Source organism: Amblyomma mixtum, chromosome 2 (assembly GCF_055824585.1).
Source record: "Amblyomma mixtum isolate Tamu chromosome 2, ASM5582458v1, whole genome shotgun sequence".
Classification (NCBI taxonomy): Eukaryota; Metazoa; Arthropoda; class Arachnida; order Ixodida; family Ixodidae; genus Amblyomma; species Amblyomma mixtum.
The window spans coordinates 87,624,352-87,768,530 of NC_143013.1; the positions used below are offsets into that span (position 1 = coordinate 87,624,352).

General features: G+C 48.8%; 1 protein-coding gene and 1 pseudogene across 2 annotated transcripts; one reads left to right on the plus strand and one right to left on the minus strand.

Annotated features, from left to right (window-relative positions):
* Positions 1-23,788: 23,788 nt before the first annotated feature.
* LOC149360050 (uncharacterized) lies at positions 23,789-25,741 on the minus strand (annotated as a pseudogene). Its single transcript, XR_016288199.1, has 2 exons — positions 25,225-25,741; positions 23,789-24,468 (listed from the first exon to the last, which is right to left on the minus strand). The product of XR_016288199.1 is annotated as an uncharacterized LOC149360050 (transcript).
* Positions 25,742-45,134: 19,393 nt separating this feature from the next.
* On the plus strand, positions 45,135-103,327 carry LOC149360051 (sodium-coupled monocarboxylate transporter 2-like). Its single transcript, XM_089572153.1, has 15 exons — positions 45,135-45,718; positions 46,931-46,996; positions 47,721-47,772; positions 57,878-57,945; positions 59,336-59,493; positions 67,384-67,521; positions 71,546-71,675; positions 72,463-72,551; positions 78,689-78,798; positions 94,115-94,182; positions 94,701-94,787; positions 95,144-95,316; positions 97,393-97,496; positions 102,465-102,565; positions 103,184-103,327. The coding sequence occupies exons 1-15, from the start codon at positions 45,386-45,388 to the stop codon at positions 103,289-103,291; spliced, it is 1,785 nt and encodes a 594-aa protein (XP_089428279.1). The 5' UTR covers positions 45,135-45,385; the 3' UTR covers positions 103,292-103,327.
* Positions 103,328-144,179: the final 40,852 nt, after the last annotated feature.

Sequence of the window (144,179 nt, forward strand, 5' to 3'; positions counted from 1 at the left end):
GGAGCGCGCTGTCACGTGATATTTTTTAAACTCCGTTGGCTTTCGTTTTTCCGGAATAAAAACGGCCACACTAACTCTATCTCATTGGAAGTGCCTGGGTTGGGCAATATTTGTGGAGGTCCACATTTTTCCTATTGACGCCTGAACGTTTCAAGCTATACTAAAAAAGTTATTTTTTTTTATCCCGACTAATTATTCAAACAGGAGGACCGAAAAAACTGTAATGTAACTTTAGATAAACAAGAAGAACATCCACGCGGTTTCAGTTCTGAAGAACGCTTAGTTTTTTTAATAAATCTTGGTCCAAGTTAGCTGGGACACCCTGTGTACGCACCGTTACCTCACTGCTCAATATGTTTGTTTTCTATGATCTTTATAACTGTTGCCGCCTGGCGTTTATAGTTTCTGTTTCCAGCGCGAGGTGTCTCCAGAAAACTTCGCAGCGACTGTGATCGTGGGTAACAAGTTCTGGAATGTACCAGAGTGCCGTTGTCCTCCTGGCGGCTTTATCCCAATGGTTTTCTTCCATCTTTAAATTGAGCGTGTCGAAGAGCACCGGGTGCTTTGGTTTTTTTTAGTACCGCCGAGCAAGTTAGCTGAAATGGCCGCACCAGAACTGTTCAATTGATCTTGGGCGCATGTTCGACCTATAAGCAGTTCGAGTTTCTTAAGTCTATTCGGTGCCGTCCACTTCTGCGTACGTGTTGTCACCAAGCCACGTGAAGCGGACAGGTTTCAATAAGTACAGCACGAAGACGCTGAAGGCTGTTGCGGCTCTTTTACAGAGTGGCCGTATTCCACTCCAGAGACAACGCTAAAATCTAAAAAAGTCTTCTCACTCAAAAGAACAGCATGCACGTGGTCGACAAAAACGAAATTGCCCGGAAAAAGTGGAAAACATTCAAGAGGCAGCTAGTGAAAACGTGAATGAGCATTATTCGCAAAGAAACAGGGTAGCGTTTGCTCTATTTACGCGTGCAGCACCCTTACAAGACCGTTGGCGGCTACGCCGACTAAATGTTGCACCTTTATTCCTCGTGCTGGTCCGGAAATGATCCAAGATGAGACAACTTCCTAGAGGAATCAAAGGACCGGTATTTGCCAGGATAATATGTAACCCCACGCGAAGACAGTGGCTGGATTGGAGACCAAAGCATCCACCATCGAGACCTTGGAAGCACAAGCTCCGCAGCATCACCCACAGTTGGAAACCTGCTAAGAAACAAAACAGACATTGACAACCAGGAGGAGCAACTTACAAGAAATTATCCGTGACATTGTTGACTAAGAGTTGTGCGATTTTCTGCGGTGTCCAAAACAGCGTCGCGTAACAACGCTTGCATACGTCGCACACGAGATAGCGGAGAAAGCCTTCTGCGTCCCGCATACAGCGACGTCTACACAAGAACCTCCGGCAATGACGTGTCCCACAATGATGCGATGTCTCCGGCCCTGACGAGACGCACAAAGTGTCAGTCGATGTGAATGTCAATTATTAGAACCATGTCTCTCCGTTCGCGTCCTTAAACCATGCAGAGCCCAGGACACGCGGCGCTGGGAGGAAGGCCGACAACCGGCCGGTGTGCTTTCATTACAGTGAGGCCAGCCACATCCGTCATCTATGCCGGTACAGACGTATCGGCCTGCGACTCACAACGAACGCTACCTGCACAAGGACCAACAATACATCGGAATATGTGCGAAACTTCCGGTCTCACTCTTTATCGCCTTCAGCCTAACGGTTCGTTTGCCGAAGTTGCACGTACCTACGTAGAGGCAGAAAAGTGGAATGTTCCCGAGCTCGCTTAAGGGAAACTAAAAGAATCAAACCTTGAAAGTTCGGTTGCTTCTCGGCGAAACGACTAATAGCTTCAACGACGTCACCGTCTTGCCTTAAGATGAAAGCCACAACAATGACAGCCAGTAATAGTACGATGACGTGAGTCAACCACAGCTCAAATATGCAATTAACACGTGCTCGACGCTAACATAAAACTGCGATGTAAAAAGAAGAGCGTCAGACCTAGAAGCAGCAGTCAAGGGCAGTAAATGCCTCCCCTTGGATATCTTTGCTACCCTAGACATTATCTTTGCTGCCGATTTGTTCGATCATTAATGAGCGCATCACTTAGACGATCAAGAAAGTAGCGATGGCTTGGGTCCTCCCTCCTGATCCAAATCACCCCAAGCCACCTGAATACGCCGTTTGGACGATGCACAGCAAAAGTGATGCTCAGCATAGCCACGTGCCCTGCGAACTTCGTAGTCTTACACGTCTCCTCCCGCCGCGTGATACTGGGAGTACAGTTTGTCACTCAGCAGCGAGCCGTTATTCACAATCGCTCAAAGTCGATGACACCCTCGACAAACGAAACCGTATCGCATAGCACTGCCCTGACGCATCACGCTGCACTCAGAGTGCTTCACGAAGGGAGCGCCCCACACCATACAATGATCGTCTCCGTAGGCGTCGAGACGCCTACGGAGATAACTTCCGGAAGCACCCAGGGCATCGTCGAGGCAAATACGTGGTTACTGAGGGCCCGCGGATTTGGAGACTCTAGGGGTGTAGCCCATCTCTGAATGACCAACGCATGGCGCTTGTGACGAACTTCAGCGCAAGACAAATATCTAAAAAAAATTGCCGACGAATACTTTACTTCCTAATGCGAAATTTGAGAGCAGCACATCAGCTGTTTCGGCTTTTCGATACATTGAGGTAAAGAATTCGAGGATCACATGTGTGTACAGTTAGAGACAACTTGTTATTTTTCACACATATTCTTTCTTCGAGAAACACTCCACTATTGATTGTCATGAAGGAAGCTTTGTGGTCGGAGAAATAGGTGGATATATGCTCGACTTGCTGCACAATGTCTGGTCCTCAAAGAGGAGGTCTATGATAAACTATTTATATAGACAGGCGGTTGGCAGTGGCGAACGGCGGTGGGTATGCGTTTCGGCTCGGGCTAATTGCGGGAGGGGGAGAATGGTGATAGCGGTAGCTAGCGCCGAGACATATCTCCGAGCCGGCGCTTCGATCACGACGGACAGTCCCGAAATTGCAGAAGAAGCCGCCATCGCTCTTGCAATAGTGGGCACGGATGCGTCAATGATAGTCAGTGACTCAAAGGTAGCAGTGATGAACTTTGCCAAGGGGAGGGTCTCCCCTCTGACGAACGGAATCCTGCGGACTGCAAGGGACGACCTCAAAATTCGCATAGTCTGGACACCTGCACACGCATCCCTGGCTGGAAATGAAGCAGCTCACGAACTGGCTCGAGGTCTTGCTTTCCGAGCCAGTGGCCATACCGAGGGCTTCGCAGACAGGGATCGTCTTGTAGGTTACAGAGAAATCACACAACATTATAGGCTCAATCGAACAAAGTACCCCGCTGCTGATAAATCATTGACAAAGAGTCAGGCCACCTCTTGGCGCCGTCTCCAAACTTATACGTTTCCGAACCCGGTTATGTGTAGTCGTTATTATCCGGGACAATATTCAAACGAGTGTAAGCAATGTAAGGCCAAAGCGGATCTCAACCATATTCTCTGGAAATGCCCTTTTGCCCCCCTGGAGGGACAAAAAATAAAGTCACTTGAACAATGGGAGGCTCTCCTACTCAGCTCCGATCCGGAGACTCAAACAAAAGTCGTCCAACTGGCCGAAGACGCCGCCAGGAGCCAAGACCTTCTGGCCGTCGTTTAGGCGGGGGGCCTATATGCCCTTCAGACTGTTGGCAATAAACGTTTTACAATCCAAAATCCAATCGGCTCGGGCGGTGCACATATCGAGATCCGCCGCCACCGGTCCGGTGCTTTTATTGCCGCCGCACAGGGGTGGCATTGGAGGAGGAGCGAAGAGAGCAATTAGTTTATCGGGAGGTCGCGGGAGGCAGCGCGTGGGCGCACGGAACGTTGCGCGGCGAAGGGATAGCAACAGCTGACTGATGCCGCTGACGCTGCTAGCGAGTCAAGTGAACGTAGCTCTGCGTTTCGTCTTGGGATGCACGCATCGTGATCTGCTGGTGCCGAGCCGGCGCTTCGGCAACCGGAGAACACCGCGCGCTATCTCGCGGTCCCCGCCACGGAGGAAGAGGGCGGGAACACGCAGTGACGAATGGCGGCGGCTATGCATTTCGGCTTGGGCGTGCGGAAGATGGCGCCAGGAGCGCGCGCAGCTAGAGCAGCGCGCTGCCCCGGCTGCGGAGCTGGTTACGAGGGACCAGGACGCAGTGAGGCGGAAATTCCTGCTTATCTGTTATTATGGTCTTTGAGAGTGACATTGCTGTACTGGTAGCCTGTGATTTCGAGGGGCTGTGTGGGACCCATTCTAGTTTCCTTAAGACGGAGTAGAGGGGAATGCGCTTGAAAGTGGTTGTGGTGTTTGGTTTACTGGCATGGTTTATTGGGGTTTAACGTCCCGAAGCGACTCACGCTGGAAGGGTCGCCGTAGTGAAGGGCTCCGGAAATTTCGACCGGCTTGGGTTCTTTAACGTGCACTGACATCGCACAGTACACGGGCTTCTAGAATTTCGCCTCGAAATTCGACCACCGCGACCGGTATCGAACCCGCGTCTTTCGGGTCAGCAGCCGAGCGCCATAATCACTGAGCCACCGCGGCGGGGCTGTGTGTGGTGCATGTCCTTGGCGTATACAGCAATGGAGCGAACGTTAAGTATGAAGATAGTCAACTTCAGCTCTTCAGTCGTGGCATAACTTGGCGTTGATGGTTTTCAAGCTTGTGTGACTGCATCGGAAGAAACTGGCCGGCTGGTAAATTGGTAAATTGGTTTTTGAAGGACGGAAATGGCGCAGTATCTGTCGCACATGCCTAGGTGGACACCTGAACCGCGCCGCATACAATTTTCAACCTTATCATAATTTTCCTTGAGACCGATAACTTCTGCAGAAACCTACAGCATTTGTTTCTTTCTGCATTCAGCACCACCACAAATATAGCTGAATTATCTTATGAGACCCTTCGTTCTCTTCATATAGATCTCCGGAATACTTTCGACCACCTGGGGATCTTTAACGTGCACTGACATCGCACAGCACACGGGCGCCTTTTGCGTCCCGCCTCCATCGAAACGCGGCCGCCGCGGTCGGGTTCGAGCCCGGGTACTCCGGCCCGGTAGACGAGCGCCTTAACCACTAAGCCACTTCGCAGGGTGTCGGCTGCCGCCTGGTCTGGTATTCGTTTTTCGTTGTAGAAAGTGAAATCGTTGTCAATATTTATGAGGTATAGCGCTTGTATCGGCTGTCGCTTTCTCTGGTATTTGTTTTCAGTGGTAGAAAGTGAAATCGTTGTAGACATTTATGAGGTAGAGCGCGAGCGCTTATATCAGTAGTGCGACTCAGTGCCATATGCGCCAAAATTTATGGATGAGTCTTTGCGTAGGAGCGCACGATGTTTCCGTACGTAGCTCCCTGCGATTTATGAACAGAGATGGCACTTGCCTGTGCAAGGGGCAGTTGGCATCTCCTCACCGATATCTTTATCTTCTTGTCTATAACGCACGTTACTGTGCACCTTTCGGTGGGCATCCAGTTTTGCTGAATGCCTCTGTGGCGCGCCCGTAAGTGCCTTAATTTCATGTCTGCCATGGTTCCAGTCGCAACCTTGTAGCTAAGGTCATCAAAACGCAACAAGACGCTTTATGGCTTCTGACGAATCTCGTATATATATATATATATATATATATATATATATATATATATATATATATATATATATATATATATATAGTAGTTGCAGGAGGTCTTGTCGTTCAATGGGCCAGGAAGACTTGTAGAAGAAGGGGTCACAACCTTGCAATTATCTTAATTTAATACCGACAGTTTCGGACGGAGGACCGTCCTTCCCTGAGGAAGGACGGTCCTCCGTCCGAAACTGTCGGTATTAAATTAAGATAATTGCAAGGTTGTGACCCCTTCTTCTATATATATATATATATATATATATATATATATATATATATATTGTCACGGGCGCCGGTAGAACGTTCTGTCCCTGGCGAGCACACTGGGCGGAGCGCAGCCGGCCGACCCTAGCACCGAGCAGAAGAGGACGAAGTCCGGCGCGCGACAAAGGTCGAAGACAGACCGCACGGGGGCGCTGGTAGAGTGTGGCATTGCCCCTCCCCTTTGGAAAGGCATCGACTCGATGGCTGAGATTGAGGGGGAGCCACGTGTGGGCGTGAACCGAGTCCCGGGCATGGAACGTGGTGAGCACTTCATACGTAACGTCGCTGAGTTTGCGGAGTACCTCGTAGGGACCGAAGTAACGGCGCAAAAGCTTCTCGGAGCGACCGCGCTGACGGATGGGGCTCCAAACCCGCACTTGATCTCCAGGCTGGAAAATGACTTCGCGATGACGAAGGTTATAGCGGTGAGCATCGACTTCCTGCCGCACGCGGGTTCGTTGCCGAGCCAGCCGGCGGGCAGCCTCTGCATGGCGAACGAATGCATCAGCGTCGGCAACGGATGGGTGCGCAATATCGGGCAACAACATCGTGTCCAACATAGTCACGACTTCACGACCGTGTACCAAACGAAATGGCGTGAACCCCGTCGTCTCTTGAAGGGCAGTGTTGTAGGCAAACGTGACGTACGGAAGTATTGCGTCCCAGTTCGTGTGGTCATCGTCGACGTACATAGAAATCATATCAGCGATAGTCTTATTGAGGCGCTCGGTTAGGCCGTTGGTTTGAGGATGGTAAGCTGTGGTCTTACGATGACTTGTGCCACTGAGCCGCATAACTTCCTGAGTAAGCGTGGACGTGAACGCTGTGCCTCGGTCAGTTAAAACAACAGAAGGGGCGCCATGGCGGAGGACTATGCTGATGATGAAAAAGTCAGCAATTTCAGCAGCAGTACCGCGGGGAAGGGCTTTCGTCTCACAATACCGGGTGAGGTAGTCGGTGGCAACGACAATATATCGGTTACCCAATGATGACGTGGGAAATGGGTCCAGTAAGTCCATGCCGACTTGGTGGAAAGGAATTTTCGGCGGAGCAATGGGTTGGAGCAAGCCAGCCGGCTTGAAAGGTGGTTTCTTCCGACGTTGACACTCGCGGCAAGTGCGCACATAACGCTTGACAGCCGCAGAAAGCCTGGGCCAGTAATAACGTTGACGAACTCGTGCCATCGTTCGAGAAAATCCGAGGTGGCCGGAAGGAAGCTCGTCCAGGCACGCCTGAAAAACGTCAGTGCGGAGCGCCGTTGGAACCACGAGCAGGTAACCAGAGTCCGTCGGGCCGTAATTTCGTTTGTAGAGGACGCCATCTCGCAAGCAAAACGACGACAAGCCACGCGCGAATAGACGAGGTGGTAACGAGGCGGTTCCCTCGAGATAATCGATGAGTGGGCGCAATTCCGTGTCGTCTCTCTGTTGTTGAGCGAGGGCGGACGTGGTCAGAGCACCAATAAATAGAGGGTCATCTTCGAGGTCATCAGAGCTGGACGGAATAGGAGCACGGGACAAGCAGTCTGCATCGCTGTGTTTGTTGCCCGACTTGTAGACAACTGTAACGTCAAATTCTTGCAAGCGAAGGCTCCAACGAGCTAGCCGGCCCGAGGGGTCTTTAAGATTCGCGAGCCAACACAGTGAGTGGTGGTCACTCACGACCCGAAACGGGCGACCATACAAGTAGGGCCGGAACTTCGTTATCGCCCACACAACACAGCTAGGCACTCCTTTTCAGTGGTTGAGTAATTTGCCTCGGACCGTGACAGCGTGCGGCTGCCGTACGCAATCACGCGTTCAACACCATCTTGCCACTGGACGAGGACTGCACCGAGGCCAATGTTGCTGGCATCGGTGTGAAGTTCCGTGTCCGCCTCCTCGTCAAAATGGGCAAGAATGGGCGTTGTTTGTAGGCGTTCGCGGAGCTTTTCGAAGGCGTCCTGCTGTTCCTGTGCCCAGACGAAAGGCTGATCGTCTTTTGTCAGCCGTGTGAGAGGCTCAGCCAGCCTGGAGAAGTCTTGCACGAAGCGTCTGTAATATGCGCAGAGGCCAAGAAACCGGCGCACAGCTCGCTTATCAGTGGGAGTCGGGAACGCAGCTACAGCGGCCGTTTTGTCAGGGTCGGGGCTGACGCCCTCAGGTGTCACAACATGGCCCAAAAACTTCAGCCGTTGGTACGCGAAGTGGCATTTTTCGGGTTTTAGAGACAGACCGGCTGATCGGATTGCCGTCAATACTGCACTCAAGCGTTTGAGATGTTCTTCGTAGGTCGCAGCGAAAATAACCACATCATCAAGATAGACGAGACACGACTGCCATTTGAGGCCAACCAGGACAGTGTCCATCATTCTTTGAAAGGTGGCAGGAGCGGTACACAGGCCAAAGGGGAGCACCTTGAACTCGTACAAACCGTCGGGGGTTATGAACGCGGTCTTTTCACGGTCACGTTCATCGACTTCGATCTGCCAGTACCCACTGCGTAGATCAAGAGAGGAAAAGTAGCGGGCATGACGCAGGCGATCGAATGAGTCATCAATTCGGGGCAAAGGATGAACGTCCTTTTTAGTAATCTTGTTGAGGCGACGATAGTCGACACAGAATCGGAGAGTGCCATCCTTCTTGGCGACCAGCACAACGGGCGAAGCCCACGGGCTTGTTGACGGCTGGATAACCTCGTCGCGGAGCATTTCCTCAACCTGCCTCCGAATCACCTCCCTTTCTTTCGCAGACACTCGATAGGGGTGGTGTTGTATAGGCCTCTCGCCTTCATCAACTACAATGCGGTGTTTAGCGACCAATGTTTGCCGAACTTTAGAAGTGGTCGCAAAGGAGTCACGAAAAGAGTCGAGGATCATGTGGAGGCGGTGTTTCTGATCGGCGGTTAGGTCGGGGTTCACGTCTGTCAGAACGGGGGCGTCAGACGTCGATTCATGGGTATCGTTGAGGGTCAAGGCGCAGTGGGAGACTGAGTCACTAATTTCATCGAAATAGGCTAATGCTGTTGCTTGCGGCAAGTGGCGGTATTCGGCGCTAAAGTTGGTAACAAAAAGCTGCGTTCGCATTCCGCGGAGGGAAGCAACACCACGCGCAACGCAGACTTGTTGACTCAACAGTAACGACAGGTTACCTTCCGCAATCCCGTGAGGCGTGCGTGGGTTGGAGCATTCCACAGTAATAAACAAACTCGAGCGTGGTGGTAGCGTGACATTGTCATCACACACGCGAAAAACAGGCCTGTCGGGCTCGCTTCTGCCGGCTGTGGCACACTGAGGTGAGAACGTCACGACAAGTTCGCGGAGGTTGATTATCGCACCGTGTTCTCGAAGAAAATCAAACCCGAGGATGAGGTCCTTCGAGCAATGAGCCAACACAACGAAGCAGGCAATGAAGGTTACACCGCGAATCTCCATTCTAGCGGTGCAGACACCTAGCGGTGTCACCAGATGGCCTCCAGCTGTCCGGATGTGCGTTCCAGGCCAAGGTGTCAGGACTTTCCTCAGGACAGTCGCCAGACCACGACTCATGACGGAGAAGTCGGCGCCGGTATCTACGAGAGCAGTCACGCGGCGGCCATCAACGATGATCGGGATTTCAGCCGAAGCTTGGTCACCTTCGGAAAAACGCTGTGTGGGGGTGGTCGGACTTGGGGATCGTTCTCGCGGTCGAGTTGGTGCGTCAAGCGGAGACGTCTCTATTCGTCGAAAAGTCGTCGGACGTAGGGGTCGTTCACATTGTCCAACTGAAGCGTCAAGCGAAGGCGTCTCTGGGCGTCGAAAGGTCGTAGCGGCGTGAGGTCGGAGGTCGGGTCGCATGCTAACGTCGGTGAGCGGAGGATGTTCGTCATTATGTCCAGTGACGGCGGCCCTACCTCCGGGGGTCGCCGTACTCAGTTTTCCCGGAGCGGGCTGGAGGACTGCCGGACGTAGGACTGGCGGGCTGGTGAAGACAACCGTCGAGGTGACGGTGATCTGGACTGACGTTGGGCAGTGGGTGCAGGTGGGACGTTGGCCGCTAGGTACTGATCGATCTCGCGGGGTCGTTCACCATAGCGTGGCAGGGGTGCGTCTGGCGAAAAGCCGCGCAGGCCGATCCGGCGGTACGGGCAGTGACGACGGATGTGGCCAGCTTCGCCGCAGTGGAAGCACAAGGGCCTGTTGTTCGGCGTGCGCCACATGTTTGCCTTCGTGACGGGTGGGCGGTCGTCTGGCAGCGCTGCCGTATACGGGAATCGGCGGGACGGCGCGGTAGGGGCAGGAGAGTAGAACGCCGGCGGTGGTGGCGCAGTACTTCGCAATGCCTCGCTGTATGTCATCACATAGGGCGCTGGCGGTTGGGGAGGCGGAATGGACTGCACCGTGCGGCGTATCTGGTCACGAACAGCATCCGAGATGGCGGTCACACTAGGAGGCTGCTCCACAGAGCGAAGCTTCTCAGCTCTTCGCGCACGATGCTCCTGATGAGCTCTCGGAGGGAGGTGTTCTCATCCCCGGGCTTCGGAATGTGGCACTCCACAGCAGTGATGTTTGATGGACGGCCGTAGTGCGCAAACCGCTGTTGCAGGGCGCGCTCCATGCCTGCCGCTTCCTTCGCAAAATCGGCGACTGTAGCCGGAGGATCGCGCACGAGCCCAACGAACAATTGCTCCTTCACTCCCCGCATCAAATGGCGCACCTTCTTGGCTTCAGACATCGAAGGATCAGCGCGGTTGAAGAGCCGGGTCATGTCCTCCACGAACATCGCCACGCTCTCGTTTGGCTGCTGCGCCATCGATTGCAAGGCCAATTCAGCACGCTCCCTCCGTTCGTTGCTGCTGAAGGTATGCAGCAACTGCCGCCGGAAGTCTTGCCAGGTGTGGATGGCGGACTCGTGGTTTTCGAACCACGTCTTGGCGGCGTCCTGGAGGGCAAAGTAAACGTTCCGAAGCTTGCGGTCTTCGTCCCACAGATTAAATTCAGCAACCCTGTCATACCCGTCCAACCAGCCCTCCACATCCTCAAACTTGTCACCATGAAACGACGCAGGCGTGCGAGGCGTATGAAGAAGTAGCCGTGGCGAACTCACAGATGGCTGGAAGGTCTGGCTGGCCACCGTAGAGGTCATCGTGCGGGATGGCGCGGTGAGGGGTTTGTACTCGGGAGCTAAGCCTCTCAAGCGGCGGCTTGACTTGTGGACAGGTGTCGTGTCCAGGGGGTGTGGCGGAGCGCTGGAGGTTCCTGGGACCTCTTCGTACATGGATCGTACCCCGCAGCTGCACCAAAATGTCACGGGCGCCGGTAGAACGTTCTGTCCCTGGCGAGCACACTGGGCGGAGCGCAGCCGGCCGACCCTAGCACCGAGCAGAAGAGGACGAAGTCCGGCGCGCGACAAAGGTCGAAGACAGACCGCACGGGGGCGCTGGTAGAGTGTGGCAATATATATATATATATATATATATATATATATATATATATATATATCCAACCGACCCAGCAACCAGGCCATGAGAAACATGCACATTGAGGGTGAGCATGCACGGTGTAAGTTTGCTAATCGAAAAAGAGGTATGGACTCGATAAGACACCGAAATCATTTCTAGCATGTTATGCTCTTTAACACTAGCAGATACCTCCACGCTATTTTTTACAAATGCTTCTCGACCGACACTGTTCTTCCGCTATGGAAGGTATCAAAAATGGTTCCCTGCACAAATCCGTTAACATGCGCATTGGTCCTACTATACAGAGATTTCACTGCCAGTCCACCATTTTGAACTGCTGCAGCATATCATTTTCAAGCTTATCATAATTTTCCTTGAGACCGAGAGGTTCTGCAGAAACCTAGAGCATTCAGCACCACCGCAAATTTAGCTTAATTATGACACCTCTCGTTCACTTCATATATGTGAACAAGTGTGACATATCGAAGACGCTTGACTCATTGCTGCAAACGATTTTTAAAGCTAACTTTGTTTCAAAACTCTCACGTTGTTAACATAACTAGCTTTCGTTTCCAACACCCACGGAATATGTAGATCTGAAGTCGAATAGATACTAAGGCATAGATATTGCATCGGGGGACCGAAAATACTGAGTTCTGGGTTCAGTTCTTGGGATGTAATACATCAGTGAACACAAACGTAAGCCCATACGCTTGTGTTACTCTAATTTACTCTCTGACCTGTGTAACTGGTGCGCTAAACGGCAAATAAGCATCAATTGCTTCAAACCTGCTTTCATGTCATTCTCCAGGCGAATATTTGATTACATGTTGGAATATTCTAGCAAAAACAATTACTCAAAAACAGTTCTGGGTTACGCATACCTCGGCCTCACCATCAAGAAAGATATGCCAAGGCAAATGACACCGATGTGACTTTTAACAAAGCTCTTTAACGACTTACGCCGCTCCATGCGTGCCGCTCTCATGGATACAAAGTTACGGGAAACCCCCAATGCGCCCTATTGTGGAATACAACAGCGCGGTTTCATTTCTCCATGACCCCGTGGACGTAAACAAATTGATGTCGGTTCGAAAAAAAAAGCCACCTTTTGTATATCACGGAAAAGACACATTTTCCGCCTTCTGCTCATGTCTCTTAAATGGGACTCGGTCCACTTTCTTCACGTTGTCGTACTGAATTCGATTCACATGACAGCTATTTAAAAGTATGTTGAGAACCTGCCACGAGCTAAACGTTTAACTTTTCAGTTGTGGCACTAACTAGCTATGATGCTGCTTTTTCACGCGCACGGTAAAAATTTGCAACACCCCCGACTGCCTTAGTAGAGCTATGCATTTGAAAGAGTATTTAGATTCGCCGATTTGTGCCTGAAATAACTTTACAGTCCGTTCTCTTGTGCTTTCATACTGTCTATGCCGCTTGTTGCTACAATTTTCTTTTGTACTTTTACCTCATCTAGCATTGCCTCACGCAAGGCTGCACAATCTATAAATAAGTGAATAAAGAAACAAACATCGCGTCACTGCTTTAGAAATACGGGCAGGTGCTGCTAAGCCAGTCACATTTAAAATGCGATCGCATTTAGGCTGTCTTCAAGCAGTACCATGATTCTCTGTACCGAAATTCCCTGAATGGTGAATTCGATGATTATGTTATCATTGCCACGTGTCTTGAACAGACCAATCAGAGAGCACCACAAACTTTGCGATTCCCAACGAAATTTTGTGATTGGCTAAGAGAGGTCACTTGACCTTGTGAGGTCATCTCACCTTGCCCACCATGGAAGGCAGTAGCCTGCCCACCGGAGTTGGAGCAAACTGCCCACCGCTGCCAGTTTCAATACATTTGCTACCTGCCCGCACTGGCGTTGCGCGTGAGCTCTAGAGGTGCTCGGAAAGAGCGACCTCGGTCTCACGCACCCTACCGGTGACTGTCTTTGAAACAGCCAAATGCCAGGGCAGTGGCGCATCCTTTAAGCGCTGCAGCACTGCACCAGCAGCGGTCTGAGGACTTGCGACTACCTATGAATGGAATTGAGAGGGACATGTCGGCTTCAGCACCACGTGACGACAAGTGGACCAATGATAAGACACCACCAAATTTGAAAATGTGAAGGGGCCCAAAGTTTGGAGGTCCTCATATTTTTCTTCCTTATGCCCCATCTTGTGTGTGCCGTTATGTGATCACTTACTAGCTTGCTCTAATCTACGTTATTCAGCAGCACATATGCGCTATAAACATACACTAAAAAATGCAGATGGTCATAATGACCCTTTTACATGCACCGCTGCTCAATGAGATGTGAGCTATGGAGCAAATGTGTGGAGGGCCAGCGCGCACGATCCTCCCTATCCTTATAGATATAATCGATACAGCTGAACGGAAACAGGCAGCCACTTTCTGCCGTGCGAACACCCATCGCGCACCAACACTCCTTTTGCGCTGCCATTCCAAAGCCCAGTGGTAGATTGTGGGTGCAGCCGCAATATCCTTGAGGGCTTCCACCTACCCCTCTGCCATTCTGTGCTTTATGCTTGAAATCTATTCTCACATACCGGCTTCAACATAGGTTGACGACCCTGTTTAGCTGATCAAGCTATCATTGTGCAAAGAGGAAAGTTTCGCTGAGGCGACACGTGCAGTTGCAGTCGCCCTGACCTGAATTGCGGCGACTCTGTCGCGTTCTTTTGAAATGTGAGCGACAGAGTTCCTGATAACGTACTGGGGTAAATTGCAAACAGGCCTGGACTTCGTAGTATTTTGTTACATTGACCCTCAGCGACAGTTCTCGTCCCTACGCGCGTGTATGTGCAACCCGTGCAGGCGACGCACGTTTCAGCCTCGTTTTGGCAAAGACGAATGAACCTGCATTTGCTCTGCGTGACCGCTACGTTTCAGAGAGAGTGACTGGCAGTTGTCACAAAACATTTCATTTTCGCTTGGCGCAACAACAAATGACGATCACAGCACCCGAGTATGTGTGAGGGTGTTACCTGAGAAAGGGTAACCACCTTTAGATGGTGACTTGCCAACCCCATGTTGGGTGAGTAGCATTTGTTCGTCTACTGAGGTGCTTTTTTCGACTATATAGTGCGTAAATGTAGGCAAATAGTTGTCTTAAGTGAGCAGGCTAACAGTTTTATCGCTTGGCGCAATAAATTTCACTGTTATATTTGAAAACTCTACTGCACTTGGCAAGGAAAGGGGCCGCAGGAAGGTCTTATTCGCCATACGCGGGCAGGACATCGATGGGACGCGTCCTAAATAACACTGAGACACTGAACTCTTGAATAAAATAGCCTGAAATCTTATTCACTGCCTTGTAGATTTCATAAATGCACTTATGCCGCAACACACGTCGTCTTCACTGGCGTAGACCTCTTGAAACAACGCGCCATTGATACTGGAAGCGCTTCAGGGCTAGTATCGACATCAGCACCAATGTTTGTTTATGGTCCTGCCGGTCAGGGAAGGGTATCTGTTGAGCCAGCGTCGTCGCTTCGGCGAACGCGATCGTTGCGACGCGAACCTGTTCTTTCACTCTTTCATATCTTTCAACTCTCACGTAGCAGTGGTTGTGGCTCTCCTCGAGCCAGTTGACAGGCCCGTGCAATTTCGTTTTCATCCTTCTTTCGGGATGCGCAACAACAACAACATGTTTGTTTCTAAACGAGAAAACTACATATACTGAAAGAACAAAGATATCTCTACATTATACACGGTGTCTTGCGGACCCCGTAAGCGAGCTCACGCGGCTCATAGGGAGCGTTTCAATACGATGTCAGCGTAATTCGGACCCCTCAGCTCAAGCGCTTATTCCTGAAGCCACTTGAAAGGGATCTCCGCCACTGGTACAGTTGTAGAGCACGGTAAAGACTCGACAAAAACGGTCCCTATGTAGCGTGTGAAAACCCAGATATATAACGTGCCACAGATGGGGCCTTCTACATGCGCCCACTCCCTGCCGTACTGCACAGGGAAATGCATGCGTGGTGTTCGACAGAGGTGACTGCGTATTTTTTAGCGGCAGCTCTGTTCAGCGCAGAAGTCGCTCACTACTCCGTGCCTGATTTGACCTTGGTTTAACGTTGAGAAGTGCAGCATAGCAACAGATTGACTTCGACAAATTGACCTTGAGCGATTTGGACCAAAAGTGATGTTCAACCATAATAGAGTGTGTTCGACATGATGACGACCTCCAAATTTGGCCCAGGTCATTTCCAAAATTTAGCCGGAGCAACACCCGAAAATTGACCTTGCCCGATTTCGACCAAAAGCGATGTTCAACCATAATAGAGCGTGCTCACACGACGGCTACCTCCATATATGGCCCGGGCCATTGCCAAAATGCTTCCGCGCGACCTTTCGGTATATCTGTTGTTAAACCTTGCTCATTTGGTCTCGACTTAGATTACAAGGTGACGCTGATGCCGCAGACCCATGAAAGCATTGCAGCCATAGATCAAGGCGTGTATAAAAATTTTAGCAATAGAGGTTATTGACTGAATAAGTTATATACGTCTGTATAGAGCCCGTATTTATAAACGAAGATGCGCCTCTGAACGCTGATTTCACGGGCGTTCAATCTAAAAACGTCCGGGTGAAACGCATGTCCACTGTTCAAATAGCTGTCACGAGCTGGCGTCAAGCCTACGAGGCGTATGCTATATACAACGAGGAATGATACGACACCACCCGCAACAGAGCACAACGAAGATTTACTTTAGAACTTTGAAACAAAAATTGGTTTTTGAGGACAAGAAATGGCGCAGTAACTGTCTCTCATCTCTGTGGACAACTCAACCACGCGTTAAGGAGAGGTGAAGAGTTTCGGAAAGCATACAATCATACAATTGAAGGTGCATATGTCGTCGGTTCGAATCCCTGTGCGCTAGCCTCCAACTTTACTAGCACAAGTATGCTATATGCAACGATAAATCGCATGACACCACCGGAACGCTGTACGGCAAATGGTTGCTCGCAATTTTGTTAGGTATGTAGTTGGGAAAGCACGCCTCATTAACGTCAGCCGCCTGGGGGATGGTCGTGCTCGGCTTGCTGAGGGCGTCTTACAGCGCCTGATGACGTCACCCTATTTTAAGGCGGAAGCCTTTAATGCCTCATCGTTGTAAGCAGGAGTTGCCAACAGAAATGTCAAGCTTTTCAATTGGTTGAAATGGTCGTGACGTCACAGTGCGCGGATTTCCAACGGGGCCAATTGTACTTTGGCTAGTAACCATGCAACCAATTGAATATATGATGTAGTGATGCTCCAAGTAAGTGGGACAGAGTTTAGTTAATTAGTTAATTAACCAATTAGACTAATTATGCTTTCTAGTCAGAACAGAAAAATAAATAATACCGAGTAGGCAATTGGTCGAGATAGGGAATCGAACCAACGTCTCCGGAGTGCGAGACGAGCACGCTAACCACTTCGCCATGCCAGCTCGGCGGTTTGGAACGAACAGAGGCGCGTCTATTGAATACTGTCTTCATTCATTCCCATCTTCCTCCCTTCCCGTTACGGCGAGGAGGTGTGCACCGAGATATGCGAGACAGATACATTTCCTTTCCTCAAAAACGAATTTACCGACGAGCAAGGCGTAGAGCCGAACTGGCGATGGTGTTCTGTGGACTCCCTGGCAGCGTTGCAAGACGCTGTCACGTTCCACTCTTAGAGGCAAAGCTTAACATCGTAACCACACATCAATTACGCAAGCACAACACCACGCTTAATGCTTTCGCCTCACCGCACTTTTGGTCAACAAAGTGCCCCCCTGAATTTTTAAGCATGAAATGCTTTCAGCTCCCATTGTCGGCAGTGTGGTGACGTCACGCCGAGACCGAGAGCCAACATCCGGGCACTGAATTCCACTCATCCGGGCACAGAAACCAGAGCATCCGGGCACCATACGAGATTTAACGAGACTCTCTAAGCCTCCATACAAGCGCCGGTAGCTTCGCGCCGAACGGATGGTGCCGTTCCTCCCTTCTTTACGGTGCGGTTCGGGTGTCCATCGAGATGACAGAGTGAGTGAGAGAAAACTTTATTAGCTCTAGATTCGGTTGTATTCGGCGGTTTTGAGATGGCTTCGTCCATCTTGCTCAAAGGTCGGTTGCCCTTAGTCCAGGGCTCCGCTGGATGCTGCTGCCAGTTTTGCTCGCCGAATCAGACCTTCTTGGTCGACCCGGCGATCGCTGGAGAGCACTCCCTTCCATTGTTCCGCACTCGGGTTTGTTATCACTGGTAACATGCTTATTCTCTGGCATGCCCACGTTATGTGGTACAGCGTGGGGGTTCTTGGCACCAAGGGCATTTGTCAATGTATTGTGTTGGATACATTTTGTTGAGTACGTGTAGGTTCGAGTAGGAGCCCGTCTGTAGCTGCCTGCACTCTCTCCCCGGGCTATCTCCCTGTCCTTGGGAGCCTACTCCCAATCAGACAATCTGGCCCTTACATTCAAACACATCACCGATTACTACAAGGAGGAGCACCGGCGCTACCCGGCCCCTCGTAAGGGACTGGATCGCGCTGACGAGCGCCTCCTCATCAAAATTCTTACTAACACTGTACTGTGCCCGGTGGTACTTAAACATTTCAACGCATCCTTTGATGGCACGTGCCAGTTCTGTGGGGAATTGGCTGACACCTTCCACATGGTTTGGGCGTGTCAATCAAACCCATCTATCACCCCCAACCGCAACCCCACCAGAGAGGACTGGGAGGCGGCCCTGCTCGGCTGTCAGGACCTAAAGACCCAAAAGGCCTTGGTTCACCGGACGCGGGCGGCGTTGCTTGCCAATGGGGCCCCGGAATAGGGGCTCCACCTAGTATTGTTAGGGGAAAGGGCCAATTGGGCCTACCCCAATCACCTCTCTGTAAATATTTATTGCATTATAAATGTTTTTCACCACCACCTCCACGCGACAGAGTCCTCTCTGCTAAGGGAGTTGTCCGGTGGTGGATACCGCTTTCTGCAGCCCTTGTAATAATTTAGAATCGCCGAATAATCTTGGGGTACAGGTTCGTTCCCCTCGAGGCCGCCTACGTTGGATGCTCGGTAATAAGTGTACCCTCGAGCTATCCTGTCGGCCTCTTGGTTCCCTGTCACTCTGTAAGGAGATAGCGTCACCCAGCGGCGTTCGTGAGGAGAAGAAGACAAAGCACGAGGAGCGCGTGCGGAGGGGTACGCCGGGACAGGTAGAAGAGGATTACGTGGCAGAGAAGAGAAGAGCGCGGTGGGCGACGGACTTGGACGAGTTCTGCTGGCTCCCCGAGTTCCGGGCTTGGGCCTCAGCCGCAGACGTCCGGGCCACCAGACCTGGACATACATCGTCGAGACCTCAACCACCAGGCCCAGGCGCCACTCTTCTCCGTCCATCCGTCAGCTGCTCCACACAGGCCGCCTCTGGTGCCTACGTGGCTTTTCCGGGATACCAGACCTGGGAACTGTGCTGGGAGCCACGGACGCTGACGCTGCGGTAGCGTTGCATCGACATTGGAACACCCAGAGACTCCCTGACTGCCCGACACCGCCAGTCCTCCCCGCTCGTTGCTCGAATAAGAGACAAGTAGTGTGGCTTTCCTCTTTGATTTTCTTTTTCCTGTATTTTCCGTAAGCATTTTGTTCTGTTCCCCCGTGTGTTTTTCCCGTGTGTCGTTGCGTTGCTCTCTTGTTCCTTTCCTTTTTTCTCGCTCATATTGAAATTGGTTTCCTTTCCGATAAAAGCCGCCTCATTTATTGTTTGTACTTTTGTGTTTGTTTAAAATAAGACCTGCAATCACACAGATCCTCACACACTCCCGCGTGTCCCGGCGTCCATGCTATCGTATGCCTGATTGGTTCTTCGTTTGTTTGTCGTTGTGTTATGTGGCCCCCAGAGCAGAGTATGCGGTGGTGGTGGTGGTGGTGAAAAACATTTATAATACAATAAATATTTACAGAGAGGTGATTGGGGTAGGCCCTATTGGCCCTTTCCCCTAACAATACTAGGTGGAGCCCCTATTCCGGGGCCCCATTGGCAAGCAACGCCGCCCGCGTCCGGTGAACCAAGGCCTTTTGGGTCTTTAGGTCCTGACAGCCGAGCAGGGCCGCCTCCCAGTCCTCTCTGGTGGGGTTGGGGTTGGGGGGGATAGATGGGTTTGACTGACACGCCCAAACCATGTGGAAGGTGTCAGCCACCTCCCCACAGAACTGGCACGCGCCATCAAATGATGTATTGAAATGTTTAAGCACCGCCGGGCACAGTACAGTGTTAGTAAGAATTTTGATGAGGAGGCGCTCGTCAGCGCGATCCAGACCCTTACAAGGGGCCGGGTAGCGCCGGTGCTCCTCCTTGTAGTAATCGGTGATTTGTTTGAATGTAATGGCCAGATTGTCTGATTGGGAGTACCCTTCCAAGGACAGGGAGATAGCCCGGGGAGAGAGTGCGCGGGCGGCCTGATCGGCCTGTTCGTTTCCCTGGAGTCCCTGGTGACCGGGGGCCCAAATCAGGTTGCGTGGAGTTGGATCTTCAGATCGACAGCTATATTCCAGTATGCGCCAGGCAAGCGGGGGAGCCCAGCCCAACTCGTAGTTCCGACAGGCCCCTCGCGAGTCGGTGATGATGTGTTTCGACTTGGGAGTAGTGAGAGCAAGAGCAATGGCAATCTCCTCCGCGTGTGTTGCGCTGTAGGCTTTGAAAGTGAGCCCGTTGACTGTGTTTGTGTTGTGTACGACTGCGGCCGTGTACCACACCCCGTGGTGTGGGCCGGCAACGTCCACGTAATACACATGTTGTTGGTTACCATAGTATCGCGCCAACGCTTCCGCGCGCGCCTGGCGACGACCGCTATGGTCTTCTCTGGACATGTTGCGGGGAAGGGGTCGGACCCGGAGGGCGCGTCTCCAGGGTGCTGGCACTCTCTCCCTTTCCTCAATATGGTAGTCATGTTTGATGTGTAGCCGGTCCAAGAGGCGGCGACCGGACGTGGTCTGTGCAAGACGCGTGTATTGGTTGACTAAGTGGGCCTCTCGAAGCTCCCGAAATGTGTTCACCACGCCCAAGGCCAGAAGTCGCTGGTTGGACGTGGTGACCGGGAGGTCGAGAGCCCGCTTGATGACTTTCCGGTGGATGACCTCCAGTTGGTCATCATCATGTTTGCGCAGGTGCAAGTAGGGGGTTGAGTAGAGGATTCTACTCGTTACGAAAGCATGGGCAAGCCGCAGTGCATCCTTGCTTCGTAATCCGCCCCGCTTGTTGGAGACCCGGCGGACCATGCGGCCCACCTGGTCTCCCACCGTGCGAAGTTTGGCTAGGGTGGTGTCGACTCTGCGTTGGTGGTGTATGAAGAGACCAAGGACGCGGATCTCCTTGGACTCCCGGATCGGTCCCGAGGGGAGACTGATGCAAAGCGGGGTTGTGTCCCGAGGGGAGGGACGTATGTGCACAAATTCTGATTTCGACGGGGCGCACTGGAGTCCGCAGTAGGCCGCGTAGTCGTCGACTAGGGTCGCCGCTGCTTGCAGGCAGGATTCCATGTGGCCCAGGTTACCTTGCGTGGCCCAGATTGTAATGTCATCCGCATAAAGAGCGTGATGTATCCCGGGCAAAGAGGACAATTTGGAGGGAAGATGAAGCATTGCCAAATTGAAGAGGAGGGGAGACAGGACCGCGCCTTGAGGTGTTCCCCTCGAGCCGATGGTGTATGGCCCGTGTTCCGCATCTTGTATGCGTATGTAGGCTTGACGGTCTGTAAGAAATTGTTTTATGTAGTTGAATGTTTTGTGGCCACAGTTGGTGTTACTGAGGTGGTCCAGGATTACTTCGTGTTTGACGTTGTCGAATGCGCCTTTAAGATCCAAGGCCAGGACCACCTTGTCGTTGTGGGGACATTCGACAGGATCTAAGATGTCGTGGTGAAGCTGCAGAAGTATATCCTGTGCAGACTTGTGAGGGCGAAAACCGAACATGGTGTCCGCGAAAGTGTGCTGTGTTTCTAGAAAATCGGAGAGTCTGTCGCGCACCATCGTCTCCATCAGCTTGCCGACACAAGACGTGAGGGAGATGGGGCGAAGGTTCTCCACATCAATAGGTTTGCCGGCTTTCGGAATAAAGGTCACGAGAGCCGATTTCCAATCGAGAGGGAGAGGAGTCTCTCCGTCCCAAATGCTATTGATGTATTTGAGGAGCGCGGCGTAGGCTGCGTCGGGAAGGTTGGCCAAGAGCTTGACCGTAACCTTGTCGCGCCCGGGTGCAGTGCCCCGCTTCATTTTGCTCAAGGCCGCCCGGAGGTCGTGGAGCTGGAACGGCTTGTCCAGCTCCGTGTTCTCTTCGCCTGCATACGAGTACGCCGCCTGCCGGGGGTCCTTAGTGGTGCACAGGTAGCGATCCCTGAGCGTGTGCGCTAGTTGTTTTGTCGTTCCTGTAAAGTTGTGCAAGGCCCTATGTAATTGGCGTTGGGTTTCCGTGCGTGTTTGTATTGGATCGATGAGTATGCGGAGCGCTCTGTGCCCTATTCTGCCGCATATACTCCGTTTCATACATATGTGCAACGCTGTCAAGGCTACGGAAGTAGTCCGCAAGAAAAAACAATGAAATTGTATCCCTCCGCGCTCGTTTCGTGGCGGAGTTGTCTAAGGCGTCGCTTTGGGACGACTAGGAACTTCGGCGGCGTCGGTTCGAATCCACCTCGATACTTTTTTTTTTGCAGCATTTCACGTACGTAGGTTGCAGTCCACCTCGCGACATTTTTTTTTAATTAGGAATTTGTAGTTGACGCCAACTGATATCATTTTTTGCTCACAATACCTTCAATACCAAGCTGAAACGACGATGAAAAATGGTTGTTCGTTCAGGATTCAGGCCATCTGTAATTTTCGTTTTGCTGTAACCCACGGCACTGCTCGCTCCTCTGTCTCTGTCGAGGTATCGGTCATGTCATGAACTATTCCGTGCATCCAGCAGAGCAGGGGATCGAGTTTTTAAGACGGTCCGGGACTGACGGCCACTCCGTTGCGGAATAGCGCGATGCACATCATGTGAGCAGTTTGTTTTTTAGATTCCTTATTCTCAGGGTATACTGATGTCATAATTTTCATGAGACAATTTTTGTACGAGTTTTCTTTCTGGCAAAAAAAAAACAATATCCGTTGCAGAATAATAGCGCGATGCGTATCATGTGGACAGTTTGTTTTTCATTCCTTATTCAGGGTACACTGTTCTCATGATTTGTATAAGTCGATTTTTGTGCGAGTTTTCTGGCAAAAAAAAAATAACCATATCCGTTGCGGAACAGCGAGATGCATATCATGTGAGCAGTTTGTTTTTTATTCCTTTTTGTCAGGGTAGATTGATGTCGTAACTTTTATGAGTTGATTTTTGTGCGAGTTTTCTTTGTGGCAAAACAAAAGCAATATTCTGCTTCTTGTCATAAAGGAAAGCTCTGTTAGGTGCACTGTTGTGTGCAGAGCAAGATAGTGAAATTTCTGGCTGAGGAAAGAAATTTCTTTATGCCACACTCAAATGGTTTTTTCCTGCCTAAGGAAATATAAATTTCGAAGCCTTTATTCAAAATTTTGGCGTCTTGCATACTGGGGAAAGAGAAACATCAATACTCCAATGTAGCAATGAACAACTACCTTTGCAGTAGTTGTTAAAAACATTTATTAGAAAAAAGGGTTCAGGGAAAAGGATAGGTAGTGGGGCCCTCTGTCCCGGACTTCGTTGGCGAAGGCTGCTCGACGAGTCTCATGCAAGATAGAACTGCCCCCCACGTCTGTTGTTTGTAGTGCACGAGACTATTAATTGGCAGTACCAATAAGCGGTTCAGTGCACTGACAATAGTTTGTGACGGGTGCCGTAAGAGGTTTCCACGCAAGGAACCGCACTCGGAGAGCCAGCTGTCTTTGGAAAGGGTCGATACACAGTCCTCTGCTTGCTGTGTGACCTTGGCAATTTTGAGCTTGCGTTTGTAACTATTCTGCTGATGACACCACCACCAGCTGATACGTCCTGCTTCCCAGGGGTGGTTTTCAGGAGTGTCCATTGCAGGGTGGGCTTCTGTTTGCAGTGTCTGAGACTACTGATCCACAGTTGCGATCAGGAATTCAGCCCACTGCTAAGAGCTTGTGATGAGTGCAGTAAACCCCCAACCAATACCCCCCAAAGAAACAAACAAACAAGCTATTTCTTCACAAAAGTGACACAAATTCATCAACAGCACTGAAATCTTCATCGCTGAATTCAGCAATCGAATCATCAGACGAGGAATTGCATGAGTCACAAACACTGAAAACAAGAGGATCTATTTCGGTGTCCACAATCATGTCCCTTTCCCAAGACTCTGCCTCAATTTGCTGGACATGGGCACAACAGTTTTCCCAGTTTTGTTGGGTTACACCGCCAACGCCACGGGTAGGAGGTTTTCAACTTCTGCCAAAGTGAAACCTTTGTTCCTGCTTGCTATAAAGCCCTTCACTTGGCTCCAAACAAGTTCAGTAGGGTTGAACTCACAGTGGTAGGGCGGTATACGGAGAACATCGTGGCCATGGGCAGCCGCCAAGGTGTTAATTCTGTAGATAATGCTTGGAGTGTTGACTTTTTGTGTGAGCTCAAGTAGCTCTGCCCTCACCATGTCGGCAGTCCAGGGGACGCCCTTCTTTGTCAGCCAAAGCTGAATATCTGCTTTTCGGGTTGATGATGTAGGGGCCTTTTCAAGCGCCACACTGTGGTATGGCGCATTGTCCATTACAATAACGCTGTTGCCTGGAATATTAGGCACAAGCTTCTCTGTTAACCACTTCTCGAAGTATTTTCCATCCATTTCAGAGTGGTAATCAGCCTTGTTGCCCTTCTTGGCTCGGAAGAAGTCAGCAGCTCCTTGCACAAAGCCTGTTGCAGAGCTCCCGGCATGCACAAGGATCAAACGGGCCCCCTTTCCTGAGGGCGCAGGCAGTCCATGGTGTCAGGCCTTTCAGGAGCGCATCATGCGAGGACTTCACGCTTCTGTCCTGCCAGACAGTTTCCTTCGTATGCCCGCTGTTCACCCAGGTTTCGTCCAGGTAAATGATGGATCTGCACAAAGCAAAACAAAATAATGGATGAGGTAATTAACATCATTAAACATACCCACGGCTATGCCATAGCAGCAATACGAGTCTTGCCATATCACTGACAACACAGAGCAGAATATAGGCCACAAACTGAGTAGGAAACAAGGCGTAGGGCCGAACGGGCGATGGCGTTCTGTGGACTCCCTGGTAGCGTTGGAAGACGCTGTCGCGTTCCACTCTTAGAGGCGACACTTCGATCTTAGCCAAAAGGCCGAGAAGCGATGCCGCCGCGGTGGCTCAGTGGTTATGGTGCTATGGTGGTTATGGTGGTTATGTACGGTGCGGTTCAGGTGTCCACCGAGGTGGCAGAGAATTACAGCGCCATTTCCTTTCCTCAAAAAGCGTTGTGTTCAAAGGCCAACGCACCGCGCCGAACGGGTGGTGGCGTTCCGTGGACTGCCTGCGCTACAACACGCTGTCGCGTTCCACTCCTAAAGACAAAGATTAAGCGTAATTAATTGTCAGTTAATTAATGCATCAACAGATTGTGAAGTGAACAATCGCAGAGCAGAATGCAGCACTCAGGCTTTCGCCTTTCACCACTTTAGCCGTTAAAATTCCTCGTAATTTTTTCATTTCTTTTTCTGATGACGCAACATTCATTGCCAGTTCTGCAAGAAATCCGTATTAATGTTGTTAAATTGGAAACGTTAACATCACGCGTTATGGGACAATCCAAACGTGCTGTGTGAGAAAATATGCAAAGCATTATTCTTACCTGCCCTGTCTTCGGAATTCCTTAATCGCCCGCAGGAACCGCCCGCGCCAGGCAATGATGTGACTGCGCTCGATGAAAGCAAGATTCCTTTTTCTTTTCTGAAATACGAAGCCAATGTCCTTCAACAACCTCCACAAGGTGGTTTTCTTGAAGTTCGGCAGGTCCTCGTCTTCGTTGACAGCCTTCCGAACACTCTCCAGCGTGGGTACCTGTCGCTTCCTGTACATCTCATGTACCTTCAGTCAGACGGCATGCACCGTGAAGCTGTCATGCTTCACCGTTCGTGAACTTGCGATTCTCACATGACGAGACCTTTTCTTCGGAGACATGAATGGTCCGCAAAGGCGCTCCACCTTGTATTTTGCGACGGTACGCGGAGACACTCCGGTATCCTCGCTAACAACATTCACAATATCCCGGACGGATTTCTGCGGGAAACGGGCTCTATTCCGAGCATACACGTTTGAAATGACTTGCTTCGCGTGTCTGGACATCTTCGAAGTGCGAATCTTCGAAAAAAGCCGCTCCGGAGAGGTTGTCGAGGTCATTGCGTTCGACGCTATTTTTTGAAAACGAGATGCGCAGCACGGAGAGCACAGCTGGCAGGGTTGCGGGTCGGCGAAAACGCGACACGAACAAAAACGACAAACGAAACATATAAATCTACTGATTCCGATCTTTTCCCTCTAAAAAAAGCTGTTCTTTACCAAATTGATGTCAAGCGTAATATATATTAAGCTTGCAGACAAAGCGATTATTATTTCCGCTCGCCACGTGCATGCACTATTTTTTATCGCGGATGCAGGGAGCGTAAACAAGAGCTGTAGCTTTGACAGCGCTGCACCTGATGTATGAAACGGAGTATAGGTAGTTGCGGCATGCTGTTTGTGAGTCTGTAAGGATTTTTAGAGACCGTTTAGATCGATAGCCCTCCGCTGCCGCTAGAGCGACGGCCGCTTCCTCAGCTTCGACTATCGTACAGTCTTGTAGTGATGCGCTGGTGATCTCGCGTAGTGTCGACTCAATCACCGTTGTTACCGCATTGCTGTTGTGCTGCCCCGCTGTTCTGGTGTATGTGGCTGCGTCCACGTATACCGTCGTTTCTTGGGGTGCTAATGTCTTTTGTAGGTATTCAGCCCTTGCCTCTCTGCGTGCGCTGTGTAGGTTAGGATCCATGTTCCGGGGCATTGGCGTTACTTTTAGTGTGTTGCGATATTCGTCCGGGATTGTTTCTGTCCTCTGTATCTCTTGAATTTGATCGGCGCGGCCCAGTTTCTTTAGGAGCTCCCTGCCAGATGGGCTCTGTTGTAGTCTGCGCAGTTGGGAGACTAGTTGTGCCTCTCTCAATTCATCGAAAGTGTTGTGTAGTCCTAGGGCTAGGAGCTTTTCAGTGTAAGTGCTGTGAGGAAGGTGGAGTGCGGTTTTGTATGCTTTGCGTAGAATCACATCCGCCTGTTGTACCTCACTCTTGATGGGATTGTAGTAGGGGAGGCTGTATGTCACTAGGCTGACTACCAGGCTTCTGACCATCTTGAGTGTGTCCTCCTCTCGCATGCCATGACGTCTGTGTGAGATGCGCGTGATCATGCGGGCCACTTGTAGAGTGGATGCTTTGAGTAGGGCGAGGGTGTGAGTGCAGCGTTGGTTTGACTGTATCCACATCCGCAAGATTCTGATGAGTGTTACAAGCTACAACACGCTGTCGCGTTCCACTCCTAAAGGCGAAGCTTGAGCGTCATTAATTAGCATTTAATTAGTATTTAGGCATCAATCAGTTGGTTTAGTTGGTTTATTGGGGTTTAACGTCCCAAAGCGACTGAGGCTATGAGAGACGCCGTAGTGAAGGGCTCCGGAAATTTCGACCACCTGGGGTTCATTAACGTGCACTGACATCGCACAGCACACGGGCCTCTAGAGGACGCGCCTCAGCAGTAGGGAAGAGCGGACGTGTCTCACGCGCGAGTTGCTAAGCCTAACAGTTAGGCCACGACTCAGCTGCCCGCCGCGGCTCCGCGGGCAAATTCTGCCGCAAACCATGACGACCCTGATGGGATACGACCCGGAGGGGATGCAGATTGTCACCATGCCTCAGGCGAAAACCCCAGTTTTCGACAAGGTTACGGAGGCGATTATCCAACGCAAGATAGAAGAGTGGGAACGCGCATCAGCCCGTGACAACCACTCGGCACGGCAAAAAGGTCGAACGCCAGATGGACGCGTCACCGCGGCAGGGGATACGCCGCTGCAGCACACGCCCCGCACGCAAGTCAAGCGTTGGAAGCCTCCTCCGCAGCCGCGTCTGGACAAGCAAGATGCAGTGATCATAATCAAACCTAAAGGAACGCAGGATCTCAGCAAATTCAGGGGAAGCAACGCGGTCGGAAACGCCTTGCACATTGCTGCTGGCGTCGACAAGGGCTCAGCCGAGCTCAGCGTTTGGCCCATATGGGAACAGAACATCATCGTCGTCGGGGTGCGAGACGCCCAAATAATCAGAAAGATCCGGGCAATTCACGAAATTCAGCTTGGGGACAAGGCACAGGCAGTGTACTCCTACCTCCGCCCCTCCGACGACACTTGCAAAGGAGTAATACAAGTGGACCCGAGGGTTTCCAACGAAGACATCACGAACGCGCTTCGCTCCCCGGACGCACCAGTGGTGAGCGTGAGAAAATTAGGTTCCTCCAACGTGGCGGCCATCACGTCTGAAGGAAGAAAGGTTCCGTTTCACGTCTTCTACTACGGTGAAGCGGTTCCAGTACGCCTATAGAAGAAAACAACGCCAGCCTGCGCACTGTGCGGGAAACTTGGACACCGGGCGGATGTTTGCCCTTGCCCTTCGAAGTCAAGATGTCCGCAGTGCGGTCAGCAAGATGTTCCAGAATCCCACGACTGCCAACCCAAGTGCACGGTCTGCGAAGGTCCACATCCCTTGGGGTCGAATCAGTGCAAGTACAAGTACCGAACATCACATAAAACCAAGCCCAAGACAGGAGAAGTCAACCACCGGTCAAGATCCAGGCTTCGGAACCGGTCCGGCAGCAGAGGTCCATCGAGCAGCGGGGACCGACTGACCCACCAGGACCAGTCCAGCAACAACTCAGCACCACCCGGCTCACGCTCCTCAAGCAATGGACCTGGGACTACCGATAATGTGTCGCACAACAACGGCAGTCGTCCAGCCAAGAAGACAACAGGACCCCATAACAAGGAGCAGCGCAACGGCAGCAAGGTGAGCTGGGCAGATGTAGCTGCCTCCTCCCCCGAAGCGTTGGCTTACAAACGACTTAAAGCAGAGATTGAACAACTAAAATCAGAAAATAGCGCATTGAAACAGCAGTTAGTCACCGCAGTCAATCCAAACAACACATTACCTCCATCGACGCAACAGGCATGTCCGATGGAAGAAGATAGGGCAGAGCTACACCCTCCGTCTCCACACCAGTTAGATGCTAGCACCCCCGAGAGGCAAGCAACTACACCAGACGCACCCCACCAGGCACCAACTCCGCAGGCACCACCATCGCAGGCACTAAAGCAGCAATATACAGAGCACCCCCAAACCCAGGAACGCATCACTCGCTTGGAAAAAACAATTCAAGACCTCATTGAAAATAAATTACAAATTATGATCGAGACGACAATCAAAAGTATGTTCGAATCAGTTATTAAACCCATGATGGAAAACCTCGAACCAGTTTTAATAAGGATGCAATCGCAGGAGATCAGAATTGACCGCAAACTTCAGGAATTATCAGATGTTTCTCACAACAGGGGCACAAAGCTGCAGGGTAAAATGGGAACTCGTCGTCTGCCAAGCACTCAGCCAGATCTACAACCTGAGGGCGCACCACATGATGAGGCACAAGTTTCTAGTGTTCAGCATGGCTCCACAACGTAGACATAAACTTACTATCCTACAGTGGAACTGCACGGGACTAAAACGGAAGAGGGAAACATTACAGCAATACATAGACTCTCATCCCGATACACCGCAAATAATAGCCCTGCAAGAAGTGAATATGGAGGCTAAGATCAGAGGATACTCAACACATCAAACAAATCCCTCGACATGCATCTTGGTCTACAAATCATGCACGGCAATCACTGTAGACCTTAATCTAGACAGCGACATTGAATATACCTTCATAAAAATACTGCCACAGCACAGAAACAGCAAGGGCACCTATATACTCAATATATATAGTCGCCCCAAACAGCACCGCGTAGCCTTCGAAGTGATCTTTCTTAAAGCCCTAAGAGAAGCCCAAAAAGCTCCCCTAGCTATTGTTGGCGACATTAATGCTTCTAGCCCCCTATGGGGATACCCCAGGGAAGACACGAAAGGCAGAAAACTAGCATACGCCATCGCTGACATGGCCCTGACCCTACTCACGGACCCGCAGCACCCGACGCGAGTCGGCACCAGCGTAACGCGGGATACTTCTCCCGACCTCACGCTCGTCCGCAATGCCCGCAACTATGAGTGGCTGAATACAGGAGAGACCCTAGGCAGCGATCACTACGTGCTGCAGACCATCTTAGAAAGCAACAAGCACAGCAAACCACGAGGGCAAGCCAGAATTACAGACTGGGAGACATTCATAAAGGACACCAAACCAACCACATCCGAACAAATAACCAGCTACGAAGATTGGGCGGCTTCCATTCTCGACCTTAAAGAAAAGCTCACAAAGTCTCTTGCCACCACGGAGGACCACCCAGCTGTTGACAACCACCTCCTACACCTTTGGGAAGCAAGACGTAGTCTTATAAAACGGTGGAAAAAACAGACACAATCGGAAACTAAGACTTCGAATAGCCAAGCTTACTATTCAAGCAGACCAATACGCATGGGACCTCGCTCGCACCAATTCGCTAACGAAGTGCGAATCCCTCAAAGGCCGCCTAGACACCAAGGCTACATGGAGCCTTCTGCGATGCCTAATTGACCCTCCGAAAGCGAAGAGTGAACAACACAGAAATTTGCATCGAGCCCTACACAGCTTTCAAGGCACGGATCATGAACTCGTGGATGAACTCACGCGTCGCTATATCTGCACCGCGCGAGACCCACAACCCTACAATAACGAGTACCGTGGGGAACCGAACGAAGACCTAGACAGAGATTTCACTTCAGAGGAAATCATTGCAGCACTAGCAGATATGCGCCGAGGCACAGCCCCGGGACAAGACAACATTACTGTCGGACTTCTGGCCAACCTCGGCACGGAGGCTCTGCAGCAACTCACGGATTACATAAACGAATGTTGGCGTACCGGCACCATTCCACAAGCATGGAAAACAGCCAATGTACACTTTATTCCCAAACCCGGCAAGAAAATCAGCATCGAAAACCTGCGCCCCATATCCCTCACGTCGTGCGCAGGCAAACTCATGGAAAAGGCAGTCCACACGCGTCTCTCCAATTATCTTGAGGACAATGAGCTACTGCCACACACGATGTTTGGATTCCGGGCACACTTGTCCACCCATGATGTGCTTCTGCAAAATCAAACGTGATGTCATTGATCCCGCACGCACAAACAGTAACCGAGCGCTTCTAACACTTGACCTCAAGGGAGCGTTTGACAATGTCAAACACTCCACAATCCTCAACAACCTCCACAGCATGAACTGCGGACAGCGAGCCTACTCGTACATCTGCGATTTCCTTACGGACAGAACCGTCAACATCAGCACCGGCTCAAAACACACAACGCAAGTGAAGATGGGCACGAGAGGCACTCCGCAAGGGGCAGTACTATCCCCACTTCTCTTCAACATTGCACTCGTAAATCTCCCACCTCTTCTCAATCAGGTACAGGGCATACGCCACGCCCTGTACGCTGATGATATAACCATCTGGACAACCACGGGAAGTATGGGAATGATTGAAGAACAACTACAAACCGCGGCGACAACAGTTCAAAATTATGCCCGGGCGTGTGGACTAACGTGCTCACCCGAAAAATCCGAACTGATAGTCTTCCGTCAACGCAAGAATCAAGACACCATCAATATCCGCGTAGACAACTCACCCATCAAGGAAGTTCAGACCATGAAGATACTGGGTCTGTACATAAATAACAACGGCAACAACCTTCTTGCCCTCCAGAAACTACGGCTCGTGAGCGAGCAAGTCGCCAGGATGATCGCCAGGATGACGCGCAAATCGGGGATGCGAGAAGACGATACTCTGCGACTGGTGCAGGCTTTCGTTGTAAGCCGCGTCGTCTACGTAGCGCCCTACCTCCGCCTTAAGAAGCGTGACATCAAAAACCTCGACATCATAATCAGAACTGCCTACAAGAAGGCCCTGGGACTCCCTCTTGCGACATCGACGGACCGGCTCTTGCGACTGGGTGTGCACAACACGATCGATGAGCTGATAGAGGCACACCTTACGGCACAGGTGGTACGGCTCTCCACAACTCGAACTGGCCGACAAGTCCTGAGTGGTGTAAACATCAATTGCCCCCGACAGCTAGACACCAAAACCGACATCCCAGCCTCATGGAGAGGACAACTCAAGGCAGCTCCACTACACAGGAATATGCACCCTGATTTTCACCAGTCAAGACGACAAGCACGAGCCGAAGCCATGAAAAGACACTACGGCGGGCGCGAGGGCGTGTTCTATTTCGTAAATTTCGTCGCGTTCCGCCAGTTGAAAGTGCCTTTAAAAATGCGAAAACCATTTACCGCGCAGCATCGACATATATGTCCCGGGTCCCGAGCAGGGAATGACGGCCGTCGCGGTAGTGCACCAAAATACAACAGTCGACGGACTAGTACTGGCTAGCCAGGACATACTGGCTGCGGAAGAAGTGGCGATTGCTCTAGCTGGAACACACACTAGCTCAATATACATTCTCACAGATTCACAGACAGCGTATCGCAATTACCTCAGGGGCAGGGTCGCACCGCTAGCAGCTAAAATCCTGCAAGATAGCTACATCCGTGGCTACCAACCCACACACAAACACTTAATATGGGTACCAGGTCACCAGGGCATCCCAGGGAACGAGAGCGCACATGCCTCAGCCCGAGCATTTCTCCCCCGGGCACCCAGTGCGGATGCCGTGGAACCCCCACTACTAACTTACAATGACATACTTCAGCACTTAAGATTATCCCGTCGGGTCTACCCTCCGCCGGCTAAGACACTAGATAAAGGGGAGGAACAACACCTCCGAAAGCTACAGACCAACACCTACAACAACCCACGAAGACTACATGCCATAGACCCGGAGTCATTTGACTCACAATGCAAATTCTGCGGGGAGAAGGCGGACCTGTACCATATGGTATGGGCCTGCCAACGAAATCAGGCGATCACTGTTAATAACCAGCCAACGCAGGAGGGGTGGGAGGCAGCTCTGTCCAGCTCGGACGAAAAGAGTCAAAAGCAACTCATCGAAAGAGCCCGGGCAGCAGCCTACGCCGATGCGGTTCCGGACTGAGAGCTCCAACCACGGCTACAACCTCCTAAACCATTTCATTAAAATATTTTCACCACCACGGGCCTCTAGCATTTCGCCTTCAAGAAATTCAGCCGCCGCGGCCGGGATCGAACCCGCGTCTTTCGGGTCAGCAGCCGAGCGCCGTAACCACTGAGCCACCACGGCGGGGCGCATCAATCAGTAATTAGTCACTAATTAGTAATTTGTCATTACTTCGTCATCAATTATGTGTGACGTAATCCAGTGGAGACGTCACCAGTGTCACATAGGCAAAGTAGTACAAATAACCGAGGAATGAAAACAACGATTACAGAGATGAAAGGCGAACAGAAACCAGATACAGCTTACGAGGTAGGGCGGAATAAGTTCCCCAGACACTCACAGGAAACGATTGCGTCCACATGGACGCGTGCACAGTATGTGTGGTGTCGTGTGGTGTGTTGAACACTAGACCCATTTCAAGATTTTGACTAGTACCATCTACAACCAATGTGTTATGACCGTAAACATTTCATGCTTACTCTACTCTCGGTTACGGAAGAGGCAGAGATTTTTTTCTTGCTACCGCTTGGATTTTTTGTACCATCACCGAGTACAGGCACTAACACACACAGCCGGCTTTTCTTGTAGTAGGACCAGTAATGATTTCGCAGTAAAAGGGAGTGGAAGAATAAAATGGAGGAATGTAGCTGTAGATTTTGTTGAAAACCTCTGGCATGACAGCTGGTATTCAGTGCTGAGTGAAGGTTGACGCAGCCTGGCTGTTAAAAGAAAAAAAAATAGAGCACTCCAAATTTTTTCGGTCTGTCTACACTTTCCCGTGACGCCTTCACTAATTTAGAGAGAGAAAGAGAAAGGAAACTTTATTGTCGGAAAAGAAGGGTTCCTGGACGCTTAGCAGAAGGGCCAGGTGGCCGTTAGCTGATAGCTGGCGGCGACCTCTTCGGCGCGCCCGATGGCTCCTGCCTGGACGGCGGGGTCCGAGCTGCGCAGCACTTCTTCCCAGGCGTCTGGTGAGGGAGCTTCTATAAGAGCTTCCGGAGGAGGATTCTCCGGGCAGTCCCATAGCATATGATCGAGGGTGGCAGTGCTACCGCAGTGTTTGCAGGTGGGCTCTATGAGATCGGGGTAGATGTGGGCGTAAATGTACGGGTTCGGGTAAGAATGGGTTTGAAGTCTTCTCCAAGCCACCTCTTGGTATTTGGAGAGTGACTTGTGCGGGGGAGGATAGATTCTTCTAGAGAGTTTGTAGAATTGGGTAATTTCGTGGCACGAAATCACTGCCTCCATCTCGGATCCTTCACTAATTTAGATCTGCATTTGGCCGCTTTCTCTTTCGTCAGTGAAATAACGGGGTTGTTTTTCGAACTGCTGCTGCTCGCTATAAAAGCGACACGAGTGAACATGTGCGTTGAGCAAGGACGAAGCTGCGTCAATTGCTTCGCCACATTTGCGGCAAGTGCGCAAACAGAGAAGCGAGATATCGGACACAGACACACGCAGGAAAAACGCACACGTTGCAGCATGGTATTGGCCTATCACGTCCTGGAAAAATCCGGTGCTTGAACTCGTGGAGCGCTTTTCTGATTCGGGCGCCGTAAAACATCGCAAGGTAAGCTTAACGATTTTCTCATCATTATTGCATCCTCAGAAATCCTCCTATAAATATCTCAAAACGTGAAAAAACAGGCTATTCCTACTGCAGAAAAAAATTGGAGGACTCCTAAGCTCCCCCTATAACGGTGAAACGCGATAGCGTTTTGCAGCGCTGTCAGGGAATCTACGGAACGCCATTGCCCGTTCGGCGCGACGTCTTGCCTGGTGGAGAAATCTAAAATAGGCTTTTTGAGAAAAGGATATACGCAGTCACAGTGTCACCTCTCTCGGCGGATCCCCAAACCATGCCGTAAGGGAAGGAATAAGGCGGGAGTGGAACTAACCACGCATGATACGATTTTATACGAAGCATATTGCTAGAGCTACCACTCACGCCGTCGCCGTGGGACCCACACGTGACACCGTGACGTCACACCACGTGACATCGGATGAGAGAGCCGGCCTCCACCACGCGCCGTCGCCGTGGGACCCCTAGCCGTCACACCCGCGCATTCCCGCGCACTTCGAACGCGCGTTCACACTCGGTGTAGGTGAAACGCTCGCTCCACAGGGCAGGCAGACGCGGCTTCCGTGGCAATCCAGGCGCTCACCCAACGCGCGTCTCGGGGTTAGTCGGCGTTCCGTTGTAGCCATGCCGTTGTCTTCCCCCACGACGAAGGCTTCTAGTGGTTGTATTAAAATGACCAAGTATTCAACCAAGGAAAGCCATGTATTACCAACCCTAGCCACTAATATGCTTCGCATTCCCCAGGCTTAGCCAAGCTGAGCCTCAGCAATATTTTTTTACGCAGCCCCCGATTATAGGTCGCCGTTTCTCTCTATTATAGGTCGCCGGTTCGAATCGCTGCCGCGAGCTAGGTTCTAGAACTTAACAAGCAAGTTTATGCTGCATGAAATGCAGAATCGTTTCACACCATCCGGAACATTCTGCTGCATACAGTTGGCATGACACAATTTTTTCCAACGCGTGGTGCCAACAACTACGCAACTACGACGTCGGCGGCTTTTCGACCAAACGAGCTGTGTGCGCCGTCGCTTAACATATTGTGACGGAGAGATTGTGCATGCGAAGATAGGTTGTGCTCACAGAGCATGACGTGCGATAAGTCATCAGGGGAAAAGTGTTTATTCTCGGAACCAAATCTTCGAGCATTACGGTGCTCAGTGTTTGCAGAAACGTGCACTGATTAGACTTTCGTGGAAGGTGTGTAGAATAGAGGTGTCGGTGAAGTTACTAAGGCCTGCCCAAAATTTTTGGTGGTGCAACGGCGCCTCTGTGCTGGTTTCCCATGTCGACCGGGCTGGTTAGCAAACAGAATCTCTTTCGAGAATTTCGGTTGTCCTTTATGTTTGTGTCTGCCACCAATTCCGCGTAGCAGTATGTTCGAGACGTACACGTTGTCAGGAATCACAGGGCCGGAGCGGAAGGTGAAAAAAAGAGAACCAGCGTGGCAGGCGTTGAGAACTGAACTGCAAGCTGTGTGAAGATGATGATGATGGCGATTCTCTGAGTCTTAATGTCACGCAAGTGTGGTGCTTGAGCACACAGCACGTGAAGCAGCACTAAGACGCCGGGTGTGAGTATAGGATCACTGGAAAAATTTTCACTGCCTCTGTGGTGTGAGTAAGTTGGTGCTGCAACGTGTTAGGCAGTACCGGAAGTTGGAAAAGTATTTCGTATTGCGAAAGGGACACCTTTTTTTTCAGAGGTTTACTTCGTAAAACTTCGTCTTAGAACAGCTAGCTCGCAGAGGCGCACTTCCACTTGGTGACCAAGTTCACAGCGCACTTACCGTATCTTTGGGTTTTTGAACAACTTTACGGTGTTGCGCCTCAGAGGCTGTTGCGTCAGTGAGGTGCGCTGATTTCAAGCGGGAAATAATGTTTACTGCCCTTAGGTGTTCGACAGCTGTAATACTTGAGGCGACAGTGACATGACAGTACCGTGGGTAGCCTTGCAAAGTGATTTTCTGCGCAATACGTGTCAAAAATGCAATTGACGTTCGTTCGAAAAGCAATTTTTTGGTGCTCAAGTTACTCAAGTGACAGTTGACTGTCACTTCACTTAACTGCAATGAGAGACCTATAGTACTTCATCAAATGGTATGACTTTTATATGGATTTGCCTTAAGATTTAAAGCATTTAGCATTTTTCATTCGTAAGTTCGCGATACTGTACCACAGACACTACTACAGGAAAGCTCAATATCTCATGTGCAACTTGCTAGTTAATCGCCAGTTATATCGTCACTTCGACATCTCAATAAATTGAGACTTTGAGTCCCGCACTTTATTTTGGATTAAACACGCACCTGCTGACATGGCCGCATACTCGACGACACATTAAGTGCAGCGAAATGTCTCTTTAAAATAGCTCCAATCCCATTACGGAAGGTCAGAGTCATCAAAAGCCGACCAAGCCAGACCTCAGAGTTGGTCGGGCAGCGCCATATTTTACCTGACCGGTCACAGATGAAAAACTGCTCAGTGGCAAATAAGTTATTTGAATCGCTGTCCTATAGCTTGTCCGCCTGCTTAAACGTACAATTTCCCAGACAGGTTACCATACATTTCTCTCTATTCGTGTTACTTTTAATACGAATCTGGATTTTGGTAACGACAAAAATGCACTCAAGCAGGCCCAACGTCAAGCCACGCAGGGGCGTTCTACTTAAGCCGCTCAGACAACCCGGACCTTTACGTAGTCCATACCTGCAAGAGGCGGAAACGAATCTTGCACACCCTTCGCACCTAGCCGAACAATACTAACCTTGCTAAGCGCGTCACCGTATTGACACAGTTTGGGAAAGAACACTTCGCTACGCTCGCCGCGTATCAAGGAAACCAAAGTTTAACGTTTCAACGGCCCGCTGAATCAAAAAAGGACCTGGCACCAGGTTACAGAACTCTTTGGGCCTCAACCAGCTCCTGTTATCTCTCGAGAAGCACCATTCACTGCTAGGCGCAGTCCTCTTAACAACCCACCTCCGCGATCTTTATATTCATCCTTCCCTACCCAGCCCAGTATGTGGCCTCCCGGCATGAGCTTTTCCAATGGAGAACTCGACGAGCTGTTCACCCCCTGGGATCTCGAGTAGGCGGTAGAAACACTAAAGCGGAAGACAGCCCCAGTTGAGGACCATATTATCTTTTCACTCAATCGAAACCTTACCGACCAGGGCAAGGAACATTTTCTGTACATCATAAACTCCCATTGGAAAGAAGGCTTCCTCCCGACACCCGTCCAATTTCTGTAACCGCACGCTTTAGAAAGACTATCCAGAGTATGGCACTCAATTGGCTTGAGGCCCATCTTGAATGCACGGGTTTGTTTCTCCAGCAAAGAAATGGATTTAGCAAAGGGTCTGTCCGCTAAGGACATCTTCTTCCTCCTCGCACATGAATTTAACCCTCTCCTTCTTCCTAGATTCAATCCCTAGTTGGTCTTGATGTTCGTAACACGTTTGATAGCCTTGCCGAGGACCGTGCCCTAAGCATCATTTTCCACTACCGGGAGTCAGCCAAAGGTGCACGCCTACCTCATCCTTTCTGCGTGACAGCGGTACTAGGTTCGATTTCTCCGATACCTGTCTCTTCACGCGTGGTGCTCCACAGGGCGATATTTTTTCATCATCATCATCATCAGCCTGACTTCAGAATGGCTCCCCTATTTCGTATTCTGGCACCTATGCTAAACCTCTAACATACATTCTAAGCAGACAATCTGTCCTTTAAGAGAAATATCTCTGGGTGTTCTGGGGCAGTGGAAGACACCTTACAGCAAGGCGACTTTGCCGGCACTAGTTATCTTGACACAGTAGGCCTAACTCCCGCACCTGACAAATCCAAATTGGTCATTACAACAACGAGCTCTCAACGCGAACACAACCATGTCATAACTCTTACAATAGCGAGCCAGTCCATTCCTGGAGTATTGTCTTGCCGTTTTCTTGGATTTCACATCAATGAGCCGCTTAATCAGGCTAGGGTTACTTCAACCATCAAAGTTTTCCATCCGCTTACTCATCGAGTTCGTCGCGTTAGCAGTAAGCACTTCGGGCTCTACTAGAGTCATGTCAGGTAGCTAGCCTACTCATTAGCCCTTAGCAGAATTCTCTCTACAGTTTTCTACGTTCTCCTAACCTGTCTACAGAGACATCAGATTGAGTTTGTACTTCTGTACAAGGCCGCTCATAACTTTCCTGTGCATACACCCACTGAGCGCCTATACTCTATGGGGCTGTTCTTGCCTCTGGGAAACCTCGTACAACAACATCGGGATTGGAAAATGGCGCGACTTTCTATCACAAAAGAGGTGCACTAGATACTTTACCAAGCTGCTCTCAAACCTGTCACCATCCCTATCATTTCCTCCCTTCCCTGGCCCCGATAACCTGCTTGACATCTTCGAATCACCTCTTCGACGCTTAAAATCGCGTTCAAGTAAAATTTCCTCTATCTCTAGTACTCTGACAGCGGAATAATACTTCCCGTCATCCATAGAACGAACGAAAATGCGGACGCCGAAAAAGAATTGCCGTAAAATTGACCGTGCATTTTCGCTCGCACAACGGCATTTCCATAGTAGCTGTGTTAAAGACATTATCTGGGGTGTGACAGCGTCAGCGACCACGGGCTAGTGACCTAAAACTCCCGCCTTCACGTTTTCCGCAAAGAGAATGACGCACAGATATCCCTTATGCACATAGTGTACACAGGGTGTTTCACGCAACTTGAACCAAGGATAACAAAAAGTGGCGCACCGGAGTTGGATGAGACTAACGACATATTGTTCCACGCCGTGTGCCGTTCCTCGCAGCATGCTTTGAATGGCACCTAATTTTTAAGTACGTAACAATAATTGTGAAATCTTTTAATATTGATGTTAGTCTCCCGTGCGTTTTGTTAAGTTCTAGAGGAGGGTTACGAAACAACGGATCCAGTTTTTTTGTAGCAACGTATCTTCTACGTTGTCCTTTTGTCTAGCATTATTATTTTTGTAATATTATTCCAAATTAGAAATATGGAATATTTATTCTTAGGTCATCAATAACTAAACGGGAATTGCAAACAAAAGTTCTCAGAGAAGCACCACAAGATGGGAAAATATATGTCTTTGATTTCTCCCGGTTCTGGTGAGCTGATTTGTTTTGAATCCTCGTTTAGGTTTGGGTTGGTCTATGTGGTTTAACGTCCCAAAGCGACTCAGGCTATGAGAGACGCCGTAGGGGAGGGCTCCTGAAATTTCGACCGCCTGGGGTTCCTTAACGTGCACTGACATCGCACAGTACACGGGCCACTAGAATTTCTCCTCCAAAGAAATTCAACCGCCGCGGTCGGGATCGAACCCGCATCTTTCGGGTCAGCAGCCGAGCACCTGATTTAACATTCGTGAAACATTTTAAAATGGGCGGGCAGGGGACGCTGTTCAGTTCACCTTAAGGACATCACGTTCTCGGGAGTGCGAACCCAATCATTTGGGTCAAGCAGCATGGTAAAACAGTAATCACGTTTTCGACCTTTTGTTGCGAAAACAACATTACTGGAGCCCAGCTCAGCTCGTCGCGTATGCTCGTGGCGGTGCGGCTACCAAACTATCTTGTGCCGTTGCCTAGCAACCCGAGTTACTACCCGAGCTTGCGCGAGTTACTTGGGTAAACTCGGGTAGTAACTCGGGCAAGCTCGGGTAAGCTCGGACGAGCGTCGTGCTATCTGGGCGAGAGGTTGCTCGGGTAAAGCAACATGGGTCGCACAATTCCGACGGGTGGCTGGGATAGAAACAGCCACCTGCCAGTGCAGTGGTGGCACGCTTAACCACTGCGCTGGTAGTGGTGCATGAGGACTCGCCGCCATCTATGAATCTTAAGTAGGAATCACCAATTCAGCATACATGGGCATTAACCCACTAAAGATATCATGCCACACCCCTAAGGCGGAGTTTAAGTGCCCCCTCTAATTACAACAAGCTAACACCACAAGCGTAGCCAAGCTGTTCCTTTCGCAATACAACTAGGTTTAACCACAGCTAAACCACAGGCAATTTTTTCCTTCTTTTTGTATAAGACACAGTGTTAAAAATATGAGCACAAATGCTACACAACTTTTAAATCTCAGTGTTTGAACAATCATTGCCTGATAAGTAATATTAAGCGTAGAAGTGTTTGTGGACGCATGTCAATCGAATTCGATGCAGTAAGATGAATTTAAAGTTGTCTGTTCCTCCTGTCGTGTTATAGGTTCTCCTTGCGCAACCAATTTATATGCACACATAACTGCGAAAGACGTTTTTCCTCTAGTAGATCTCACGTGATACCGGATAATGTTTTTTCTTTATGGGGGGGGGGGGGGGGGGGGGGCTGCGGTGATTACTCAAGCAGATGAATGGACAAATTCCACGATTATACGCAACCGCTATATACAGGCTTCAATGATTGCTAGAAGGCATTTGACTCCGTCGAACCACCTCACCGTCGAACCTCACCAGCCATGCAGGCATTACGGTACAAGGCTTTAAATATGGACATATGAAAGTAGTGGAAAATATTTATAACGGCTGCACAGCCACCATCATCATCCACACAGAAAGTAATGATAACCAAGTCAGGACGAGTGTCCGCCAGGGAGATACAGTATATCTAGTACTCCTCACCGCTTGTTTTCGGGAGGTATTCCGATGCCTGAATTGGAAAAAGTAGGGAATAAGAGTTAAGGAAGAGTACTTCAGTAATCTGCGCTTCGCCGATGACACTGCGTTGCCAAGTAACTCAAGGGACGAACTGGAAGGCATAGTGACTGACTTGACACGCAGAGCAGAATGGTAGGTCTAAAAACAATAAGGAAAAAAAGTAATATAATGTTGAATAGTCTCGCAAATGTAGTTGAATTACACATGGTTAAAATATTATAGTTATAACATTATAGTTAATATATTAGTTAAAATATAGTTATAGTTAAAATATTATACAGTCGCCTGGTTATTACTTTCAGGACTGTTGCCAGCTGTCCGGCTCCCGCTTTTCTGGCTAAAATAATAGGCAGTTTTCGGGCTATTGTTTTCATACCCATCACTGGCCACTCAAGCGAGCAGAAGCCAACTTGTTGGCAAAGGCAACCACACGAGAATCCAGCCCCACTTCATTATAAGGAGCGAAGCGTCCAGACTATTAAGCGGGTGACTCTATATACGGCAGGTAGTAACAGGTGTCGGTACCATGACAATGAAACAGTCAGAACACGAATGAGATGAACTGCGTTTGAACAGCATTGCCAGGGGAATAAGAACTCTCTGACAGTATCCCTCAAGAGCTGCACCTGACGATTACTTTCCTATGGGGCATGGACTTGGAAGGTAACTAAAAGGGTTAAACTTAAACTGAGCATAATGGAGCCAGCTTTGGAATGGAAATGACATGCGCAATATTAAGAGGCCTGGACAGAGCAGAGTGGCCGGGCCAGGGAAGAAACGGAATGTTAATGAAATTCGGACGAGTTAATGACATACCAATTTTTGCACTACGAAAGCTTCCATGTCTGCAACTTTTCTCACAGCATGTTAAATATCTTGCAAGTTCTGAAACACCAGCTCAAGGTATGGCTTGTGTGGAGCTGGGTATTTCCTGTTTTTGCTTGTAGGGAAACGTGCGGCTTTCTTTAGTAAACTTTGAAGCTTTTGTTAGCTAGCGCTCCAGATCCCTAGCTCACTCTGCCAGCACACAAATACCATCAAGAGCCCGTCGCAGAGTACTGACGTCCTCGCTGGCTCAGTCACAATTATTTTCACTTGGCTCATTTTCCCGATTAAAAGGGACTGAAATGAATTATCGGGGCGTTTGTTTTGCCTGACTGTTTGAGCGGTTTGCAACAAAACCGCGCAATGGCCGAGCTGTGACTAATACCAAAAAATCCTTAAAAATACAGGGGTGTTGGTGCGGAATAAGCTTTAAACGGCGAGTGAGATATTCAGGACACCTGGCGGAAATGGAAGTTCATTTTTTTTTAGGTATGATCGGGGTGTTAATCGTATGATCGGGGGGTTAATCTCAGTGGCAAAGTTTAGGTAGCTAATGTAGTGGCAGATAAGCATTTTTTTTTTTTGGATATCAGCAGGGAAAACTTTGTCATCGTTTACTTACACCTGTTCATGAAACCAGGTGTTCCGGTACGATTCTTTGCACTTCGAAGAGCACGGGAACCTCGACTATGCAGAGCGTGAGACAGCCCGTGGTGTATTTTGATATAGGAAAAAGTGCACCTAAAAAGCCACAGGTGTTAATCTAGATGCCTACTTGTCATGCGTGGCATGGCGATATCTTTTGCAATGAATCAAGAGAAAAAAAGCCGGAAATATAAAATATAACGGTCGATTTGTGTGGTTAGGCGAAATGAGTTTTAGGCTCGTTAGTACTGCGCGACTATTACTTTCCATTGTTTATCGTGATCATGCTTTGTTAGTAATGATATTGCTATGTAGCCGCCGCAGTGGCACAGTGGTTATGGCGCTCGGATGCTGACCCTAAAGACGCGGGCTCGATCCCGGCCGCGGCTCTCGAATTTTGGTGGAGGCGAAATTCTAGAGACCCGTGTACTGTGCGGTGACAGTGCATGTTGCAGAGCCCCAGGGGGCCGAAATTTCCGGAGCCCTCCACTACCACGTCCCTCATAGCTTGAGTCGCTTTGGGACGTTAAACCACCATAAACCAACCAAAGCCATATTGCTATGTGATTAAAGTGATACGTCATGTGTATTCTCTGTGTGGTTCGTGTTTGAATGACATGGATTAAGTAGAGTTGATACATGACAAACTGTTGATAACATTCCAGCTATGCTTGGATACCAATGGCAGCTCCCGTTCGGCAAAAAATCCGGGGAGTTGTGAGCGCAAAAGCAAGTGGTCCATTTGCCTCCTAGCTAAAGTGACCTTGTAGTGCCCTGACAACCTGCCGATCTTGGCAGGTGGTAAACACCTGTAAACTGCATAGTTAGCATATTCGCGGCTGTAACCAGATGCCAATTACACGTGGTCATATTTATGTAACGCCATGGCATCCTCTTTACCTTCCAGAGGTCAATGATGTAGAAATTCCAACTCTCTTATACAGACCACCCCTGACTGCGTTGTCTGAGGTGATGCTCTTTTTGCACGCAACATTTGGCTAGTTATTTCCATCTGGCGTTGAACTCATCTTCTGGCCTCGCATACTTGGTTAACACTACATACAAAGGCCACTTACCACGTTTTCTTTTCTCTCTATTTTTTTTCTCCCTTCTAAATTTTTCTTCCTTCTAGCTACTCTATCAGCTGTCATCTTTTACGAGGCACAGGCGCTAACAACTGAAGTTTATCCGAAGATGCACACACAGTAAGTAGCCGTCAGGCGAGTTTATCAGCTTAGTCGACGTCAGGAAAAGTTGTAAGGCCCGGATAAAAACGATTAAATTAAAAAAATCATGAAAGAGACAAAAATTTTCAACACGAATGATAGTTTGAGACTGCGTGCAGAGTAACAGGTGAAACTGAAAACAAGGTATGTGACGAAAGGTGTGCAATGAATTGTAAGGCTTGGAAGTTCGGTAAAAAAGAGGTAAAGAAGATAATTGGCTAAAATGTTAGGCGACAGGATAAAAATGTGTTCTAAGGGAGGTAAGTTTACTTCTTTTCTAATTAGGCTTGAAGAGCGACGACGCCCGCATTCTCCCACGAAGAAAGCGCGTGGGCCACGCACGCTGTCGCCTTCTTCAGCTGGGCACGCCTGTCAATAAGCAAGCATGTTGGACTTAACAAGGGGGGGTCACGTCTCTATATTATATTTCATCATTGCTTGCATGTACTGCACACTGTGCCTTTTTCGTGCATCTCCCACTTCTCGTCCCTTTTCTCCTTCTTCCTATAGATGTGTGTTTATTTTCCTCCTGTTTACTTATTTCTGCATTATCTAGCCCTTGTTCGCTCCCCTGTTCTGTGTCCAAACCCTATAAATGGACCCCGCCGCGGTGGCTTAGTGGTTACGGCGCTCGGCTTCTAGCCCGAAAGACGCCGGTTGGATCCCGGCCGCGGCGGCACAATTTTGACGCAGGCGAAATCCTAGAGACCCGTGTACTGTGCGATGTCAGTACACGTTAAAAAACCCCAGGTGGTCGAAATTTCCGGAGCCCTTCACTACGGCGTCCCTCATAGTCTTAGTCGCTTTGGGACGTTAAACCCCAATAAAGCAAAAAACCTATAAATGGGAGACAGCAAGAGAAACAAACCATTATAAAAAAAATCGATCCTCCGACCGAAACATTTAAATCTTTCCATCAGCGAATATGCATACTCTGAAGCCTGCTTGCCATCGGTCAAGCAGGCTTAAGAGAAAGATCGGTCAAGTCGGTCAGCGGGGACCCTAGAGCTGGCGCACTGAATGTCTGCGAGGTTTCGACTTCCTCATGTTTCAGCCATGTCAGTGATGCATCTAAGAGACTTATGTACAAGCTGGCACATTTGTGATTCACGGCTGATTGACAAACGCGTTTCTTAGCAGCTGTATTTAGCATGCTTCACGCGTAAATCGTTTTTCGGTTTGGTTTAGTTTATGGGCTTTAACGTCCCGAAGCGACTCAGGCTATGAGGGACGCCGTAGTGAAGGACTCCGGAAATTTCGACCACCTCGTGGTCTTTAACGAGCACTGACATCGCACAGTACACGGGCTTCTAGAATTTCACCTCCATAGAAATTCCACCACCGCGGCCGGGATCGAACCCGCGTCTTTCGGGTCAGCAGTGCAGCGCCATAACCACTGAGCCACCGCGGCGGCACGTAAATGATATATCATTTTTCAATGACGGCCGCACTTGGCACCAAGTGCAGTTAGGAGGAATGTTAGCGGCTAATATAAAAAGCCTGCTTAACTTGCAAGTATTCTTCTGTCTGTAACCTTATTGAGTAGTAATCCACAAACTTTCTTTGTGCATCTAAAGACACGCTTACTCACGTCTGACATTCTTTTAACCACTCCCTTCATGATATCCGCAGGCTGGCCGTGAGGCGTTTCTGGAAAGCTTCCCTGCTAGCAGAAGGAGTTGAATAGTGAACAAGCCATGGTCTCAGGCGCCGAGTACGCTGTGTTTGGAGTCTTGATGGCCCTCAATCTTGGGCTAGGCATCTACTTCTCGCTGCCCCGCAAGGAGCGTTCTCAGAACACCACGTCGGAGGCGTTTCTAGGGAACCGGGCTATGCGCGCGTTGCCTCTGGCAGCGTCGGTGGTGGCCAGCCTGATCTCCTCAACCGGACTGATAGGCCTAACGGGGCACTTCTACGCGTATGGTTTCCACTTCATGTGGACTTCACTCACCACAGCTGCTGTGTCACCAGTAGCGACCTGGCTGTTCTTGCCCGTTCTGTACAAACTACGCGTGACCTCCGTGTTCGAGGTGAGCTTATGTTATCTTTGTTTTTTGCCGTTATGAAGTATAGTATTTATGCTTAAGAGCAGAGGGCCTGTGCCGTCAGTATGCTCTCCAAATTTTGTGCAGAGATCGTGAGTGGTTCGTCATTTGCTTCACGATAGTGAGCGTATTTAAGTGGCAAGACACCCAAGTTGGGGCAATGTTGTGACGAACGATCGTAATACATTGGAAGAAAATGAAGGATACAACATAAGCGGTCCGCCGATAAGTGCGCGGTGTCTCCGTAATTACTATTCTGAGAAAAAGGCCACTGCTATTTTGCTGCAGGCATCTTTTTTAAGGTTATGAGCCGGTTCTTGTATCTCATAACACACGAAGCTGCAAAGATTTTCTGATAGATGACTCGTCACGTGATGTTGCAAAAAGTTTGCTTGCGCTAATGTCAAGCGCTTTCTGAATGTATGCGTGGGGGTTCACGACCAAGTAACACTAACAACATCGCTAGTGTTTGTGTTAGCACAAAATATTTATAAATAACTCCAGCACAAATTTGACAGTATATATTCCTTCCCGAGACAGCCGGCAAAGAGCTCTTTAAGTACAGTTATCAAGGCCAGCCCAATTTTTTTAATCCATCGGTCACCTAGGCAGGAACGCAGTATAGCACATCTGGTACCATATTTCTTGAGAATACAGGGGTTGTCAGCCACAGGAAATTCAGATTCAGCTTGCTTTTGTTTAGAATAAGTCAGCCTCTCTCAAATTAGTGTCCTCTCTACTCTATACAAGCCTTTAGAACGCTTTCGTAGGGACTATCGAACCACAGAACATCAAACAGTAAACGTTTGAGCAGATAGGGTGACGTAAAGGAAAAATTTCGAAGCTTAAAACAAAATTATCCCATCTTCCAGACTACTTGATCTCACCTGATTTTTATCTTGTAATTTTTCTGTAGTGAAATTAGCGAGGCTTTGTCTTTTTATTGCTGAGGACGCACGAAGACTATTATCATCTTCGTGTAAGCTTTCGTAAATTATCATAAAAACCTGCTTGGAAAGTAAAGGAAATCTAGCAGTCAGGAAGATCAGGCAGTGAGGCTAGCACTAATATGTTTCAAGAATCACTATTTATAACACTGGCCCGGGGAAATACAGTAGGGGGAGGGTCCCTCTTATGATATTGTTGCCTTGGTAATTAAAAATATTTTAATTAACTCTGATCTTTATACTTTTTTAGTACATTCGGCTCCGTTTCGATTCCGTCATCTCCATCACCACATGTCTCATCTATATTTTACTCACGGTAAGAAATCAAAGCTATATCGTGCTGCATGTTGTTCAACTTTTGTAATCTATAGCCGCGAGCTTTCCAAAATTAATCTTTTAATGTGCACTTATGCCAAAGGAACAGCTTTTTCTTTTTATACATAAATGTACGAAGAAGTGGATTTAGGATATCGAAGTTAATTTTGTTTTACTGATTTGTCGACTGCAATTTATAGCACATTTTACAGCGGACGAAGTTTAATGGGTGAAGCAAAAGCGTGCGTGAATTTTTCATAAGCGCATTTCAAGCTATATAACAGGTTAGCAAGCTGACAAAAGTTTTCTAGAAGCGTTTCGGTGCGGCAAAGCCGACTTGTGGGTGCCACGCTAATGACCAGCCAGTAGCAGGATCCTCTTAGAGCCGGTAGCGGAAAGTTCTCCAAGAGACGTAGCATTATCTGCTCTTTCTGAAAGGCTAGCATCAAGCTCGCTATGGCACGGGAGTGTTGAAACTGTTCTCCTAATAGTTTTTTCTTGTTCGCTGCTCGCAGAAGTGAATGATAGCTGGCGCAATTATTGTAATCGGCGGTCCTTAAAAAGCTTGGCTGCCGTAACGCAGTGGCACGGGCAAGGCATTCTACTTTGCGCTGGAGCCTATTGTCTCATAAACGCAAGGGAGAGGACCCAGAGCTTAGAGGTTCCTACTTGTTCACGTCATCACTTAGTCATCGAAAATGAACTGCAATTTCGAACTTTTTCAGCAAACCCTGGGCGCACTTTCCATCTACGCAGCAAGCCTGACAATTGTGACAGGTATGTAAAAAAGCAATTATCAAACACCGATTACTTGAACAGCACTCGGAGCACTCTGCATAGATCTGATTATTTCTTTAGAACTCACTATGTTTTAGTTGACCAATGTCAGCACCATCGAAAGTATATTGCAACGGATAATCTCCGTGAAGACGACGCAGAGGAAGTGCCCGGTGTGTGCGCGCTTGCCGCTCGGGGCTAGCTGTGATCTGGACCCTGTGCTCCGGTCGTCCTTGTGCCGACATAGACTTCGGACCACGTAACATCTTTGGTGGAGGTGCGGGGTAAAAGATCTCCACGCCACGCAGCTCCGAAGCGGTCGTCAGGCCGGGGCTACTACCATCATGGCTCCACCCGGCGAGTCACGAACCACTCCCTCTGCTCCCTCTGCTCCCTCGGCTCCCTTCGTGGTCATGGCTCCTCCTCGTGACCCTGGTACCTTTTCTGGGAACGACGGCACCGATGTCGACGACTGGCTCAGCCTATATGAGCGAGTGAGCGCCTATAACCGGTGGGATCCCACCGTGATGCTAGCGAATGCGATCTTCTATCTTAGTGGCACGGCCCGGGTCTGGTACGAAACCCACGAAGAAGAGCTGACGAGCTGGGACACTTTTAAAGAAAAGCTCCGTACTTTGTTTGACAGACCCGATGACCGGAAGCTCTCCGCGAAGAAGCAGCTCGCGTCGCGCGCCCAGTCGTCAACCGAAAGCTATGTGGCATATATCCAAGATGTCTTGGCGCTTTGCCACAAGGTCGACGCCGCCATGACCGAGTCCGACAAAGTGAGCCATATTCTGAAAGGGATTGCGGATGATGCTTTTAACTTACTGGTTTGCAAAGACTGCACCACCGTGGACGCAATCATAAAAGAATGCCGTCATTTCGAACAAGTTAAAAGCCGCCGAATTCCACAGCAGTTCTCTCGGCTCCCTAATACTGCCGCTACTTCTTCCTGTGAGGAACACCGATTACCGTCCCGCGCCTCTTCCGATGATGACCCCGTTACCGGCACTGTGACCCGCATCGTTCGCCGCGAACTGGAAGCCCTTGCGCCTGTTCTGCCCCGTCCGACCATACCTGATAAATCTCTACCCACCTAGTCGCTGATTCAGGCCGTTGTGCGTCAGGAACTCGCTAACCTGAACCTTCCTCCGGCTGTGTGCACCATCAGAGGCCCGGACATCCCCCAGCCACCTCTCTCTGCTTATCGTCGCACCTATTATTCTCCGCAGCGTTATCGCAATCCAAATGAGTGGCGTACGCCCCATCTGCTTCCGGTGTTCTCGCATTGGCCACATCGCCCGACATTGCCGCAGTCCATGGTCTTCACCAGCCCGCAACGTCGGCCCCTCCTTCTACAGTTCTACCTCGACCCGCACCTTCTCGCCCCGAGCCCCGTCCGAACCATCTGAAGCAGCCGTTCCCCCTCCACGCCGATTCTCCCGCTCTCCGTCGCCGCAGGGCCGCCGCTCTCGCTCCCCACAGTCGCCTTCAACCAGCCGCTCCCATTTGGAAAACTAAATGATGCAGCTCCCGGAGGTGACGCTGCATCAACGACCCGGACCACAAATCCTCTCTCGACCTCTCGACCAAATCTCCTGGACGTCTTTATCGACCGTGTTCCTGTGCGCGCCCTGATTGACACCGGTGCTCAAATATCAGTGATGAGTGCTGCCCTCCGCCGTCGCCTACGCAAAGTCCTCACGCCTGCAATGTCCCGTGTGCGTGTCGCGGATGGTGGCACGCCTGCTGTCGACGGTACGTGTACCGCGCGCGTTACCATTGGCGGCCACAGTATACCGGTTCAATTCACCGTGCTTACCACCTGTGCCCATGACCTCATTCTTGGCTTGGATTTTCTGACTGACCATTCCGCCCTCATTGACTGCTCGGATGGCGTCCTACACCTTGAACTTCCACTGCTGGATTCAGAACCCGTCGATATATCCCTGCGGCTGTACAGTACCGATTATGCTCGCCTGTCATCCCGAACCGCCTCTTTCGTTCCACTGACCCCATCTCGCCCAGTTCCTGATGGCGAGTATCTCGTTACGCCCAACCTTGACCTCCTGCTGACCCGTAACGTTGCCCTACCTCATACCATCGCCACCATACAAGCTAACGCCCTCTCTCTGCCTTTCCTCAACTTCGGCGTCTCTTCTCAAGTGCTCCCGTCCGGCATCTGCGTGGCTACACTATCTCCTCTCGCTCCTTGCCACGTCGCTCAGTTGGCCAACACCCCTGTTCAAGACACTGCCACCCCGCGCCGGCAGTCTCCTCAGTCGCCCGACGCCTTCACGACCATGATGGCAACCGACCTCAGTCCCGACCACACTGCCCAGCTTCGTGCCCTTCTCGAATCTTTTTCGGATATTTTTGATGTCAACAACACGACGCTGGGCCAAACTCTCGCCGTCAGGCACCGCATTGAAACCGGCGATGCCCCTCCCATCCGCCGCCGCCCCTATCGAGTCTCTCACGCCGAGCGTCAAGTTATCAATGCGGAAGTTACTAAAATGCTCGCGAAAAACATTATCGAACCCTCGCACAGTCCCTGGGCCTCACCCGTCGTACTTGTGAAGAAAAAGGATGGCTCCTGGCGTTTTTGCATTGATTATCGGCACTTGAATAAGATCACCAAAAAGGACGTGTACCCCTTGCCGCGTATCGATGACGCCCTTGACTGCCTTCATGGTGCCAAATTTTTCTCATCCATAGATCTTCGCTCCGGCTACTGGCAAATTGCTGTAGACGACCAGGACCGTGAAAAGACCGCCTTTGTGACACCTGATGGGCTTTACCAATTCAAAGTTATGCCTTTCGGATTATGCAACGCGCCAGCCACATTCGAGCGCATGATGGATGCCCTTTTGCACGGCTTTAAGTGGTCCACCTGCCTGTGCTACCTCGATGACGTCATTGTCTTTTCGCCCACGTTTTCCACTCATATCACTGACCTTTCCCAGATCCTTTCCCTCTTTCGTCATGCCGGCCTGCAGCTCAACTCGTCTAAATGCCGTTTCGCGCGCCGCCAGCTCACCATCTTGGGTCATGTCGTCGACAATAAGGGGGTCCACCCTGACCCTGAGAAGATCCGAGCCGTCAAAGACTTTCCTCAGCCACGTTCTTCAAACGACGTCCGAAGCTTCTTGGGGCTCTGCTCCTACTTTCATCGATTCGTTCAAGGCTTCGCCGACATCGCCCGCCCCCTAACCAACCTTCTGAAGAAAGACACCACCTTCATCTGGGGACCCGACCAGGCACAAGCGTTTTCCAACCTGATATCGAAGCTTACTACCGCGCCAGTTCTCGCCCACTTCGATGTGACCGCTCCCACTGAAGTTCGCACCGACGCCAGTGGCTACGGTATCGGCGCTATCCTCTCACAGAGACAATCCGGAGAGCACCGTGTGATCGCGTACGCCAGCCGTCTCCTCTCTGCCCCGGAGCGGAATTACTCAATTACCGAACGCGAGTGCTTAGCTCTTGTCTGGGCTGTTGGGAAATTTCGCCCATATTTATACGGCCGCCCCTTTACAGTTGTCACTGACCACCATGCGTTGTGCTGGCTCTCTTCCTTGAAAGACCCTACAGGACGGCTTGGTCGTTGGGCACTGAGCCTGCAGCAGTACCATTACTCTGTACTCTACAAGTCTGGCCGCTTGCACGCCGATGCCGACTGCCTTTCCCGTTACCCCGTTGGCCCGTGTGACAATCTTGGCACTGACAGCGTGGATGCTCTGTGCTCCCTCTCTGTCCTCGCTAACATGGCCGAAGAACAGCGCCGCGATGCCGAGCTGCGCTCCATTATCGACCGCCTCAACACCGCCCCATTCGACCCTCCGCTGCGCCGCTTTGTGCTCCGTGATGGAGGTTTATACCGCAGGAGCCTTAGCCAGGATGGCCCAGACCTCCTTCTCGTTGTCCCCGAGCACCTTCGCACTGTTGTCCTCCAAGAGCTGCATGATCTTCCCACTGCTGGTCACTTGGGTGTCTCCCGTACTTACGACCGCGTGCGTCGTCTTCACGGAGATTATCCGTTGCAAACCAGTAAGTTAAAAGCATCATCCGCAATCCCTTTCAGAATATGGCTCACTTTGTCGGACTCGGTCATGGCGTCGTCGATTCTTTTGGCCGCGCCTCTACCGCTGTGTACGCCGCTATGTTGCTGCCTGCGATGAGTGCCAGCGCCGGAAACGCCCCACCACTCTGTCAGCCGGTCTGCTTCAGCCCATTGACGTCCCACCCGAACCTTTCCATCGCGTCGGCTTAGACCTTTTGGGACCATTTCCGGAATCCGCCTCGGGCAACAAATGGATAGCTGTTGCCACAGACTACGCTACCCGTTACGCGATCACACGCGCACTGCCCACCAGTACGGCTACTGATGTTGCCGACTTTCTTTTGACCGACCTTATCCTACATCATGGAGCTCCCCGTCAACTTCTGACCGACCGAGGCCGATGTTTTCTGTCCAGAGTTGTCGCTGACATTCTTCGATCGTGCTCTACGAAACATAAGCTCACCACCGCCTACCACCCGCAGACGAACGGCCTCACAGAACGCTTCAATCGCACTCTCACCGATATGCTGGCTGTGTACGTTTCTCCGGACCATCGCGACTGGGATACCGCTCTCCCCTATGTGACCTTCGCCTACAACTCCTCCCGCCATGACACTGCCGGTTACTCCCCTTTTTATCTTTTGTATGGCCGCGAGCCCCTGCTGCCTCTGGACACGCTGCTTCCCACTTCTACTGCTCCGCCGTCTGCATACGCCCACGACGCCATTACCCGCGCTGACCACGCTCGCCAACTCCCACGCTCCCGGCTCCTCGCTTCCCAGACCTCTCAGCAGGAATTCTACAACCGCCGTCACCGTGTGGTCTCCTTCACCCCTGGCTCCCTCGTCTTGCTTTGGTCGCCATCTCGCCGCGTGGGGCTCTCTGAAAAACTTCTGTCCCGCTACATCGGCCCGTACCGTGTCCTGCGCCAAGTCACCGCAGTCACCTACGAGATCGCTCCGGCCTTCCCCGGTGCCACGTCCTCTCAGCATCAGACCGATGTTGTGCACGTCTCTCGCCTCAAGCCCTACGTCTTGCAGTCCCCCTCACTGCCCTGATGGGCACCGAGACGGTGCTTTTCCGACCGGGGGGCCATGCAACGGATAATCTCCGTGAAGACGACGCAGAGGAAGTGCCCGGTGTGTGCGCGCTTGCCGCTCGGGGCTAGCTGTGATCTGGACCCTGTGCTCCGGTCGTCCTTGTGCCGACATAGACTTCGGGCCACGTAACAATATAAACAGGTCCACCCATTCGGTACGTTTCTAAACACGACGTCTTACCTATGCGTGACAGAGTTGCGTGCTGATTACTCCCCTCTTTAAGTGGTAACTTAAGGAGCTTGTCAGCTCGACAAATTTATTTCGGTCGAAACGCTTGGTCTGGCAACACTTTCAGCTGCACCCGAGTTCCGCCGCTAAATTTGGCGGGCGTGGCGGCGTCTTCGGAGACCTCGTGGGTGCTCCGCGAACTGTTGGCGCGTGTTAAACTCAGACTACGAAATGCGAAACATCATGAATAGCCAATTTTTTTTCTTTATTCATTCTAAGAAAGAGTACACGAACAGTTGGTTGGACCCATAGCCTTTACGACTAGTAAGGGGTCTAAATACAAAACAAGCACAATATTACTGCAGGCCGTGTAAATAAAAAAACTTCAAGATTAACACACACGGCTGCCTTACACAATCGCAACTGAAACGAATGCGACATCATTTCATGAACTTTTAAAAAATCAAAGCGATGTGTAGTTTTCTTCTAGTTCTGTTCTGCTCACCGCAATGTGTTCGAGTTTTGCTTTTCGTTCTGTTTAGTCCGTTGTTTTTATCTTTGTATTTTCTTCTTTTTTTCATTTTGTTTATTTTGCGTCTTGTTGTTCCGCCACATTTCGATTCTTGCTGACTACAGTTATTGCTCTTTTCTTGCTTCTTTTTTTTTCCCTGTTACTCATGTTAGATGTTCCTTCTATGTATTCCAGTTATAATTTTTACCACCCCCTATGTAATACCCTCGTGAAGAGGGCCTTTAGGCTATCATGAAATAATAATAAATAATAAATAAATACTAATTCAATTCATTCCTACATTTCTATGGAAATTAAATAGTGTTTTAAAGATGTCGAAAAGTGATTTTTTTCTTTAACTTCATTTGGGATTTCATTCCACACATGGGCTCGGCTGTATTCTAGGAGTCTTTGGCCGTACATATTGTAACAAGGTGGTAAATTAAATAGATTGTTAGTTGCAGTTCTTGTTTGTTTCATTGGTAATGTAAATAAACTAAGGGGCAGGGGGTTGTTAGATTTTATTGCATTACATTACATTAATTTCGATTCATTTGTGGAGCTTTTGTGGTAGCGCTAGGTTGTGGCTGCCGAGCCAGGCGAGATCCTTGTGCAATCGCCAAACCAGGCTGGACATTGCCTATAGGCATCGGCTGATTTCGAAATTTTGCTTTGGGACATTTATCACTTCGGGTAGAAAGCAACCCGCTAATGCTGGTAGATAGACAGCCTCCCGAATTACTACCAGTGCAAAAATAAGTCTTACAGGAGCTCAGGAGGGGGAGCCTGGGTGTCACAAACACGCCGGTAGCTGTGTTAGGATTAGCCACCATCTGTGACATGGCGCATCGCTTAACCACTGCGCCGATAGTCGTATGAGGTCACCCCGGCATCTTTTAATCGAAGAAAGAGGAGTACTTGTGCGCGAAAGATCTCTACAGCGTTCGCATTGTGCTCTAAAGGGTAGATTAAGCGTCATGAAAGTTTTTCATTGCTAGCTTTTACCTTATTCTTCCCCCTTCCAAGTGTCCAAGCAAGTTTTGTCGCTCAAGAGACTCCTCGTTAACGAAAGAAAAGTGTTTTCATAACAGCTTTCAATTCATCCAAAACTGCATGGGGGCTCTAATATTATTCCTCTGAGAAGATAATTAGCACCTTTCTGTTAAGTGTCTTTCCATGGCGGTTGAATTTGATTTCACCTTGAGTATCTGAAGGACGAAGGCTTCTGGAGAATAGTGGTGGATGACACGTGGTGTAGGTTTGTAGCTGCGAAATGCCTCTTTTCCGATGGGGGCCCAGAGTTTTCCCCAATGAATGTCTTTATCCTCTCCGATCCTCTAGAGGCCCCGGTGAGGAAAGGGGGAGGGGCGTTGAGTGATGGCTTCACACACCGACATAGACAAAGGTTTTTTTGTGAGAAAAAGAACATGTTGCTAACTCGGTACAAAAATACATATATAATCTGTGAAACGTGAAGAGTCTAAGCGGTTTTTCTTGTAAGCTCTGTAGTGAAGTCTTTCTAACTTCTATGAAAGTGCCAAGTATCGGGAGGATGCGGGTGGGGCTGCTCTCGCCCTAAATAAATTTTCTAATTTGTCGCAGCAGAACCAGCCGTACAGCATTGTTCAGAGTGGAAGCTGAAAACTTTGACTTTAGTCGTAGAGTTGTTATGGCCGGATATGAAGAGAAACGGTACCAGCCGTCTTGCCTTTGCCATTCGTGGAAGCCACCAGGCTCGAGCCCGTGCGCATTGGCGCTGGCTGGAGGCAAGGCGTTGCTTTTTCTTTATTTTTAACATTCTCACGCAATCGCAACGTGCCGAGCGACAGGGGCCGTATTACAGAACTACCAAATCACGAACTTGTCAAAAACGCGTCAATTAGCCCCGCCATGGCCCCGCTCCTATTGGTCAGCCGTGGCCGGCGGCCATGTTTTTTTACGTCATGGGTGGCTGTCGTTTACGTCACGGAGATGACAGAGGTGATGACGTTGCACACTTAATTATGCAGGCGCAAATTGTCGTTTTTTGTGATCGCCTCGAGGTGGTCAATCTAACCGTTGAGAGAAAATGGCGGCGGCAGCGGAGGTGCATGTGGCGATGCGACTGAGGCGGCTGCGCCGGAGCGAGCAACGGTGAAGGATGGCGCACGAAAACGCGTTTGACCTGCCGGACGAGCTGTTTCGGCGCCTTTTTCGACTGGAGAAGCAGACTGCGGAGTGGCTGTGCGACGAACTCGGCGCACTTCGGCATCGCAAAGTCAGCGGTGAGCAAATGCCTGCGGTGGGTGTCCGAGGCATTCTGCAAAGTTGGAGCTTTGAAAGAGTGGATTCTCACGGTCACCTCTGTGCCACAGCTATATACAAAACAAAACATGCTTATGCTGGCAAAGAACTTTATTTTTCCCTGCAAATCACACTTCGTGGTCGTCTTTTGTTTCCCGATCGAGGAAAAAAAACAGACGACCACACATATCACACGTAGTGCACCACTTCACGCTTTGACACTTATGTCATCGATCGCGAGAGCCGAACAACACCGACTTGAACAAGTTCGCTTCGTCGATTTTTCTGCGCACTTAGGTCAACCACTCAGTAGCTTGATTTTACTTTCCGCATAAGAAAACAATATCGAGGCGTGGAACAGCTGCTTTCGTTCAAAGCGGCTTTTGACGTTTGACCGCCGTCAAAGAACTCCCGCGGCTGCAAAGGTTACCCACCAGCAAATTTAGTAGCCCAACTTCGTACGCATCTTGTTTTGCTTAATATTTTCCAACTTTAAACATAACGTTTCGGCCAAATAAAGTATTAATTACTTCTATTGCTGTGCATTTCTTTAGCCTTTTTACAAAAAAATTAGCAGACGGTCCCTCGTCGCGCAATTAAATAATCCCTGGGCGCCGCCCTGCTGTAATTGGCAGATTCCGAGTTGCGTCAAACGTCGCCTTCACATCGTTTCCACATTTTGACGTCACTGTGAATAACTTCTGACGGGATTTGTGATCGTTCCGTAATAAGGTCCCTGTACATCCTTCTCGCGGCCCCGCCGCGGTGGCTCAGTGGTTACGGCGCTCAGCTGCTGACCCGAAAGACGTGGGTTCGATCCCGGCCGCGGCGGCTGAATTTCGATGGAGGCGAAATTCTTGAGGACCGTGTACTGTGCGATGTCAGTGCATGTTAAAAAACCCCAGGTGGTCGAAATTTCCGGAGCCGTTCACTACGGCGTCCCTTATAGCCTCAGTCGCTTTGGGACGTTAAACCCCAATAAACCAATAAACCAAACCTTGCGCTCCCGCAAGATTGTGATCTACTATTGGCGCAGAACTGCATCTGGCGAGAGGTTCTTGCGGGCGTCTTTGCTGACGCGCCGGCACTGGTCGGATGTCCACTAGGGCCAGTGGTAGATGAGAGCGCACAATGATGGAGGGGGTTGGTCTCGATCCGCCATCACTGTTTAGTGGCAGCTATTGCCGAAGCCTCTGAGAAGTTCTTGATTCGTCTCTTACTGTGATCATTGCATGGAAGCATTGAAAAACCTACGAAACACACCTCGCAAACATTTTCAAGCTGTCCGGGGCTTGTACGCCGACCTTCGCCTTGAGGCGGGTCATTATTTCTTAGTATTGCTTTGCTCGTGGCCGCTTTCGCAGCGGGTATTCGACGCTAGCTTTAGTACAAGGAAGAATTTTCAGGCCCCTGTGTTTTTCCTTTAAAGCTCCCTCAGTGTGTCATACCCATAATTCAGTACCAAAGCATTTTTGAACGGGAAAGAGTTGCTAAACGAAATTTCTTCATATATTGCAAGATTTCTCAACAACAATCAATATATTTGCAGATCTCCCGTGGGCAGACGCATTGTTTTTGCTATTAACGTTTCTGCGATCGTCAGAAGGGTTCCCCATTGGTTTCTTATGATAGCAGTCTTAACTTCTCGATGCGAGCGACGGAAAAACTTTAAAAGAAAGTGTTTGCTACACATCTTAAGACTTAACCATTACCTTGAACATTTCTATGACTGGACCTTACAATTTTCTAATATTCAAAATTTCTGTCGAAGAATGCTGGAGATGCTCAACGGATAGCTTAGAGTCCTTGGGCTAGACGCTGTGCTATGCTTTCTGGACTGCAGGTCTGCAGCACCCTTCCTAATCCTGGAGTTCGCATTTGCGTTGAGGATTAAGGAGGCTTTTCAATAGTTATTGTTTGGCATGCTCTGCAAACGAGCACGCTTTTAAATTAATGGCTGTCTTTTTTTCCTTTCAGTCTTCGGAGCACCTCTTATATGGTGTAACATTGCAATCGGACTGTGCGGAACTGTGTACACGGCACTGGTGAGTATTTTCCGAGAAAGCGATTAGTAGCCGCTAGCAGGTGCTGCCTATTATGGAAGCGTTGGGTGTGTCAAGTCTGGAAGCTGCTGACGTACGACCGGTGGATCCAGTAGCGGACACACGATTTTAATGAGAGTGCTGGAACAAAGGCGTATTAAAAGATAAAAAAGGCAAGTAGTAACAAGTTAATAGTTGAAATGAATAGTCTGCTGCAGAGTGATGGAAACGCAAGTACCTTGATTTATTTAGCTTCAAGTGTCTATGGGCACTATGAATACAATGCCTCGGGGCATTAATTCCTGATTACAGCCGTGCAAGGCAAGGTGTTATTACTTCTAAGCATTGGTTATTAATATGGAAACGCTGTACTGCACTTAGAACTCACCGTAGATCCCTATATCGCGTGTTGCGGAAATAAACGCGCCCCGTAAACTGCTTCTTTCAGCTAAACGGGCGCATTGTTCGAGCTCAAATTTCGCATAGAAATGACATTTGGTCCGCAGAATTGTTTAATGCCACGTTTGCTTTGGGTACTTACCTGATTCGAACAGAAAAGTCGGATATTCACATCGTCTGCGGCGACGACGAAGGAAATTAAGCTGCTCTGTCAGCTATCGCACCGGTGGCGCCATCTCGTTTGTTTGTCGTGAAGAATCAGCAAAGGAGGGGGGTTCCGGGAGGTTTGAAGACGCTCTTTCAACTGGTTTTTTAATGGTCACAGAAAACTTAGCTTGCCAAAACTAAGTGTTCGGCAAGTTAAGTTTTTTGTGAGCATTAAAAAAACAGTTGAAAGAGCGTCTTCAAACCCCCCGGAACCCCCCTCCTTTGCTGATTCTTCACGGCAAACGAACGAGATGGCGCCACCGGTGCTATAGCTGACAGAGCAGCTTAATTTCCTTCGTTGGCGCCGCCGACGATGTGAATATCCGACTTATTCTGTTCGAATCAGGTAAGTACCCAAAGAAAACATGGTATTAAACAATTCTGCCGACGAAATGCCATTTCTATGCGAAATTTGAGCTCGAACAATGCGCTCGTTTAGCTGAAAGAAGCATTTTACGGGGCGCGTTTATTTCCGCAACACGCGATATATAGGGTGATACATATTAATGGCATAAGGAACTGTAGGGCAAGTGGTGATGAACAGGATCGGAAGCTAGAACGTCCAAAGTGGAAAAATCATATATTCTCTGGTTTTGGAGCCAGAATTGTTTGAAAGCTTCAGCTGGCTGGGGGATTCCCGGTCAGAAAAAGAGATTATGAAAGCTGCGTCGTAATATGAACCAAACTAGTCCTTTCTCGTTTTAATGACGGTGAGACAATGCAAATTTTACTTTTTATTGTCGTTATTAAGCATATTAAACCTATTTTCTTTATGGAAACAAACAAGGGTGGACTAAGAGGCGTCGTCTGGACAGATTGCATGCAACTGGTGTTCATTTTAATCGGACCCACAGCCGTCGTTGCAAAAATTATCATCGACTGGAACAGCCATGAATATTCGCCGCAGCCAATGTCAGACTTTCATCTCCGTCCGTACGTTGCAAAGTAAGTTATGTCCGTCGTCCATTCCCATTTTGATGCCTAGAACCTGCGGTGTAGATGAGCATATTGGGCTCAGAAAAATGAAATATCTGTGATATGTGAAATGTTTACAAAATTTAGTAATTTATTAACCAGTTACAAACCTCAAGTCATATAGAAGCGGCAAAGACCCAAAGTATAACACGGAATCTTTTTCAAGTATTCCCCTATCACAACAAAACATGGACAATTTAAAATGTGAGAGTATCACTTGATAAAAAAAAAACATGGTTGTAATATCTAGATAGCTATAAATTGTGTTCACTTATGCGTTTAGTGCATAGTAAGAAGTCTTTTAAAGTATAATGTATAGTAGAAGACCAAGAAAGAAAGAAATGCTCCAGGGGCCACATCAGCTGGGGAGGAGAAGCTTGGGCATAAACCTGCCTTTGAGAAAGTTTTACTGCAGGTGAACAAGAAATTGGCAGAATGTACCAGAGATAAAAACAAAGGTCAAACCTCTACTACAAGTTAAACAAGTGATCGAGAAAATAGAACTGTCTTTCCAGCTTCTGTCGGAGCTGTACGACAGGGTGCTCTCAGAAATGAAACTGCACTCGACTTCAATCACTGCTCTCAGGTAGAGAGTTCAAAAGATATAGGCTAGCAATATCGCACAGGAAGTTGCGGAACTCGGGCAACAAGTGAATAGCGTCATCTTCGAGCATCTCGTTAACACTCGATGTATTGACTTCGTACTCTGTCAACGAGACGTGATAGGGGTGTTGACGGAGTGGGTGTACATAATCGAGAGTCATGACATAGTGATTGGTTATTGTAGTTTGGCGCACTTTCGACGGAGAGGCCAAACGCTCTTAGAATTTGAGCAACAGTGCACACGGCTGTTACCGCTAGCTGGCAGACAACGCGGAGCTCACGTCGAGACTGTCGAGGGACATCGGATCTTCCACTGTTTCTGAGGAGAAGCACTGGGAATCATCAGAGGTGCGTTAGGCAAATTCTACGGAAGTGGCGCGAAAAAGGTGCCTATGCTGATGCGTAAACTTGGTAGCAAGTACTTTTGTCTGGCCATTGCGAAGATGGACCAAACAATAGGGCACGCACACGCCTTGCGTCAGAAGCAATGAAAGGTTAGTTTCAGCGGTGGCACCACCACCCTGAAGTGATTCACACTCGACAGTAATGAAGACGCGTGTTCGAGGCGCCAGGGTGACAGTATCCGTAGAAAAATGAAGCAGCTGGCTTGGTCACGACGCATTGCTGAGAGAAGAGCACTTGTAAACGTGTCCCTGCAATCCCGAAGGTCAATAATCGCTTCATATTCGCGCCAAAAAATCGATGCCTAAGGTGATGCCGTGCGAACAGTCATTCACAACAAGACAGCTGATCACAAAAGTGAACTACTGGATTTGAACTCGGGCGGTGAACTTGAGGAGAGGGGTATGCGAACGAGTGCGCCAGTCCATGCTGTGAGAACGTTATTGACAATGGCGGCGAGCTGGATGCGCTTAGAATCGAATAATCAGCACCAGTATCGAATAACGCTGGAACGTAGCGACCACCGTGTGTCACAAGTATGTCCAAGGAATGGCGCTCGCGAATTTGAGGCTCCTCGGTGATCATTCACAGGTGTCGTTGTCTGCTGGCCGTTCCACCAGTAATTTGTCTGCGTTGCGTATGCGATTTAATGGCATCAGTGTGCCGGAGTGATCGGTGACCGCGAACCTCGTAATCATGGATGCTTCACGTGTCAACGTCGACGTGCCGGAGTGATCGGTAACAGCGGACTTCGTAACCGTCGATTCGTTGTCATACAGTGCCCGCGCCGATGGGGGTATCCCGCACAGCGATATCCAGCGAGCCCACCACCGAAGGTCTCTAGCGTGAGTTTTCTCGCTGTGGGCTGGGCGACCAGCCCTGTGCTATGCGGGGAAAAAAACTCGCTGTAGATGGTGAACGGCGACTGCTGGGCGATGAGAATCTCGCCTGCCGCCGACGAGACTGAAGCCAGCTCTGGCCTTTAAGGAAATCAGCGATGGCCCGGAGTCGTTCGCCATAGCGAGGTAGAGGAGAATCGGCGGGAGACCTTCTACGCCCAGGCTGTCGTAGGGACAGCGCAGATAGAAGCGACCCAGTTCGCCGCAGTGAAAGCATAATGGGCATCGGTCGGGGGTGAGCGAAACGTCAGCCTTCCGCGCAGGTGAACGGATGAGATCTCGTGATACAAAGACCTCGGTGGCGTGCAGTGGTGACTTGCCGGAAACACAGGCAGCGACCACGGTACGTTTTTACGCGGACGCTCCCTGCTGCAGCAACTTCTCAATCGCGGAGGACTCTGCGAGAAACTCGGCAGCAGTTTCTAGAAGGTTCGGACAAAGTCGGCAGAAAGCTGCTCTTTGGCGCCAGGCATGAGATGGCCCAGTTTTTTGTCCTCGGACATTGCAGTGTATGCGCGCTTGAGTAGGCGCGTTTTGTCTTCCACAAGCGCTACGACATTTTCATTTGGGAGCTGAACGCGAGATTGCAGAGCGCTTTCTGCCCGTTCGCTACTATCTGAGCTGCGCCCGAAGACCCACGTACGACAGCATGTTAAGACAAGCCGACAACCCGCCGCACTTCTTCGTAACCACAACGCTTCTCTTCGACGCCGCATCCCTTCGACGCATCAAAGCAGCGGTCGGACTCCTCGACTGTGCCGCAAGACGCCACCACCGGCCGATTAGGACGTTTCAGTAGACGGCACGCCGTAACTGCTTTAGTTGGCTCTGGCGTCTATTATTCTGTACTCAGTAGACAATTCGCCGCTGTGCTCAGAAAGGTTATGACAGCTTGGGACGACCCGCAGTTACGTACCGCTGGAGGACATTTTATTACGCCGATAGAAATGTGCACGGTGAGGGTCACGGTACAAGGGCAGACCTTCCCAGCAAAGTTTGTTGTCCTAGCTTATTGCTCTCGTGATATTTTGCTGGGTATGGAGTTCCCAACGGACAACGGCGCCATCATCGACCTGCAGTCCCAGTCCATCCAGTTTTCGACAGAGAATGCCATTGAAACCACAGATGCCCTCCCGTCACCGCTCCATATTCTTGACGAGCAAGTGACCGCGCCTCCCCGCTCCAGTATACTGGTGGCTGTCAGTTCACATACCATTCGAGACACTGAAGGTATACTATAGTCGAGAGTAAACAGCTTTTGCTTCTCGACCGCGGGCGGTAGTGTTCCTGGAAGACGGCAAAGTTGATGTACTCCTGACTAATTTCAGCAATGAAAACCAGCAACTGAACAGGGGGGCGACTGTCGCTTACATAGATGCCGTCACTGATACTAAGTGCGCACAAAGCCTGACTTGTGCTTCGCGAACGGAACCAGAGGACATCGTCGACGTCAAGTACGAAATTAATCAGACATTGCCGCAGCAACAACAAGCCATGCTGCGCGACCTGCTCAATCTCTACAGACACACATTTGCATCATCTCCGCGCGTCGGCAGGACACACCTTGCTACACATCGCATTATTGCACACGACACGACGCAACCACTGCGATAGTCACCCTACCGTATTTACTCTAGAGAATGCGCCGCCACCAGGAAATGCTTGATAACGACGTCATTCGACCGTCTCGGTCTCGAGCCCCTGGGCCGCACCTGTCGTGCTCGTAAAGAAAAAGGATGGAACATTGCGGTTCTGCGTTGATTACCGATGACTGAATCACATCACTAAAAAGAACGTTTACCCTTTGCCCATAATCGACGACGCATTGGATCGTTTATGCAACGCCAAGTATTTCTCATCCATGGATTTGAAGTCTGGTTAATGGCAAATAGAGGTAGACGAGAGGGACCGCGAGAAGACGGCATTCATCACTCCAGATGGGTTGTACGAGTTTCAGGTCATGCAATTTGGTCTTTGCTGTGCCCCACCGACCTTTCAGTGGCTTATGGGCACAGTCCTCGTGGACCTGAAATGGCACACTTGGCTCGTATACCTGGAGCTCCTTCGTCGTCTCGAGGCGGTGCTGCGGGCCATAAAATCCTCTGGACTAACTTTAAAAGCCGAGAAGTGTCACTTCGGTTACGAGGAGTTGAAGTTTTTGGGCCACCTCGTGAACCAAGAAGGTGTCCTTCGGATCCTGAAAAAACCGTCGCCATCGCGAATTTCCCGTCACCGGGCGATCAGAAAGAAGTTCGGTGCTTCCTTGGACTATGTGCATATTACCGTCACTTTGTGAAAAACTTCTCCAAAATCGCTGAGTCCCTTACTTACCTGACCAAAGCCGACGTCCAGTTCCAGTGGGAAGCGCCGCAACAGGCGTTCCTAGAGCTTCAATGCCACCTACAGTCACCACCCATTCTGGCGCACTTTGATGAATGTACTGATACCGAGGTACACACCGACGCCAGCAATGTTGGTTTGTTTGCAGTCCTAGTTCAGGTCCAGAAAAATCAACATCGTGTAATTGCCTACAGAAGTCGTGTACTGTCTAAGGCCGAGGCAAACTGTCCTGCCACCGAAAAAGAATGCCTCGCCATCGTGTGGGCAATTTGCAAGTTTCGACCATACCTTTACGGTCAACCTTTCAAAGTGGTGACAGACCATCACGCACTTTGTTGGCTGGCCAACATAAAGGATCCTTCAGGGCGCCTTGCACGATGGAGCCTCCGACTGCAGGACTACGACATTTCTGTAACCTACAAATCCAGCCACAAACACTTGGACGCTGATTGTATTTTCCGTGCCCTTGCAAAACCAGCTCCTGACGACGCTACGGACGATGACACTTTTGTGACCCCCTAAACTCTGCTGACTTTGCTGACCGACAACGCGCCCACCCGGGCCTTCGAGACGTCATTGATTATCTTGAAGGGGTTATTGGCAGAGTACCTGCCGCCTTCCGGCGCGCTTTGTCCTCCCTCTGCCTGCGTGACGGCGGGCTCTTCAAAAATAACTTTTTGCCGCCGCGGTGGCTCAGTGGTTATGGTGCTCGGCTGCTGACCCGAAAGACGCGGGTTCGATCCCGGCCGCGGCGGTTGAATTTTTTTGGAGAAGAAATTCTAGAGGCCCGTGTACTGTGCGATGTCAGTGCACGTTAAAGAACCCCAGGTGGTCGAAATTTCCGGAGCCCGCCACTACGGCGTCTCTCTTAGCCTTAGTCACTTTGAGACGTTAAACCCCATAAACCAAACCAAAAGTAACTTTTTTTCGAACAGTCGCGAGTACTTGCTCGTCGTGCCCGAGAACCTACGCGTCGAAATCTTAAATGCCTGCCACGACGAACCTGCTTCCGGCCACCTTGGCGTCACTAGAACGGAAGCCAAGATTCAAGAAAAGTGCTACTGGCCTCGCCTTGGACATCACGTTACGCATTACGTTCGCTCTTGCCGTGACTCTCAGCGCCACAAGGTTCCTCCTGCCAAGCCCGCCGGATTCCTCAAGCCCATTGACTCGCCGTCCCGACCATTCCAACAAAGCGGGATGGGCTTGCTCGGCCCTTCCCCTTGTAAAACTCAGGAAAGCGGTGGTTAATAGTCGCCAGAGAGCGGAGACGTCCGCTCTTTCGAGTAGAACCGCTATCGATGTGGCCAAATTTATTGTGCTTCATTCGTCCTGCGCCACGGCGCACCACGGGTTCTCATTACTGACAGAGGAGCTGCCTTTACTGCTGAGCTCATGCAGCATATTCTTGCCTTCAGCCACACGAGCCACCGCAGGACGACCTCATACTATCCCCATACGAACGGCCTGACCGAACGTCTGAACAAGACATGCTTTCGCGGGCATGCTTTCGGCGCAAGTCCTGGCAATGAGAAGATATATCTTTGAATGTTAAAAGAGGACAGGTGTCCTGATCCTGATCGGGAAGGTTTACGCCGGGAGCCAGGTTAGTGTGTGGGGGGCGGCCGAGTTGGCGGCCGAGTTCCCTGGTAGAACCTGGTGACGTGGAGTCCAAATGAGAAATCGGATCGTGGGGTCCTGATCCCAAGCTGCTCTTCGAAGTATTCCTTGTGCTGTAGGCATTATCCAGTCCAGCTCATAATTCCGACAGGCCCTTCGCGATTCGGATAAGATGAATTCAGATTGAGGGTGGGAGGCAGCCAGGGCGATAGCTACTTCCTCCGCATGGCTTGCGCTGGGGGCCTGAAAGGTGAGGCCGTCCACATCTCTTTCCTCGTGAATGACTGCGGCCGTGTACTATCCTCCCCTAGAATAGTGTGGGGAGCCATAATGGCGGTGCAGGGCTTTCTCCCGCGCCTGAAGCTGTCCATTGTGGTCTTCTCTGTCTATTTTGGTAGGAACGGGTCGAACACGCAGGGCGTCTCTCCATAGTTCGGGCGCTCGTACCAGTTCCTAACTGTGATGGTCGTGTTGCATATATAGCCGGTCCAGAAGGCGACGGCCGGACACAGTCTGAGCATGTGAAATCTCAGTGTAAACTGGTTGAGGCTGATCTTGGGCGCTCGAGCTCGTTGGCATGTTACTGCGCATTGACAAATTCGTCATGCGAATATTCCGACATTGCAGCAGCTTCCACGCGGCTGAAGGCGCCAGCTAGCATGATTATTGCTCCCTTCAGGTCAAGGGAGCCATAAACATGCCAGGTTCAAATGGCATATTGGCGCCTGTGCATCATCACAAAGAAGGTTGGATAACGTGAAAATACGAATATCACCAAAAATAAGGGAAATCATTAATACTGAACCTCGAGGTAATCCAAGAAAGCATGAGCACTGAAGATCTATTCAAGGAAAGCATTGCTGCGCGCTGTTAGCAGGTTACATTAATGGAGATGATTAAAATTCTTAGAGTTTGAACCTAGTTTTTTCATGCCAGGGAACTTGTTGTAGAGATACATCTTACAGGCGAGTGTAGAACGACAACTGGCAACAATGGTAAAGTCCTCACGTTTTTCAACATGTAGAGAGCATCTCTGGCTAAATAGGACCCAGAACAAAGACCTTAGAAATGGTTTTCAGACATTCGTGTGAGAGTAGAGTTGCGTGCGTACAGAAGCGATGGAAAGAAATGCGAAGAGAACGCAGCCTAAGTGCTCCGCCGTTCGGATTTGTTTTCATCACGGTTTCACGTCGGTAATAGCAAAAAGACGCCAGAGTCGTTCATGATATTGCCCAGAAAGACTGTAATGTCTTTTCGTAACACCCAGGTAAGCGCTATGTAAAGAAATTCCGCCAGCGGAACGCGTAGGCGTCGCGTTGTTCGTGTTTCTTTCCATCGCGATAGTACGTTCGGCCATTCGAAACAAATGCAGCAGTACAAGTTAAGTTTGGGGTTTCTTCGCAATAAAAACTGAATAAAGACGGTTGTGTGTTCAAGAAAGAAATACAAGGCGATTTAGATGCAGCTACATACATGTATAACATTACACACCTGCGTTCCATCAAAGCTATAGTCTGCAAAAGTATAAGCTGTGCTCCATGATACCAAAACATTAATCTATTTCTACCAGACAAACGTTCAGGCCGGTTTTGTCAACGCTATTACATACATAAATATTAAGGACAAGAGCCCTTCCTGCATGCGCATTGACAGCGTGAGTCTCCTAGGCCGGATGTTGCAGAAAAAAAGGCAACGGTTTAAAGGTAACAATAATGCCCGCACCCACGTTAAGCAAAAGCGAATGTGACGACCGGAGTTACAGGTAAAAAAAAAACAAAAAAAACAGAGAGATAAACCATACGTGAGCGGAGAAATGTGCCCGAGGACGCACAGACTCGTCCTTGTCTGTTCCCTCTGCGTCCTTGTTGTTTTAGCGCTTCGAAAAATGTAAAATTCGCACAGGAAAACAAATTATCTGAAATTCAACATGGGCAGTATTGTTTCAGCAGGTGATTTTAACTTTGTTCTGTTCTCAATCCGTTTTTTCTTTCGCAAGCTTCAAATTCAACCCTACACACGACGAGAACGTCTGGGCTGCTGTGGCCTCAGTCACCGCAGCGTTGTACCGGGTTGGCATGGACCAAGTCGTCGTTCAACGGTGCATGGCTTCCAGGACACTGGCTAGCGCGAAAAGGTTACAACTATTTGATCACTGAGATTTTTGCTGTAAGATTGCTCATAAAGCAGGTTTATTTAATTAGATTTTTTCAGCGCTCTTTTGGTGTGGATTGTAAATAAATACCAGATCGCTGTGTGTGCGAAATACCAGATTGCCGTTGTGTGCTTCTGCGTGTAATGGGTTCAGAAACAATCCTATTCAACAAAGCGGTGTTTTTGCAGACTGCTGTTTTGAGCGCTGCAAAAGAAGGGTTTTTATTGCTTATATCCACGTGTTATAACCTAAATCATGCGTTTTACGGAAATTCGAGAAGCCTTGAATATAAAGCAGATTTAGCGATAGTTGGCAATTTGTATAGCTAAGCATAATTATCTGGGCAAAAAGCGTTTCTATAGAATCGTGCCTGTCGCCAATTTTTAGCGACTTATTTTTAAGCCATTTGGAGCGTCGCACAGGCTTGGCTTGAAAACTACACGGAATATGAAAATCGTTGACTATGTTAACTTCCGCCTTGGTACCGTTATGCTTTTAGCGTGTTGGGATCAAAAACTGATCAAATCATTCCTCGGATTTATTTTTGTCTTTTGCCGGATTTATTATAGTTCGTCTGATGCGGTGCTCGTTCATGGAAATCTTGTTTTTTTTTTTGCGCGCCAGATCGTGCACGACTTACTCGCTTTGTACATGTAGTAAGCTTAAATATAGAACGACAAGTAAAGTTTTGGTCCATTCGATATTATGAACAGTAGACATTGTCATGACACGCCTTCGCAGGCCCCCCAACAATTTCTGCCAAAATAGGTTAATAGACTCTGCGCGCCTACAAAGGGCTATATCTGAAAGGAAATTGCATCCATCGCTGCTTAAAGGGCAACTGAAGAGGTTTTAGAATTCACTCAGTTTATGGTTGCCGAATGTGCGAAACCTGCAGTTAAAGCCTGCTCAGTTGTTTTGATCTAGCATTTGATATAGTGCCGTCATCGCCGAATAAAGCGGCGTTGGCGTTCAGGCTTTTTTGAAGTGCACAGCTACGGGCACAGGCCCCTATAATGACGTCACGTACACTACGTTCTCAGCGAAGAAAGTGTTATTCCATTGAAGAAAACCGACGCCATCGAAGACGAAGCTGACAATGCGTTGTTTGGAGCCACCTGATGACGCACAGCAGCATGCAGGCGTAACCGGCGGACATCTGAAATTTCAGCAACAATGACGTCACTACTGAGTTTCCCCGCACTTCTCCAACGCAGTGAGGAGAAGTCTAAACATCATCGCGGTTTTTATCGGCGATTATGTCACCATTTTAAGTGCTAGTACAAAAATATTTTGCATACTTTATCGAGAAGCTTGATAGATTCGAATTCTTGAATAACCTCGAATTCTCAAGAAACCGTTTCAGCTTCCCTTTAAAGCGCTGTTAAGAATAAGAAAGCAGGTGAATGCATGATGATTTTGAGAAATGATAGCGAGACGTCTAGACGCGCGGCACTACTTTTCGTTCGCCAGTTATCAAAACAGCTTAATCCTTGCAGATGCCATTGATCAACTGGATACAAAAAGAGTATTTGCCATCTAAAAGGCATATCTTGGCTTCAGGAAGGCCTATTGCCATGTTATTAAGCCTAACACATTAGTAGTCAAGTTTTATACGAATGCACAAAATTCTGGGTTTAGTGCAAAAAACGCCTAGGTATTATGCAACATTCAGTTTTAGAAGGTGCAGACTACACTGGAAATTCAGAAAAAAGTGCTATTGGTTGCGAAATAATTCTGGAAGAAAATTGCGAATAACATGCAGGCACGCTGACTATTTTCAATGACTATTTTTTTTGCTCTGTTGGTTGGCATTCCAAAGTGTCCTATTTTGCATAACGAAGGATGGAAAATGGGCCGCAAACAAAAAGTCACTGCTAGATATAAAGAGCTCAGAACTTCGCGACCGTATTGCGTGGAAGACTTTGGCGACCCGAAGAAAAATCTTCAGGCTGAAGTTCTTGCGCAGCATTTACAATTATTCTACCGGTATTAATAAAAACACTTATCTAAAGCAGCCATATTACATTTCGGAGAGACTAGATAAGACGAAAAAGATTAAGAGTTATCAATGCCGCATTAATGTATATAAGTATTTGTTTTTCCCTAACACAATCCTGGACTGGAATAAGCTTCCGAATGATGTGGTTTGTGCACCTGATTTCGAAAATGCTCTTGAAATGATAATCTGCTGTATTTCTTCCAGGTCTCGTGCGTTTACCAGCGCTGTGCCGAGGTGTTATCACTCATACTACTTGTAAACTCATTTAGTCTTTTTTAATATTTTTGTTATCCTTGCTGACATCTTTCCCAATATCTTCTTTGCATGTGCTATTGTATGTAGTAATATCCCCCCTACAATTATGCCTCATGGGTGCTGTAGGTACTTTCAATAAATAAATAAATAAATAAATAAAGCATACTCAAAGAAAGAGGTGCGAGTTGCAATGTGCACAAAGGTGTGGAAAGAACTCAACCGCAAGCACCGAGAGTGAGTACGCCGTTACCGCGGGCAGCTTTCGCGTTCCAGCTTTCACCTTTTCTCTTTCCGCCCTTTTGCTCCCTCGCGCATAACAAGGCTGCGAGTCCATTTGTCATCAGGGTCAGGTATCCAATAAGCAGTTCTCGCTGTAAAGCGTCTACTCAAAAAGTATTGAGTGCTCTTTCTGAAATGTTACAATTGTGTGCATGACAGAAAAACACTTAGTCATTTGTTAAATATTGGCAGCACGGGCGGCTATTTTAGGGATTGCAAAAACATGGAGTGCACTGCAGTCTGCTTCATTGGAGAAATGCGAAAGCATTTGTGCTTGAATGTCACCCTTTTCTTGCAAGTCATTGTTGTCACGTGACACAACAGCAACTTTTTTTGGCAAGTCATCGTTATCTATCATCAGTACAGATCCCCAACACAATTTAACATCACAATTTAACGTCACACGCTCCACAACGCGTTAACTTCGTGCCCCTCTAACACGCTTGAAACAATGACCATTCGGGAACAAACATCTTCCAAGCTGTTAGCTTATCTGTTGAGATCGGCTTCACGTGGTCTAACATTAAGCGCGACGAGAAGAAATGGTTGCTTCAGGGCCTTCATAATTTGCACGAGCTTGAATGCGAGGCTCGAGGCTAGTACACCGAGGAAATCACAACTGCTAAGTGGCATCTTCTAAAGTTCGGTGCGGAAAGCTTTCGGGCGGCATGGGTACGATTGTGCACTATCAGCTTCCAGAGAATCAGCTTCCGAATAATCGGCCGTGCACTGCAAGAAGCGTGGGTGACAGCCGATCTTCCAAGCAACATGTATTCTCACATTGACATATTGCCGCGCTGAGGGTGAAATATTCGAAGATTTTCAGATTAGTGTTGAAAAGGTGTCCGTGCACGGATACTCCGTCGATTTTTCCATCTTAGAAGAAGGCGAAATTTTTTACGCGGAATGCTCAGCGTGCCTGCGCTTTAAAATCATGTGTTTCACCTTGTATCTCCGCAAGACAATTGTGATAGAAGTATTTGCGGTGTATCGTATCTCCTTCGCTCTCATTCATTGGCACACTTTTTGCGCAAAAGAAGATATACCGCGATTTCGAAAAACCCGGTTCACAGAATGCCATATTCTGTGCTCCAGTAGAAATGTGTACCGCCGCGGTGGCTCAGTGGCTATGGTGCTCGGCTGCTGTCCTGAAAGACGCGGGTTGGATCCCGGCCGCGGCGGCTGAATTTCTTTGGAGGAGAAATTCGGGGCCAGTGTACTGTGCGATGTCAGTGCGCGTTAAAGAACCCCCGGTGGTCGAAATTTCCGGAGCCCTCCACTACGGCGTCCATCATAGCCTTAGTCGCTTTGGAACGTTAAACCCCCTAAACCAACCAACCAGTAGAAATGTCGTGAATACACCTATAACCTACAACCTCACGCTAAAAAAATCAAATGCTTCTTACAGGTACGAGCCGCACGCTTTGGTTTCTTTTCCCTTAAAGTGTGTCTATTTTTACCTTTTTTCAGAACTGTGTACTTCGGGGCCTTTCTTCTCATTGTTGTAAATGTTGTTAAAGTGGCTATGGCAGTGGCCTTGGTATTATGGTTCAGAGGCTGCGATCCTCAGCTGTCTGGAGCTATCAGAACCTATGATCAGGTGAGTGCACAGTTACTTATAAATTCCGGCTTAACCCAGCAACGAATACAACCATGACGTATTTTAAAAGAAAAACTTCGGCTGCATTGAAAAACTTTATTGGCGGCTTAGCTAACATTGTACTTCACTGCCGCTGAGCAAATAGCACACAAATTAAAAAAAAACAGTTGGGGAGAAGCCACGTAGCGGAAACCCAATAAGCTTATGTTTCTGCGCGTGCAATTATAGTTTCCTTTCTAATCTCGGCCGCCTCACTCACACACGAGCTGTAAATGGAGGCGAACGTCATGCTGAAATAGTTACCGAAATTCACGCAACTTTTATTGCAGTTGAATTCATATACAACCACAAAAAAAAAAAAAACAGGATATTTTTTTTTCATTACATGTCAATGAACGAACTGCTGATTGTATCAGCAAATTTCTTTGGGTGTCGTGTCCATCACAGAGCGTTAACGGTGAAGAAATCTCTAGAATAAATCATTCAATGAGACCAAACATTTGTTACATTAATTTCACTGCTTTATAACTATCTGGAATGTGGTCTACTTCACGCCGTACTTGTGACTAAGAGCCATGCTTGGCTCTCATGTCATGTTTTCTCAATTTCTTTCTGACGTGTCACTGTCTTTACCTAAAGCTTTAAAGCGAATTTTTTGACGACTGCAGCATCGACCTCTTTTATCAGAGCAATATAGATTACTCTCTCTATATATATTGGAAATGTGCTAATAGTGTTTTCGTGTGACATTTTGACTCAAAATGCTATTTTCTCAACTTTTCAACAGATATTGCCCTTTTACATCAAAACATACCTTGTTACATTCCCTGGATTTACTGGACTTTTTCTCGCTGCCGTAGTAAGCGCAGCAACAAGGTAATAGTCTTAAATATTCACTTTGTTTGCTTTCGCAAAGTAAAATTACAGTACGACTTGAAGCCGCCGCGGTGGCTCAGTGGCTATGGTGCTCGGCTGCTGGCCCGAAAGACGCGGGTTCGATCCCGGCCGCGGCGGTTGAATTTCTTTGGAGGAGAAATTCGAGTCCCATGTACTGTGCGATGTGAGTGCACGTTAAAGAACCCCAGATGGTCGAAATTTCCGGAGCCCTCCACTACGGCGTCTCATAGCCTTAGTCGCTTTGGGACGTTAAACCCCGTAAACCAAACCAAACCAAACCAAGTACAACTTGACTCGGTGCGTCTGCTCGAGTTGCTTATGCGGTGTATATGTGTTGTAGTTAAACTCTTATCATTCACTACTGAACGGTGACCGAAGCAAACATTCTACTCAGCCTTTTTTATCCAAAACTTCATCTAATTTACTAGCGGCAGAGAATTTGAGAATCTTCTAAAGTCAACCTTTCGATCTGTGGCGAGGAGGTAAGAAAAAACGAAAACATAATCATCAAGGCCAGGAATCGAGATTACGTCAAAAACTGCGTCATCAGTAATTCCTTAATACGCGAACAAAAATAAATAAATAAAGAACAAAACTAGGAAACTGAGACCTTACACTTCTAAGAGTGAGTCGGAAAGCAAAGGAATGCGTCGCGAGCAGAAGTTAACACAGCTTATAACAGAGAAATATCATGAAGACACGGTCAGAGCTAAAGAGCGACAAAACGCTTTTTCTGTGTTCAGGCACTTCTCGCTGTCCACGAATTATTCTTTTCCGGCCATTAAAACTGCACCAGGAAACTGAAGAAAGCGCATTGCTGAAAGATTTTACTGGGTTTCTTCTTCATGTATCCGCAATATGAAAAAGGAGAAGCCAAAAATGGTGCAAAATTACCGCGTCATCGCATGAAAAACGCGGGCAGCAGGCGCCGACATGGCTTTTTGATCGCGATAGTTTTAATATCCAATTTTCTTATGTGAGACTGAAAGTTGGTTTCTGCGGTAGTGCTCAGTTTTCGATATACGTTCGTTTTATTTTCGCATAAAGACGGCTGACAAAAAGCTGCTGCTTTTCTAGCAATAATTAGTAACATACATATCAATGTTTCGTAAACATGATCCTAAAATTCATTCACAATATATTCAGCGTAATTTACCATAGAAAAGATAAATTCAGGAGACAATTGCATAAAGTGTGGAGAATGCGATACCATTAAAGTATGACGCCCATTGGGCCTGCTTCAACTCCTTTGTCATAGCTGCTCGCCGCATATGCTCAACATGTGCAACCACGTACACTCCGCCTGCAACGACATACTCCTTTAGGAGCCCCCTCTGATTTCGAGTATTTTCCCCTATGGTCGGCTCCGCTGCTTTGATTCTGGCTCCATTCCAACCTATCACGTGGAGCTGTGTAGGCATGTTTGTACACAACCAAGCGCACCTGCCAGCTGACGCCGACCCGCCACCGCATTCAGCCATGTAAGGCGACCAGCGTAACTGCGAACTCGGTCACGTCACATGTTGTGACATCGCAATAAAACCGCAACTGCCAAATCGGAAATGAACATTCCTGGCATTGCTATCACCCAGCGTGTCTGTGCGCTCAAGATAACTGGTCTCGAAGTGTTTTCGCCTCGGCTGCCCTCGTCTCTGTCCCTTTCAATTACCTCCCGCCTTAGAATTGATGGAGACACTCGGAGACAACCCCGGAACACCCCCCCCCCCCCCCCCCCCCTTCACAGTGCTTGAGGAAGTTCAACATCAATGCGTGCAAGAGGTCCCGGCTTTCATATCACTCAGCTCCCTTCACCAGTGGGATTCGGCCATCTTCAGCGCGACCAATGAGCATGATTGAAATATTTAGTCACATCTTGCGACGAGTGAGCCTCTGCAACACATGGTATCATGAGATAACACTTATTACTTTTTTATTTCACAATCATTGCTTACCTGCGCCATTGAAACCACGTAGTGGACGTCCAAGCTTGGCACACCTTCAAAGCGAACTGCTCAGCAGACTTTGGTCTTCCGGCTGTCAGGAACCTCCATGTCGAATGAAGCTTTCGCAAACTGCCGCAGCAGGTCGGTGAAAAGTTTGAAAATTACATCGAAGATGTCGTCGACTTGTGCAAACGAGTGAACCACCACATGTCTGGAAATGAAAAGATCAAACACCTTTTTAATGGTATCAACGATGACGCATCCAGATACTGTTAGCTTGCGACTTGCGCACCGTTTCTGAAGTCGTCATATTCAACTAAAGCTTCCAGGAGCTGCGAAAGAAGAGTGTTGACTCGTCAGGATTAGAGGCAGGCTGCGTCGTCAGCTGGGCTGACGCCTGAACATAACTCATCGCTGCTGCAGCAAATCAAAGGTTTATACGTGAAGAAGTGGCGCGTAAGCTCTCACTTCTGCCGAGTCTTCAAGAGCCACCAGCATATTTGGTTCTTGCTCTCAGACATGACGTTCAAGAGCAGGTTTCTGAGGCTCTCTCGGGCTTATAGCGTCCACCATCTGTCCCCCCTTATCATTTAGCCCTCTCCAGCAGCCTTTTACCTTCACGGCGACGCTACTCGAGCTCTGCAGTTCCACGTCACCATACTGCCACTCAAAGAGAAAACTAGGTACCGCAGTACCTCACGCTATAGAACCCCAGGTGGTCGAAATTTCCGGAGCCCTTCACTACGGCGTCCCTCATAGCCTGCGTCGCTTTGGGACGTTAAACCCCACAAACCACAAACAAACCTGAGGCGGGAACTGCACCTCGGTCAAATTTTCAAAGGCTTCATCTGCCACCTGCTAATCAAGTAATTACTTAAGTTTAGGTCGACGGCGTTGCAGGCATGATGCTTGTCGACACTGGTGCTGCGGTTTCTATAACAGATGCAAAACTTTATCGCTCCTTAAAACCATTCTTCGGGAAGCCATTGAATGTTGGCGCCATCCGCGGCTGCTGCAGGAATATCGAGGTCGACGTCTACGACGAAGTAACGGGTGATGCTGTGGCGTCTTTTCGTTGTCGGATGCGGTCCGGCAGTGTCCCGAACTCAGGTTGTGCTCCTTGGAGACGTCGGCTGGCTCGGTGAACTGGTGACCCGTCCACCGGGCTGAAGTGCAGAGGGCTGGCGTCACGGCTTGCATAGGGTGTCCGGTACATGTACGGCCGCCCAGCACCTCCACCAGATGTCACGTAGTAGTGACGGCAGTCCAGCGAGCAGGAAGACCACGAAAAAGGGCTTTCAAACGAAGCTCTTTATTTGGTCGTACTTTCGCCCGCAAAAAAAAAAAAGAAGTGAATGAATGTGCGGCGATGTAGCAAGAAGCGTGCTCGGCGGTCGTCGAACGGAATGCCTACCCCTTTCAGCAGCGCTCAATTTAAAGCTGATAGCGAACTTTCGAGATACGTGTGCAAAGTTACCACAACATTCTGGAACAACGTAGAAGCGGCTCCGCCTGGATGGGATGGCATCTTGCACCGAAAACAAAGCGATAAAACGGCATTTTTCTGAATAACAGCGCGAACTTGGACGAGGACAGCAGAAAGACACATGGACGGGTGATGTCTTTCTTCTGTTGTCGTCCAAGTTCGCGCTGTTATTCAGAAAAATGTCGTACCAACTCGGCCAAGCTTCTGCTCTAAAGTCTTTCATAAAACGGCGTTCCGGCAGCTTTGAAGAATGAACAAACACTACAAAGATTGGCGGCAATACATACACTCGAATCCGGCTGCGCTGCTACTGGCGCTGCGTGCAAACTTGCATCCTTATGTGAGTCCACTAATGCCTCACCTGAAAACATCCCTAGTCACACCCTCATTGTTCTGCTGGAGATTTTGAGCTGCTACATTTCCACCACACTCCTTCGAACACATCAGCATTGATTTATAACGCTCGCTTCCGTGCACGGGAGCGGCAAACACTGGGCTAGCGTCGCGGTAAGTCATCTCACGAGGCACGCAGAAGTCGCAGACCTTCCGGATGCCACATCAACAGAAGTTGTCTCCCTCATTTCACAGCGATTCGTCATCCATCACGGCACACATCGTAAACTGCTCAGTGACAGAGGGAGAGACTTCTATTTGACGCTGTGAACGCCCTGATCACCAAGTACAGCATACGTGCCGTCACTCGTAAGTGGCCTCAGTATCAAGGTTTTTATCCTCGGCCTGGGTGTCCGATATGTAAACGCGAGGACATTGAAGCCGACATTCATCACTTACTGTGGGACTGCCCTGCAAAGATCCGGCACCTGAAGGCAGCGGGTCTTTCACCGCGCAACCCTGTTGCACATATTGCCTGGACGCAGCCGTTCCATCGCTCACTACGGGACTTCATAAAATCGGCTTATTCCTATTACTCCAATTTTTACTGCATCTTTCATCACAGTTTCGCCCATTTATGACCTGAGGCAATAAATTTTGTTAAAAAAAAAATACAATCACCCGCAGATCAACGGGCTTACCTAACGCTTTAACTGAATTCTCGAGGACATGTTGTTTCTGTAGTTCGCTTCTGTAGATCGTTGAAATTAGGATCTCGTCCTTCGTATGGTTGATTACGCCTACAACACCTATACGCTGTGCACTACCGGCATCTCTCCTGTCTTTATTCTATACGGCCGGCAGCCCTCTGCTACATTAGATACAATTATCTCTTCCCAACATCACGCATCCGTGTAAACCCCTGTTTCGGAAGCTGTGCAACACGCAGAAGATTCGCAATATCGTACGCTCACTCCGGAACTGAACGACAGTATCACCAAAAGTCTCGCCACGACAACGATCACGCCACAGCACACCTCTCTTCTGACACTCTTGTGTGGCTCTGGGTCCGATAAAGTACAGCAGGTATGTCCTAAAAATGTCTTGCAAGGTATCACGGCCCCTACCGCGTACTGCAATGCACATCTACTGTAAACTATGCGGTCGAACTCCTCACGAGGTCTCCTGATCTACGCCGCCACCGACGGAAACCATTCATGTCATACGCCTCAAGCTTAATTAGAACCACTCCATCTTTTTGTCGCCGTCAGGCGCCAGGATGGCTCCTATTCTCCCCGAGAGTGATTGTAAAGACGAAGACAGACATTCGATTTAGTGCTAGTGTTATCGCCGAACATGTGATGCGCGCGATATGACTGATCTGGACAGTTTTCGCCGCTGCTCCCGTCGTGCCGATTCCTTGCAGTTAACCACGGCCTCACACACCTTGTAACAGTGCATGTAACAGCACACACGCTGTTACATGCGCCGACCAACTGGACTTTGCCCTACTGTACAATCTGTTGTCGTGCATGGGCGTCACTTCACCCCAGAGAGCACGGCATGCAACCGTGCCGTCCACGGGACGCTACTCTATGGTGTCAACGCGAAAAGAGATGTTCGGCGCTCAGCCCTCCCGCCCATGCGTTTTCCACTCCGTGACGTCACCGCGAGCAAGCCTTGAATAGAAGGCGCGGAGCAATCGCAAATTGGTAATTCGCAAAAGCATTCGACAGCTGCACTTAGGAGACGCATTTTTGCGAAACAACCACGCAGGCATTTTCATTGTGAGTGCAATTGCTTTCTTTACATAACATAGAACAATCATTGATTTTGAGAAGTGTTTATTGTCTGCATTCTTACTTTCAATCATCACTCGTATTCTGTGCTCAAAATCAGAATAAACTATTCTAAAAGTGGCGGTCTTAACTTGAGCCTGTCCCTTCCAAATCCGGTAAGCGCTAAGACGTCATTATTAATCACTGGTCAAGGTTATTTGGACTTGAATTAAAAAGTTACTTACATAGGTCTTTCATGAGAGGTCATCGTAGAAGCTTGGAGGCTATCAGGTTCAGCTTGTGTGCCTCTGTACCTTTAGGCTTCTGTGCCTAAAGTCGCTGGATAAAACCCCAGCCTCGGCGGCAAAATTTTGTCAGAGGCGAAATGAAAATTCGGACGTGCATTGTATGATATTAACGCGCATTAACGAACTCTATTGAGTTCAGTTCAATCTAGAGCACTCGTAGGCCATGTGCAGTTGGGGCTTTCAAACCACACATACAATGCAATACGTTGTATTTCAGCGAGTGAGTCGTGATCAATGCAGTTTCTGAGTATTGTGACGCTCTCCACAGCACGATATCTTCGGTCATAAACACCCAGGCTGCGATCGTCTACGTGGACATCCTACCAACACGCACCAAGAAGCTCAATTGTTCCACTGGCTGGATTGCACGAGGCCTTGGTAGGTATGCTCCGCCTTTCTTTGTTTTTGCTGCCTCAAAGTACCGTAGTACGACTGCGGGTTTAGTGGCTAAGCTCAACCCTGTTAAAACTTGGCCCTAATACAGCGTTGCAGATTCATTCGAATAGCAATGCGAATAGAGGGCCAAAACGGCTTCAGCCCTTCGCTTGAACCTCCAGCTTTTTGGTAAAACTAAAATTGTCCGTTAGAATCAAATGAACTAAATTTTCCAGGTACCCCTGTTAGTAATCACAATCTCCGGCTGATGTCACTTGTTTTGCAGTAGCGTCACATTTCAAGCCCTCCGCATTGTACTCAAAACAAGGCCAGGATAGTAGGAACGTCGGCAGGCCAAATCGGCGAAACGCCGTCACCAAAAAATTTACCAGTCCCCCTCGCTGATAAATGAACAAGGAAAAGAAATAATTTTATGCACATAGATTTACCGCACTGGTAATGGAAATAATTTCAAAGCACTTCAAGAATCATCCTGCATAGCCTAAGACGCAAATTTGCGCTGCAACCGCTTTGGTAAATCAATTTTAGTTTAACGCGCCCAAGTCATTTACACCATAGTGTCATATATAGCTAATAAGGGCCACGTCGATCATTTAAATCAATGAACCTGATGCTAATAAGCAGAGCATCAACTTACATAAACTTCGTTACAACATGGAACAACTATGCATGTTATTCACAGGCACGTCTGTGGCATTCTCAGGATAGTGCAGACCGCCTGTTTTGGTTCCTGAAGTAAAGCGGCGCTGTTTCTGGCATTCTATAGAATGGCGTTTGCAGTCTGCGGCTATTGGAGGGCTTAGGTTCCATGGGCCAGAGCAAAAATTGGTGGCACTGTTCTTGCCGTTGACTGTGTGATATAGATATCTCTGATAGAGGGCGCTTAGGGCTTAAGAGGGACTGCCGAAGATATTACGAAGATAGGGCAGCGTTGTAAGCGCTTCTTTCATTGCGGACACCTCAGCCCCGCTGTCCTTCTTCAGAAGTGAATATTACAAGGGAAGACGTGCGGGATAGTTGGTGGACCATGATTCCTTAAAACAGCGCAGAAGACAAGGACACAGAAATAAAAGACACAGAGCGCTGTGTGTGTCTTTTCTGTCTGTGTCCTTGTCCTTTGCGATGTTTTAAGGAAACAAGTGAATAGCCTCAGAGTTTGTGATTCCATGCAACAGCACCTACAGCGTAGAGCCAGGGGTACCATTAGAGCGTCAATACTGCATTACATCGCACTTGCCTCCTGCGCGTGCCAAGGGCTTATGAGAGGGCGATGTAAGGAGATGTGTTAAGGTGCATGAAAGTAATGTGCTTTGCGGTGGCTTACGTCTCGAGCGAAAAATATGAAGCGATAGTCTGAGTGTGTCTTCTCCTTGTCCTGCGTCCTTTTTCGATGGTTTTTCTCACTTGAACATGTACCAACTCGCCCAGCAGTTCACGCTTCTGAAATGCTTGCAACTGTTCGCTGAAACGCAGGTGCGAAAAGATTAGTGCTTCAGACGAGAACCAAGAAAGGAAGAAGGGACGAACGAAATTTCCCTTTGTTCTTTTATTCTTTCTTTTAGCCATTGTTTGAAACACTATTTCTTTTATACCAAGGTGAGCGACCCATTAGCTTAGCGTTCCGCCTCTACTTTATTATAAAGAAATGTCGTTTGGCAGGAAAAGAGTTTACGATTGCTACATCTCTACACGGTCGAGCTACTCATGCGATCATTCACAGATGCTGTGAAACTTGGCAAAAAGTGCTACGTTGGCCATCAAATGGCGCTGCTTTTTAGCGTTCAGTTATTAAATGACCATGCAGTGTAGGTTCCGCCATTGTTTTTTCTAAATGTACTCGCCCATTCATTCCGAAAAATTTGTTGCGGAATGTTCGCATTTCAAGTTGCTGCTATAATGTCAACAGCTAAAGTATGAAGAGTTCTTTCATGACGTCTTTGTGCGGCTAAGGGGCGCCGTGTTTCCTAATGGGTGGATTATAAGAAACTAGTACTACGAGAGCCACACATTTTAATTAGAGATTAGCTGCTCGGCGGCTCAAGAAAGTGTGCGCAGAGGCAAAACACATAAAGCGATATCGCCGACTTTGGGGCCGCGTAATCATACCCTTTTGGTTCGACTGGTTCATCCTGGTCGTTTACCCAAGTCTTCTGGCAGCTTTTACTGGTCATGAAACACGCGTCACAATTCGGTATATAGACTTGACTAGTCACTACATGAATTTGCTGTGCGATGTGACCGCACGTTAAAGGACCCCAGGTGGTCGAAATTTCCGGAGCCTTTCACTACGGCGTCCCTCATTGCCTGAGTTGCTTTGGTGCGATAAACCTCAATAAACCAAAGCAAACCAAACTACATGAATGGCTGCATTATTTTTTAGCTCGATAGCGTTAAGTGCAACGTGTCGCAGAGAGGCCGGTGTCGGCGTCGGCCGTGAGCGAAAATTTCCAGAAGCATTAATAAATAAATCCGAGCAGGAAATTGGTCGATTTGGGGAATCGAACCAGGCCCTCCGGAGTGCGAGACGAGTACGCTAACCACTCTGCCACGACAGCTCGATGCTTTGGAATGAACAAACAAGCGCCTAGTGAATACGGTGTTGTCTTAGGAGGGTGCTTTAGAGACATGTACTGTGGTGTATATCAGTATTTATGTGCATGGAAATTACAAAGTCTCAGTTAAGCGAGTAGCAAAGTACGTTTCCGCTACTTTTCCTCTTCGCTTGGCGCTCACGTAGCGCCATCAGGCGGCGCCCACTAAAACCACTCCCTCCTCCTCCTCCTCGCATTGCACGCTACTGCCCCGACAGATAGCGCGTGACGGTAGCGCCTGCCGCTCGTCTCGTTCGGGCGAAGTGGGGCTGTGCGGGGACGCAGGAATCATGCGGTGAGCGGCGCACATCCAAGGCGCATTCACCACGAGGCTTGTGGCTTGCTGCCCGTTCGTTTCGCGCGGAAGCTATGCTGGCGGTCGTGGCATCGGGTTTGTCGAGAAAAATGTGCCAGCGAATGCTATTGCGTCTACCCTCAAAGCGGAGCTTGAGTGTCCCCTCCAATTTTATGTGAAGCATACTACTTTAGCTACCACTTCTGCCCTTCACCGTGGTTATGCGCCTCCAAATCACGTGATACATGACGTCACACCACGTGACACGATGACGTCACGACAGTGGAGAAACGGGGGCCCACCTCGCGCCGTCGCTGTGGTTGTGCGCCTCCAAATCACGTGACACGAGATGCCACACCACGTGACACGATGACGTCACGGCAGTGGAGAAACGGGGGCCCACCTCGCGTACGTCGCTGTGGTTGTGCGCCTCCAAATCACGTGATACATGACGTCACACCACGTGACACGATGACGTCACGACAGTGGAGAAACGGGGGCCCACCTCGCGGCGTCGCTGTGGTTGTGCGCCTCCAAATCACGTGATACATGACGTCACACCACGTGACTTGATGACGTCACGACAGTGGAGAAACGGGGGCCCACCTCGCGCCGTCGCTGTGGTTGTGCGCCTCCAAATTACGCGACACGATGATGCTTCGCATTCTCCCGGCTTAACCAAGTTAAGCCTCAACCATTTTTTTTTTCGGAGTTTCCATAAGACTTCAGGTTGACCTTGAGCGGCAAGTGCGAAATTTATTTTGAAGGATTATTAATATTGTAGGGGTGCGTTTATTAGGCGTCCTCAAGAGACCGAACCGCTGTGCAGGGTCTGGCAGCGTAGACGGGTGTAGCCAGCACCAAGAGAGCGGGGGAACTTCGTCGTCGTCAGGCGCAGCGTAGTGTCGGCGCATGGCGGTAGCGGAACCTGTCATAGTTGGCACACTACAGTTTCCCCCGGGTGAAAAGGAGCCATCCTGGCGTCTTAAGGGGAAGGAAGAACATAGGGGTCGTAGTACGGCTTCAGTCGGTCGACGTGGACGGTTTCGCGGCCACGGCGATGCAAGTCCGCAGCGGGTGCAACAGGCTCAACAATATAATTGACCGGAGATGTTTGCTTGAGAACCCGGTAGGGACCATGATACCGATGCAGCAGTTTCCGAGAAAGGCCGGGAGTTGTGGGAGGCACCCAGAGCCACACAAGGGAGTCGGCAGGGTAGGAGGTAGAGACCGCGGAAGTGTCGCGGTCATGTTTTTGCTGCCACTGGGTCTGCGTGGTAAACGAGCGAGCAAGCTGGCGGCATTCTTCGGCGTACCTGGCAGCGTCGGACAGTGGCGTGGAGTCGGAAATGTCGGGTCGGTAGCGAAGAAGAGTATCCATCGTGGAAGGGGGCTCGCGGCCGTACAGAAGAAAGAAGGGAGAGAATCCAGTGGTGGTTTGTGTCGCAGTGTTATATGCGTAGGTGACGAAGGGAAGAACTTGGTCCCAGTTGGAGTGGTTGGCGTCGACGTACATGGACAGCATGTCACTGAGGGTTCGGTTGAAACGCTCGGTCAGGCCGTTGGTCTGAGGGTGGTAAGACGAAGCGGTTCGATGGATAATGCGGCATTCCTTGAGGAGGGCCTCAAGAGCGTCAGACAGGAATACGCGTCCACGGTCGCTGAGCAGTTCTTGAGGAGCACCATGGCGAAGAATCAGGTTCTTTAGAAGAAAGGAAGCCACGTCGCGGGCGGAGGCAGATGGTAATGGAGACGTTTCAGCATAACGTGTGAGATGATCCACGGCCACGATAATCCAGCGGTTACCAGCGGGAGTGGGAGGGAGGGGGCCGTAGAGGTCTATGCCAACGCGGTCAAACGGGCGGGCAGGGCAGGGTAACGGCTGCAGTGGTGCAGGCGAGGTGTGAGGCGGACATTTACGCCGTTGACAGGATGGGCAAGATCGCACAAAGTGGCGAACAAAGCGGTACATGCCACGCCAGTAGAATCGAAGACGCAGACGCGTGTAGGTTTTCAACACGCCGCCGTGGGCACACTGTGGGTCCGCATGAAAAGCGGCGCAAATGTCGGTGCGTAGATGGCGGGGGATCACTAGGAGCCATTTGCGTCCGTCGAACAGGTAATTGCGACGGTAGAGGAGACCGTCCCGAATAGAAAAGTGACGGGCTTGACGTAAGAGAGAACGGGACGAATTATCAGTCGAAGGACTCTAAAGGAAGTTAATAAGAGTGGCGATCCAAGGGTCTTTCTGCTGCTCGGTTGACATGTCGGCAGTGGCAAGCGAGGACAAGTCGTAAGCAGACACAGGAGCAGGCGATGAAGCATGGATGTAACGGCCTTTATTGACAGTTGTGAAGGCCGGTTAGAGCGAGCAAGGACAGGTCCGGACCCGGAACAGTTCACGCTCTCGTCTCGCGCCGCGCGTTGGCTCTGCTGCTTCAGCTGCCGATCGTCGTCTTCTCGTCTCGCGCCTCGCCTCGGTTCTGCTGCTCTGACTGCTGATGATCTTCCTCTTTACATTTGGCCCCGGGGGAAAAAGAGCCATCCTGGCGATTTAGGGGGTCAACACGACGCAGGGGTCGTAGTGCGGCTTCAAACGCGAAACGTGGACGGTCTCGCGCCCACGTCGTCGGAGATCGGGTGATGGCGTCACGGGCTCAACTACGTAAGTAACGGGAGAAGTGCGCTCAAGGACGCGGTGGGGTCCCTGGTAGTTCGGCAGCAACTTGCTAGAGAGAGCTGGTGCAGCAGAAGGCACACGGAGCCAAACAAGGGATTGCGGCTGAAAAGTGTCGGTGCCATGGGAGTGGTCCAAGCGGTATTTCTGGCGCCCTTGGTCGTCGGACGTGAATGACCGGGCGAGCTGGCGGCACTCTTCAGCGTGTCTGGAGGCTTCAGATACGGTTGTGGTTTCTGACGAATCAGGATGATAAGGAAGAATAGTGTCGAGCGGCGAGGATGGTTCACGGCCGTACAAAAGGAAGAATGGTGAGAAACCAGTAGTGCTCTGCGTAGCGGTGTTGTAGGCATACGTGACGAAGGGGAGGACGACGTCCCAGTTAGTATGGTCGGCCGCCACGCACATTGACAACATGTCACCTAATGTTCGATTGAAACGTTCAGTCAAGCAGTTCGTCTGGGGATGATAGGCAGTAGTGGTGCGGCGAGTAATGTTGATGATGAAGTTTAGCGCCAAAAACGAGGACAAAGTAGGAGTGAAGACACAACGAGTAATGTTGCATTGCTGCAGGAGAGATGAAACGACGTCTGACAGAAACACCCGCCCACGGTCGCTCAACAGTTCACGCGGTGCTCCGTGCCGAAGTATGAAATGGTGCAAGAGGAAGGTGGCAACATCCCGCGCTGTAGCAGCTGGGAGGGCGGCTGTTTCAGCGTACCGTGTCAGGTGGTCTACAGCGACGATAACCCAGCGGTTTCCTGCAGCAGTGTACGGAAGGGGTCCATACAGGTCAATGCCAACTCGGTCAAATGGCCTGGATGGGCAAGGCAAAGGCTGCAGAGGGCCGGTCGAATGATGATGACCGAGCTTGCGGCGCTGGCAATCGGGGCAGGAACGGACGAATTTTCGAACGTAGTTGTACATGCCGCGCCAGTAATAGCGGAGGCGAAGCCGGTTGTAGGTCTTGAAAGCACCGCCGTGACCAGCTTGCGGTTCGCTATGAAAGGCTGCGCATATTTCTGAGCGTAAATGTCCAGGGATCACTAGGAGCCATTTGCGGCCATCAGGGAGATAATTTCGGCGGTACAAAATCCCATAATGAATAGTGAAGTGGGCAGCCTGACGGCGGATTGCACGCGGTACCGACACGACAGAACGGTCTGAAAGATAACGTACAAGAGAAGTGATCCACGGGTCCTTGGACTGCTCGTTGGGCATATCGTCCAATGACAAGGGGGCGCAGTCGATGGCGGGAGGAGAGGCACATTCATTGGCTAGAGGTGAACGAGACAAAGCGTCGGCGACGTTATGCTTCCTGCCAGAGCGATAGATCACACGAGTATTGTACTTCTGAAGGCGTAAGGCCCATCGGGCGAGGCGGCCATTTGGGTCTTTTAGGGAGGACAGCCAACATAGGGAATGATGGTCCGTGACGACCGCGAAAGGCCGGCCGTATACGTAAGGTCGAAATTTCCCGATTGCCCAAACGATTGCCAAGCACTCTTTTTCAGTGACGGAGTAGTTTTGCTCTGACTTCGTCAGGGTGCGGCTCGCGTATGCAACAACATACTCCGCACACCCCGGTTTCCGTTGAGCAAGAACAGCACCGATACCAACGCCACTGGCATCTGTGTGGATTTCAGTTGGAGAAGCAGGGTCAAAGTGGCGCAGTACGGGTGGAGAAGTAAGTAGACGGCGCAACGTGGTGAACGCTTCGTCACAGGAAGGACTCCAGCTTGATAAGTCGCTACTGCCACGAAGAAGGCCAGTCAGGGGTGCGATGATAGAAGCGAAATTTCGGATAAAGCGTCGGAAGTAAGAACATAAGCCGATGAAACTGCGAAGTTCCTTCATCGTAGAGGACTTCGGGAACTCAGAGACAGCACGAAGCTTTGCTGGGTCAGGAAGAACACCCTGTTTTGACACGACGTGGCCCAAAATCGTCAACTGGCGAGCAGCAAAGCAACATTTCTTTAAATTGAGTTGAAGGCCGGCTGCCGCGAGGCATCTCAAAACGTGCTCTACGCGAACGAGGTGCGTCTGGAAATCTGGGGAGAAAACAACGATATCGTCCAAGTAACATAAGCAGGTTTTCCATTTCAGGCCGCGCAGTATGGTGTCCATCATTCGCTCAAAAGTGGCAGGGGCATTGCATAGTCCGAAGGGCATGACGTTGAATTCATACAGCCCGTCAGGCGTCACAAAGGCTGTCTTAGGGCGGTCATCGTCGGCCATCGGGACTTGCCAATACCCCGAACGGAGATCTAACGATGAAAAGAATTCAGCTCCCTGCAGGCAGTCAAGTGCGTCGTCAATGCGGGGCAGCGGATAGACGTCTTTTCGGGTGATTTTGTTGAGGCGCCGGTAGTCAACGCAAAAGCGGATAGAGCCGTCTTTCTTGGTGACAAGGACGACGGGGGAAGCCCAAGGACTGTGTGATGGTTGTATGACGCCACGCTGCAGCATATCATTCACCTGGGTGTCGATAACCTGGCGTTCGGTGGCCGAGGCGCGATATGGGCGTTGGCGCAACGGCGAATGGGCGCCTGTGTCGATCCGATGGGTAACAGCTGAAGTGCGGCCCAAACGGTGGTGAGAGAAGTCAAACGATGACCGAAACTTATCTAGCAGGGTCGCAAGCTGGGTCTTCTCCGGTGGCGAAAGATTCGCGTCGATTGAGCCCGCGAAGACGGCCTCGGGAGCGGGATCAGGAGACGGTGGGGAAGAAGTAAGTGACGACACTTGCGGGCGGCAGGAGTCTCCTCAGGAAGGTCCCAGGTGACGACGGAGGCGAAGGGCTGGACATATCCCAAGCATTCACCGCGAAGAAGAGTGGAGGGGCACAGGAATGGATTCGTCAGGGGCAAGGCGCTGCAGCCGGCTGAGACGGTAAGCACGGCGAATGGCAGGGGTAGACAGTGGCGAGAAGCCAAGGAGTCGGACGGGATGAAGATGACAGGGCCGTTGGATGCAGAGTCGCAATGAACAGAGACGAGCACAGCAGAGCACGGCGGGATCATGCCGTCATCAGCCACAGTCAGCTTGGAGCACAAGTTAGTGGAAGCGTTCACCGAGTCGTCGCCGAATGGAAGAAGGGCGACTTCGGAACGAGTGCAGTCGATGACAGCGTCATGTTGGGAGAGAAAGTCCCAGCCTAAGATGACGTCGTGAGACGGCGATGGGAAGACGATGAATTCAACAATATACAGAACGTCCTGAATAGTAACTCGGGCTGTACATGCCCCCAAAGGCGCGATAAGTTGCGAATTAGCGGCGCGAAGCATAAAACCATATAGCGGAGTCATCACTTTTCGTAACTGGCGGCACAATTTCTCACTGAGTACAGATACAGCAGCACCGGTGTCAACAAGCGCGAAAGCATCGGTGCCCTCCACAGAAACCGCGATCAAATTTGTCGGAGAAAGTCGAGGTCTTGAGCTTGGCGACGAGCACGCAGTTATTGCCTCCGGAACTGCGGGCACTAGTTTTCCGAAGGGGAAGAGGGACGACGGCGCATCGGGGAAACCGAGTGGCGACGCGGAGATGGAGAACGGCGGCGAATAGACGGGTTGAGATCGGAGGAAGCAGTGGTCTCAGAAGGCATAGTGCGGTGAAAAGGCTGGGGAGGGGCGTAGGCGTAACCTCGAGGGTCGGGATCGGCAGCAGGGGACAACACTTGGTGGCGGCAGTGACGCATCACGTGACCAGGAATGCCACAGGCATAACAAATGGGTAAGTTGTCCGGTGTCCGCCATGGACGGAAACGTTGCGGTGGTGGCCGGGCAGGACGAAATGGTGTCGACTGCGGTGGATGCTGGTACGAAACGAACGTTTCTGGCCGGGGACGCCTGACGGCTTCGGCGTAGGTAAGTGGCGCAGCGACGGGAGGCGAAGAGGAAACCGATGGCAGGGCTTCGGACACTTGCTCCCGAATGACGTGCTGAAGTGTCGGAGTCAAGAGACCGAACCGCTGTGCAGGGTCTGGCAGCGTAGACGGGTGATGATGATGATGATGATGTCCTCGGGCTGAATGGCACATACCCACGGCGGGGGATTGGCCAGGGTGCATAGCGGATACAAACGCACTCATGTACAGGGAATGGAGTATAATTAAATCTAAAATTTGGGACACAGAGCTAGAATTTGTACAATACAAAAAATACTGAGAAAGAAAAGTTGTGAATTCACTATCTAGCAGAGGAATCTACCAGATGAAATTATGTAATTGTGAATAGAATCGAACACTGGTTTCAGGGCATATCCCTTGGCGCTTGCCCCGAAGGATAAGAGAATCGGAATAGATAGAGGAAGCCCAAGCCGAGGGAGGGGGATCTCCAAGCAAATTCTACGGAGAGCAGCGAGCCGCCGGCAGGAGAGGAAAAAATGTTCTATAGACTCAATTTCGCCACAAGACTCACAAATGTTGGATATCGAAAGCCCCGATCGGCATAAATAAAGATTTAGCCGCGGTATCCTGCAGCGCAAAAGGGTCATGGACACCTCACATTGCCTCGAACTGCACATCCGCACACTCCAAGGAAATGCCAGGTGTTGAAAATCCGCTGCAGCGAGGAGAGGCTCATGGCGCAAGGTGTGGAAACGCTGGAATCGCTGAAAGCGTGCTAGAGTCAAGAAAATAGTATTTGGGACGAAAGGGACAATAGGACCATCAAGGGCAGACTTTGCTAAAAAATCAGCCCTCTCATTAGAAACAATGCCACAGTGCCCAGGGACCCAGTGAAAGCGAACTTCTGAAACATGTGGAGGAATAAAAAATTGAAGGCAACGGCTCATAGGAGTATCACTCGAGGTTTCGAGCGCTGCCAAAACAGAAAGGTTGTCTGAGAGTATAATAACCCGAGTGATACTGCAGGGAATCCTTATTAAGGCCAACTCAATGGCCAGAAACTCAGCTACAAAAATAGGGGTATAGTCAGGGGCCCGAAATGAGTAGCTCCAATCAAGAGCCCTTGAGTAAATACCAATAGCGGCCTTTTCATTTTGCTGGGAGGCATCTGTATAGACGGCAATATGGTTAGGAAAATTGTCTAGGTACTCCTCTATGAGCCCATTTAACATATTGGCGGGCAGGTTCTTAGCATTCCTTGGGAGGGTGTTGTCAAAGAAGACCGCCGTGTCAGCCCGCCTGTGGTTGACCAGTACTAAAGATCTCACTGATACAGAAATATTTGACAGCAGGGAGTTAGTGAACACCACCTGAGGGAGCTTATACCGAGGCCAGGGAGTACCAAAGAAGAGAGTTGGGTTCGTTGTAAATATAGGGTTAGCCAATCCAGGAACAGGCTCCAAAGACCTTAAAAATGTCCGCACAGTGATAAGCTCAAACCGGGAATTGAAATCAGGTATCCGCGCCTCCAAGTACAACACAGCATTAGCTACTGATTTAGGCAGACCTAAGCAAAGGCGCAGAGCGCGTCGCTCCATAACAAACAGGGGTTCACGCTTGTACTTTGGGCACCCAGAAAAGAGAACGGAGCCGAATTCAAGGATTGGCCGTACATAGGTCTTATAAAGAAGTAGGAGAGTGTCTCGTCGCATACCGAATTTTTTGTTGCTGATCCTCACCAACCGGCCGAGGGCACGCTCACCCTTAAGCGCAATGCTTCTAATGTGTGGCCGCCAGTCTAAATGCGGGTCATATATTATACCCAAGTATTTTGTTGAATCAACTTGCGGGATGAGGATAGAGTGATACGACAGAGAGATGTAAAGAGGGGTTGCTTGTGGGAAAACAAGGACGGCACACTTGTTCACATTTAAAGTTAACTTTATGCTGTCTAGCCAAACTTCCAGAGCATTTAAATACTCTTGCAGTAATTGGTACAGGATATGAATGTCTTTGGCAGAAGCGAAAAAAGCAATATCATCCGCATACACATAAACTTTGACGGCAGGGTGAATAGGGATATCACGCATTAGTATGTTAAACAATAACGGTGAAAGAACGGAGCCTTGTGGGACACCTCTAGACTGGGCGTATGTTGTAGAAGTTAACGGACCCTTAGAACAAAAGAACTCTCTATTCTTTAAGAACTCTCCTATCCACGCAAATATGTACAAAGGAGGTTGTACATTAGCCAGTTTATGAAGCAAAATGCTGTGTTCAACGCTGTCGTAAGCCTTTGCAATATCTAAAGTAACCAGAGCTGATACCTCATTTTGCCTCATAGCAACCTTAATACGACTCTCCAAGTCTATGTGCGCGGTCCAAATCGAACACCCCCGGCGAAAGCCAATCTGAGCCTCGCTAAAACCTTGAAGACTCAGAATATGACTCGTGAGGCGGCTGAAGACTACCCGCTCTACAAGCTTAACCAAATTTGATGTGAGAGCAATCGGCCGAATATTGTCGAGATCAAAACCCTTCCCCTGCTCTTTCAGCAGTAGAATAATTTTCGCTGTTTTCCAATTTTGTGGAATCCAGGCTTTTTCCAAAGACCAGTTCACAATCTGCAAGAGGTACGGGGCAAAATCTTGCATTAGGATTTTAAGCATGCCAACAGTTACTCCGTCAATCCCAGGGGCAGCAGATTGCAGGCAATTAACTACGGACGCTAAATCCGATACAGTAACCTTAGTGAAGTCTCCACCCAAATGAAACGGAGTTGATGGAAAGGTAGTGCGAGCTCGAAAACGCACAGCAAGGCCTTGAGCTATGGACTCTAGTATATCTTTTTCGTCCCGAGGTGGCAATACTGTGGACTGAGAGATGTGAGAAGAAGGCAGCACATGAGTACGTTCCATGAACCTATAAAGAGACTTCCGGTTGACAGGATTAGACAGATAGGTGTTCAGGCTGGCATTGTACTCATCCTTAGCCTTAGATATTGTTCTTTTAAAAGAGGCTGCAAAGAATTTGTAATTTATCCAGTTCTTTGGGCACTGGTTGTGCGTTAGACTCTTCCATGCAGCTTTCCTTCGTCGATAGGCTTTTTCGCAGTCGTCATTCCACCAACTGGAAGGAGTCTTATTTACAACGCCTGACCGGACTGTAAAGACTGCTCGCCGAGAGGCGTCTAACACTGAATTTAATACCAGAGGGCCCCCGTCAGATTTATCGGAGGGGGAAACAGACGAGAGGGCCTCACCTAGGAGGTTCTTGAACAGTGAAGTATTTATAAATTTTTGTGGCGAACCAGTCGCCCTGACTGGACTGCACGCAATAGTGAAAGTGATTGGGGCGTGGTCACTGGACGTACCGCAGTCAACTGTACACCACGAAGATACCGCTGTACCATTAACTGCTAGCGTTAAATCAATAGCTGATCGAGAATTAGCCCTCATGTAAGTTATGGCGCGACTATTGTAACAGCACACGCCGTTTGCTGACATCCAAGACCAAAGTAATTTCCCGCTAAAGTCTGATCTGAAACCCCAAATTACATGATGAGAATTGAAGTCCCCAGCTAGAACTACTCGTCTGCTGATGCGCAATAACGCATCGAGCTCATCCGTCCTACGGACTCCTGCGGGGAAGTAGATATTTGCCACCGTAACAGGGGCGCACTGCGGAATAATGATTTCAACGGCAAGTATCTCACAATCAGGTCTCATAATTTTGTGAGACACTTTATCTCGATGATACAGTTTCGTTGAAATCAATGTTAGTAAGCCCCCACCCCTGCCGTTTGGGCGATCATTTCTAAAAACGGAGAAATTTTTAATTGCAAATGGGCGATTAGGATTGAGCCACGACTCCTGTATTAAAATAATGTCTGGACTATGTTTTAGTATAAGCTGCTGTAAATCGGGGAAAGAAGATGATATAGAGCGACAATTCCACTGCAGAACAGATATTCCCGCCATGATTATTGCTTTAAAAACGTAGCCGCAACAGCCTCTTTCAACACATCTGTTTTCTTTGAAATTCCAGGCGAACTTTTCTTAGTCTTACCATGATGGTCAGATTTCGATGGAGAAGAGGAAGCACGACGCTTCTGAGATGGAGTAGTCATTTCAACATCTGACTCACAAGCGTTAGAGAGGGGGACTTGGTCAAAGTCATTTACATCCACGGACGTGGAGGTAGAAGGGGTGGTGGGCTGAATAGCAGCAGTGGCAGAGGAGGAAGGACAGGTAGACGAGTTGAGGTTACTTAAAGCCGATGAAGCAGCCTGCGCGGAAATGACCTGGGACAAGGCGTCACTGAACGTACTGATCATGCGGTCAAGTACGCCAGCAACAGCCTTTTCCACCGCAGCAACAACGGACTTAGTTAAGGCTGCCTCCACATCAGCAGTGGACGTGCGGGCAATACTTGCGTATGAGCACTGCCGTCTGTCAAGGCGGGCGTATGCATCAGCGCGCGAGCACCTGTCACGCTGAATAATGTCCAAGACGTTCTGCTCATCGGCACGCTTGGGGCAGGTGGGGTCGTCAGCTGTGTGATCAGAGTGGCAAAGACAGCAGCTAAGCGACTCAGAAGTGCAAATATCGTGTGCATGATCACCGCCACAAACGCGACAGCGCGTTGCGGACTTGCAAGATTTGGCACTGTGACCGAACCGCCAGCAATTCTTACACTGTAAAGGACGGGGCTGCAGTGGGTCTACACGGTACACAATAGGCCAAACTTTGATCTCGGACGGACAAGAGTACCCTGCAAATGTGGCAATAACCGACTCCGTTGGTGTTCGAGAGCCTCCAGCCTCTCTGCTGCAGCGGTAAACTGAAAGGATGCCAACACCGGCGTCATGAAAGTCTGCAAGAATTTCCGCTGGTGTAGCGGAAGGATCCACACCGCGTATAATTCCTTTTACGCAGGCTAGCTGCTCTGGAATGAATACCTTCACCGGTAGTGAGGCGAAAGAGGTGCACTGCAGCAAATCAGCAACGCAATCCAAGTGAGCCGATTTGCATAGAATTCCTCTCTTGCCAAATGGTCGCACCTCCGAAATCTCAAGATAGTGGCTGGTGGCTGCCTTCAGCTGCTCCTGGATCAATCGAGAGTTTTTTATTTTAATTACTCCATCTCCTACAGGGACCAGCGCCACAGGGATTAGCTTTATACCGTTTTGACTAAAAGATGGTAACGGCAGATTTTCAGCCGGTAAACTGGCGAACCAGGTTACCGGACCTGAGCCCGGGGAAGACATAGCCATGACGGAAAACCTGCAAAGCCTTCGAACCTACATCCAAAGGGGGGGAAAAACCTGGCCAAATCCCCCACTCGCGGAACGGCCTCACCAAAATTTGAAGACGGCCAGAAGACGCAGAGGCAGTCCGTGGTAGAAGCAGCTCCAACGGGGAGGAGAGCACAACCGACCAGAAGACAGCTCAGACACCGAGGGCTCTCTTGGTGTAGCCAGCACCAAGAGAGCGGGGGAACTTCGTCGTCGTCAGGCGCAGCGTAGTGTCGGCGCATGGCGGTAGCGGAACCTGTCATAGTTGGCACACTACAATATTATTTTGTATTTTTTATACGAGCTTCCAGATGCAGTACTTATAGAACTTCGAAAGCTGGGGATATACTGCGACAGTTTTGAAGCTGGTGCAGAAGCGAAATTTCAGTTCAAAGATTATCTATTGATAATTTGAAGCCTGAGTCGCAGTCTTGACTGAAAAAACTAATGGTTCTTCAAAGTAAAAATGCGTAAGATGGATTCACTGCATGTCTTTTCTCTGAAATTGCGATAAACGGCCAAAATGTTTGGTTTGTTTGATATTTCTGCAATCTTATTATTCTGTCATCTTCATTTCCATGAATCCAAGCCTTTTCCCTTGGCGTCGTTATGACTCTCTACAGCTGCGTTTGCGTATACCTGGGATCGGTTACTAGGGTGAGTGCACGTTTCACTTGTACATTGACCTTGCGCGAGCGAAGCTTTTGAATATATGGTTTGTAGAAAAGCTAATTAGAGGAGATGCATTTTTATTCATTTGGTATTAGATCTACAGATTCTTCGTTCCTTCAAACTATATATATATCGTCAATTTCTGCATGCCGAGTAGTAGTACCGAGTAAAATTGAAGTCCAAAGAATGGAAATGAAAATGTCCAAAGAATAGCGTCTTTTCTCCATAAGGTAAAGGTATGAAGCAAGCAAGAGTGGCAAAATTAGCTGTTTCTTGCATTCAAGTTGTGTCTACTGATGATGGTACCTTTATTAAGGATGCAACTAAGCCGCATGTGTTGCTCGATTTTTCCTCACCACATCCAATATACCAGCTCGAATGCCGATTTCATGTTAGTATATCTGTAAACCTCTAGAATGCTTGGTTGTACCAGCATAAAGGTGCACTCTAAGTAGGACTGATCTTCATTCATTAGGCAACAATTATTTTTTACTTCCTTGCAGACAATAATTATGGCAAATTCAGCTGCAACCGGTCCAAGCATCGGACTTCTGATACTGGCGGTCGCTTTCCCCTTCGTCCACTCCAAGGTCCGGTAGGCGGGTCGACACATATCGCCCTGATTTTTTTTTTTATTTGGGGTCACCTTCGTGCATTCGAAGCATTAGAAAGTTTTAGCGGGTAGCTTACGATGGTGTTGGCGGTTATGTCTGTGAAGAATAATGAACTCGACTGAAACGCTCGTGCTTACAAAAGCATGGGAAGGCATTTTTTGACACAGCACAGGCAGCGTACCGCAAAATGCATGAACTACTTTTCAATGACGCTTCGCAGCGCATGAAATATTTTTCCTACTTTCCTGAAATAAAAACTCCTCACGCGCGAAAGATGAATATTAGAGTCGACGTGGCAGCATGTTTTTGTGTTATGTTTTTCTATTTTGCAGGGAGCGGGCATCTCCACGTTGCTGATGTTCGTCCTTCAGCTGGTTTTCACGTGGCTGAAGATTCAAAGCGGCATCAAACCACCGCACATGCCAGTGACATTGGACTACTGTCAAGAAAACATCACTTATTGGGAGCGCACACCGAACATTACGTTCGTGACATCTGTCAACGGGTACAGTAGCGCACGTTGCGACTGTTTTTGTATCTGTTGCATGAACGGCGTGTCCAAACTATAATTATTCGGTTTCAACTGAAAATGGGCTTTCTGTTAATGCCGACTGTACCCAGCGGGGGAAAAGTACCGATCCCCATTGATTTCTTTCACTTGACCTCTTTTTTAAAGGAGCAAATCGCCCTTAAAACAGTATTTCTCAGCAAACCAAGAGCTTATGCTATGAGAGTGAAAGGAAGAAATCGATTTTGCTTTAACTCTACTGAAATCCTTTAACTTGAGCCTAGGTCTTAATATGTGGGTGTGTTTTGTCCTCCCCTTCCATATAAGTTTGGCTGCCGTGAGCGGGATGGTTTCCACGAAATAGTACTTTGTGGTCGCAAGCTGCAGCCCTTCCGCCGCCTCAGCGGTGGCGTATTTCGTTGTAAGGTACTAGACCTCCAATAGAAAAAGCCCTTCAAAATGTACAGTAAGGCCGGAATGAAACGCGAAACGTTCGTGTCGGTCTGTAAATGTAAAGTGTCAAATGAACAATTTTACATATAGCCACGAATGTAAGTAGTGTTGGTTCGTTCCCCTTCAAAGCCGCCGGCACTCGGCTTGATCATTTTGTTTGTGACGTGTGATGCTACGAGACTTATTTCTAGAGACCCCAGCCACCAGCGTCTGCTTCCACATTGTTACAGATTATTGTAGTTGCTTTGGCGCCTCATCTCGATGGTTCCTTGCTAACTTTAAATTGTGCCTGGTCGAAAGCGGCAGGTATTGTTTTCGACGACCGCCCAGCACGCTTCTTGCTAACTCCGCCGCCGAATCAATCACTTCTTTTTGGGCGCGGGTCAACCCAATGAAAAATTTGTTTTGGAAGCTCTATTTGCTGTCTTCGTGACTGCCGGACTGCCAATAACGCTTTCGCGTGACAGCTTTAAGGCCTAGCTTAAGTCCGTTTTTGCCAATCTCTTGTGTACAGCCACCTCGACCTTGTGGGGTTGAATTGGGGAGATAAATCCGTCCGTGATAAAACGCCGTCCGTGGCGCTGGTGTCGCTGCGACGCGAGCGCCCTCCCCTGTTAGTTAAACACAACTAAGGGGAGTGCGTTGCCGGGAAGATAACCACAGGAATGTAGTGCGTTGCGGGAAAGCGAACGCAGGGGACGAAGGCGCCCCCACAACCTTCAAAATGGAGCCTCACACCAAACCCGAAGAGAATCACGAGTGCTAGCGCACCTTCTTCGGATTTGACTTAACACGCTAAATAGTCGTGAATCGTCGGCCATTTTTTACCCGTCTTCTTTATGCAGCAGCGTCCAAGTAGCCTACTTCGTGTTTCTGGCCTAAAGGTGTACCGAGGTACACATTAATAAACCACATCTAAGCATATCTCGCTGCAAAGTAGAGAAGTATGGCATATGCGTGTTCGTGTTTCATTCCGGCTTGACAGTACGTTTAGAATTTGCCGTCGCCTCATCTGCAGAAGTGTGCCGGCGTTGTGAAGTAGGTTCCAAACAAAGGTGACAGCTGGTTTAGGTTCATTGTTGTGGAACTGTAATTGCATAAAAAGAGGAAATTCTGACTGAAAACTAAGTTTGTAGTGCGCACAAAAAAAGCTTAACGTCAATGCACAAGATTTCACGTTCACAATGTGCTAATGGGAAAACACGCAAATATCTGGTGTCTTGGTTGCGTGAACAGAACAGCTCTTATTTCCGCCAACGCTATTCTTGTTGGTGTCGTCACTGGAGATTTTTGTGGGCGGAGGGCTGAGCAAAGGAATGTGAGAATCAAAGGCGAGGGGGATAGCAGGAAGGGAAAAGAGGAAGCGTGCTACAATTGAGCCCCAGTGGGTGAGACAGAAACTAGCAATCGCGTCGGAGAGAACGGAGGACAACCAGAAGGAAAGAGAATGGAAGAGGCGCATAGCAATAGCGCCCCTTGCGTGATTTGAAATGGGAAAGACGCAATTAAAAGGCACATATTAAAAGGAAATCTGAAAAGACAGAAATAAAACCCTACTTCTGTATCTGAAATGCCGTGTCGCATTCTATATGGCGTGTCCCCCTTTTTTTCTTCCTTCAGAGAGCAGGAACGCCCTGCGTTTCTGCAGTTGTCATCTTTTTGGAGCTGCTTGATTAGTACCTGTGGTACAGTTGTTCTTGGAATCATCATCAGTTTCGCTACAAGTGAGTACTGAAATCGTAGTTTGTCTTCCCTTTGCAAGCGTTCTCATCTTATGCACAGTTTTGCCATATTTATTTAGGAAGCTTAAAAAATTGTCCAAGTGAAATAAAAGACATAAATGCACACTGTACAGGTTTCAGATCGGTTGCACTACACAACGTAAAATTCGCATTCCATGCTTGATTTGGCCTTGGTTTAACCTTGAGAAGCACACCATAGCAACTGACTGATATTGACAGATTGACCTGGGCCGATTTGGACCAAAATCAATGACCAACCATAATTGAGCGTGCCCGATACGAGGGCAACCTCAAAATTTGACCCGGGCCATTGCCAATAATCTACGCTCAACCTTTGGGTTTAACCGTGGCTAAACCTGCCTAAGCGCGCACTGCATAGGTTTTATTATTCTCAGTGCTATATTGACGCTAGCGCTACTGAAGACGACGACGTGAGGACATTAAGCAAGAAAGGACGAAGTTCGCCACCGTCGGACTCGGCCCCGGACGTTCTTGGGAGCCTTCCAAACCGCCTTGAGCGTTAGCGCGTCTTACACCGACGTGACATCTGGTGGAGCTGCTGGGTACATCTTTCATGTACCGGACGCCCCCATCAAGCCGCGATTCCAGCAGAGGTCGACCCCCCCCCCCCCCCCCCCCCCCCCCCGGTAGACACGCCCGTTCACCAGGGCAGCCGCCGACTACAAGGCCTCTCTCCCGAGTTCGGGCTGCTCAACGACCACAAGTCAACAAGGAGTACCGGCGCTGCTGCAATGACTCCTCCAGCATCAACTGCGCCAGTCCTTCTCCACCACCAACGAGATCCGCCGCGTTTCCACGGCCTACCTCATGAGAACGCCGAGGACTGGCTGGACCAGTTCGACCGGGTGGCCACATTCAATTCTTGGGACGGGGACTCAAAGATGCGCCATGTCTATTTTGCTCAGGAAGACTCTGCAAGGACATGGCACGTAAACCATGAATCTTGCCTCCAAACATGGGAGACATTCAAAGCAGAATTTCTCCAGGCGTTCACCAGTACGTTTCGCAAGGAGAAGGCCGACCTTCTTCTGCAGAATCGCATCCAAATTCCGAACGAGAGTGTAATGGTGTACGTGGAAGAGATGACACGCCTCTTCCGTCAAGCAGACCCAAGCATGCCGGAGGAAAACAAGGTGCGATTGCTGAAGAAGGGTGTAAAGGAGCAGCTTTTCGCAGGCCTGGTTCGGAATCCTCCCGCAAACAGTGAACGACTTCGTCAAGGAAGCAATGTACATTGAGAAATCACTCGACATGCGGGCACGGCAGTACGAGCGCACTAACGTATCGATGCTCTGCACCCGTACTGAGGGAACCTCCATGACCTCAGCAGAATCACTGCGTGCGGTCATTCGAGCCATTGTAAGAGAAGAGGTGGCGAAGGCTTTGCAGCAGACCCCTGTTCAGCCGCAGGTTGCGTCATTTACAGATGTCATTCGCGAGGAGGTCGAACAAGCATTAGGTACGTCGCAGCTTCCGGCAGCCACTCCACCGCCGACACAAACATTGAGTTATGCTGCTGCCGCCGCAAGCCGTTACCTTCCGGCCTCGACCCAACGATATGAAGCAGCTACGCCAGCCGCTCCTCAGCTTCCACCTTCCCAGTCGAACATCGTCCAGCGACCTAGGCCTCGCAGAACTGACGTCTGGAGAACCCCGGACCATCGACCGTTGTGCGGGGTACCTGGGCACATGTGGCGCCGCTGTACATACAAGGAGATGGGTCTTCGAGGGTTCCCCCTCGGTGCTCCCCGTCCGCTGCCTGGAGAGCGACCAAGGGAGATCGCAGATTACATCTCCCATGCGGACTCCGGCCAGCGTCGCATTTCGCGATCATCATCTCCACGCCGCTACCGTTCTCCGGGACCGAGCGACCAGGCCCAGTATAGAAGTCCCCGTAGGGGAAACTAGACGCGGCAGCCTCTGGAGGTGCGGCTGCTCGACGACAAGAACAAGACCCTCCAAAGCCGCCAGACACATCGCGAATGCCGTGCAACACACCGTCCTCGACGACCGACGAACGACAGCATGTGAAGACAAGCCGACAACCCGCCGCACTTCTTCGTAACCACGACGCTTCTCCTCGACGCCGCATCCCTTCGACGCACCAAAGCCGCGATCGGACTCCTCGACTGTACCGCAAGACGCCACCACCGGCCGATTTAGACGTTTCAGTAGACGGCACAGCCGTAACTGCTTTAGTTGACACTGGTGCCGATTATTCTGTGCTCAGTAGACAATTCGCCGCTGTGCTCAAAAAGGTTATGACAGCTTGGGACGGCCCGCAGTTACGTACCGCTGGGGGACATTTGATTACGCCGATAGGAATGTGCACGGCTAGGGTAACGGTGCAAGGGCAGACTTTCCCTGCAAAGTTTGTTGTCCTCGCTGATTGCTCTCCTGATGTTCTCGTGGGTATGGACTTCCTAACGGACAACGGAGCCATCATCGACCTGCAATCCCAGTCCGTCCAGTTTTCGGCAGAGAATGCCATTGACACCACAGATGCCCTCCCGTCGGCGCATCGGCGATCTCAACTATGAAGTCATTCCTGATGAAACCCCACGCTCACGACGCGACGCGCGCCCCGAGGTTGTCCTCGTTCGCCTGAAACCGTATCACGCAAGGACACCGTGACACTCCCCTCTGACGCTGGTTTCCTTTTAGCATCGGGACGATGCTTTTCGAACGGGGGGGGGGGGGGGGGGGGGGGGGGGCTAATGACGCTAGCGCTACTGAAGACGACGACGTGAGGACATTAAGCAAAAAAGGACGAAGTTCGCCACCGTCGGACTCGGTCCCGGACGTTCTTGGGAGCCTTCCAAACCGCCTTGGGCGTTAACGTGTCTTACAACGATGTGACATCAGCTATGCTCACCGTTGACTCGCATTATTAGCAGGGTTATTATTTGTACACGTAGAGAATTAGGACTCGGTATGCAGCATGATGATAAGAACTGTGGTGGGTCACACGCAGTGCCAGTCGCGTCACGCATCCACTTACCTGCGTCTGAGGTTTGCGTGCCCTGGAATGCCGTTCGGTTCCTTGTGATGTTTTGCTAGCAATTCACCGAATGTCATATAATCCTAGTAACAACACAAAGATGGTTGGTTGGTTTATGGGTTTTAACGTCCCAAAGCGACTCAGGCTATGAGAGACGCTGTAATGAAGATCTCCGGATATTTCGACCACCTGGGGTTCTTTAATGTGCACTGACATCGCACAGTACACGGGCTTCTAGAATTTCGCCTCCACAGAAATTCGGCAACGGTGGTTGAATTTCTGTGGAGGCGAAATTCTAGAGGCCCATGTACTGTTTGATGTCAGTGCACGTTAAAGATCCCCAGGTGGTCGAAATATCCGGAGATCTTCACTACAGCGTCTCTCATAGCCTCAGTCGCTTTGGGACGTTCAACTTCATAAACCAATCAACCATCTTTGTGTTGTTACTAGGATTGTGTGACATTCGGTAAAATTCTTGCAAATACTATCGGCCGAAAAAGTTTACGGCACAGGGGTTTACAGGAAAGAATTTATTGTGGCGTTGCCACATGACCGACTCGCTTGGTACTGTTACCATCGCTACCACCGAAGCCGCCGTTACCACTGTTACCAACGGAAGGAAAATACACCCATCACACCTTCAGACATTATAGACTACTGGCTTACGTGACTATGCTGACAAAATTTTTGCTCGTAACTAGGCGCCGCAGTCTTTTGGTGCACTAGAGCATGACTCAGCAGAACAAGCTTGCCTTTGGGATGAACACACTGGTGAAATTATTTTTTTCCTCATTAAGATTAACGTTAAATCTGATATCGCACGAAATCGGCTCTTTTCCGCAGAACAAAACCGAAACAGAGCTCATGAAATCGCCATGAAGACCGGTGCAAACGTGAAATCCACTGCTGATCTATCGCAATGCCTAGTGCACGTGGTTTGAACCACCCGTGGTGCTTAACCTATGGATGCACCATATATTTTGCTTTGTCGTTGCCAGTGACAACCGTAACGAAGTTGGCGAAGGCTATTTATTTGTTTTACTCGCCTAGCAACGAAGAGAACTACTCTCCTTTCGCCCCGGGTTGAAACACTCCCCGTAAGATATGATTTGCGGCAGAGCTGTTCTGCAATGCTCTGTGTAGTAAAAATCCCGTGCTGCCTAACGCCCGTCTGTTAGCATGGAAAAAAGTTTGCTTCGAAGCCGGTTCGTTGGTCATAATACATGCTTGAAGAACGTAAAGCGTAGCCTTTGTCTACAAATCACTCGAGAAGCTTGGAGGCAAAGCAAACCTCTCAGTACACGTAACTGTTCGAAATAGCCAAAATTTTGGGGGGCCACAGCGCCGTGGTTATCCGTGTTATCGAAGTTCTAAAAACTTATATAGACATTGCTTACAATGCGCTACGCGCCTGGCGAGCCGCTTAACAGGAGCCTAAGAGTAAAGGTAAAAATTCACTGTTCAGTATGGTTAGCCAGCCTGCTATTTAGCAAGTTTTATCTTGCATTTGATGTACTATACCGCTGGCAATGCTATGCCGAAAAAAAACACTCTTTTAACTCAAAGGAGGCTATTTTTAAAAATTATTGAATGACTTAAATTAAACATCCTGCATACTAACGTCAACGTTGCTCCTGTGAAGGAGCCCGCTGTAAGAATTGTCGACAGAGTACTAAGACTTTTCGATTGGTGCTATGAATCGTTCTTTAAAATTTGGTGGTAACATAGCGAGTATAATTTACGTACCATCAAATCAATGCGTTCTGCTCAGAAAAAACTTTTATTACCTCAAAGTAGTGTACAACTCAGTCTACACCTTAAATTAGTAGCGATAGCAAATGTTGTCGCTGGCACTGGCAATTAGCTTCAGAAAGGTTTTGCTAATATACTCGCAAATTTACAAGCTTGGAAACTTGGTCGCCTCGCAGGAGAGCACAGGAAGCCCCAAGCGAGCGCTAACCATCTGAATGGTTCGCTTGTTACGCTATGGAGGAAGCTAGGCGTTATGTCAAGCGAAGAAGTAGGACAGGTGCGTAGAATTTTCTCTTCCCACCGAACCAATAGTCATGGTTCGGATGCATATACGATCCGAAAGTGCGAATGCTTTGTTTATTCAGTGTAAACCATTGTTCTTTAATACCTTTCTTACGTGTTTATGTTCCTGTCGCGTACTCCATCTTTCTGGTGCTGTAACGAGCACCGCAGTTATAAGCGTAGCCAAATTTAGGGATTTTTAGAAAATTCCTCGAGAAACAGCTGACTGGTCTTCAATTTGTAAAGTAGAACAGTATAATTGAATTCGCCATTCATAAGAAAGAACCAAATGTAATAAAGTTTCTCAGAAAATTAGCCAGAAAAAAGTTAGCCCTTTTACTCAGCGCTGCTACTCGTTTCGTTTTTGCTGGTATTATGTTTTAGGCAGAACTTACTCCCCTTAAAATCACAGGCAGCTATGCAAGTGTGCACATTTTAGAAACAGTAAGCCAGCAGTGAATTGCCTAGTTTTCATTTTTTGAGATTTGGATGCATAGAAGGATACTGTCTTATGCGTGCTGTGGTTGATGATGATGATGATGATGTCCTCAGGCTGAATGGCAGAAGCAGCAGCTGTGGCTGTTTTCCCGACACCTTTCTCTTTCTCTTGCAGACGCCTCAGAATGGGCGACAATGCCATCCAGCGACCACGGCACTTTTGTGCAAAGAGGGCGTGCCCAAAACAAGAACGATATTTAATGAAACGGGCGTAGAAATGTGAGCATTTAGGAAATAAATTCAACTCAGCAGAAATATATTTTCCGGGATTTAGCCTAGCATTTCCCCTTATACTGACAATGCCTTTCTGACATAGACACGAGCGTATGAAAACACCCGGAAAGCTGCACGGCGAACGACTACATCACAATTTTGATACGAAATTCTAGGAAGGTATACAATTGAAGATTTCATCAGTTCGAGTCATTCTTACAAGCTATCCTTCAGCTTGTCTAGCACATATAAGATATATGGGAGAAGAAATCGTATGGCACCGCTCGGAACGCTGTACGACAGACGGCAGCGCCACCATTTTGACACGAATGTCTGAAAAACTGGTGCCACATTGAGGCCGGCCAGCGGCGAGTACATATAGACGAGCGACACGTATAGGATTGCCTAAAGTGGCGGTGCTCAGCGTGCTGTATGCGTCATCAGGCCGCTTGATGACGTCACTCTATTTTTGCCGTCACTGGGATTTTCTGTATCAAGTTGTTTTCGTCACTGGGCAAGGGATAAGCGAAAGGATGCAGGCGTGCCTAACCCGGATCGTCTTTTTTGCGCAGGTTAGTAGAAAACCTAGTAGTCTCTACTTTAAAAGGGATACCTTGTGTCTGATTGTGTTGCTTTGTCCAAGGATGTTGTGTGAATGTGTCGCGAGTTGTTTTGATTCATTATGTTTTACTATACTTCTGTTGAGCGGGAATATCAATATGAACCCCGACCCCTATCCTTCGGTTTTTGAGCAGCTGGAAGCTATTCCTGAAGACCAAAAGGTGACCTCAGATGAGCTTAAGTCTATTCGGGAAAGCCTACAATCCCACGTTCCTGAAACTAACAAAAGGCCGGCTTCAGTTGAGCGGTAACGCTGCTTCATGACCATGACCCACACGTTGTAATATGGGAGCAATTATTCATTGAAATCCACCCAAGCGCGGCCATACGGCTACAAAGGAAATCTACACAGCTTTCTCAGAAACTTCGCAGTTAAAGAAAAATTCGTCCTGGTCCGGGGTTCGAACCAGGGACCACCGCTTCACCGGAGCAATCGCTCTACCAATTGGGCTAACCAGGACTTTTTTTTTCTTTCGTTCATGGTGTTTATTTCCATGGTTTTGTACAGAAAGGATATATATATATATACATATCTGTGTGTGTGTACACACACACACACGCACGCACACACGCGCACACGCGCGCACGCACACACACGCACACGCGCACGCGCGCACACACACACACACACACACACACACACACACACACACACACACACACACAGCTTTACAGAGCGCCTAGGTAGGCACTACATGCCATAAACATGATAGTAAACATATTAGAACCAAAAGGCCGGTAAGGATGTACAGCGCATCAGGAGAGGAAACTAATCTGGTAAAAAGTTCAATTCTTTGTAAATGTCCGTTACCTGCAGCAACATTCGGCTAAAATGAATTCTGGGCGAAACGACAGGTTCAACGTTGCGGTCAATTCCAGATGTCTCACGTCTGGATGGTTACTTGCAAATCGGCGCTATCAAAAGAAAGGCTCGTGTCGTGCGGCTACCCCTTGCCGAAGAGCCGCCGCTGTCTTGTTGTTGACCCGGAACCGAAGGAGGTGAAGCTACAGCTTTTGTGGCTTCTCGAGCGCTTGCAAGATTGCTTCATCCGTGAGGCACTCCAGGTGTACGGGAAGGTGACATCTATCTCGGCGGAAAATTGGAAAGTTTCTGACATGGAGCAGATGAGAACTCTAAGCCGTGTCGTCCTCCTGTCTCTTGCTGAAGGAGTCGGAGTTAGTGGCATTCCACATCAGCTGACTGTGGGCGGCATTCAGAGCCCTGTTTTGATTCTTTGCAACCCACCTCTGTGTCTACGTTGCCACCGCGTTGGACACATTTGTCGACACTGTCGTACGCCGCGGTGTGACGATTGCCGGCGTTTCGGCCACACAACGGAGGAGTGCGTCGTGACGTATGCCGACAAGCTGTGGCATCGCGTGCGACACCCTGACGACGCTCTACAGGAACACATCATGGACGCTATACTTGACGCGACTGGGGACTTGCCAGTCGCCGCAGTAGCTGAGCCTTCGAGTGTCAGTTGTTGAGTGTCAGCCGGTTGTTTTCCAAAGTGCTGCCGCGGAGTGTAAAGAACCGGCGGATGACCATGCAGCGCCGCCTCGGTGTGAGGCGCCGAGTTCTGCTTCTGGTGGAGAACCAGATGCCATCCTTGAAGCCCCTACGGGTACCACGGCGGACACTTCGCCTCCTCCTGTCATTGCTGACCAGCAGCTTCCGGATCAGGGCCTTGTTCCAGCGGATGATGAACCTGGTTCCGCAGACGAGCCTCGTGAGAATGAGAAACACAATCATTGCTCGCCCATCACTTGTCGTGTTTCTTGAAAGACGGCGAGAAGTCACGCCTGGTGCATATACAAGCAGCATCACACACTGTTCACAAGATTCCTTACGCTTGAGATGGCATCAACAAGTTTCGCGGTCCCGAAATCTTGAAAACTGACAAAAAACACAGTCGCTGACGAATTTGAGCGGTCTGAGACGGTACATTGAGGGCCTTTAACGCAAAGGTCATACTCATTAAGGGATGTACGGCTGAAATGGAGAAATGTATGCAAATCTAACTTGAGAACGGCGCAAAATATTTTCCAAGCACTCAGAAGGTAGGCTGTCGTAAACAAAATGGTGTAATGCGATTAAACGCGCAGGCAGAATGCGCATTAGGGATGATGCTTTTCGCTTTTGCTGCATCGCATTGATTGAAAGTTGCGCGAAGATTTCTTGCTTTACTCTGGGTGGATTTTATCGCTAATTAATGATTGTGTATTCCCTGCATTTACACGTCGCTTTACTTCGGCTTGCTTTAGGGCTTGTTAATTTTTTTATTCTGTCACATTTGTTGCATTATACATATTTCGACTAACCAGACAGGCCACGTCCGATCATCCGATGACACGCACTTGCTTTCGAGAAAAAGAAACTGAAAAGTAGTTTTAAAAATTTCTTTCCCGAAAGCGAGTCCCACTTTCCCACTTTCTTTGCCCTCGCCGCTGGCTTCAGGGAGTTCCTGCGACGAGCTCTCCGCATTCATCGATGCAGATTTTCCCTTTCGCTTCTTTCCGAGGGGCGGTTCTCGAACTCAGCTTTCTTCAGGCACCATAGGCTTCAGTCGAAGGCCACGCAAAGACACACGCCGACATTTTCACTTAATGGCAATCTACTGCCTACGCAGTAAAATAACGCTTCGGTAGAAAGCGGTCCAATTTATTAAAGAGTGCATGTCAAGCACTAATTCCCTTCGGTGCACATTGCAGCCTTTAAAGACGTGCACTCACAGTTTCTGCCCCAAAAGCGAGATAGGAGAATTATGTGGCGAATGAAACGCGCAGTGAAAGAGGTACAGCTATCGCTAGCATACGACATTATGCTATATGGACGCTTGTGTTCGGCGACATGATTAGAGTTGACTGTTGTTACTTTGTTACTTGTTACTTTGCGAAAATTTTGCTTTTGATACTTTTCCCTCTTAATTTTCGTCCAGCAACTGCGAAGAGGAGCACTAATAGAGTTAGTTGCATGTTGATGTATTAGTAATGTGCCTGCCCATAGTACCTAGAAGGAATATTTCGTCGGCACCTAGGGACTGAGTTTTAATCAATCTTTTCTGGGCACGCTAATGCATGCGAGGCAAAAGAGCTTATGGGCGAAAATGTCTAATCCGTATATCATTCCCAGTGATACACGTTCGAAAACGCAAAGCATCTGCACACTGCCGCTATCTATTCTCGTTTAATGGACCCCAATGAGGACCACGAGAAAGGTTGTGTTTTACTAAGACCTGCTCAAAATTATTTTATTATTTCATCCTTGTGAACATGTTCATTGTGCTCCCCTGGGTTTCTTAGGAAGACCGGGAAGACATCCAGTTTGTGAAAAGGCTTTTACTTGAATTGCTATTCTCGGCGGACGACGTGAACTCGGAGAATAGCTAGTACTATAAAAATATCTCTTCGTAGAGCGTAAGATACCCCAAGTAATCGATATTTCTTCTCAGCTCTGCTCTACCACGTTCCTCATAACCCACGTGATTCTTCAGGCCTTTACCGTGTGCATATTGCATAATGTACGCAGTGTTTCTTTAGCCGAGAACATATTTTCTTACTATCGCCATTCTCTCCACAACACAATACCTTCGGTTATAAACACTCAGGCTGCTGTAGTCTACGTAGATATGCTTTAACCGCGGATCAAGAGAGAGAGAGAGAGAGAAAAGGTCGGAAAGGCAGGGAGGTTAACCAGGCGATGCCCAGTTGGCTACCCTACACTTGGGGAGGGGAACAAAGGGGAAAAAAAGGAAAAAGAGCGGCAAGGAAATGAGTTGTCTGTTGTTAATGAGTTGAGTTGTCGCGGATCAAGAATTTAATGTCTCGCATTGTCTGCGGTACGCAAGGTCTTGTTAAGCATGAGTGGTACTTCTGAGTGTTTTCTGGCACAAAATGCCTAAGTATGTGGGTTTTTGTGCCTGAAATTTTTCTTATTATGATTTTCGGGCCTTTCCACGCCCTGCACCATTTTGCTCCCCCCACCCATCGCGTCGCCCCTTAAACGGGCTCGAGGTTGGCCTGCACGGAGTAGGAAAAAAGAACGTTTTTAAAGTACGGAATGGCAGACAGCTCAGTTACACCTCATCATGAACGAAGGTCCGGATCTTTATAGTTATATGTTACTGCCCCTAGCTATTTTAGAGAACAAAGGGCTAACATTCATAACTGACCAAAGGTGTGACTTTGAGCATCACCCCAGTCGCGTCCCAAAGACATATGCGAGAGCAATGTGAAGAGTACAAACATGAAACCAATACATGAAACTAATGTGCCCTTTACAAGGTTAGTTGTATAAGGGAACCCCTTGCGGCTTGTATGCTTCCTCGTATGTGAGCGTTACGCAACTGAGAATCACACCAAGAAACAAATGTTTCTGCAGGAAAGGAGCTCGTGACCGCTCAGTCGTGGCGCGGAAAGACAGCGCCATTCATCAATTATACACGCTTTCCAAATATGAAAAGCACGATGGAGGTCTCCCATGCTCTTGTTTTTAAAACGTTTTATTTGCTAAAGATGGAGCCTCTATTTACAATAACTCCTTTGGAAAACGCCGAGCTCGAATGCACTACAGATAGCATCTTTTTATATAAGTCCATTTTGCGTGGCCTGTACTATATTGGTCTATAATGCACGAGAATCTTGTGGACGGTGTTGTACGATCAGCAGCCCTGGTGCTTTTATATTTGTGCACTGAATCAACTGCTAATATGTTAGCTGCATATGTGTGATAACCTGTTCCATGATTTGAGGTAAGACGACTAAAAGAACTCTGTGCATCGGTACGAGAAGGTCAAGCTTTGTTAAACCATAGAACCCTTGACGCGGTATTCGTGATTAGGCTTGTTCTTTGGGTGCTTTTAACATTAAGCAAGGTTACCCAAAAGGGTGTTCAGGCATTTTCGACCCGAACTCAACGGGTTCGTTTGCGCTTTTGGAAACGCATATTAAAAGTAATACTCCTTGTACCATCTTGAACAACAACGTAAATCAACTAAGCTCGCCGTCGTGTCGCTTGGACTAGTCCTTTATTAAAAGTTCTTGGAGGTTACCAAAACAACAAGATAATATACTTCCATTCGTTTCTTTCGTGCGGGAACATACAGTTTCTTACTATTACCTAGAGGGAAAGCTGGCAGCCCGTCTATGGGAGTTTGCATGGCGACCCCTCGAGACCACTTCAGCCACCATGGGCGCTCAAAGCATCATGGGGCGATGAGCTACTTGTTGCGGAACTGCAACTTTTGGCCAAAAAATAATAGAAAAATAAAGCTATTTGATAACTACAAACGTCCTAACACTCAATATCTGGTCTGATGATTGCAACAAACGAGAAGAAAAGCATTTAAGTGCAAAGTTTTCCCAAAATAAGAGACGACTCGCTCTCCTATTGGCCAAGTAAAGAACACTAGAAAAACTAATATTTCGTAATTAACAGGCGCACTTTTAAAAGTAAATATGTTTTCAAAAAAAAATGTTGTTGCTTAAACACTAGAAGAGGTTTTTAATGGCATTTCAGAAAAGTGAAACCTTTTATTGGCGTCGTGTGTCGTCGCGTTTTCACTACTATGGGTTTTGCACACTGCGTTCGCGCGAAAGTCGTCTGCGCACACACGAACAGCGTTTTCGGAATGAAACATCTTAGTAGTACCACTCCGTGTTCCCGAAAAACTACGACTGTCTCGCAACAAGTAGCTCACCGCCCCATGATGCTTTGAGCGTCCTTGGTGCCTGAAGTGCAGCGCCGCCAGCTTTCCCTCTAGGTAATAGTAAGAAACTCTATGTGCGGGAATTCCTCTACAATGCAACCACGAACGCGACAGAAGACTCGATGTATTTTCCAATACACTGCACACCTCATGCATTTACACTTTACAAAGCCTTCCTGCCTCCGGACCAAATCAAACAACATAAGCGACGCGTCTCTGACGCAGTGTCAAGGAGACATCGCGTAATCTTACGAAACTCAGCGTGAAGAAATCAGGCAGGTTGAAACACTACACACTTACCTTCCACAGGCGAGCGCTCCCCTCTGAATTGAAATTGGCTCGACCGATGCGATGCAGCCATGCCTTCCGTCGACAGCATTTCTTTTGCCGAAAGAGTCAGACGGTATGGCAAAGAGCTTCTTGCCTTCGCCGAAGCGGTTGCGGCATTCATAAGCGCAACGACTGATCCCGCCGAATGAGAACTTGTAGTCATGAGATCTAGGGCCGTTAATCACGCGCACAACAGCACATAACCCCCCAAATAAGTGCGAACTCGCACAGCTTCCAGCAGACTACCGCCGCTTCAGCGCGTCGCAGCTTCTTTTTGCAACATCGTAGAGAGCGCTGAGGTCGCAAGTTTTGGCCCGCTTTTTGGGAGCAGCAAAACGCAAGAAAGAAAAAAGCGCGCGCTGATCACGTGGCGCTGATAGCCCCATGGGGACGCGCTGGAGAGTGCTCGGGCGCGTCGGGCAGAAGGAAAAGCTGAAGTGTGAGTGAGGGGCGGCAGTCTTCAAGGGTTGGCAATACTTTACGAAGTTTGAGGGGCTTTACTTGGATGGATGGATGGATGGATGGATGGATGGATGGATGGATGGATGGACGGACGGACGGACGGACGGACGGACGGACGGACGGACGGACGGACGGACGGACGGACGGACGGACGGACGGACGGACGGGTGGGTGGGTGGGTGGGTGGGTGGGTGGGTGGGTGGATGGATGGATGGATGGATGGATGGATGGATGGATGGATGGATGGATGGATGGATGGATGGATGGATGGATGGATGGATGGATGGATGGATGGATGGATGGATGGATGGATGGATGGATGGATGGATGGATGGATGGATGGATGGATGGATGGATGGACCGGCATGACCGGCATACTTACTGGCTAGTTTTCTAGTTCTTTTCTGCCACTGTGAGTCAACGCTCTTTCTGTATAAGTATTTAAATACCCTAGCTGCCCACCTGTTATCGTCCAGTTTCCTCAGGCGTTCTTCATATAGTATTTTACTCTTAGCTTCCCGTGCTTCGAACGATGACCAGCCCATATCGCCTTGTACTGCCTCGTTTGTGGTTTGCCGTGGGCACCTACTGCTAATCTTCCAACAGCTCTCTGATTTACGGCTAATCTCGACTGAACTTCTGCCCTTAAGCACAGAACTGCATTGCCGAAAGTAAGCCCCGGCACCATTATTCCTTTCAAAATACCTCTCAGTACTTCATATTTGTTGTACCCCCATAATGCCCTATGTTTCATTATCCCGGCGTCTCTTCGTCCTTTTGCCCTAAGAGACTGTTCATGATTTTCCGTGTATACCTACCCTTCGTTTAGCCATATCTCGAGGTATTTGTATTCAATTCAATTCAATTTTATTCAACATCTTGAGGATGCTGGGTGCGCCGACAAAAAGCCAGAAAGAAGGCTTGACAGAGGTCGACGAACCCTACAATAACTTGACAGCAGCACCAGAATGTTGTACGCTCCACGGCAAGTGAGCACAAAGGAATAAAAAAACAAATCATGAGTAAAAGTCTTCGTGACACGAAGTGCCGACGTTACCTAGGGTTACAACAATCTAGATGCCTTATTTAATGATCACGGAAGGGTATAGCAAAGCATTTGGCGACCGTAATTCGTTCCAGTTTTTGGCACGAACCATGTGAAACCAGTACGGGTGGTGTACTTCTGTTCTTTACATTTTAAGTTCGACAGGTTCATCATAAATGGATATTTTTGTCTAATACTTGTTTTATACCGCCTTAACAGTATACTTTAAAAAACTTGTGGGAGGGGGGTAATGCTAAGAGATGCAAAAATCGGCTCGGTGTGTTCAGATCGTGAAGCATTAACAATATTCCGATCAATTTTCTTCTGAAGTATATGTACCCGTTTAATATTAATAAATGATGTTGTGCCCCATACCAAAATACAATAATTAACAACAGAAGAAAACAGTGCATTGTACAGCATCTGTTTAATATGTTTTGGTAAAAGGTATCGCAGTGGGGACACGATACCAGCAACCTTGGGCAACTTGTCCCTGACCAAAGAAACGTGTTCATCCCAAGAAAAGTTTTCATTAAAAAGCACTCCTAGACTTTTGACCGTAGGAACTATTTGAATGAATGAAGAACCCATTTTTAGATAAATTTGTGAGACAGCAGGATCCTTATTGCGAGGCCTAAAAGTGCAGCTTTGCTCTTTTCGGCGTTTATGATCAGTGAATTCGACTCAGACGATTCATGAAGCTGGTGCAAACAATTAGCAGCTTGATGTTCAAGATCACGCACATGTGCCGCTCGGAAGAATAGAGTGGTGTCATCGGCGTAAAAGAGTGGTGTCATTCGGCCACTTTGGGTATTTCGTGGCCCTGTATTGTAAGCACCTGATCAGTTCTATTGTTGAAAATCATCACACCTGCCTTAGCTGTGCTAAACCTGAATCCTAGAGCGTCTCTTTCGTCTCCACAACAACGAACCAAAGTTTGTAAATCTTCCTAACTATCTGCTAACACTACAGTATCGTCCGCATACATTAAACCCGGAAGTCGCTGCTAAACTACATTTCCGCCTAATCTGTACGACAGATTATAACCTAGATTACTTTCTTGTAGCCTTCTTTCCATATTTATCACATAAACCATGAACAGCGCCGGTAATAGAGGACAACCTTGCCTCAATCCTTTGTGCACCCCCAAAGTGGTGGTACTTTTTTTCCCTTCCCATGTAATTTCAACTTTATTATCTAGGTAGATTTCCTGTAGAAAATCAATTACCTCATGACCGATATCTAAATCTTTTAATATGCTTCACAGGAGTCCCCTGTTCACGTTATCGTATGCACCGCTCATGTCCAGAAAGGCTAAACACAGAGGTCTGTTTTCCGCCTTAGCTATTTCTATGCATTCGGTAAGCACGAACAGACTATCATCTAAGCGCCTACCCCTTCTGAACTCATTCTGAAATACTCCGAGTATCAGATTACCTTCTACCCATGACTGCATTTTTAATTTCACCGCCTGCATTGCCAGCCTGCACATAACACATGTTATCGTAATCGGACGGAAGGATTTTATGTTCATCTTATCTCCTTTCCCTTTATAAGTCAAATTCATTTTACTATGTCTGCAGCTGCGCGGAATTTGCTTATTTATTATGACGGTCTCCAATGCTTTTATCAGTGCTTCCTTGCTTCTTGGGCCAGATTCATTAATCAGCTTAATTGGAATTTCGTCCATCCCTGGGGATGTGGTTTTAGGAATATTTGTTTCCGCCCTTTTCCAGTTAAGACTAGTCAGTTCTAAGCTGTTCTCTATTGTGCTGTCCTGTGTTGCCGTTTCACTTGGGGAGATTACTCCATTGTCGTTGCTAAAAGACGCAGCTATAAATGACGTAATGTAATTCACAGCATCGTCTCTCTCTAAACATTTTCCTTCAGCAACTTTAATCTGTTCCTGCTTTCTTTGATTTGTTTTTCCCAACCATTATATGGTTCCAGAATTTTCTTGGCCCCCCTTTATTTGCCTCGTGAACTTCAGCCAGCCATTTATCAGAGGGCTGCTTTATTTTAGCCTGGACTAAGACCTGAACTTGTTGTGTCTTTTGTCGATATGATTCCCATTTTTCGCCTATTTGCTCTTCAGATAACTGCGCCCTCTTTGCTTCTCTGTGTTCCCTTGAAGCCGCCCGTCGTTGTTCGATAGCCTCCTTAGCTCGCCGCCGTGGTGGCTCAGTGGTTATGGTGCTCGTCGGCTGACCCGAAAGACGCTGGTTCGATCCCGGCCGCGGCGGTTGAATTTCTTTGGAGGATAAATTCTAGAGGCCCGAGTACTGTGTGATCTCAGCGCACGTTAAAGAACCCCAGGTGGTCGAAATTTCCGGAGCCCTTCACTACGGCGTCTCTCATAGCCTCAGTCCATAGCCTCCTTTATACTCTGTGCCTGTCAACGCGCCGCGCGAACTATAGAGCAGCGCCGTCGGGTAAAGTTGCGCGGCGCTGCCGCTCCCGCCTCTGAGGGCGCCACTGACGTAGGTGTCGAGGCGCACTGGTGCGAATGCCGGCGCGAGGATGGGAGCGCTGTTATTTGCTCGCGGGATAACTGCTACTAAGCATGAATCGTACATATCCATTATATTTACTTGTAAGGCCGACATCCTCTAAGCATAACAAGTGATCACGTTAGTTGTTAGCCGGTAGCACCAACGCTATGACATGTTATGTGATGCAGTTTCAAGATATGTAGACATGGCTAGAAGAACCGCATGACTGCTCCGCTAGCGTCAACGGTAATAGAACAGTTACAATCCTAGACGACGCTGCGCTAAGACAAAATTTAAGAAGAAAGGCACCAGCATTTATTTACACATTTCACAACAGCAGCTGTGCTGCAAGAGTAACTTATTCTGATTCCGTGGCACGCGTTGGGGCTGCGGCCACTCCTCAGATAGATGACAGGTCGCAAACACAAGGAAAATCGAACATTTATCCAGGCATTTACAACTTGCAAAAACGCGGTGCTGCCGCAGTCGTGCAGCGCGGTAGAAGGAACGAGAGAGTCACGAGTTACGTAACATGACACCTACGGAGGGAGGTGTAAAGAGGGAGAAAGCACGCGGGCGAGAGGGAAGACGCGCGGGGAGAAGGAAGAGAAAGAGCGGGGAGAGAGAAGTCCAGTGTTCGCAGATGAGGCTGGCGCCCAGGCGGGAAATTCAAACTGGACTCGGGACAGCACACTCCCCGTCTGGTTATAAATTTAACCACTATGTGATGTGTTCAGTCCTCACATGGAATAAGCAGGACTGTCTCAGTCACAGGACGGAGAAACGTCTTAATCACTCCCCGTGTCGCCGTCTTGATCTCGACCTTTCGCACCTTTCCGTCCGCACTCGCGATGGCGTTCACAATGAGTCCCATGGGCCACTCGTTGCGATGAATCTGGCTGTCTCTCAGGAGCACGAGGTCACCTGCCTTGAGATTTCGAGTTGTCCCCTGCCACTTCCGACGACTCTGCAGGGTGCTAAGGAACTCGCGTCGCCAACGGCACCAAAAGCCGTCGGCCAGCCACTGAACCTGCCGCCACTGTCGCCGATACACATACTTTTCACCGAAGGCTGGTGGCACTGTGTTTCCGCCGACTTTCTGGGTCAGGAGTGTTGAAGGAGTCAGCACTTCCCAGCACTCGGGGCCCATTGAGACAGGAACGAGGGGTCGGGAATTTATGATCCCCGAGACTTCCGCCAAGAAGGTTACCAAGACTTCGTGAGTAAGAAGACGAGAGGTACTCTCAAGAAGCATGGAGTCCAAAATTCGCCGCGTGACTCCTATCATTCTTTCCCACACTCCTCCCATGTGAGAAGCATGAGGGGGGTTGAATACCCAAGTGCATCCTTGGTCTGACAGGAATGTTCCTAGCTTCCCGTAGTCTGGGCCACTGGTGTGCAGTTTTAGTTCTGAGCACGCTCCAACAAAGTTCGTACCGCAATCGGACCTCAGCTGCTTTGCCGGGCCCCTTATGGCGAAGAATCTCCGGAGAGCATTAATAACACTTGAGGTGTCCATGCTCTCGATCACTTCGATGTGAACAGCGCGGATACTCATGCAAGTGAAGAGCACGGCCCACCTTTTGCTGTTGGCCTCACCGCCTCTGGTCCGACGAGAAGCGACTTGCCACGGGCCAAATACATCTAATCCGACATAAGTGAAAGGCGGCTCGGTGCTTAGCCTTTCGGCAGGCAGGTCTGCCATCTTCTGCTGCAGCTGCCTTCCTCTGAGCTTGCAACACGTAACACAACTGTGTATGTATGAGGCGATGCTACGCTTAGCTCCGACGATCCAGAACCCAGCTGCCCTGACTGCTCCCTCAGTGAAATGGCGTCCTTGGTGTTTGACCTGCTCGTGGTAATGCCGCACAATCAGGGTTGTGACGTGGTGCCGTCCTGGCATGATGATGGGCTTCCGCTCTTGCTGGTCGAAATGGTTTGCTCTGTCTAGTCGGCCACCAATTCTCAAAAGACCATCGGAATCAACCCATGGGTCCAGCCTCCACTGAGGGCTTGACTTCGGAAGTCGCTTTCCTCGTTGCAAGCTTTTCAACTCTTCTGAAAAGGCTTCTTTCTGGACAGACAGAATAATCACTGCCTTCGCTCGCGCTAGGTGTTCTGTAGAAGGCCCTAGTTGTCGAGATGAACTGTTATGCGGGCAGTCTAACACGTTGTGAGAGGTGCCCCGAAATTTGCTCACCAGCCGCACGAGCATTGCAACTGCGCGAGTCAGCTTAATCCAACTCGAGAAGCGCTCGAACCGCCTGCTGCCGAGTTCTTGCACGTCTACACTGGTTGCGAGAACGTTTCCCTGGGGCCGCACCTCCGTGTCGGAATCAGCATCGACCAAGTCGAACTTGCCCTTCAATACCCGCGAGCAGTGTTCTTGATGATACAAAAACTCCGGGCCTGTCAGCCAGGCCGATCCTGCCATTTGGGCTGCTGGCACAGACCTTGTTCCGAGGTCCGCAGGGTTCACGTCTGAAGGAACGTAGTGCCATTGCTCTGGCCGTGTAGAGCTCCTGATGCGTTCGACCCTGTTACTGACATAGACATAAAACCTCCGAGTCTCATTATGTATGTAACCTAGGATCACCTTGCTGTCAGTGTAGAAATTTACAGCATCAAGCTCCATATCTATTTCACGACTGACGAGCTCTGCTAGCTCCACTGTCAACACCGCGCCGCACAGTTCAAGCCATGGAATGGTGTGTTCCGGATGTGGTGCTAGCTTAGCCTTTCCTATGACGAACCCAACATGACACGCACCATCTGGATATGTCACTCTGAGGTAAGCCACTGCAGCCGCAGCCTTGGTTGATGCGTCGGAGAATATGTGCAGTTCCTTGCGCTGTGCGCTAGTGAGTGAGGCAGGGGAATAGGTGCGAGGTATGTCCAGCTGCTCGAGCAATTGCAAGGAGTCTTTCCACGTCTCCCACGCGGCCCTCTTGTCTTCAGGAAGTGGACAGTCCCAGTCGCTTGTCCCAACGACCAGCTCTCGGAGGAGGGACTTCCCTTGAACGATGACTGGAGCCACAAACCCAAGTGGGTCGTACAGGCTATTCACCACTGACAAGACACCGCGTCGAGTGAATGGCTTCTCTTGGATCGGAGTCGTAAATGTGAAGACATCCTTCTTCAGGTTCCAAGAAACTCCCAGACTGCGTTGGATTGGCGGCGTGCCATTGCACAAGTCAAGATCCTTCAAAACCTTGGCACGGTGTTTTTCTGGAAATGCTTCCAACACTGTAGGGCAGTTAGAGGCTATTTTGTGGAGCTTGAGGTTTGAAGCGGCCAAGCACTTGTTATTCGGAAGCCAAGGCCTTGGAGAACGGAAAGGAAGAGGCGCTACCCAACTGTTGGATTCGTCTTTTGAGAACTCGTCGTCCATCAGCTTCAAGAACTTCCTGTCCTCAACAGAAAGTGAAGGTCTGTTGTCATCCTCCGTTGTCTGGAACAGCGTTTCAGCGATCCCATCGTCATAGCTGCGTTTCTTAGCAGCGTGCTGAGCTGGTTGGAAGCAGTGTGTCGACCGCTGCATGGCAGTGAGCTTCTCCTTGACCAAGAAATGGTTCTCACATGGCTCGAAAAGGGAGGGACGTCCATTTTCGAGGACGTTTGTTTTGAGGTTGCTGACACAGTCCGGTGTGCGACTTCGACTTACGCAGACATTTCCTACGATGACCCATCCCAGATCCAGTTTCTGAGCAAATGGCGCATCAGCCGGTCCGTTGCGCTGTTTTCGAACCTTGTGTATTCTGAGGATGTCTCTCCCGAGGAGAAGTAGAATCTTGGCCTCAGGGTCCAAACAAGGAATGAATTTAGCAACAGCTCTGAGATGAGGGTGATGCAATGCCACTTCCGGTGTTGGAATCTCGGTCCTGTTGTTAGGCATTTCGTAGCATTCGATAAGCGTTGGCAACGGAAGCTTCACGGAGCCATGTATGTCTTCTATGAGAAAGCCAGACGCTCTTCTTCCTTTTGCCTCCGTATTTCCAGCACATGTCCTTAGTGTGTAGGGGGAACTGTGACCATTGAGTCCGAAAATGTCGAAGAACTCTGTTCTTGCAAGGGACCTGTTGCTCTGGTCGTCTAAGATGGCATACATTTTTGCAGTCTTGTGAGGCTGAGTCGGGTGACTTACTTTCACCAAGCAGATCTTGGAGCAGGATTTGACACCGTTGCTTTGACCGCAGACCTCTGTGCACTTGGATGACACCTCAAGTGCAAAATCCTTGTCTAGAATTGCATCTTCAGCATCGTTCTGAGCAACAGGAGGCCTGTGGCTGACATTTCCAGCATGAAGCGCCGTGGCATGCCGATCGCTACCACACTCGTCACATCTGACAACCGTTTTGCAGTCTCTTGCAAAGTGGTCTGTCGAAGCGCAGCACCTGTAGCATATCCCAAATTTTTTCAGCAAACATTTTCGTTCATCCAGCGGCTTTTCCCTGAATGCGCGACACTTCCGGAGGGGGTGAGGCTTCCTGTGCAGAGGACAATACTTGGTTGCATCATGCCACTTTAATGAGTTTGAGGGCGGATGGTCAGTGCTTGCTTCCACGTCCGTCATTTGCACTGAGATGGGTGCTCTTCTCGGGCTTCCATCCGATGCCCATCTGTCTACTCTTGTGAGCCTTGAAGGGGTGCCGCTTGCGGAGCTGAGTTTGAAGCTAGGATCGTTTCTCGTTTTCGCTTGGTCCCTGATAAAGCTGGCAAAGAACGAGAAAGGGGGAAAGGTGACCTGATGATTCTGTTTGTACTTGGAGCCTTTCGCGATCCACATGTCTTGCAAGCGCTGGGGCAGCTTTTCTACAATGGGGTTTACCCCTCTTGCGGTGTCGAGATAGGAGAGCCCAGTCAGGTGAGGGTCACATTTTGCTGCCTCAACTTCAAGAAGGAGGTCTCCCAGCTCTCTCAATTTTTGGGTGTCTTTGTCGGTCAGGTTCGAAATTCTTCGAAAGATGGCCTCTTCTATAATTTCTGGGCGACCATAGCATTCCTCAAGTCTTTCCCAAACTACCTTTAACCCGGCCTCTGGTCGGTCGACGTGCACGGAACGCAGCCTCTTCGCGTAGGTTGACGATTCGGTCCCAAGGCATTTCACGAGAAGGTCAAGTTCCTCGCTTGCCGTGACTTCGAGATTCTGAGTCATTCCCTTGAACGTAGATTTCCACGACCGGTAGTTTTCAGGGCAGTCGTCGAACTTCGTAAGCGAGGTACTCACAAGGTCGCGCCGAATCAGATACTTTGCTATGGCGGTCAGTTCAGGGGCGTTAGCTTCATCTCCCTGATGACGAGCAATGTTCTGCGTGATGCCTTGGTTGCGAGTGCTTGGTGTGCATGGAGCGCGGTCTTCAGGTGCTTCATTAGCGTTCTGACAGACGTAACGCTCCGCGCCGTCATGCTGCTGCGATTGCTGGCGCGGGCCGATGCGCACGTGAGCCTGGTCAAGCACGTAGTCAAAAGTACGTTGAGCGCGGTCTTCGGATGCCTCGAAGACAGTCCGACAGATGTGATGCTCCCCGCTGTGCTGATCTACGGCAGCCTCCAGGACGTCCGCTTGCGCTTCCGCGGCGGCCGCTTCTCTTTCCAACTGCATGACTTGTAACTCTGTGTCTAGCTCGGCTTTCTTGCGTTCGATTGCCGCAGCGGCACTTTTCTCTTGTTCTTCCAGTCTGGCCTTTTCCAGGTTCACCGCGGCTTCTTTCCTCTTGAGAGAAGCCTGTACTCGCGCCGCGGCGGCCTCCGCTCTTGCTCTGGCGGCCAGCATGCTTGGCGTTGTCGAGACGGCCGAACTCTCCGAACGAGCTGAGCGCGACGAATGCCGTGACTGCACATAACTTGCTGTGTTCTCAGAGCATGCAAAATGAGACTGGTCCGGACTCACTTGAGCAGCGGGCGACTTGCGGTCCTGTGACGCCATGTCGTCCGTGGCTGCGATGCGAAAACGGAACTTCTGAAGAGCGGAGCCAGCCAGCGGAGCCTAGGTGCTTTCGAAGATTGCGCGAGACACCGACTCGACGATCATCGCGTTTTTACTATTCTGATTCCGTGGCACGCGTTGGGGCTGCGGCCACTCCTCAGATAGATGACAGGTCGCAAACACAAGGAAAATCGAACATTTATCCAGGCATTTACAACTTGTAAAAACGCGGTGCTGCCGCAGTCGTGCTGCGCGGTAGAAGGAACGAGAGTGTCACGAGTTACGTAACATGACACCTACGGAGGGAGGTGCAAAGAGGGAGAAAGCACGCGGGTGAGAGGGAAGACGCGCGGGGAGAAGAAAGAGGAAGAGCGGGGAGAGAGAAGTCCAGTGTTCGCAGATGAGGCTGGCGCCCAGGCGGGAAATTCAAACTGGACTCGGGACAGCACATAACTACTTTTACAGCTTCATGACTTTTCGTGAGAGTGGCTTCTGCCGAAACAGCGGCTTATACATTCTTGTCTGTTATCTAAGAGGCGTAGTTCACCAGCAGTGGTCTGATGAATCTAGTTGCCACAAGTAGAGAAAATGTTCACGGTGACTGCTGTCACTGACAGGGCACTTCAGCAACCTTGATTTACAGATGGCTGTAACAGCTGCATCGGTCCGGTTTTTCAATGGATTTTGAAGTCATGGGTTTTCTTTTAAGCTTGTCTCCACAAACAGCCGCAGCCTAAGACAAAGAGTGATTCGTCAGATGGGTAAAGCAGCCCACCACGGTCCTGTTCTCGGGTGAACTGCTCGAATGGGTTACTAGCAGGTGGCTTGGTTGCGAGTAAACAACGCTGCTCACATTCCATATGTACACTTATCACACGAGCGATGTAGCCACCTACATAGAACGTGGCCGACAGCTGCAATGTAGGTAGAGAAGCAGGGACATGCTGCACGTCTAAGCGTCCCAAGGCTTCCAAAGCAGCCTCTGGAAGCTCATCACTCCTCCCAAGTGCACATAGCCCTGCAGTCCTAAGTCCTATGCTGTGGTGACTCTCATGATATAGTACGTTGCTGTGTTCAGATGTCGCGGCAATTCCCGTTCTCAAGACTTTTTCTAGTCCTGAGAATACCGACCGCTCGTCAAGTTGGTCGTTGCATCCCAGTGACCGCCTCAGGGTTCCAAACAGCGCTTCAATTGGGTCACTGCTGAATTTCCGCGTTAGTACAAAACAGAACTTCTCCTCAGCTAACAGATAGCGAATGCAGCAAGCAGTCGAATAAGTAGTGAGCACAAGGGCCGCGTACGTTTCGGCTGTGAAAAAGGCACGAGGATAAGTTGCATCTTTCTTTAGTTGGTCGATGTATAGCGGAAATGTAACTTCCAGCCATTCCAGCCTAGAATCAGTTTTTGTCGTCAAAGTGCCTGACGTCAGGGAAATTTTGCTTGATATGTTGGCACTTGTTGCTGGTGTCGTGCAGTAGTAACCATCGATGGATGCTCTTCATAAACAGTATTTTTGGTTCCGCATAGGCAAATGATGTATGGCAGCTCTGTCCTGCGTGCTCTTTCAAAAACTCCAGAACAGATGATAACGTCTGGAGAAAAAACTTGGACAGCTCGTTAGACGTTCATTTTTTACAATATTGTTCGGAAAAACATGTTTTCTGGTTAGACTCCTCACAGGTTTTACAATCCAATCTTTCTTACATCTCGTAGAGTCTCTTCGAGTGAGATGACGAAACCTCTCCTTTCTTTCCAAGGTCGCGTGCAAGGTACCGAGTGCGGATGGTTTTAAAGACGTGGCAATAATTAAAGCTTTAAAAAAGCACTGCAAAACTGCAAAACAGCCCACATAACAACGACAGACCAACAGCACGTGGCTATCCGGGCTGCTGTGCAACACAGCGCACCCGGCACTCGCCTCGCGAGGGTGCCCCAACGTCGGTGTCGCCATCTCTCGGCAGCCAGCGGCGTAACTTCTTGAGGGAGGAAGAGCGGCGACGACGGCCGCGGAGCGCGGAGTTGCCAGGCGCCATGCCAGGCGCAGAAAGTATAAAGGAGGCTATGCTCAGTCGCATTGGGACATTAAACTCCACAAACCAGCCTCCTTAGCCTCGATAGCGCTGCCGTCGCGCGCTATCTGTTGGGTAGTGGCGTACATAGCAAGAGGTGGTTTTAGTGGTTACCGTCAGATGGCAATACGTGCGCTGCTAGCGTAGCGTGACGTCGAGCGCCTTGATATCTACGCGCCTACGCTTTCATGGTGAGGACTGTAGTGAACTAGAATGTATTCTAGTGGCGCGAACGGCGACGCGCAGGCACGCCGTTTCGCATTGACGCCGCGAGGTGGCGCCACTGCAACCTTCTCTAGCAGACGTTTCAATGCATTCGGGCTATTATCTGGCATATACCGATGTTTGTGTGCGCTTATTTAGTGCAAAACGGCGATTCCTTCCTTATGGAGATTTACTCGGAGCTGCACCTACATTAGAACGCGTTAAATTCCAAATTGAGCTTGCCTTCACGGCTGCATTAGCTGCGGCAGTGTTCATCATTTACTGGCGTTAGCTACGGCTGATATCGGACGAGTGATCGCACACTACAAAGCATCCTGGCCATGGCAGGTGCTACAGGCAGTACATTCTGTCCAGCCGTGCAGGACCCGCCTTCTTAGAGGGCAAACTCAAGTATCAGCGAGAAACTGGCGGCGCGCTGTTCCTTAGAGTGGCCTGCTGACAGGCGCACGTACGGGTTCTCGCTTTTCTCGTTAGCTGCGCGCGTCGGTTCAAGTACCAATTCTTTCTCCTTTTTTGGAATTAAAGCCTATTATTGTAGTATGAAATTCGGCATTTTCAGACCAGCAGCCGCGAATTCTTCATTAAGCAGGATACCTGCATATTGTAATTGGAAAGCTAAAGAGCAGCTTTGAGACGTTACGTTTTTGGATTTCATCCATGGTGCTAGTAGCTTGTTTCAGCACATCAAAAACTTTTGTATTGAATCCAAAGCCTGCCTTGTAGCAACTCAGATACTTGCGAAGAGTTGTTTTAGAGGGTAATACAAGTAAGTTCTCTTTTCGCATGTGCTCATAGAGCTTTGCACTCCTCATTTTGATCACTATGCACTCCAAAACCCACTGTGGCGAGTACTTCATGCCTTTCGGTCTCTTGCGTGATGACGCTTCAAATACGTGGTGTACCGCTTCGCGCTGTTTCGGAGGAAGCTTAGCGACTCTGGCAGCAAAATCTTCCTTGGCAATCTTTTCGTTTTTTGCCGCCATCGCGACAAGCCGCTCTTCCATGGAGGTGGTGCGTTTTCTCAGACGAGCTGTTCTTTCCTTTTCCAGCTTGAGCCGCAATGCAGACGATCTCTTCACTGACAGGTTGGCTCTGGTGCGTGCCGTCTGTGTTTTTCTTGTAAGGAGCAACTTTCGAAGGCCCTTGCATTCAGCGCAAGGAGTTCCTGCAAATTCAAATATTTGACCATAAGAATCACATGTACATAGACAGGAAATAATATAGCGCAGTTGTACGTACTTAAAAAAAAAAGGCTAAGAGGCCGAACTTACCTTCTTGATATACTTTTCCTCGACATTTTGTGCTGAAAATGCCACGCCCACTCACAATGCTTGCCGCCCGTAGTTTTTCTGTCAAACGCTCCGTTATTTGACTGAAGTCTGTGTCCAGCATGGCTCCCTTGCAGACACAAATTCCCTCTGTCCCTCGCAGCGCATTGTCCGCTTCTGTCAGCGAACACACGACAGTATCACTACATAACGCACCTTTAACGAATACTTGTGCGCGCACTTCATCTCCGGTGGCAGCAAACAAAACAACCTTGTCATGTACAACCTCAGTTCTAGGGCTTGTTTCTATGCTTGTTGTCACAAAGCAAAGACTTGAGGCACCATCGTACATATAAATCGGCACCAGTACTCAGGGGAAACTTCTAAACTACGAAGTGGACCTGTCGTGAACGCTTCGCTTCCCGATGAGTCCACAATTTCATTGTCGTCGTTCGCTGAGCTACTGACAGAATCCTGGCGCTTCTTCTTATTTGTTGACACGCTTGCTGGAGCTGGTCTTTTCCGCTGAGTCCTTGCTCCCACGGGCTTTACGGAAAGATAGGAAATCAGGCAAGAGCGTAGGCACCGCGTCAGGTGCCAGCGATGGCTTACCGCCTGGAATCCGCACTTGGCTGCCGTTGATCACATGAACGCAGACGCGCAAAATGAAATGCGGCTCAAAGTGGTGCTCGCATACCGCAGCGGTTTCTGTGAGAGGCTTGTCCTGCCTTCGCAAACTCCGCTCGCACTTTTTTCGATGCTCCTTATCCCTCGGAGCAGCAAACAAGGATGCTCCCGGATAGCCGCTTCGGCATCCCGGAGCAAAACAGTGAGAGTCCCGTCTTTCTCTTTGCCATTGCGTACTTCACATGGTGCTTTCGAAGAGATATAAGACGTCTTCGTTGGTGCTACGCGAAACACACGTGAAATTTCAAGGCGAAGAGCAGAAAAACGTGCGCAACGTACCGAACGCAAAGCCGCAAAGATTTCGACCGACGCGCGCGCGGTCCTAGAAAAGAGACCTGCAGCGCCACCAGCGGCCGTCAGTGGCGTCCGGCGTGTCAAGAGCGCCCATTTCCCTTCCGTTCGCGCCACTAGAAAGTATTCTAGTTCACTATAGTGAGGACCACGGTGTTAGAATAGGACCATGGTGAGGACACACTTGGCGCGCTTGGCGCAACCGCGCGCCGCCGTTTCCCCCTCGAAGCGGCATGTGGGGTCCCACGCGCAGAACGCGTACAGTGCACTGTGCGTGTGGCACGGTTTGTATGCAATAGACGATATGCGAAATTGCTTGGTGGTCTGGCAACACCGGGCCCACAACTTCCGGTTTCCATCTTGATTCGGGCGAGCTCGTCGAGCTGGTGCATCGTTTGCTATGCGTACATTCTTGATATCGGTACTGTATAGTGTTCATGAATCTTGCGTGTGAAATTTCAACAGGCAAGGTTCAGCTTCTGCATTGTTTTCACTGCTGATCTTTTACCAAATGTAGGTACTTTCAGTAAGCTAGGGAGCCTGCATTAGCGCTGCCGTCGCGCGCTATCTGTTGGGTAGTGGCGTACATAGCAAGGAGGTGGTTTTAGTGGTTACCGTCAGATGGCAATACGTGCGCTCCTAGCGTAGCGTGACGTCGAGCGCCTTGATATCTACGCGCCTACGCTTTCATGGTGAGGACACAATTGGCGCGCTTGGCGCAACCGCGCGCCGCCGTTTCCCCCTCGCAGCGGCATGTGGGGTCCCACCGGTCCCACGCGCAGAACGCGTACAGTGCACTGTGCGTGTGGCACGGTTTGTATGCAATAGACGATATGCGAAATTGCTTGGTGGTCTGGCAACACCGGGCCCACAACTTCCGGTTTCCATCTTGATTCGGGCGAGCTCGTCGAGCTGGTGCATCGTTTGCTATGCGTACATTCTTGATATCGGTACTGTATAGTGTTCATGAATCTTGCGTGTGAAATTTCAACAGGCAAGCTTCAGCTTCTGCGTTGTTTTCACTGCTGATCTTTTACCAAATGTAGGTACTTTCAGTAAGCGCCAACTTCCTCCTACCGCGTCCTGAGCTTCGCTTGAAGTCTGGCGTTGATGATAGCCAAGTGTGTTGGCAAGTCGAACTCTACGCCACTGTCATTTTAATTCGCGCATTAAAGCACCGGTTCAAGCATCACGCATTATCACGGCTATTTCATTCCCAGTTGGACGCGATTTCATCTGGTGGGGTAGCGAGCGGCTATTTTGCGCTGAGTGCACAGATGTCTTGTCAAACTTCTGTGACAGTGTGAACTTTCGTTCGCGCCGACGCCAGGAGCTTCGTGTATTGCAGTATATTCACACAGGACCCTGGACAAGCTGCGTAATGTGAATCCTTTAGTGCAATGCACAATGCACATCCGCGGTTTTCAAAGTCACCGTTTCAGAGCCCGGCGCCGGCTGGTTTTCGCCGCAATTCGTTGAAAACGCGTCGTGCTTAAGACGCAGTTGAAGCGAGTATTGCTATGTTGTCAGTCGATATTAAAAAGAGTAAAGTGGGCACATATAATTCAAAATATTGTAAGCAAAGACGCAGTTTTTTTTTTCAGATAAGCACTGAGCTATCGCGGCGTATTGATTAGAGAAAGAGCGTACAGCTGCAAGTGCCTGCACGGACTCGATACGCTGGTCAAGCTGTGTATCCGGGGGTGAAATTCGCATGTTCGGTTGCCTCCCACACTTAATTCGCTTCCTCCCAAACCTACACAAATTTCTTTGTTGCGAAGCAAGCTGTTGCAGCTTGCCACAACGATAAAATCTGATGGCCTGAAGAGTTTTCAGTACACAGTGTAATTACACAGTGTAATTAGTCCAATACTTACGTTCCTAATAAACCTATCGTTTCTGACTGGAATCTTCCCACAGAAACTGAAGGTGGCGAAAGTAGTCCCCGTTTATAAGGGTGGTTCTACAAATGATATCTCAAATTACCGACCACTTTCAGTCCTGCCCGCATTTTCAAAAATTTATGAAAAATGCATTCACAAGCGCCTTACAACATACCTTAACAAATGCAATATACTTTCGCTATCTCAATACGGTTTTCAAAAAAACAAGACGACAGCAGAAGCCCTTGTAAAAGTTAAAACTCATATTATTAACAATCTTGACCGGAGGCTGTATACACTAGGTATCTTCCTCGATTTACAGAAAGCCTTTGATTCGGTGAATCACTATATCATGCTTAGGAAATTGAACAGATGTGGCATTAGAGGCATTACCTTAAATCTTTTCCAGAGTTTCTTGTCAATGAGGCAACAGTACGTTACCTTGAACAACGTATGTTCCCAGAAACTACTTATTTATTTATTTTTATTTATACATACTGCAGCCCTATTGGGCTGCCCTATTGCAGCCCTATTGTTTCCTGCAGGGGTGGGTGTGAACAACAGTTTAGGAAAACATGGAGCACAACAATGGCAAACATCCGAAACAGTACGAGTGAAAACAAGAAAAACGAAAAAACTATTCAATAGCCGCTAAAAACAGCTCTAGAGGAAGAGAGCGAGTAGAACCGGGTAAACAATTCCAATATTCGATTGCACGCGGAAAAAAACTGTATTTAAAAGTGTCCCACAAGGTTCGATACTGGGGCCAGTACTATTTCTGTTATACATTAATGATATCACTGAGCTAAAACACACACCTGAAATCACGTTGTTTGCTGATGACTCAAGTATATTTTTTACAGGCACAACCATCCAAGAAATAAGAAATGTAGCTAATGATTATCTGCTAGAACTGTCCCGTTGGCTAGAAAAAAATAAGTTGCAGCTCAATGCGCAAAAAACTAAATACATAGTATTCAGACCCATCAATAAGAATGCACGTGATAATATCAATATTAAGTTTGAAGACCATTACTTGGAGAAAGTGCAGACGCAAAAGTTTCTTGGAATATGGTTTTACGAACATTTGTCATGGACTTATCATGTAGATCATTTAATTTCGGAACTCGCGCGTTCTGTAGGATGTTTAAGTAAAGTGGCCCCTATCTTACCTCTTTGGCTGAAGAGATCGATGTACTACACTTTATTCTATTCCAAACTGCTCTATGGTATGCTAGTATGGGGTACGACCACCAAAGGGAATTATGAGAGAATATTAGTTCTGCAGAAGCGCGTACTTCGGATATTAGAGAATTACAAAGGTCAAGTAAGAAACTTGCCTACGCAACCACTTTTCTTCAAACATAATATCCTTCCAGTTAAAAAAGTGTACAATTTCCGGATAATGCAACTAATATACAAAAAACAGCTATATGCCGATAACGTCCAGCATGCCTCCATGAGATATATAATCAGGAATCGTAAGAGAAAGGTGCAAAAATTCAGAACGAACTATGGCAAACAGGCTATGGACTATCAAATAGTTAGACTGCTTAACATACACGAATCTTATGTTGACTTCAGCCAACCATTCAGAGCCTTCAAACGAAATTATCGAGCATTCCTATTTTCCTCAAATATAATTTTAGAACCATAAACGCATTACAAATACAGTAAACATTTTCTACATGGTTATCATGCATTTGCAACTATTATTCTAATTTTGTTCTTTTGTTTCCCTTTCGTACTGCTCTTTGTTAGACTGTGATATACGCTAATACTCACTTCTGTTCAATTGTGTTATTACAAACTTGCAGTTTTTACGCAACGTACGCAAGTTATGGCTTAGTTTCTTTTCATGTGTACATGGATGCCTATGTACCGTCATTCCTGCTCAAAACTTTTTAACTGCACTTTAGTTATATTGCTGCATTGCACTGGGCATTTCTCGTATTCATTGTGTTGTAATTGAAAAGCGTGAACATGTTATCCTATTGCAACCGCGTACATGCTTAAATTCAGAAAATGTGTGTCTGCTGCTGCAGGCTGTAACTGATGTGAGAGGGCTAAGGCCTCGTCAGGCTTCCAAGCCTTTAGCCTTACGCCACCCGCAGGGATTCATCTGTATTGTTTCCTGCAAATAAAAAGCCAATTCAATTCAATTCAATGTTGCACGGACTTTCTAGCTTGGAAATGCATCCCGCCTTCACAATTAAGTAGCTTTTTTTTTCAGACTCGCCGCCGGAGATATCGAATGTATAGGAATCCTCAAAAAAATAAAGCATTCGCACCTCAGTTTTTATACGTAGGATATATTGCCTCACAAAGACGCGTTAACGCGCATAACATATGCGGGCGCGATCACGTACGACATTATAAGAAAACAATGTGTGGGATCTTGCAACAACCCCATGGTCCAGAGAGATTGCTAGCCCTTCCGAAACTAATAGAACACGGGAAAAACTTAATTGAACACGTAACAAAAGCAGTAATGTGCGTGTGGTTCTTCTAGTGCGCTTAGTACGCCCCGGCATGAGCAATCGATGTTTTTAGATGGAGCGCACTGAGTGCCAATGGCCGCGATTTACCTGCACATTAATGAACGTGCTTCTTCGCGACTGGAATACACGCTTGAGGAACACAGGCGTAGGCTCGCTCAAAAAAATTATCTTCTCTATTACGTTGCTCAAGTATGCGTCTACATATATTCACGCCCAACCGGAGACTTAATAAATGCACTAAATCGTCTTCTAATTTTGATCAGAGGCAACAAAGGATGTGGTCCGTATCTTAATGTAAACGCAAATCACCTAGAAAGCTTTGTGAAAAATCAGCGCAGAAAGCGCAAGCTGTGCATTGAATGGCTTGCTGACACACGATACCTCACATGGCATTTGCTGTTACTAAAACGTTGGGACAGAGTAAAGAAAAAATAGAAGAGCGAAAAGCTGGAACGCACCTAGTTCTGGCACGCATCGTAGTTTCTTTGCATAGTGGACAGCATAGCGTAAGAGCGCATCATCATTCCACTTTTCAAACGAAGCGCAGCCGTTTTAACCCAGCGCAGGGCCGCGGTTTCGTTTTCTGTACCGTACCAACATGGAGGACTTAGTTCTCGGAGCGCCGAGAGATGGCGCTGCGCATTTCGCATATCGTCTATTGTGTGGCGACTGGAATAATGCGACTGAACAGAAAATATGCAGTACACAGTTGTTTCGCTCGCGGCAATAATGTACTGGCACTCCTGAGAGTGTATTATGCATGGTGCAGTCGCTCTAACAACGCGGCAACCGAAAAGTAATGACGGACGGCACCTTAAGAAGCAGCTCAAGTCAGGGACCTAACACATTTCAAAATTATTGAATTATGTTCAGGATTGCATGCCATGTGGAAAGGAAGATGATAGCTCCACCATCAGAGAATAAAAATTGTAGCTGTAAAAATTGGAACGACACATGGACAATGAAGGACACCGTAGCAGTGCAGTGTGGGTCAATTTAAATCATTCGGGGACCGCCAAGCCCATGCGCGCTTGTCCATAGATCCGAGCGAAGCTGGGCCATCTCGGGCCGCTACGAGAGTACCTTGCAATGTCGTCAGCCAGCGACACCTGAACACCCTGCGGATATCGACAGCTTTCGCTTTGTATAAATATTAAACGTTCAGCACTTTTTTTCTCCACGTGCTGTCGCGAGCAAAGAGAAAGAGTCGGTGCCCTTTTCTAATGTGAGCAGACCACCCGGGAGCACAACATCCCTCATAGCTTTGCCTCTGACTGCTGCGTCACACAAACGACGCGAGCTCACGTCAAGCAAAGGGGCGTGGCCCGATGGGGAAAGTGCCTGTTTTCGCCTCGGTTTTGCGTGTTTCGAGCGTTCTCTGATGCATTTCTCCGCCCGATCAGAGGCGCCTCGGTACACATCGCACGTTCTCCACCACGCTATCGGAAGTAGCATGTTTTGTCCATCAGACCAGAAGCACTTAGGCCGATGACGCAGGCCACAGAAGCTGCAAAGCGAGTGTTAAAACCTGCCGGGCCACATAGTAACTTGCCGAGCGCCTTCTTCACAACATGTCGACAAAGACATTTCCCAGTAAGACAGCCGTTTTATTTAGGCGCTTCTGTAGGTAAGCGAGCACGTGAAGCTTTCGTCTGAGGGTTATGTTCAGTTTATTATTTGTTTTACCTTGATCCCACGAAGACATTATAACTCCTTCCCTCTCTACTTGTTTGCGTGAGCTTTCTACGCATATCCTGGCACGAGCCTATTTTCCGTGCCTGTATAAGCAGTGAACTCTTGGCTGCGTGACGCCAACAGAAGGTTGCTTTTTCCCCCAGTAATGGTTAATTTTCCTTGCTTTTGCTTTTCCTTCGGGTCGCCTTTAAAGAACCAAAACTGGGGGAAAAGGGATGTTTTCTTTACCGTCACTCAGCCATATCAGTTAAAAGTCGTCACGCGTGTTTGCGGGAAACCATGTCCTAGAGGTTACTTTTTTTATGCCTCTTTTGATCACAGCAGAGGGGTTGAGTGCTTGTCTGTCGTGTTCACTAGTCCGCGTCTTTTGCGCGATTTACCTCAAACGTGGTTTCCAACTTGCCCAGACCCATACGTTAATGAGAGATGCATTACTCTACCCGACGACAATCGAGTGAGGCCGCAAGCCAGCGTCTCCTGGCAACTGGATCAGACGACGGCGCGGAAGCGAGTAAGGCGGCCTGTGTTGCTCCGACTCCTCTTTGTTAGTTTAGCCTGGCGTGGACAATGGGGTCCAAATAAGTAGTTATCAGGGGCTGATTTTGAGAGGTCTCTCTGTGAATCAGTCACTTTTAATGATTTTTCTTGTTTCGAAAGGAACAACAATAAACTGTTTGGTTAAGTTGGTACTCAAATAAAGCCACTTTGCCGCTACGAATTAGGAAGACGTCAACGCATCGTGTCATGAATCTATGTGCAGTCAATACCATCCAGAGGGAAACGCAACCAACCTCGTTATTTTGTCCTTGTACCAGCTGCTACGGAAATCAGTTGAGAAAACATGACCATTTCGTTTCAGACGTGTCCTCAGCTTTTCACTCCTGACTAGCAAGGCAGCAGACCATTAAAAAAAATTGCCATTACTAAATAGAATTTTTCCCACATGGTGCAGTAATATAAGACAGCCACCACAGAGAATGTTGCAAAATTGGATGCTAACTGCGCAAAAATAAATTTGGCAGGTCACCGTGCGCGCTGCTTGCATTCCCGAGAAACTTGCTGCCTTGTGAACAGTCTTTACATTCAATTCTATGGAGTTCTATGGAATTCGGCGACCATGGTATAGCCTATGTTATTACTATCAGGGAGGAAGAAATAACCGCTGTCCCTTTTCAGTACAGCCGGTAAATGAAAAACACAGCAGTTGGTCATAACTTTTCGATTGTCGTGCAATAGGAGCGAGTGCATAATGCATAAGATACATTGAAAACTGCCAGCACCTTACTGCCACGAGAGAAACAACTATGTAAAGCTTATTTACATTTCAGTCGCTTTATTACAGTCGCTACGGAGCCGCACAGAAACCGTGCCACACCTATGACGGCTCGGTGCGCGACTGGTGCTATGGGACCAAACATGCCGCTGTGAGGGGGAAATGGCGGCGAGGGGTGCTACAAAGGGTGTCCCCACTCTGAAAGTGGATTCGAGCGAGCAGCCAGGCACCCTACCTTTTTTTTTCTTTCAACAAAGTGCTCACGCGTTTAAATTTTGGCTTGAACGTGAAAGTTCCCGCGTGTTATTTTTGGACGGACTTGGGCATTGATGAAAGATGAAAAAGGCAACTTGAAAAGCACAGCACGAGATACTGGCAAAATCATAAGAATGGTGGTTGGGTCATCAAGGTACGACATCGTCATTTTGGCAGCATCCGCCTCGCATTCGGGAGGTGCGGGGTTCGATCCCCTGTGCCACCGGGTAGCCACCGGCGATTCAATCGGTACAAGCTTTACCCTCGCCTGGTGCTTGGCTTATTTAGGGTGAAATGCTTGGGAAACATTAATTTGACCACACCTTAAAGTACTTCGTGCCTTGATTTCCTTGCGCCACCAAAATCCATCGTGATCATAAAGTCATTTTGGTAGCATAAGGTGGGACTGCGGTGCCCTTCAGTAGGGGTTCCACTGCACCAGGTTCAAAGCAGGGCAGCCTAGTGGGATTCGCAATACATACTACCAGACGACAAACCCAGGCTTGGATGGCTCAGGAAAACTCATTGTTTGCTCGGGCACAAGTCTGTAAAATCTCTTGTGCAAAACATGCCTAGTTCCTGCAATTTCAGCACTGTGTGAGGCAGAAGGTGCAGGTTATGCATAAAAAATTCGCGACATTGTTGACGATGTTTCAAATGGACCTCATGCTTGGTTTAGTTTGGTTTATAGGGGTTTAACGCCCCATACCGACTCAGGCTAAGAGGGACGCTGCAGTGAAGGGCTCCAGAAATTTCGACCGCCTAGGATTCTTTAACGTGCACTTAGGATTCTTTTACGTCGCACAGTACAGAGGCCTCTAGAATTTCGCCTCCATAGAAATTCGACCGCCGCGGCCGGCATCGAACCCGCATCTTTCGGGTTAGCAGCAAAGCTCCATAGCCACTTAACTTCCCCCGCGGCGGCTGGTAGCCCGTGCGTTGTGACAACCGGTTCCTTCGTCTTGAGTCTGGGAGAACAGGCCTTGTTTGATTTCTTGCGCATAAACTTTCTTCTCTTTTTTTTTCCTTTTCAAATCGGAAGACATCTCTTTTTTAGTATCTCTGCGTATTTGACGTCTTAGTGCTCATTCGCCTTGCCTATTCACATCAAATGACTAGCTAATGAGGGGATCCTATATGAATTCCTGAAGGAAGTTGCTGACGCCTTCAATTTCATTACTGTACGCCTTTCTTTCGCGAAAGACGCGGGTTCGATCCCGGCCGCGGCGGTTGAATTTCTTTGGAGGAGAAATTCTAGAGGCCCGTGTACTGTGCGATGTCAGTGCCCGTTAAAGAACCCCAGGTGGTCGAAATTTCCGGAGCCCTCCACTACGGTGTCTCTCATAGCCTTAGTCGCTTTGGGACGTTAAACCCTATAAACCAAACCAAACCAGCCTTTATTTCGGTTACCTGTACCAGCTTCACAGTACAGGAGGCTCGGCTTCTTTCTGAGTTATTGTTAGCTGCATCATTGTATCGACGTTCGTATAAGGAGTTTTTTGACACCAGAGTTTTAAACCTTGCTAAGACAATGTGCAGTCAATCAGATGCAAAAAAAAGTACTTAAGTACGTTGACGCTGCCTATCAAGTGTAATGCGCCAGAGACAATGTATCATCCTTTTATCAGTGTCATAATTCAATGATTTGAGGCATCCCTTATAAAAATTTCTATAGACAGTCCATAGACTGTCTATAGACTTTAGTCTATGAAGTCTATAGACTGTCTATAGACAAATCCTTTAGACTGGTCTATAGACAGTCTATAGATTTATGGCCATACACTTTTAGTAGACTTTTGTCTATAGACCGTCTATAGACGAATGTCTACTGAAAGTCTATAGGTCTATAGGAAGTCTATAGACACAGGTCTATAGACAGTCTATAGACGATCTATAGACTTATGGTCGTACATTTCCTATAGAGCTGTCTATAGACCGTCTATAGACACTTGTCTATAGACGGACTATAGACGACCTATAGACTTATGGCCATAGACTTCCTGTAGATTACTGTCTATAGACAGTCTACAGACAAAAGTCTACTGGTCCAGTAGACATATGTCTATAGACTGTCTATAGACATTTCATAGGGGTGTGGCCTGGCAGTGCTATAGACCTTTGTCTATAGACAGTCTATAGACCTCTGTCTACTAGACTATTAGTAGACCATTATCTATAGACTGCCTATAGACTGTCCACATGTCACTGAAAAAGGTCCCCAGACAGAGTTCACACATGAAACAATCAATATACTTACAAATTTAGTTTATTTCCAAGCTATCCAGGTTGGGAATATGCAATACATGCACGATTAGAATGCACCACAGTAAAATAAAAGTTGAAAGTAACAGTCGGGCTAGTTTCCTCAGAAAAGCATTCTTGTGGCCTGTTGTCTGCAGTAAATCATCCGGGCATGTTCACCTGTACAGCACAAAGGAAAAAAATAATATAAGAGGAAGTGAAAAAAAATTCCCATTCCATCTCTACACATGTGCTTTACAATGCAAGGCATATCCTGGCTATGCCATTCTAGAAAGCCAATCTTGATCTTTTGTTTTGGTTTTATGGGGTTCAAAGACCCAAGGCGACAGGCTACGAGACGCTGAAGTGAAAGGCTGGGGAATAATTTCGGTCACCTATGCAGAGTACACAGGCCTTAGCATTTTGCCTCTATTAAAATGCGACCGCCTAGGCCGGAATCGAACCTGCATCTTTCAGGTCGCCATACGAACATCATAGCCACTGAGCTATCACGCCGGCTCAATCATTTCATTAAATACACGACAGATTATAAGTGTCGTCATAAAACATTGTAACAAATACCCCTAATCCCTGGAGCACTCTACTCTGAATCCAGTACTCATATTGATTTCTGTATGGCATTACTGTAGCAGCCAATACTGATCTCTTTATGGCAATCCTTTTACACTATTTGTAACAGAAGACTTCGAACAATTGTGCCACATATCTGCATTGACTCGCAAGGAGCTGTTAAGAATGCCACCTCCATAAAATACAGATTCAGTGCACCTTACAGAGGGATCCAAAAAGGAGAATATTGCAGCATTTATTCTTATAACCGCTATAGAAGAAGCGCTTCAGAATACCCTGCGTGAATTAAGCCTGGTACACCCGGCCAAATTTTTAACTGGCTCGGGTGTTGCATCGCTAAATGCACCTTGTAAAAAAGGTGCCTTACGGCTACACTGCTGGCATATTCATGCTGTAATTTGACGAGTGAAATGTCATTTCGTGGTTCCTTTTTGTTTATATAATGTTTGCGTGGAGTACTTGCGTGTTTAGATCAACGTTATCAGAAATATTCGTCTGCCACTACGAACAGCTGAAGCAAGCGGCATACGCAGCAATGGATCTGGTCCATATGGCCTCATCCTCTGGGTAAACTACCACTCCTTAATGGGGGACAAGTCGTTTACCCAGATTAGTGCAAATGCGCCACCAGAACCATTGCTGCGTATTCCGCTTGTTTCGGCTCTTCGTAGCGGCAGACAATGAATATTTCCGATAACTTTGATCTAAACATGCAAGTACTCCACTCAAACATTAGATTAACAAAAAGAAACTATGAAATGCGATCTCACGCGTTAAATTACAACATGAATATGCCAGCAGTGTAGCCAAAAGGCACCTTTTTACAAGGTGCATTTAGCGATGCAACACCTAAGCCAGTTAAAGATTTGGCTGAGTGTATACGTAAGCCGATACTCAAACGGGCACAAGCTATACAAAACCAGCAGGCAGAAGCAACCAGTTCACCACAGATTTGCGCCTATAACTTGAAGCACAAAGACGGAGCAGCATACTCGTACATCTGCGCGCGCTCTTAGAAACAAGCGGGTTGCAGCGCTTCCATGCCGCGCTCATTACTCAGAAAACTAATACAGCACACAGAGGCTGCAGCTGCGCCGTTTCAAAAGCAATCGCGAGGTTGAGACAGCAAATTACTGTCACGATAAAATACCGTCTGAAATTCACTTAGTTTTTCCTTCGAGTGCAGCTCCAACAGCGTAGTAGAGAGGTGTGTTTCTTGCATGGAGGCAGCCTAACCCAACGCTGCTAGAAAAATCAGCGAAAGCATTGAACGTGCTCAAAGTAGGAAGTATTTCAATGAAACAATTAACGCCTTCAACAGGCGCAGCTATAGTAACACGAGAGCTTAATTTAATTTTAGGCGCAAATAAGCGGCGAGTCACATCGATGCTTTCGTAACGTAGCAGTCTGAAATCAGAAACACATACTTTGCCTCTCGCGCAAACGGTATTCTAGAAATCTGTGCACGCGTGAGCGGGATTCATGAACGAACCACTCGGAACGAAATGTAAGCCACCTCTTGTCGAGCCGACCTTTACCCAGCTTTCAAAATGAAGTGCCCGCAAGCCAGCGGCGGCGGCCAACGGCTCTGATGACAGACACGGACGAATCCATACGTGTGCAACGAAGGGGAGATGGGATGGAGCTCGTGGGTTCTTCGCAGTGTTTGAGCACGCCGGACATTCGTGCCGGCAACGAATTTTATTCACCCATCACACTACAAGCATTCCTCCAGCGCCGCTTGAATACAACTTTGACAAACGTCTCGCGCTCCAGTCTATAGCGTTACAAGACACCTTTGCTGAAACGTCGGCGTCCACGACGCGCACCGAGCGAGCGTTCATACGTAGCAAGCAATGCACAGCTCAAAAAGAACAGCACTCCATGGTCCAGACAGGCGATAACACAAAGATAAGAAAATAAATGTAATCCACCACTGAACGAGACTTTATGTAAGTACGTTTTCGGAGGTGCAAAGTAAATTGAGCTCACACGGCGCTAACTAACACAAAGTTCCATTTCGGCCGTCATTCACAGGCTAAACGACATTTCTGGCCGCGCATCTACCTTGAAACACGAAAAATCTAGTAGACAGCTCGCGAGAAGCGGCTTATCATCAAGGGCATCGCACAGACTGCCTTTCCGCGCGTCAGTAAAGACAGCGGGACAGAGATAAGCGGCATTAGTCGAGAACCCAAAGGCTTCCGCCTTAGAAACGAAGATAGGACGTTTGTAACTGCGCACATAATCTGTTCTGCACACACAGCTCTGCTTAGAGCGGTTTAGGGGACCAAATGAATAAAATATAAACGTGTAGACTTACCGTAAGCGGACGATGAAGCTGGATTTTGAAGAAAACGTAATCCGCGAAAAACACGCCAACGCCATTGATGCAGCCACGCACAGGGTTGTTTGCAGCCCGAATGGTTTTCCGCCGTCTCGCGGTAAAATGGGTAAAACGTGAAACAGAAACCCATTTCACGGTCGTATGTTTATCGCTCGCACTCTTGCCGTGTGCAGCTTGATCTGATATCCAAGACCACAGAAGGCAATTGGTTTATAAGCTTAAATTCTTCGCTTACCCTCTAAAAATCTTATTGTTTTCGTGAAAACAAAACCGAAATCTAACTTCTTGTCGGTATACGCGCCGCATCTCCCACCGAATAGTATGTGGTACAATTCTCAAATAATAATTATAAGGTTGCATAGCATAACGTCTTTTTTGCGTGTGTTCGTGTTTAGAAAACTGATATGCGCCACATCAGCGTGTCATCGGCTCCGAAGCAACAGGTGCAAGGGTAGGAACGAAAAAATACTGGCTTTGTGATTGTTGCGTCGCAGCACTTATTCACGTGAATACAAACTGCAAAGGTAGAAATGCAAGATGTTAATCGCACAGAGGACCAGGCTCTTTGAGATTAATCTAAGATGTTTCTAAGGGATGGGCGCTTCCTTGAATTCTCACACCCGTATTTCCCTCTTTATTTCCAGCACGTTTTAAAGGGAAATGTAGAACCGTTGATGAAATGTTTCTGATTTCAGCGCGTTGGACAGTAACGATCGAAAGATGGAATGGAATTGTGTAGAGCGATTCCTTTAAGGGACAGCGTATTCGTTCGATGTAGTACAGTTTGCGGGCGCACTTACTTCAAGAATGGCTGCCTTTCCTCGGCTTACTTGTTAGCATTAAATATCTAATTGTATTGACAATATACGTCACGGTATAACGAAAAGGAGCTTGTCAATGCTCCTGAAAACAAAATACAGGGGAGTGTTGTAATGGCCTTACGCAATACTTTTTAATTTCCGTAATAGCGAAGGAGGTGGGGGACTCCCGACTTAGTTGCGGTCACTAGATGCAGGTCCCCTCAACATGCAGTGCAAAAAGAAATTGACATTGTTCTGGACTTAGTCGAAAGTCAGTGTATCGCAGATTGTTAGATAAAATTACGATTGTTATAGACTGGTCTATAGGCAGTAGACTATCTATAGTGTGCAGTCTATAGACGAAAGGAAATTGAGGTAGTTGTAGACTGTAGTCTATAGAGAGTCTATAGACCGTCTATAGAAAAAAGGAAATTGAATCAGCTATAGACCGTAGTCTATAGAGAGTCTATAGACCGTCTATGGACGAACGGAAATTTAACCAGCTATAGACCGTAGTCTATAGAGAGTCCATAGACCGTCTATAGACGAAAAGAAATTGAGGCAGCTATAGACCTTGGTCTATAGAGAGTCTATAGACCGTCTGTAGACGAAATGATATTGTGGCAGCTATAGACCTTAGTCTACAGATCGTCTATAGACGAAAGGAAATTGAAGCAAGTTATAGACTTTAGTCTATACAGAGTCTATAGACAAAAGAAAATTAAGGCAGCTATAGACCTTAGTCTATAGCGAGTCTATAGACCGTCTATAGACGAAAGGAAACTGAAGCAGTTATATACTTTAGTCTATAGACAGTCTATAGACAAAAGGAAATTGAGGCAGCTATAGACCTTAGTCTATAGCGAGTCTATAGACCGTCTATAGACGAAAGGAAATTGAAGCAGTTATAGACTTTAGTCTATAGACAGTCTATAGACAAAAGGAAATTGAGGCGGCTATAGACCTTAGTCTATAGCGAGTCTATAGACCGTCTATAGACGAAAGGAAATTGAAGCAATTATAGACTTTAGTCTATAGACAGTCTATAGACAAAAGGAAATTGAGGCGGCTATAGACCTTAGTCTATAGCGAGTCTATAGACCGTCTATAGACGAAAGGAAATGGAGGTAGTTATAGACTTCAGTCTATAGAGAGTCTATAGACCGTCTATAGACAAAAGGAAATTGAGCCAGCTATAGACTTTAGTCTATAAAGTGTCTACAGACAGTCTATAGACGAAAGGAAATTTGAGCCAGCTATAGACTTTAGTCTATAAAGTGTCTATAGACAATCTATAGACAAAAGGAAATTGAGGCAGCTATAGACCTTAGTCTATAGAGAGTCTATAGACAGTCTATAGACGAAAGGAAACTGAGGCAGCTATAGACCTTAGTCTATAGAGGGTCTATAGACAGTCTATAGACAAAAGGAAATTGAGGCGGCTATAGACCTTAGTCTATAGAGAGTCTATAGACCGTCTATAGACAAAAGGAAATTGAAGCCGCTATAGACTTTAGTCCATAGATTTTCTATAGACTGTCTATAGACAAAAGGAAAAGTCTATAGGATGGCTATAGAGTCTATAAAAAGTCTATAGAAAGTCTATAGACCATTTTTATAAGGGATGAGTACGTTCGAGTTTTTCTTTTTCCTTTTTGAGCAGTTCTCCCATGCAATCGAGAAATAAAAACCACTGGTGATGCCATAGCGGTGTATTGCAGCGCCCAGAGAAGCTAACCATCGCTGCAGGTTCAAATCCCTCTCGCGGCCAATTCGATTTTATTTTATTCTACACCTCGACCGAGTGTTACACACAGAACCATCACGGTGGCTTTTCGCCACATCGAGCTTCTAAAGCTACTAGATAAAAAATGCATCCTGGGTACTTATGATGTTTTGCACATTTAAAAAAATTTGAGTTACAAGTGCACTCTTTTCGGCATAGCGTTGTGAGCGGTGTACCGCATCAGAATCCAGGTAAGTTGTGCTAACCAGTAGGCTATTAAAGTAATATTCGATAGTTAACTTTCAGATTACTACACTAGTTTCTTGATTTACCGAGAGGCGTGTAGCCCACCGTATGTAATATATCACTTTTAGAATTTCAAAAACGCCTTTCGACGCTGCGGCTGAACAATTTTTGGCTAATTCGTGGAAAAATGCATACGTCTTCGAGAAGCTTGCAGGCAAAGCAACCCCTCCAGACCAAGTAACGCGTCGAAATAGCCAAAATAGGCAAAGTCAAAGCCACTGGAAATATTTGTTAGAGACGGGATTATGATAACTATTCGTACTTTTGTTACGTATGCGCAGGAATAAATGTAGCCAAGAAAAAGCAATGCATCCGGAAGGGAACACTTCACCCCAATTCGGACAAAATGCACCCCAATATGGCCATTGAAAACCCAATCTTGTAATCCTGCCAAAGAGCACCGCTGCCATATAGGCCAGTAGTGACGACACAAGAGCGTTTCGATGAGCGCAGGTGAGATGGCGCTAGAATGGCCTAAACCATTCTCCAGGGAGTGACACGATGTCCTTTCATTTATTACGCATGCAGGCTGTTCCTTAGGCTCGAGAATATACTCACCGAGTGGACCCATCCCCTCCTGCCCGAAGCCCCCAGTCCTCCTACCTCGTCACCCGGCTCGAAACCCAACCCCTTAATAGACGCCTGTACCCTTTCCCTAATTCCTCCCTTTCCTCTGAAGACTACTGCCTTCTTCAGCCTACTATCACCTTCGCCGGAAGGATGAGGAAGCTGTGAACAGCATTATGCGTTCAGCGTACACTGGGGCTGCCCGGTACACCAGCAGAAAGCACCTCCTCCAACTCAGCATCTACAACACGCTTGCAGAACTGATAGAGGCACGCAAGACCGCCCAAATTCACCGCCTCTCCTGCACCAAACACGGGCGGCTCAAACTTGACCGTGTCAACATAGACCCCATAGTCGACGTCCACCCCACGGCCCCCCTTCCGATAGGGGTCCATAGCCATCTTGTCATAAAACCAATCCCCAAAAACAAGCTGCCTGTCCGCTATGATGCGCATCACCAGCTGAAAGCCCAAGCACTAGATGCCAAATACTTTGCCGACGAACACGCAATATACGTGGACGCTGCACGCAAAAATGCACACACATACGTGGCTTGTGCAACCACGCCACAATCCACTCTCATCACCACCGCCACAGTAAGGGCCCACTCTCCCACAGCGGCGGAAGAAACCTCCATCGCGCTGCCAATCGCTGACCCACGTATACACGCAGTCCTAAGCGGCTCCAAAAGAGCGATCCAAGATTTCTCAGCACGTTTAATCTGCCACCCTGCTGCACGCATCCTTCGTGGCTACACTCCAGACCATAAGATCAACCTGGTCTGGGTATCCGCCCACGCGGGAGTTAACACAATATAACACAACTCAACACCCAACAAGCAACATAATGTGGTTTATGCTTTATGGTTTAGAGAGAGTGGGGGTTATAACGTCCCAAGAAGACTCAGGCTATGAGGGCCGCCGTAGTGAAGGGCTCCGGAAATTTCAACCAACTTGGGTTTTTTAATGTGCACTGACAACGCCCACTGCAGAGGCATCTAGAATTCTGCCTTAATCGAAATGCGATCGCCGCGGCCGGCATCGAACCCGCGTCTTTCGGGTCAGCAGCCGAGCGCCAAAAACCACTGGGCCTCCGCGGCGGCATTAATATGATTTGCGTTAACGGCAATGTGGAAGAGCTCAAAGACAAGAATGTGCAAACTGTGTAGTGAAAACTGTGACTCATGTGTGAATGTGGACACTGTGTGAATAGAAGCCCCTGAAGTGAGCCATTAACGTTATCGTGTCATGCCCTTGAAGGCGTACCTTAAGCGTGCGCCATTTTTTTTTGAGTAAAAATCTCGATCGCTGAGTAAAAATCTCGATCGTCAACCGCACGTAGCTCGAACAAAACCTGGTGCACTTTCCGCGATAAGGCCGTCAGCTCCCAGTGAATTTGTTTGAAATCATGCATATTTGGGATACCTTTCCGCATCGTAAATTGCTTTTCCCAAACTGAATTTCATTTGTAGAAGGGCCATGACTATAAGACCATCTTCCGCCCTTTCATATAGGAGTAAAAAGAAATGGAGGGGGCCCTTCAACTGAAGAGGATTCTGAACTTCTCTTTTTGTCGCGGGAACTCGATCTACACGTTCCTAGCATTCTTAGAAACTGCGACGTATTGCCCTCTGTGGCCGATTTTCCTAATTAAATCGAATTTACGTCCAGCTCCCGCCTTTATCTTTTGAATTCTCCGCGTACGGTGGGCGGAGTCGACCAACGCGTGAAGTGCCTTTCAGCCAGCTCCGTGGAGGCTTTGCTTTCGCTTTATTTTGTTTTTTTTAGGTTTCCATGAATAAATAATTTCATTCGCAGATAATATAGCCGCAAAATAAGCCCGCAGAAATAAGAATACGCGCGGACTATTTGCTACTACGAACTACTACGTATTACTCCGCCGATGGCAGAGCGGCAAGCAGCCACGGGACTCGGAGAAAGGCGCTCCAAGCGTTGGTCGACTCCGCCCACCGTACGCGGGAGAATTAAAAAAAAAAAAAGGCGGGAGCCGGACGTTAATTCGATTTAATTACGTAAATCGGCCACACATGGCAATAAATCTCGGTTTCTAAGAAAGCTCGGAAGGTGTTGATCGAGTTCCCGCGGCAAAAAGACAAGTTCAGATTCCTCTTCAGTGCACCTTTAAGGTGTGACGGACTAGTGTTGAATAGGTTAATGGCCATATATGCACAATCGGTCATTCTGTATACTTCACATCTATAGATACCTGCTACCTAGGTTGCTCTTCCTCAGCAACCTGCCCAGAGCAACCTGTCGCCAGCCGCTACGGCGGTCAGCTTGCTCACAACTGACGGGCAGGTTGCGATGACACCACAAGGTCACTTGACCTAAGTGGCCGATGTACGCTGCTTCTGCGGGCATCATTCGCTCACAACGCCGACGGCGAAGCCGGATTTTCTGTACAACTGGAGCGTTAACGTCCTCAGGCTAAACATACAATTTGCTTTCTTCTCTGTGCGCGTGAATGAAGAAAATCAGTGGCGCCAGGCAATGGCGGCACACAGCGTATTCACTTCTTATGCCCTCTTGCTAGGCAACATCGTTTCTCTCTTTAGTGAAAGGCGGCTAGCATGCGTGGATAAAGTCGAATTTGCCATGTAAGCGCTATATTTCTTTTTTCCTCGTGTAGAGCCCATGGACCGCTAAAGATAGTTATTCAAACTGGAATCACTGGGCCAAAATGGGTTAGAGTCAAAAAAGCATAACTGCAACATTCTGTTCGAAGAAAATTAAATTTCGCGCATCCACGCCCAGCAGCTGTTAAAAACAAAGAACGCGAGTGCATCTTGCTTTCCTTACGTAGTTTGCAGTCAATCTAAGCAGGAATTCGAGACACATTTATCTTCTGATGTTGACGGCGCAACTTGATAACTTCACCCAACCCGGCCAAGGTTAGTGGTTTTTTGTAGAAAGGAATGAAAAGGCCGGAGCGCCCTAGCCGCTTAGCCACCGAGGCGTGTCGGCCTTATATAGTGGAGAGCATATTGCAACCGCGCAAAACGACGCAGGACGAAGAGAGGAAAGCAATGAGAGAGGCGGCGAGCCCGCCTTCAGGGGATTTGAGGTTGGGGTATCTGTCACAACCGGCGTCGTCTCCTCGGCGGACGCGGTTGTTTCGCGTCTGTTCTTTCAACCTTTCCTTTCACATCTTTTAACTCTTCTCTGTCTACACGTGGCAGCGATTGTGGCTCAGCACGAGCCAGTGGGCAGGCCCGTGCACTTTCCCTTTCATCTTTCCTACAGTCACAACTACAACAACACAGCCCGCCGTTTCTGAAGGTGGCCCATGCCACGAGCCCCTCCCGATGCCACATTGTCGCCACGTATTTCGCACGTAGTTAGTCTTTGCCGAAGTGCGTCCCACCACATTGTTACATATTCAGTAGTGCGACGCTGTTGAGGGTCTGGTGCGGTCATGACCAACGATTCCACACCGGCACCTCCCACGGGTCCTGTCAAAACTTCGCATTGTCCAGTATAACCTTCAACTTGTACAGGCGCCCACAGACTTAACAGGAATGACGGAAAGCATGATTTGAACTGCCGCCATATGGCGAAGCGATAG

Excerpts from the sequence above, each read along its gene's own strand:
- LOC149360051 (XM_089572153.1), top strand. The coding sequence starts at position 45,386 with ATGGTCTCAGGCGCCGAGTACGCTGTGTTTGGAGTCTTGATGGCCCTC. Across the intron at positions 59,494-67,383 it reads CTCCGTCCGTACGTTGCAAA|CTTCAAATTCAACCCTACAC; the intron begins GTAAGTTATGTC and ends TTCTTTCGCAAG. Across the intron at positions 102,566-103,183 it reads CAAGCGAAGAAGTAGGACAG|ACGCCTCAGAATGGGCGACA; the intron begins GTGCGTAGAATT and ends TTTCTCTTGCAG.